The sequence below is a fragment of the Akebia trifoliata genome, chromosome 5 (assembly GCF_017979445.1).
Source record: "Akebia trifoliata isolate Shusen 1 chromosome 5, ASM1797944v1, whole genome shotgun sequence".
In the NCBI taxonomy this organism is placed as follows: Eukaryota; Viridiplantae; Streptophyta; class Magnoliopsida; order Ranunculales; family Lardizabalaceae; genus Akebia; species Akebia trifoliata.
In genome coordinates, this window is record NC_141379.1 from 25,277,044 (window position 1) to 25,421,222 (window position 144,179).

The 144,179-nt window shown below is 33.1% G+C and overlaps 4 protein-coding genes, 2 long non-coding RNA genes and 1 pseudogene across 22 annotated transcripts; 4 read left to right on the forward strand and 3 right to left on the reverse strand.

The window, feature by feature from the left end:
- The first annotated feature begins 9,996 nt into the window (after window positions 1-9,996).
- Window positions 9,997-12,343, forward strand: LOC147401770 (uncharacterized). Its single transcript, XR_015178683.1, has 3 exons — window positions 9,997-10,251; window positions 10,369-10,517; window positions 11,941-12,343. It is a non-coding gene; the product is annotated as an uncharacterized LOC147401770 (long non-coding RNA).
- A 28,372-nt stretch (window positions 12,344-40,715) lies between these two features.
- LOC147401771 (uncharacterized) lies at window positions 40,716-44,327 on the reverse strand. The gene is made up of 2 exons (XR_015178228.1): window positions 44,188-44,327; window positions 40,716-40,949 (listed from the first exon to the last, which is right to left on the reverse strand). It is a non-coding gene; the product is annotated as an uncharacterized LOC147401771 (long non-coding RNA).
- Window positions 44,328-59,127: 14,800 nt separating this feature from the next.
- LOC147401772 (NADPH-dependent aldo-keto reductase, chloroplastic-like) lies at window positions 59,128-61,656 on the reverse strand. 2 transcript variants are annotated; one of them, XM_086443174.1, is made up of 3 exons: window positions 60,071-61,656; window positions 59,808-59,975; window positions 59,128-59,432 (listed from the first exon to the last, which is right to left on the reverse strand). In XM_086443174.1, exons 1-3 carry the CDS (start codon window positions 60,326-60,328, stop codon window positions 59,346-59,348), a joined length of 513 nt encoding a protein of 170 aa, XP_086299300.1. In that variant the 5' UTR covers window positions 60,329-61,656; the 3' UTR covers window positions 59,128-59,345. The 2 variants fall into 2 exon arrangements, with proteins under 2 accessions (XP_086299300.1, XP_086299301.1); XM_086443175.1 differs by having other exon boundaries at window positions 59,727-59,975; window positions 60,071-61,652.
- A 2,698-nt stretch (window positions 61,657-64,354) lies between these two features.
- On the reverse strand, window positions 64,355-67,873 carry LOC147401773 (serine/threonine-protein kinase SAPK10-like). The gene is made up of 8 exons (XM_086443176.1): window positions 67,804-67,873; window positions 67,631-67,667; window positions 66,971-67,199; window positions 66,772-66,855; window positions 66,323-66,397; window positions 66,158-66,231; window positions 64,837-64,864; window positions 64,355-64,646 (listed from the first exon to the last, which is right to left on the reverse strand). The coding sequence occupies exons 3-8, from the start codon at window positions 67,007-67,009 to the stop codon at window positions 64,629-64,631; spliced, it is 318 nt and encodes a 105-aa protein (XP_086299302.1). The 5' UTR covers window positions 67,010-67,199; window positions 67,631-67,667; window positions 67,804-67,873; the 3' UTR covers window positions 64,355-64,628.
- A 1,011-nt stretch (window positions 67,874-68,884) lies between these two features.
- On the forward strand, window positions 68,885-69,587 carry LOC147401774 (thaumatin-like protein pseudogene; annotated as a pseudogene).
- Window positions 69,588-82,742: 13,155 nt separating this feature from the next.
- On the forward strand, window positions 82,743-84,610 carry LOC147401775 (large ribosomal subunit protein uL3-like). Its single transcript, XM_086441585.1, has 3 exons — window positions 82,743-83,208; window positions 83,296-83,690; window positions 84,125-84,610. The coding sequence occupies exons 1-2, from the start codon at window positions 83,185-83,187 to the stop codon at window positions 83,629-83,631; spliced, it is 360 nt and encodes a 119-aa protein (XP_086297711.1). The 5' UTR covers window positions 82,743-83,184; the 3' UTR covers window positions 83,632-83,690; window positions 84,125-84,610.
- A 47,336-nt stretch (window positions 84,611-131,946) lies between these two features.
- LOC147401776 (kinesin-like protein KIN-5C) lies at window positions 131,947-143,977 on the forward strand. Of its 16 annotated transcripts, none has more exons than XR_015178688.1 (8): window positions 131,947-132,496; window positions 132,584-132,651; window positions 137,161-140,657; window positions 140,893-141,047; window positions 141,737-141,806; window positions 141,904-142,050; window positions 142,128-142,211; window positions 142,295-142,678. XR_015178688.1 is itself a non-coding variant. In XM_086443178.1 (8 exons), exons 5-8 carry the CDS (start codon window positions 141,780-141,782, stop codon window positions 142,385-142,387), a joined length of 351 nt encoding a protein of 116 aa, XP_086299304.1. In that variant the 5' UTR covers window positions 131,955-132,651; window positions 137,158-137,278; window positions 139,019-140,657; window positions 140,893-141,047; window positions 141,737-141,779; the 3' UTR covers window positions 142,388-142,674. The 16 variants fall into 16 exon arrangements, 5 of the variants coding, with proteins under 5 accessions (XP_086299304.1, XP_086299303.1, XP_086299306.1 ...); XR_015178692.1 differs by having other exon boundaries at window positions 131,947-132,372; XR_015178687.1 differs by having other exon boundaries at window positions 131,948-132,496; window positions 137,158-140,657.
- The last annotated feature ends 202 nt before the right edge of the window (window positions 143,978-144,179 follow it).

Sequence of the window (144,179 nt, forward strand, 5' to 3'; positions counted from 1 at the left end):
TAATTGATTTGAAATCTTTATGGTTTTGTACAATCAATTTTGATCCCTCTAAGAAGACAAATCATTTATCATATTTCTCTCAATCTTCTTTCTTTCTTTTCAACAACTTGGATTGTTGTTTTGATTGTCAATATCATGGAATCTACAACAAACATAGGCTCCATTTCTGCTTCTCAGTAAGTTGGGATTGTGATACCGAACTTATCTGATGTTATTTCGATCAAACTTGATCGGAACAATTACGTTCAACGACTTGCTCAATTTTTGCTATTCTAAAGTGCACAAATCTGATGTCAAATTTGTGGACGGTCAAGTCACTCTGCTATCAACTGCTATGATCTGCTGAAACATCAGAAGTCCAAATAATCAAGATCAATACTTAGCTTAAACCAAGCATATACTCGGAAGCCACAAGTATCTTGTCTACGATGGATCTGAAAATTCTTACTTCCCCAAGTGAACCAAGGGAAAGAAGAATGAATTCTATGATGAGTCTCAAAAGGGAAATAATTTTGTTTCTCTTGAGCTTGACTCAAAACCTTCAATAAAATTAATCAAAATTAAAAGTTGGATCTTTATTGCGCTTGTGGTAATCAAATATTTTAAACCTTCATACAATGGACATTTTTTCTTTTTTCCTTTAATATGTAGTTTCCCCTTATATTAGGGGCATCTTTTTATTTTTGCATGATGTATTCAATTATTTTCAATGCTATGTTTATTGTCAAACTAGGGGCATTTTATTTTTAAGCAATGTTAATCCTAAAAGATAATGAGAACCCCAAACTTAAGGTTACCCTCTTGATAACAGTTTTTTGAAAAACTCGTGAGTTTCAAACTCAGGTTTTAAATTCATAAAACTTTTGAAAAAGAAAACCATGAGGTTCAAACAAAAGTATTCTTGATCTCATATTTTGGTTTTCGCCCAAAGAATAACTTATTTATCTAGAGTAGGAGATAGGGCATTCCTTCATTCTCAGTTTTACTCAGCCAGTTACCGCTGAGGGTTTTCTTGGAATTTTGCTCAGATGCCGCCAAGGGTTATCTTGGATTTTGCTTAGATGCTGCCGAGACTTTTCTCGGAATTATGCTCAGATGCCGTCGATGATTTTCTCGGAATTATGCTCAGTTACTGCCGAGGGTTTTCTCGAAATTATGCCAAATGCCGCCAAGGGTTTTCTCAGAATTATGCTCAATTACCGCCGAGGGTTTTCTCGTAATTATGCTCAGATGCCGTCGAGGGTTTTCTTGGAACTATGCTCAGATGCCGTCGATGGCTTTTGCGGAATTATGCTCAGTTATCACCGAGGGTTTTCTCGGAGCTATGCTCAGATGCCACTGAGGGTTTTCTCGGAACTATGCTCAGTTACCGCTGAGGGTTTTCTCAGAACTATGCTCAGATGCTGCCAAGGGTTTTCTTGGAATTATGCTCAAATGCCGTCGAGGGTTTTCTCGGAACTATGCTAAGTTACCGTCGAGAACCGAGGGTTTTCTTGGAATTATGCTCAGATGCCGTCGAGGGTTTTCTCGGAACTATACTCAGATACCGCCAAGGGTTTTTTTGGAATTATGCTCAGATGCCGTCGAGGGTTTTCTCGGAACTATGCTCAGTTATCGCAGAGGGTTTTCTAGGAATTATGTTTAGATGTCACCAAGGGTTTTCTTGGAATTATGCTCAGATGCCGTGAGGGTTTTCTTGGAACTATGCTCAGATGTCACCAAGGGTTTTCTTGGAATTATGCTCAAATGCCGCCGAGAGTTTTCTCGGAACTATGCTCAGTTACCGCCGAGGGTTTTCTCAGAATTATGCTCAGATATCGCCAAGGATTTTCTTGGAATTATGCTCAGATGCCGCCAAGGGTTTTCTTGAAATTATGCTCAGATGCCGTCGAGGGTTTTCTAAGAACTACGCTCAGATGCCACCAAGGGTTTTTTTGGAATTATGCTCAGATGCCACCGAGGGTTTTCTGGGAACTATGCTCAGTTATCGTCGAGGATTTTCTCAGAATTATGCTCAGATACCGCTAATGGTTTTATTGGAATTATGCTCAGTTACCATCGAGGATTTTCTCAGAACTATGCTCAAATACCGCCGAGGGTTTCCCGGAATTATCCTCAGATGCCGCCAAGGGTCTTCTTGGAATTATGCTCAGTTTATATTCATTTCATGCTCAGATTTGACTCATTTCCAACTCAAACTCTTTGAAATCTATCTCAGATTTTGAGTCCACACATTTGCACAATTGCTACATCAGTCAAGGAGAATTTTCTAAAAGTCAAGGATCTGACACTGCCAGTGAGAGCTCGCGCTCAAGGACCTGACATTTTTCTAGTTCAGAGAGAGTTTTACCCTCAAGGATCCGAACACCCCGACGAATTACTAAATCAGGCTACAAAATGAACTGTCACTAGCTTTAGCATTCGGATATCGTACTATCTATCAAAATAGATTTGCTATCTAGTTTGCTTCAACCCTCTGCCAAAGAGGGGCATCTGTAGACATCCCATTTATGCACTCGCCTGATTAATCAACTTGTCAACCCGATCGCAACGGTTCCCAATGATGGATGTTTATTCCAATGCTTTATTTTGTTATCAATTATGTTTCAGAAATTCAGATAAGGTATCTCAAACTGACAAAACCTTAGAAACCACGCTACGCTAGGAAAACGCAACCCCGGAAACATAGAAATCATCATCTTGCAGACAAAAAGAAGCTTTACAATAAAAATCACTAAAAAATGACCAAATTACCAAAATACCCCTGACCTTAAAACATCTTTAGAGCCTACATTACGCTTAGGAAAACTCATTCAAACACATAAAATAACAAATCGAAACCAAATAAATCATTTCGCCAATTTTCATAGAATTTGACGAAATTACGAAAATGCCCCTCATAAAGTTCACGACTATTTCATACAAAAAACTTCATAAATAAAAAAAGCCAACATTCCCATCGAATTTCTTACGAAAAACTGATTCCAAAACATCCTGGAACATAAATTAACGACTTAAAACGTAAAAAATCTTCTCTGAGGGTAAAACGGTAATTTTACAATTTTAATAATTAAAATTTTTGAAATTAATAAATAAACCATTAAATAATGTAAATTGAAATATTAATAAAATTAATTTAAAAATTTTAACCAAAAAATTGACCAATCAGACTTTCAGGCAAAATTGTTGATGGTTGCCAAGATATTTATTCAAGGACCCCTCCATCTGAGGGCCCAAAGAATTAAAGATATAATAAAAGGGGGGGGGTCTCCAAAAATTAAAGTCAATCAAGTAAGACAAAAGTCAATCCTAGAGTCAATCAAGTAAGGCTAAAGTCAAGATATTAAAAGCCAACCAAGAAAGACTAAAGTCAAAGTATTAAAGTTAATCTCATAAGACTAAAGTTAAAACCCTAAATTAAAAACCTAATCTAAACTAATTAAGTCAATCTTATAAAACTAAAGTCAAAACCCTAATTCTAAACTAATCAAGTCAATCTCATAAGACTAAAGTCAAAACTCTAAATTAAAACCCTAAAGACTAAGTCAATCTCATAAGACCAAAGTCAAAATCCTAATTAAAATCCTAAAAGAAACCCTAATCAAACCCTAATTCTTCTAACAATTTTATAAATAGGAGCCTCCACACCCTATTTTCGTATCAAAGAAAAAATCCTAGAAAAAGTAGGTGAAAAAGCTTCCACAACCTTCCCAAAACTCTAATTTTGAAATCCCAACTCCTTACATAACACCCATACTTCGATTTTAGCCTGAAAAACACCTGGAAACCTTTAAAAAACACCCCTAAAATCCATAACAAATTCGAAGCATCCAGATCCAAGAAGGAGATACCTTGCCTCAGAGATCAGAAATCAGATCCGGAGACAGAACGAAGTAAGGAGTACGGTACAAGGAGCAGTGTCACCAGATCTGTGGGAATAGAACCTTTGCGTATCGAAGGTAACATTTCTGTTATTTTTTATCTAGGTTATGCCATTAACAATGTAGTCTTATTTGGGATAAGTAGAGACCGGCATTGGCCGGGCGGGGTTGGTGCCTAACACCTTCCAACCCCGTAATGTGATCCCCGGATTCAATTTTTCTGTAGTAGATTAGTTTTTTATCCGTTTTAGAGTCAATTTGGTTCCTAGACCATAATAACTAGGTGGCGACTCCCAAACCTCAAAGGTCAAAAGCGGATCCGCGCACCCCGCGGATTGAGGGTGCTTTCAATATGTCTTAATAAACTAAGGTTAGTGGGATAATTGGCCTCAAATGGGGACCAATTTGATCAAAGGTCATTGTTAGAGGACTTGTTGAATTACTAAAAAAAAAGATAAAAACATTATTTAAGCAAATAAAATAAGGGTAAAAAAGTAAAATGGCAAAATTTTCTTGAGAAAAAGTAATTAAGATAATGTTTAACGAGTAATTAACCCTTAACAAATTTGAATACATAAATGCCTCCTAACTTTCTAATAGAATTACCCTTAGGTGACCAATGACAAGTACAAAATTCCCTTTTGGCCGTTGGTCATCTTCATACCATTCAAAATTTCTTCTAGCCATTGGTAACCTCTAGTCAGGCTAAAAAATAAGCCTGATCGTTCGTTACCACCATACTGTGCAATTTATTCCTCTGCCCAATATAGACACTCCATTTTTACACTCGCCTGGTTAACCGACTTGTCAACCCGATTGCAATGGTTCCCAATGATGGATGATTATTCCAATGCTTTATTTTGTTACCAAATATGTTTCAGAAATTCAGATGAGGTATCTCGAACTGAAAAAACTATATAAATCACGGTAGGAAAATATAACCCCAAAAATATTGAAATCATTATTTTTCAGACAAAAACAAACTTTATGATAAAAATCACTAAAAAATGACCAAATTACCAAAATACTCCTAATCTCAAAACAATCCTAGAGCCTACATTACGCTTAGGAAAACCTTTTCAAACACATAAAATAACAAATCAAAATCAATTAAATCATTTCACCAATTTTCACAGAATGTTGATAAAATTACGAAAATACCCCTCATAAAGTTCACGACCATTTCGCACAAAAAACTTCATAAATGATAAAAGCCAACATTCCCATTGAATTCTTTACGAAAAACCAATTCCAAAACATCATGGAACATTGAAAAATAATTTAAAATGAAAAAAATCTTCTCCGAGGGCAAAACGGTAATTTTATAATTTTAATAATTAAAAATTTTGAAATTAATAAATAAAACATTAAATAATTTAAAGTGAAACATTAATAAAATTAATTTAAAAATTTGAATAAAAAAATCAATCAATCAGACTTTTCAGGCAAAATTGTTGATGGTTACCAAGATATTTATTTAATGACCCCTTTATCTAAGGGGTCTAAAGAATTAAAGATATAATAAAGGGGGTTCTTCAAAAAATTAAAGTCAATCACGTAAGACTAAAGTTAATCAAGTAAGACTAAAGTCAAGATCTTAAAGTCACTCAAGTAAGACTAAAGTCAAGATATTAAAAGTCAACCAAGTAAGAATAAAGTCAAAATCTTAAAGTCAATCAAATGAGACTAAAAGTCAAAATCCTAATAGAGTTCTAATTAAATAATAATTCTATTTAAAGCAATCCTAACTAAATTATAACTTTATTTAATGGAATTCTAACTAAATAATAACTTTTTCTAAAAGAATTATGGTTAAACAATAACTCTCTCTAAAAGAAGTATAATTAAACATTAATTCTATTTAAAAGATATTTAAAAAAGTTTATAAATAGGAGCCTTCACACCCTATTTTCGGATGAAAAAATAAACCCTAAAAAAGTAAGTCAAAAAGTCTCCCTATAAACCTAAAACCCAACTTTACCTAACATTCACCCCAACTTTAGCTCAAAAAACACCTAAAAACCCTTCTAAAATACCCTAAAATCCATAAAAAAAAACTCACAGATCCAAGAAGAAGATATCTTAACTTGGAGATCCGAAATCAGATCTGACAACAGAATGAAGTGAGGAATACTGTACAAGTAGTTGTTCTATCAGATCTGAGGGAACAAAACCATTGCGTTCAGAAAAAGTAACTATTTTTTTTTTATTAACTTTGCCGAGTCATAACGAGTTTACTTGGATCTTAGACAATTTTCCATTTCAAGAGGGTGATTTAGAGTTTTAGACATACCCCTCTATATTTTGGAGAATATTTGAGAAGATCCTTAAGTTCTAAAACTGATAACATGATGAAAAATGACTTAAATGCCCATATCTCTAATATCTCAAAAAAAAAAAAAAAAAAGTCTTGATAAATTGACACGTAAAAATTGTCGTGGTTGCACATAATCACATATCTTTTTCTTCGGGATACGCAGGGAAAAAGATTTGTGGTTCTGTGCACATGGCACGTCAATTGCATCGTCACTGAGTCAATTTATAATTAGTAAAAAAAGAGAGTCATTTTTAACTTCTTGTGCAAATTATTTACATTTGTGTTAGATCTTAAGATTCTTTTGTGCGTAGATGAACCACATATCCATATGATCAGTGGGTCCCCAAAAATGTCACATGACATTAAATTGGGTACCACCTTATATTGGTTAGGTACAGGACACCGTTCTGAATCCCTACTCTTAAAACAATAGGGCTATAGGTATTGGATTTTTCTTCTCCAACGCTATGGAAACTAAAAATATTGATTTCTTTTATTGGAATTTGGAAAAGAGTCATGCTGGAGTGATCTCAAGCTAGTACATTTTTTGAGGTGAAGTAGATAGGAATCATAGATGTTTTTTCACTCACTACGAGTATGAGTGGAAAAACATCTATGATTCCCATTTGTTGCAATTTTATTACTAAAACTTTCTTACTTTATCAAGTTAGTTATCAAATCTTATTTTTATGAATCGAGCTAGCACGACTAACTTAATAAGATTTCAAATATTATTAATGGTCTTTGGACCTATATTGAGTATCAAATTGGCAATCGTACCATAAATTACTAGGTTTTACAAAAAAACTTATATTCAAAGAAAAAAAAAATCTTTTGAGCTTGATCAAAGGTGTTGAAAATGGATGACTATCAAACTCCCAAATTTAAAACTAAAATTCAACGGTGAAAATTAACTTTTTTTTTCTTTCTAAGTTCCTATAATTTTATCTTGTATACCTATGACATCAGATCACGTTTTTGAATTCCACATAATGATGCTGTTAGGGTCAACTTTTAAGGTATTTTAAGTACCAAATTAACCCATCAATTTGAATTTTGTGAGGTGGATCACCACTATAAGGTTAATTTGTTGACTAACAAACTTGATAAATGTTAATTTTTGGGTAACAAATTTCATAAAGTAAGGTTCCCTTGGAGTTATTAGAACTCAAAAAGAGTTTTTTTAAAAAAAATAAAAATGCAATCGTTGGATTTGTCGGGTAAAACTCTTTTAGGTGTATGAAGGGTAAATTTATATTACCCCGGCCCTTGCGAAATCAGGGACCCTCATGCAAAATGCAAGATGAGGTCTGTCTGCCTAAACTTTCATTGACCCAATCAAGTTGTTATCTAAAATGTTTTTCCTTTAATAAATATTGTTAAAAGATGAAAATACCCTCAAATATTTGAAATAACAAAAATACCCTTACGCACTTTAGGGTTCGATCAATCGACGATCTCATTCATCTTCTACATTGTTCTTCACTATTGAAACAACAGGAAGACGAAACCCTAATTCCTTTGAAGCTTTTCTCTTGGATATCAACCATAAATGGATCAATTCTAATCATGTTTTCATCGTTTTCAACTCGAGAGTAATCCAATGCTTTAAATCTGCAAATGCAAAATACTCAAGTTGCATTACTTTAAAAAAAAAAAAATCCTATTAAATTAAAAATAAATAGAAATTAGTAAAATAAACCCCTTCTATAAATATATTTGTTGGTGGTACACCCCCCCTCCCCCTCCCCTAGCGGACTTGTTAGTTCCTTCATTTTTTTTCAAACAAAATGAAAAGTCAAAGTAACTCACTTGAGCCTTTTAACCTTCATCCATTGTATCAAACAAGAAATAACAAAAATAAGATTTGTTACTGGTAAACCCTCTTCTCAAAAGATGGAGTTTCCAAACAAAGATGGCAAATCCTCTTCTCGGTATCAAACTCACCGAAACAATAGATAAAGCATGGTCAGATGATGAAAAACTTTAGCATATCTTCATTCATTTAAAAAAGATGAACTTAGGGTTTTGGGTTCAACCCAATAGTCTATAAAAGTTCAATCGAATGACAAAGATAACTTTTTTTTTTTTTTTTTTTCTAAAGGAAAAGTGTAATGAAAGACATTTTTGTAAAATAACAATTACAAGAGTGTTTTTGGTATTTAAAAAATATGACATCATCAAAATAAACGTTGTTAATAGACAAAATGGATCAACAAAACTATAAGGGGACATACCTCATCTTGCTTTTTGCGAGATAACCCTAATTCCCCTATTTTACAGTGGGGTCTTACTAAAATACCCTTGGCTGAATTATGGATAAGACTGTGCTCACGTGGGTTAATTTACTTTTCAACTTTATCGGAATCTTCTTGACAGTTCTTGCATGAATCCCCTTCGTCAGGCATCAATGCATTCTCCCAGCACCGTCGGTCCATGTCACTAGGTCTCCCAAACAAGCTGGCAATGTTAGTTACTACTGTCTACATTAGCATTGCCAAGGAGACTGTAATTATTTTGAGATAAATAAAATTTGAGAAAGTTTTAAAAGAATAAAATAAATAAGAGGTGAGAGTACATAAATTGTAATTGGATTTGGGGTCTGCTTGGGAAAAGGCTCTTCTTTCTATGTCATATCTAAAATTATAAAACTCAACCATTAAAACAAAAATACACTCAAATATAGTGTGTTCATTGACTTTTTGTTGCATTAATATAAACAATATATAGGAGCTGTGTATTTGTTCAAAGAGAGTGGAGATTGTGCGTGTGCGTGTGCAGTTTTTTAACTGTACAAAAGATATTGGAGACTGGTGAGTGCTTAATATGTGTTTGCCAATGTCGTAATTATACAATTTTCAAACATAAATATGAGTGCAGAGTGGTTGTGTGGAGTGGTTACAACAGTTTTAAAGAGTGTGTGTGGCTCTCCAGTACGTGTGGAACTGGACATGTTTCCAATGATGTGCAGTGTTGCACTAAAAAATAAAGAGAACTGCTATTGGTACCCAACTTAAAAATAAAGAACATAAGTAATTGAGAATAAGTAAAAGTTGAGGTACTCATAAAAGTTCTCTCAATTTGTTTTTTTTTTTTATATACTAGATTTCTTCTTTTTTTGATTTTAGGATTTTATATGAGCCAAATCATAATTGTAAATAACTATTGAAGTTGTTTGAAAGAGTGTTATAATGTTTTGTGATGTTGAGATTATAATTTGAGCCAAACCTTTGTAATGTTTGAAGGGTGTGTTTTAATCCTTAATTTGAGTATGATAAATAATTTAAAAAATTGGGCTGTGATAAGTAAAAGTTGGGATGCAAATAGCAGTTTTCAAAATAAATCATGAAGAATTCAATGAATTTTAAAATAGGATTTTCTTGACTTAAATTTTAATTATTTCTGACTGAGCAAATTATAGTTATAATATGGAAATATAGATAAAGAACTTACTGGTTAATAGAAAGACAAGCGACTATGTTGATTGAGGCACGCGTTGTTCAAAGGCAAATTCACCTCCTCAAGGTCTTGTAGTGAGGTTTTCGGATGTCTGCCTTTTTGAGTTCAACAATTTGTGTACACTAGAGACGGCGACAAAACTATCTCTAATTTCGAATTAAATTGTTCATTGTAAATTGCTCCACCAGATCTTTCCAAGGGCAACATCATTCTATGTTTTTTTTTTTTTTTTGGAGGGTGGGAGAGGGGGGGGGGGGGGGGGTGATAGATAGATGCATGTATTGTTGAACAATGCAGTTCACATTCTTATGCTTTATATGATGAATAAACTTTCTTGCTTTTGGTAAAAGTGATTTTGCTTAAAATAAGTTGGATTCTTACTTTTGTGGGGGAAGCGCACATATTGGGACATGAATTTTGTTAAAAGTTGGAAATGTCTCCCTCGATCATTCTTAGTATTATATTAAGAAGTTTTTTTTTGGTTGGTTTGAACTAAATGCAGTACTACTTTTGGAAAAAAGAAAGATTTCTATTGAGGCACCTCTGCTGCTTTTTTGATCATGTAGTGGGACACAGCTGGGCAAGACACTTGAGGTATTTCTTATTTTCATAAATACTTAAAATATTTATATGCATGAGTTTCCCTTTTAGATTTCTTACTGAAATCATAGAACGGTCATAATATGATTCAAGGTTTGTTGTACATGCTAGGCCTTGAGGTATCAACGCTTCTGAGTCACTTGGCTTAGGTATGTACAAAATATTTATGTGCATATTTTTTTGGCCTTCAGGTAACTATTACAAGATTCTTATACACACAGATTGATCTTTGGACATTTGGAAGTCTACCAAATCTGAAGGTGCACGTAATTTCTTCTATTGTATTGTTTGGTTTTTTTAATAGTAGTCAAATTAGATCTATGGATGCATAAAGGGAGTTAGATATTTAATGTGTTTTACTTGATAAACCTTGTGTTAGTTCTCTGATAATTTTTATTGTACCAACGAGTTTCCTCCTACTCTTGATCAAAAGGAGTAAAGAATATGAAAGGTACCTCCAAATATCAAGGCCACTTCCAAAACATGGCACCTTTGTTTGGGTTACACTATGAACTAGCTCTGTATGAGACTGTTAAGGGTCTAGTTTGCCATCTTGATAGGCAAGTATTCACTTTATTTTGTGTGTGTGTGTGTGTGAAGTCACTGATGTCTAGTTTAGTATTTTATAGTGTATCATGTTACAAAAAAGCAAATCAAGGATATCAACTTGTCCCAAGATGATCGTGCATACTAAACTTTAGACCCAATTTGAGCTATATACTCCACAACAATATCTATCCACACACGATCCCAACATATGCTTTAGAATGCTAAAACCCAGAGAACATCTTTAGCTTATGAGGTGTAATAGTCATCTCAGATGGTATATACTCCCTACTTTACTACTTCTACCAAAGCATACTAATTTTTTTCCATAGAATTAACACACAGTGTTGTTTAAGGTTTTCTCCAAGGCCAGCCTTAAATAATGGCAGCTAGAAAGCTTTTCCATAGTTAGTCTTTTATTCACTGTAGCTCATTATATGCTATGAATAGGAAGGTGTGAATTAAATACAATACTCGATAGTCCCTTATAAATTTAACAGATGCTTAACTCGAGCTGGTTTAAGCCCCCATCTACATCAAACTTTTACTTGTAGTGGATTTTCTAAAAGTATAAAAATATTGAAAGATACATATATGCTACTAGAGAAAAGGTTTACAGTACTTGATAACTCATGGCATATACTTTTTTTATTTTTTATTCTGGATTATTTTATGCTTCTCATTTTGTTTTATTTTATAATAATAAAATATAAGAATCAAGTTCCTATTAGAAATCAAGAACTCCCCACAGCATGTTTGTCATCTAGAAACTATAGAATCAAGTTGTTACTGTTAGTTTTTAAGTAACTGTAAACAAGTTTAGTTCCATTTGTTGCCTATAATTGAGAAGGAAAACTTGACATTCAAACCCTCCGATGCCTTTAGAAGCATTTGCACCAATCATATTCAATGAGGCCGATCCATTGAGTACAACCACAAATAAAAAAGACAACACTAAAGGACCCACCAAATACATTGTGATCCTAACTGCTTCTCAGTTTCTCTACTTCTCATAGGGAAGCCATGATTAATATAATTTAATTAGAGTAATTTACACTTTTTAATGGTTGTCTTGTTCTTTGCCTTATCAGTTATTGTGATGAGCAATAGCATTAATTCGTTTCATGTTCATATCAGAGCTTAGAAGAAGAAGAAGAAGAAGAGTAAGTGTTAATGGCATTTCATCCACTCTTAAACCTCTAGATCTAAATGAGGATACGTAGACAAGTCTTAGCTAATGCTCAAACCGAGGTAACTCTTCTTCTCTCTTCTCCAATCCTCAATAGTTGATGATTCCATGTTTCAATTTCATTTCTAATTAATTTATATGTTTCTTTTTTAAAATTTTTCTATGGCGGCAATTTTTACAGATCTTTGATACCTCTGTTGGCATAGCAGGTGAATAAAATTTACTTTTCAATTCAGAATTTAGAAAAAAAACAATACTTTTATAACCAAATTTTATGAAAGTTTATAGAGGAATTATTAATTATTTATAAACATTTGCTTTATCCCCTAACCTCTGGTCGTTTTGAAAATTTTTCACAAGGAAGACTCTTTTGGACTACTATTGAACTCCCAAAATAGTGCTTTGCGAGTGCTTAGAATTTGTAATATATATATGGTAATGTAGGGAATAAGTGATGGGTAGATTTCTTGTTTTGGGGGGGTTGTGGTGATTCTATTTTGTAATTTTGATAGTGAAGTATTTGGTAATTTTTAAATTATAATTAATTGTAACTCTTTTTATGTGTAAATGAATGTGATAGAGAACTTCAATCTTCTCTATTTGTGTCAATTTTGACTGCAGTTAATGGTGGCGTAGAAAAAAAAATGTTTAGATATCGGTTTATGACCACTTTTGACATCGGTTTGTAACCGATGTCTAAGACCCAGACCTAGGACATTATTCTTATGGACATCGGATTTTAAATCGATGTCTAAGGTGTTAATTTTTTTTTTACTAGTGCTTTCAGATTTCGAACGGATTTAAGCCGTTCCAAATTCCGAGATCTAGAACGGTTTTAAACCGTTCCACATTCTGGAATATAGAACGGCTTCCAACCGTTTAAGCTCATTAACGACGCCTCGATTAAAGACGGTCTGGAAACCGTTTCATACTGGCTTAGGAACGGTTATAAACCGTTCCTAATTGTCATATTTGTTGTAGTGTAACCTTTAATTTGAATATAAAATGAAGTAGTAGAAGTAAGACTATTTTCTGTAAACAAGATGGAGAACTTTTTTATTTATAGAAGTTAAAAAGATCAACAATTCCCAAAGAGTACAGCCCTCTTAGAGAGAGAGAGAGAGAGAGGGCAATATGAAGGGATCTTCTCATCTTCATAAAGACAAACAACAGAGAGTTATATAGAAACAATAGAAGAGAGGATTATAGAGGTACACCTCTTGAATAGGATTCCAAATTGGAAAAATAAAACAAAGGACATAATTGGCACATTAATAAAAATATCATTGAAAGAAGATTAATCATTAAAAAGTCACACAAACATCATTCACTTCATGTGGGAGTAAAATTTTCATACAAAATAACAAATAGGAAACAATTGCAACAAAGTGATTTTTACTAGAAAATCCAGAACATGGATCTCTTGACCATGTCACAAAGATTTAACAAAACTTTTGGAAGAATAAATCGCCATCCAATCAAAAACAGGTTCTAATAGGCCCCACTGGTCAAAAATACCAGAACATGAAATTTCGATTAAATGATTAAATCACCAAAACAACACTCCCTGCAATCGAAGTGCGTATTGCAACAAATAAATATCATTTATCTCATAATTGATTTGAAATCTTTATGGTTTTGTACAATCAATTTTGATCCCTCTAAGAAGACAAATCATTTATCATATTTCTCTCAATCTTCTTTCTTTCTTTTCAACGACTTGGATTGTTGTTTTGATTGTCAATACCATGGAATCTACAACAAACATAGGCTCCATTTCTGCTTCTCAGTAAGTTGGGATTGTGGTACCGAACTTATCTCATGTTATTTCAATCAAACTTGATCGGAACAATTACGTTCAATGACTTGCTCAATTTTTGCCTATTCTAAATAGCTCAAATCTGATGTCAAATTTGTGGACGTTCAAGTCACTCTGCTATCAATTGCTATCATCTGCTGAAACATCAGAAGTCCGAATAATCAAGGTCAATACTTAGCTTAAACCAAGCATAGACTCGGAAGCCACAAGTATCTTGTCTACGATGGATCTGAAAATTCTTACTTCCCCAAGTGAACCAAGGGAAAAAAGAATGAATTCTATGATGAGCCTTAAAAGGGAAATAATTTTGTTCTCTTGAGCCTGACTCAAAACCTTCAATAAAATTAATCAAAATTAAAAGTTGGATCTTTATTGCGTTTGTGGTAATCAAATATTTTAAACCTTCATACAAGGGGCATTTTTTGTTTTTCCTTTAATATGTAGTTTCCCCTTATATTAGAGGCATTTTTTTATTTTTGCATGATGTATTCAATTGGTTTCATTGCCATGTTTATTGTCAAACTAGGGGTATTTTATTTTTGAGCAATGTTAATCCTAAAAGATAATAAGAACCCCAAACTTAAGGTTACCCTCTTGATAACAGTTTTTCGAAAAACTCATGAGGTTCAAACTTAGGTTTTAAATTCATAAAACTTTTGAAAAAGAAAACCATGAGGTTCAAACAAAAGCGTTCCTGATCTCATATTTTGGTTTTCGCCCAAAAAATAACTTATTTATCTAGAGTAGGAGATAGGGCATTCATTCATTCTCAGTTTTACTTAGTCAGTTACCGTCGAGGGTTTTCTTGGAATTTTGCTCAGATGCCGCCAAGGTTTATCTTGGATTTTGCTCAGATGTCGCCGAGGGTTTTCTCGGAATTATACTCAGATGTAGCCGAGGATTTTCTCGAAATTATGCTCAATTACCGCCGAGGGTTTTCTCGAAATTATGCTCAGATATCAAGGATTTTCTCGAAATTATGCTCAGTTACCGCGATGGTTTTCTCGTAATTATGCTCAGATGCCGCCTAGGATTTTCTCGGAACTATGCTCAGATGCTACCGAGGGCTTTTTTGGAATTATGCTCAGTTATCACCGAGGGTTTTCTCGGAACTATGCTCAGATGCTACCATGGGTTTTCTTGAAATTATGCTCAGATGCCGTCGAGGGTTTTCTCGGAACTATGCTCAGTTACCGTCGAGGGTATTCTCAGATGCTGCCAGTGGTTTTCTTGGAATTATGTTCAGATGCCGCCGAGGGTTTTCTTAGAACTACGCTCAGTTATCACCGAGGGTTTTCTCAGAATTATGTTCAGATGCCGCCAAAGGTTTTCTTGGAATTATGCTCAGATGCCGCCGAGGGTTTTCTCGGAACTATACTCAGATACCGCCAAGGGTTTTCTTGGAATTATGCTCAGATGCCGCCGAGGGTTTTTTCAGAACTATGTTCAGTTACCGCCGAGGGTTTTCTCGGAATTATGCTCAGATGCCGCCAAGGGTTTTCTTGGAATTATGCTCAGATGCCACCGAGGGTTTTCTCGGAACTATGCTCAGATGTCGTTAAGGGTTTTCTTGGAATTATGCTCAGATGCTGCCAAGGGTTTTTTCGGAACTATGCTCAGTTACCGCCGAGGATTTTCCCAGAATTATGCTCAGATACCACCAAGGGTTTCCTTAGAATTATGCTCAGATGCCGCCGAGGGTTTTCTAGGAACTATGCTCAGATGTCGCCAAGGGTTTTCTTGGAATTATGCTCAGATGCCGCAGAGGATTTTCTCGGAACTATGCTCAGATGCCGCCGAGGGTTTTCTCGGAATTATGCTCAGATGCCGTCAAGGGTTTTCTTGGAATTATGCTCAGATGCCGTTGAGGATTTTCTCAGAATTATGCTCAGATACTACCAAGGGTTTTCTTGGAATTATGCTCAGATGGCGCCAAGGGTTTTCTTGGAATTATGCTCAAATGCCGCCGAGGGTTTTCTCGAAACTATGCTCAGATGACGCCAAGGGTTTTCTTGGAATTATGCTCAGATGCCGCCGATGGTTTTCTCGGAACTATGCTCAGTTACCGCTGAGGGTTTTCTCAAAATTATGCTCAGATGCCGCCAAGGATTTTATCAAAATTATGCTCAGTTACCGTCGAGGGTTTTCTCGGAACTATGCTCAAATACCGCCGAGAGTTTCTTAGAATTATGCTCAGATGCTGCCAAGAGTTTTCTTGGAATTATGCTCAGTTTATATTCACTTCATGCTTAGATTTGACTCATTTCCAACTCAAACTCTTTGAAATCTATCTCAGATTTTGAGTCCACACACTTGCACAGTTGCTACATCAGTCAAGGAGAATTTTCTAAAATTCAAGGATCTAACACTGCCAGTGAGAGCTCACGCTCAATGACTTGACATTTTTCTAGTTCGGGGAGAGTTTTACCCTCAAGGATCCGAACACCCCGACGAATTGCTAAATCAGGCTACAAAATGAATTGTCCCTAGCTTTGGCATTCGGATATCGTACTATCTACAAAAAAAGATTTGCTATCTAGTTTGCTTCAACCCTCTGCTGAAGAGGGGCATCTGTAGACATCCTATTTTTGTACTCGCCTGATTAATCAACTTGTCAACCCGATCGCAACGGTTCCCAATGATGGATGTTTATTCCAATGCTTTATTTTGTTATCAATTATGTTTCAGAAATCCGAATGAGATATCTCGAACTGATAAAACCTTAGAAATCACGCTACACTAGGAAAACACGACCCCGGAAACACAGGAATCATCATCTTGCAGACAAAAAGAAGCTTTACGATAAAAATCACTAAAAAATGACTAAATTACCAAAATACCCCTGACCTTAAAACATCTTTAGAGCCTACATTATGCTTAGGAAAACTCATTCAAACACATAAAATAACAAATCGAAACCAAATAAATCATTTCGCCAATTTTCACAGAATTTGACGAAATTATGAAAATGCCCCTCATAAAGTTCACGACCATTTCATACAAAAAACTTCATAAATGACAAAAACCAACATTCCCATCAAATTTATTACGAAAAATTGATTCCAAAATATCCTGGAACATAAATTAACGACTTAAAACGTAAAAAATCCTCTCCGAGGGCAAAACGGTAATTTTACAATTTCAATAATTAAAAATTTTGAAATTAATAAATAAACCATAAAATAATGTAAAGTGAAATATTAATAAAATTAATTTAAAAATTTTAACCAAAAAATTGACCAATCAGACTTTCAGGTAAAATTGTTGATGGTTGCCAAGATATTTATTCAAGGACTCCTCCATTTGGGGGCCCAAAGAATTAAAGATATAATAAAAGGGGGGTTCTCCAAAAATTAAAGTCAATCAAGTAAGACTAAAGTCAATCAAGTAAGGCTAAAGTCAAGATATTAAAAGCCAACCAAGAAAGACTAAAGTCAAAGTATTAAAGTCAATCTCAAAGACTAAAGTCAAAACCCTAAATCAAAACTCTAATCTAAACTAATCAAGTCAATCTTATAAAACTAAAGTCAAAACCTTAAATCTTAACTAATCAAGTCAATCTTATAAAACTAAAGTCAAAACCCTAAATCTAAACTAATCAAGTCAATCTCATAAGACTAAAGTCAAAACCCTAAATTAAAACCCTAAAGACTAAGTCAATCTCATAAGACCAAAGTCAAAATCCTAATTAAAATCCTAAAAGAAACCCTATTCAAACCCTAATTCTTCTAAAAACTTTATAAATAGAAACCTCCACACCCTAGAAAAAGTAGGTGAAAAAGCCTCCACAACCTTCCCAAAATCCTAATTTTGAAGTCCCAACTCCTTACCTAACACCCATACTTTGATTTTAGCCTGAAAAACACCTGGAAATCTTTCAAAAACACCCCCAAAATCCATAATAAATCTGAAGCATCCAGATCTAATAAGGAAATACCTTGCCTCGGAGATCAGAAATCAGATACGGAGACAGAACGAAGTAAGGAGTACGGTACAAGGAGTAGTGTCACCAGATCTGTGTGAATAGAACCTTTGCGTATCGAAGGTAACATTTCTATTATTTTTTATCTAGGTTTTGCCATTAGCAATGTAGTCTTATTTGGGATAAGTAGATACCGGCATTGGCCGGGCGGGGTTGGTGCCTAACACCTTCCAACCCCGTAATGTGATCCCCGGATTCAATTTTTCTATAGTAGATTAGTTTTTTATCCGTTTTAGAGTCAGTTTGGTTCCTAGACCATAACAACTAGGTGGTGACTCTCAAACCTCAAAGGTCAAAAGCGGATCCGCACACCCCGCGGATCGATGGTGCTTTCAATATGTCTTAACAAACTAAGGCTAGTGGGGTAATTGACCTCAAATGGGGACCAACTTGATCAAAGGTCATTGTTAGAGGACTTGTTGAATTACAAAAAAAAAAGATAAAAGCATTATTTAAGCAAATAAAATAAGGGTAAAAAAGTAAAATGGCAAAATTTTCTTGAGAAAAAGTAATTAAGATAAGGTTTAAAGAGTAATTAACGCTTAACAAATTTGAATACATATATGCCTCCTCACTGTCTAATAAAATTACCCTTAGGTGACCAATGACAAGTGCGAAATTCCCTTTTGACCGTTTGTCATCTCATACCATTCAAAATTTCTTCTAGCCATTGGTAACCTCTGGTCAGGCTAAAAAAATAAGCCTGGTCGTTCGTTACCACCATATTGTGCAATTTATTCCTCTGACCAATATAGACACTCCATTTTTTGCACTCGTCTGGTTAACCGACTCGTCAATTCGATTGCAATTATTCCCAATGATGGATGATTATTCCAATGCTTTATTTTGTTACCAGATATGTTTCAGAAATCCAGATGAGGTATCTCGAACTGACAAAACTATATAAATCACGGTAGGAAAATATAACTCCAAAAATATAGAAATCATTATTTTTCAGACAGAAACAAACTTTATGATAAAAATCACTAAAAAATGACCAAATTACCAAAATACTCTTAACCTCAAAACAATCCTAGAGCCTACATTACGCTTAGGAAAATCTTTTCAAACACATAAAATAACAAATAAAAACCAATTAAATCATTTCGCCAATTTTCACAGAATTTTGATAAAATTATGAAAATGCTCCTCATAAAGTTCACGACCATTTCACACAAAAAACTTCATAAATGATAAAAATCAACATTCCCATTGAATTCTTTATGAAAAATTGATTCCAAAACATCCTGAAACATTGAAAAATAATTTAAAATGAAAAAAATCCTCTTCGAGGGCAAAACGGTAATTTTACAATTTTAATAATTAAAAATTTTGAAATTAATAAATAAAATATTAAATAATGTAAAGTGAAACATTAATAAAATTAATTTAAAATTTTGAATAAAAAAATTGATCAATCAGGCAAAATTGTTGATGGTTGCCAAGATATTTATTCATTGACACCTTTATCTGGGGGTCCAAAGAATTAAAGATATAATAAAGGGGGTTCTCCAAAAAATTAAAGTCAATCACGTAAGACTAAAGTCAATCAAGTAAGACTAAAGTCAAGATCTTAAAGTCACTCAAGTAAGACAAAAGTCAAGATATTAAAAGTCAACCAAGTAAGACTAAAGTCAAAATCTTAAAGTCAATTAAATGAGACTAAAAGTCAAAACCCTAATAGAGTTATAATTAAATAATAATTCTATTTAAAGCAATCCTAACTAAATTATAACTCTATTTAATAGAATTCTGACTAAATAATAACTCTATCTAAAAGAATTATGGTTAAACAATAATTCTCTCTAAAAGAATTATAATTAAACATTAACTCTATCTAAAAGATACTTAAAAAATTTTATAAATAGGAGCTTCCACACCCTATTTTCGGATGAAAAAATAAACCCTAAAAAAGTAAGTCAAAAAGCCTCCCTAGCCTCCTATAAACCCTAATTTTGAAGTCTCAACTCCTTACCTAACATTCATACCCCAACTTTAGCTCAAAAAACACCTAAAAACCCTTCTAAAATACCCTAAAATCCATAAAAAAAAACTCACAGATCCAAGAAGAAGATATCTCAACTTGAAGATCCGAAATCAGATCCGGTAACAGAACGAAGTGAGGAATACTGTACAAGAAGTTGTTCTATCAGATTTGAGGGAACAAAACCGTTGCGCTCGGAAAAAGTAACTATTTTTTTTTATTAACTTTGCCGGGTCATAACGAGTTTACTTGGATCTTAGACAATTTTCCATTTCAAGAGGGTGATTTAGAGTTTTAGACATACCCCTTTATATTTTGGTGAATATTTGAGAAGATCCTTAAGTTCTAAAACTGATAACATGATGAAAAATGACTTAAATGCCCATATCTCTAATATCTCAACAAAAAAAAAAAAAGTCTTGATAAACTAACACGTAAAAATTGTTGTGGTTGCACATAATCACATATCTTTTTCTTCGGGATACGCAGGGAAAAAGATTTGTGGTTTTGTGCACATGGCACGTCAATTGGATCGTCACTGAGTCAATTTATAATTAGTAAAAAAAGAGTCATTTTTAACTTCTTGTGCAAATTATTTACATTTGTGTTCGATCTTAAGATTCTTTTGTGCGTAGATGAACCACATATCCATATGATCAGTGGGTCCCCAAAAATGTCACATGACATTAAATTGGGTACCACCTTATATTGGTTAGGTACGGGACACCGTTCTGAATCCCTACTCTTAAAACAATAGGGCTATAGGTATTGGATTTTTCTTCTCCAACGTTATGGAAACTAAAAATATTGATTTCTTTTATTGGAATTTGGATAAGAGTCATGCTGGAGTGATCTCAAGCTAGTACATTTTTGAGGTGAAGTAGATAGGAATCATAGATGCTTATTCACTCACTACGAGTATGAGTGGAAAAACATCTATGAGTCCCATTTGTTGCAATTTTATTACTAAAACTTTCTTACTTTATCAAGTTAGTTATCAAATCTTATTTTTATGAATCGAGCTAGCACGACTAACTTAATAAGATTTCAAATATTATTAATGGTCTTTGGACCTATATTGAGTATCAAATTGGCAATCATACCATAAATTACTAGGTTTTACAAAAAAACTTATATTCAAAGAAAAAAAAAATCTTTTGAGCTTGATCAAAGGTGTTGAAAATGGATGACTATCAAACTCCCAAATTTAAAACTAAAATTCAACGGTGAAAATTAACTTTTTTTTTTCTTTCTAAGTTCTTATAATTTTATCTTGTATAAACCTATGGCATCAGATCACGTTTTTGAATTCCACATAATGATGCGGTTAGGGTCAATTTTTAAGGCATTTTAAGTACTAAATTAACCCCTCAATTTGAATTTTATGAGGTGGATCACCACTATAAGGTTAATTTGTTGACTAACAAACTTGATAAATGTTAATTTTTGGGTAACAAATTTCATAAAGTAAGGTTCCCTTGGAGTTATTAGAACTCAAAAAGAGTTTTTTTTTATAATAAAAATGCAATCGTTGGATTTGTCGGGTAAAACTCTTTTAGGTGTATGAAGGGTAAATTTATATTACCCCGGCCCTTGCGAAATCAAGGATCGTCATGCAAAATGCAAGATGAGGTCTGTCTGCCTAAACTTTCATTGACCCAATCAAGTTGTTATCTTAAATGTTTTTCCTTTAATAAATATTGTTAAAAGATGAAAATACCCTCAAATATTTGAAATAACAAAAACAACCTTACGCACTTTAGGGTTCAATCAATCGACAATCTCATTCATCTTCTTCATTGTTCTTCATTATTGAAACGACAGGAAGTCGAAACCCTAATTCCTTTGAAGCTTTTCTCTTGGATATCAACCATAAATGGATCAATTCTAAGCATGTTTTCATCGTTTTCAACTCGAGAGTAATCCAATGCTTTAAATCTCTAAATGCAAAATACTGAAGTTGCATTACTTTAAAAAAAAATAATTCCTATTAAATTAAAAATAAATAGAAATTAGTAAAATAAACCCCTTCTATAAATATATTTGTTGGTGTTACCCGCGACCCCCCACCCACACGTAGTGGACTTGTTAGTTCCTTCATTTTTTTTCAAACAAAATGAAAAGTCAAAATAACTCACCTAAGCCTTTTAACCTTCATCCATTGTATCAAACAAGAAATAACGAAAATAAGATTCGTTAATGGTAAACCCTCTTCTTAAAAGATGGAGCTTCCAAACAAACATGGCAAATTCTCTTCTCGATATCAAACTCACCGAAACAATAGATTAAGCATGGTTAGATGTGAAAAACTTTAGCATATCTTCATCCATTTAAAAAAGATGAACTTAGGATTCTGGGTTCAACCCAATAGTCTATAAAAGTTTAATCGAACGACAAAGATAATTTCTTTTTTTTTTTTCTAAAGGAAAAGTGTAATGAAAGACATTTTTGTAAAATAACAATTACAAGAGTGTTTTTGGTATCCAAAAAATATGACATCATCAAAATAAACGTTGTGAATAGACAAAATGGATCAACTAAACTCTAAGGGAACATACCTCATCTTGCTTTTTGCAAGATAACCCTAATTCCCCCTATTTCGCAGTGGTGTCTTACTAAAATACCCTTGGCTGAATTATGGATAAGACTGTGCTCACGTGGGTTAATTTACTTTTCAACTTTACCGGAATCTTCCTGACAGTTCTTGCATGAATCCCCTTCCTCAGGCATCAATGCATTCTCCCAGCACCGTCGGTCCATGTCACTAGGTCTCCCAAACAAGCTGGCAATGTTAGTTACTACTGTCTACATTAGCATTGCCAAGGAGATTGTAATTATTTTTGAGAAAAATAAAATTTGAGAAAGTTTTAAAAAAATAAAATAAATAAGAGGTGAGAGTACATAAATTGTAATTGGATTTGGGGTCTGCTTGGGAAAAGGCTCTTCTTTCTATGTCATATCTAAAATTATAAAACTCAACCATGAAAACAAAAATACACTCCAATATAGTGTGTTCATTGACTTTTTGTTGCATTAATATAAACAATATATAGGAGTTGTGTATTTGTTCAAAGAGAGTGGAGATTGTGCGTGTGCGTGTGCAGTTTTTTAACTGTACAAAAGATATTGGAGACTGGTGAGTGGTTAATATGTGTTTGCCAATGTCGTAATTTTACAATTTTCAAACATAAATATGAGTGCAGAGTGGTTGTGTGGAGTGGTTACAACAGTTTTAAAGAGTGTGTGTGGCTCTCCAGTACGTGTGGAACTGGACATGTTTCCAATGATGTGCAGTGTTGCACTAAAAAATAAAGAGAACTGCTATTGGTACCCAACTTAAAAATAAAGAACATAAGTAATTGAGAATAAGTAAAAGTTGAGGTACTCATAAAAGTTCTCTCAATTTGTTTTTTTTTTTTATATACTAGATTTCTTCTTTTTTTGATTTTAGGATTTTATATGAGCCAAATCATAATTGTAGATAACTATTGAAGTTGTTTGAAAGAGTGTTATAATGTTTTGTGATGTTGAGATTATAATTTGAGCCAAACCTTTGTAATGTTTGAAGGGTGTGTTTTAATCCTTAATTTGAGTATGATAAATAATTTAAAAAATTGGGCTGTGATAAGTAAAAGTTGGGATGCAAATAGCAGTTCTCAAAATAAATCATGAAGAATTCAATGAATTTTAAAATAGGATTTTCTTGACTTAAATTTTAATTATTTCTGACTGAGCAAATTATAGTTATAATATGGAAATATAGATAAAGAACTTAGCGGTTAATAGAAAGACAAGCGACTATGTTGATTGAGGCACGCGTTGTTCAAAGGCAAATTCACCTCCTCAAGGTCTCGTAGTGAGGTTTTCGGATGTCTGCCTTTTTGAGTTCGACAATTTGTCTACACTAGAGTCGGCGACAAAACTATCTCTAATTTCAAATTAAATTGTTCATTGTGAATAATAATAACCTTTAATTTGAATATAAAATAAAGTAGTAGAAGTAAGACTATTTTCTGTAAACAAGATGGAGAACTTTTTTATTTATAGAAGATAAAAAGATCAACAATTCCCAAAGAGTACAGCCCCCTTAGAGAGAGAGAGAGAGAGAGAGAGAGAGCAATATGAAGGGATCTTCTCATCTTCATAAAGACAAACAACAGAGAGTTATATAGAAACAATAGAAGAGAGGATTATAGAGGTACACCTCTTGAATAGGATTCCAAATTGAAAAAATAAAACAAAGGACATAATTGGCACATTAATAAAAATATCATTGAAAGAAGATTAATCATTAAAAAGCCACACAAACATCATTCACTTCATGTGGGAGTAAAATTTTCATACAAAATAACAAATAGGAAACAATTGCAACAAAGTGATTTTTACTAGAAAATCCAAAACATGGATCTCTTGACCATGTCACAAAGAGTTAACAAAACTTTTGGAAGAATAAATCGCCATCCAATAAAAAACAGGTTCTAATAGGCCCCACTGGTCAAAAAATACCAGAACATGAAATTTCGATTAAATGATTAAATCACCAAAACAACACTCCCTGCTATCGAAGTGCGTATTGCAACAAATAAATATAATTTATCTAATAATTGATTTGAAATCTTTATGGTTTTGTACAATCAATTTTGATCCCTCTAAGAAGATCAAATCATTTATCATATTTCTCTCAATCTTCTTTCTTTCTTTTCAACGACTTGGATTGTTGTTTTGATTGTCAATATCATGGAATCTACAACAAACATAGGCTCCATTTATGCTTCTTAGTAAGTTGGGATTGTGGTACCGAACTTATCTCATGTTATTTCGATCAAACTTGATCGGAACAATTACGTTTAATGACTTGCTCAATTTTTGCCTATTCTAAGGAGCACAAATCTGATGTCTAATTTGTGGACGTCCAAGGCACTCTGCTATCAACTACTATCACCCCATGGATCATGGCTATGAAAGTAGAGTTCCAACCAAGAAATTTACGGCAATGGTTGGTTCTCAAACCATTAGATCTGATGATTTGACTTGGTACACGGCTAATCGGGCTTCTAATCTGACCTTGCAAATCAGTCGGTTCATAACGAGTACCATATTAAGGATCATGTCAGAGTTGTGAATGGTTCGGGTTTGCACATTTCTCATATTAGCACATTTCATCATAATTCTTCAAAATTCCACATGAAAAATGTACTTCACTGCCCATCTGTTTCCGCCAACATTTTATTTGCTCACCAATTTTTGTGTGATTATAACTGTTATTTTATTTTTCATTTTAATGGGTTTGCTGGAAAGGACACAAAGACAGGGAAGACACATTTCCACGGCAAGAGTGAACATGGCCTATACCCTATAATCTTCGGCATATCCAAAATAAAAAAAGTACACCTTTCACATTTGTTGGTGTTTGAGTTTCACCCCTGTTGTTCCAATTTTAAAACATGTTGTTTCTCAATTTCATTTGCCTCTTCAAGAGAAATTTTCTACTGATTTCTTTTGTAATGCTTGTCCTTTAGGAAAAAGTACTCGTTTACCATTTCAAACATCTGATTCAATTTCAACTTCTTCTTTGGAACTAGTGCACTCTAATATTTGGACCTCCCTTTACCATTCAATAAAAGGGTCTAAATATTACCTCTGTTAGTTGATGATTACTTGAAATTTTCATGGGTTTTTCCAATGTGCTTAAAAAATGAAACTTTAGATGATTTTCTGAAATTTAAATTGTGTGTTGAAAATATTTTTTGTATAAAATCAAATCTTTACAAATTGATGGGGGTGGTGAATATGGGAATACTAATTCTAATAATTTTTTTCAGTGTTTTCTTGCTGAACATGACATATCTCATCGATTTTCATGTCCTCGTACACCCGAACAAAATGGGGTGACTGAACATAAACATCGACATATCGTTGACACCATCCTTACTCTTTTGGCTCATGACAACATACTTCATGAGTATAATATTGCTGCATATTTGATAAATAGACTACCTACCAAAGTTTTGTGATAAGGTCCCAATTATTCGATTTTGGGACCATAATTGCACTAAGATTACCATTGCATAAATGTTAGTTCCTTTAAATAATTGCAAAATTATTTCATTTATCCAAATTAATAGAGCAAATTAGATTTTATTGTTAATTGTAGATAAATAAAGCGCACGTGAAAGTTATTAAATCGCGAAACAACTATGGTTACAATATGCGAGCCAAAAGGAAGTTTCCAGAAAAATCTCGATCGATTTGGGCGTCACGTCACCGCGCCGCGGCTAGGCATGACCGCGCCGCGGTCATCTCGAGGAATTTGTCCTCGAGATTTTCACAGAAGCTTCCAATTGCTTCGGTGGTTGTAACTGAATGGGTAGTTCGAAGCAAATCATCCGAAAAGTTGACCCGATTGCCCGAATGAACATTATAAATTTGAGGGTTGATTTCAAAGAAGGGGTCCCCTCTAGGGTCCCTCTTAGGCTCTTCTCCTCTTCTCTTCTTCCATAATTTTTGATTTTTCTTCTTTTAATTCTCTGTAATTTTTCCTTTGGGTGAGATCTTGAGTGTAGTGAGAACATCAAGAGGAACCATTCATTGTTTGTGTAATTGTTGGGAGAGCTATAAAAGAAGAATTTCGGATCGATCATCATCTTCATCTTCTTCACCTATTCTCTCTTTTCTCTTTTATTATTTTTCTGCAATTACAATGCTTGCAATGATTGGCTAAATTCTCATTAGAGAAGTTAAGGAAGCCATAGCAAATTAATCCCTCTAGTGTAGATTTAAATTCTTGTTTTGCTTACATGTTTTAATTCTGAAAATTCTATTCTGATTAAGGTAATCCAACTTATAATTCTGATCCAACTTAGATAGCCATTACTTAGATAAGTTCAAGAATGGCTATGCTATGTGAAAAATTAGAAGATGAGTTGGGCAATCTCAATCATACTAGTGTTTTCATGAATATCCTTTGATTACTCTTAAGGATTTAATTGTTCCACCGTCCGATCCATGAGCAATGACTTGCTCCATGGATTGAGTTATATTCCGAATTTATCTACATTATGGATTAATTGCAAAGGTTTGATTAACTTCTCTAATCTCTCTCTCTTAGATTTTCAATTTTTCTTTTCTGTTTTTAATTTCAATTGCAAGTAATTTTCATTTCATTTGTGCAACAAATCAATTTTGTTTTTAAGAAAAATCTGTTCTTAATTCTGTTTTGGTTTCTAACCGAATGAATCTTTGAATCTTCATTGTCCCTATGGAACGAATTCGACTTACCCAAAGTCCATTTCTTAATCTCTATTTTTGCATCTCTATTGCAAGCTCTACAACCGATCAAAATGGCGCCGCTGCCGGGGACAGCGAGTTGATTCATTTTCCAATTCAGAAAGTATCCGAAACAGTTTCCGAAACAGAACCGAATGTGTTTTGCTTGAAACAGAAGCCAAACGAATAGAAAAAAATTGAAAAAAATTTCATTACAATCCTCAGGATATCAGAAATTATTTCCAATTTGAAAAATCGATTTTCATCAAAATTTTACCGCGCCGCGGTTGTCCCTTGGTTCGCCGCGGTGATATGGCAATATTTTCTGCTGATTTTTGTTGAACAAGTTTCTGACATCATGAACATTGTAATGGTCATATTGGTTTTTTTTCTTAGTATTCTGATTTGAATAATTTTGTTCTGTTTAGGTGAAGGACTCGACGGAAGTCGACGGAAATTGACGGAAGGCGACACGTGGAATTTTTATCCACTAAATTGGTTCCATCACCAAGAAGACAGCAACTTCCAATTCTCTGTTCATTTTATTTTATTTTCTTAGAAAACAATTTGTATTAGGAACTTGAACTTGTATTAATTTTTAATTTCATCCGAGAGGGCTCGGATTGTAATAGATTTAGGGACGGACGATAGTGGGACGAAACTATCTCAGCCCCTCAGGTTCATACACCAAATTTGGTGTTGGTGGCCCGAGTCAACTCAACTCAATCATCCCTTGTCTAGAACGGGAGGTAAATTTCAAAACACTCACGCATCACTCGCTAGTGAGTTTCTGTATTGCTTTTGAGTGACTAATCTATACACATTGGATTGCACCTAGTAATAAGGGCACCCTTACGAGGATGACACCATAAGATAAGAATCGGAGTTCATTACCGATATCTTGCCCTTCTAGGAAAATCAAATTCACAGTAAATTAATTAATTAAAATTTGATTAGACTGGACTCTAGGTTCCATCGAGTTCATTAAGCAAAGCTAATCAAAACTTGCACCAATTGCACTTCTTGATCGTGAACAGTGCCTAGCACAATCTTGCCCTGTAGTTCTACGTGAATTCATGGGATAGACTACGTCTATTCAAGACGAGAGGTGATCTAAGAGTGCCCTTGCTCAGCATTGTGCGCCACCTCTTCTCTGGAGATTAAACTAGCTGTTTTGATTTCAGAGATTTGGGTTGGAGGCTTTGATTAATCCTTTGAATCAGTTAGGAGCTGTCTAGTTTTAGGAACCCAGTGATCACGTGTGAATTCCTCCCTCTCTTGTGTGCAAGTCCATAGTGTATGTTACAGTAGATACAGAATCTTGAGCAGATTTACATCGTCATGGAGTTTAGGAGAGAATCCTTGATCTCATGCGGCTTATGTGATAATTATGGTCATTCTCCCGAGCATTGTCCGAGTCAGCCCATGCTTCATGCTACACAGGCCAATATGCATCATTCTCAAAACTCGTATTGGATGCCGACACCTAGTTCGTTCGACCAACCATACCACGCAGATAATTTGTTTCCCCAAAATTCCATACCGTGTCAGAACGAGTTCACTCAGGGTAGTCATTTTGGTAACCATGAGGATTTTTATTTGCACGATACTTCGATGATGAATCCAACCATAATTTCCCAATAATCCTATGATTCTCAACATTTATCTGATTACAGAGCTACAGAGCCTGAGCCAACATCCACTCACTCATATTTGTCTTCTCCTCAATCGTCGTCATTATAGTCTATGATGTCTGCCTTCTTAATTTAACAACAACAGTTAATCCAACAACAACAGCTCCATCAACAAATGTTGGTAAATCATCAACAACAGTTGTTAAATCATCAACAATAATGGGATATGGGTCAAGCCTTAGTCAACATAGGAAATCAATTGAGTCACCTAGCGTTATCCTTAGAAGAAGGAAAATTTGATAAATTTAAAAATGAGGATATCTCAATCCTAGAAAATCCACCATTCTTTCAAAATAACCTTAGTGACCAGTTCTACTCTTTTGAAGATCTCGATGATTGTCCATCAATAATTGATAACCCTGTCTCAATTGAAGATCAAATTCAAACTAATGAGGTTACAATTCCAATCGAAGCAACGATGGAAGTCCAACTAGGTCAGCTTATTGTGCCCTTAGAAGAAAGAGAGAATGGTCAATTTTCAAATGAGATAACCCATGAGAGCCAACCAATGTTTCAAAGTCCTAATGAGTAAGGTGATTGTACAAATTTAGCTAAACAAATTGATCCGCCATCAGAAACAGTCCAGGAGGAATTAACAATCAATTCTAATTTGTTAGTCACACCAATTTTGACCATTATTGATTCAACTTCGTATCCTATCCAACCCATCATTTCACAAAAGTGTAAAGACCCTTCATGTCTTACAGCTTCCATTCTTTTTGGGAATATGATGAGTGACACTTGTTTTGAAAAGGTGATGACACTAAGAACTAAGGACAAACGAGGGTTGTTGATCATTTTTAAAAATAATTTCCAAGTCCTAACGATGGTAAAAATTTGTCTACCTATCAATTGGGGTGGGAAGTCGATCGTTGTGTCCGTCAAGATGAGTGTTAGGAAAATTTCTAGATATCAGACCTTTTGATAGGTCCGGCTGAATACGTTAAACTTAGCGCTGCTTGGGAGGCAACCCATGTGCTTTTATTTTAATAAGTAATGTAGTTAAGAAATAAAATTTTTCTTAAAAAAAAAAAAAAAAAAAAAAATTGCTTCGAAAATTCTCATTGTTATAACTTTCATTCTTTTCAGATTAGTTGTAACATGACTTTACACATTAATGCTCAATCCGTTTCAGGTGTGATCTAACCTTTTATTTTTCCTTACTGCTTGCATATTGAGGACAATATGTCATTTAGGTTTGGGGGTATTAGGTTAGTTCACAATTGCATTGCATTGGTAGTTTAGTTTCAGATTTATTTCATTGCTAGTTTAATTTCATGTTAAAAAAAAAAAAATTTTAAAAATATTCAACACTTTCGAAATATTTTCTTCAAAATCTTTGTATATATTTTTTTTACATATGAATTTCAAATCTCTGGCTCATGTTCTAACTTTTGATTAAAAGTTCTTTTTGGTTATTCCTCATTAAGAAAATTATGAAAGAATTACTTTAGAAATTTACTTCTGATTAAATATTTGAAAAGATAAGATTTTTTTGGAACAAAAGTTGACCCTCTTCTCTGTCTAGAGTGTTAGGGAAAACCTAGTCTAGTGAACTATGACTTATTTGTCCCTTGGTTGGCTTGTTAGAAGAAAAACAGAACTGGAGTTAGTATTACTTAGACAGCAACCATAGGATTAGACTGGGTACCTTGAAAAGGGCTACCTGCTTTTTGTAAAAAGAATACCAGAAAATGGTGAAGTGTGATAAAATCTAAAAAAGAAGCAGAAAATACGAGAAAAATGTTAAAGATGGCTAGAATTCAAAAATGAAAAAAGAGTCCAATGAGATCAAATAGTGCAGTAGGTGAAAGCCGTCAATGGTAAAAATGTGAGTAAACTGGAATATCACAGATAAAGCCCCTTAGAGGTATTAAAGTGAATATCCACACCTCTCACAATCCCAGACAGGATGCTTAGTTTCGAGTTAGAACTTAGGTAGAACCGACCATTCTTAGCAGTTAGGAGGTGAAATCTTGTTCTTAAAAAGATGTTGCTTTTAAAAAAAAAAAAAATTCAAAGAATCACACAAGCACTCAAGTTATCTTTCAAATTTTCTGAAAATGAGGAATAAAAACTTAGAACTTTGTTCAAACATAAATGACCTTTGACTGATTTATGAAATGTCGTTATGTTCACTTTACATACTTTGATTTTGATTTTAATATTTTTGTAAAATGTTAGAATTTTGTTGGTATATTCTTTCACTGCAAACCCTCACGAGTCAAACTCGTCCACTAGGGGTAACCTAGGGGTTTAAGGGCTTACTGCATAAGTTAAATGCAGTCGGGAACCTCACGAAAGAGGAGTTGTTTAGATTTAAGTTTTGCTCGGGACTAGCAAAATTGAGGTTTGCGGGTGTGATAAGGTCCCAATTATTCGATTTTGGGACCATAATTGCACTAAGATTACCATTGCATAAATGTTAGTTCCTTTAAATAATTGTAAAATTATTTCATTTATCCAAATTAATAGAGCTAATTAGATTTTATTGTTAATTGTAGATAAATAAAGCGCACGTGAAAGTTATTAAATCGCGAAACAACTATGGTTACAATATACGAGCCAAAAGGAAGTTTCTAGAAAAATCTCGATCGATTTGGGCGCCACGTCACCGCGCCGCGGCTAGGCATGACCGCGCCGCGGTCATCTCGAGGAATTTGTCCTCGAGATTTTCACAGAAGCTTCCAATTGCTTCGGTGGTTGTAACTGAATGGGTAGTTCGAAGCAAATCATCCGAAAAGTTGACCCGATTGCCCGAATACGATCATTATAAATTTGAGGGTTGATTTCAAAGAAGGAGTCCCCTCTTGGGTCCCTCTTAGGCTCTTCTCCTCTTCTCTTCTTCCATAATTTTTGATTTTTCTTCTTTTAATTCTCTGTAATTTTTCCTTTGGGTGAGATCTTGAGTGTAGTGAGAACATCAAGAGGAACCATTCATTGTTTGTGTAATTGTTGGGAGAGCTATAAAAGAAGAATTTCGGATCGATCATCATCTTCATCTTCTTCACCTATTCTCTCTTTTCTCTTTTATTATTTTTCTGCAATTACAATGCTTGCAATGATTGGCTAAATTCTCATTAGAGAAGTTAAGGAAGCCATAGCAAATTAATCCCTCTAGTGTAGATTTAAATTCTTGTTTTGCTTACATGTTTTAATTCTGAAAATTCTATTCTGATTAAGGTAATCCAACTTATAATTCTGATCCAACTTAGATAGCCATTACTTAGATAAGTTCAAGAATGGCTATGCTATGTGAAAAATTAGAAGATGAGTTGGGCAATCTCAATCATACTAGTGTTTTCATGAATATCCTTTGATTACTCTTAAGGATTTAATTGTTCCACCGTCCGATCCATGAGCAATGACTTGCTCCATGGATTGAGTTATATTCTGAATTTATCTACATTATGGATTAATTGCAAAGGTTTGATTAACTTCTCTAATCTCTCTCTCTTAGATTTTCAATCTTTTTTTTCTGTTTTTAATTTCAATTGCAAGTAATTTTCATTTCATTTGTGCAACAAATCAATTTTGTTTTTAAGAAAAATCTGTTCTTAATTCTGTTTTGATTTCTAACCGAATGAATCTTTGAATCTTCATTGTCCCTGTGGAACGAATTCGACTTACCCAAAGTCCATTTCTTAATCTCTATTTCTGCATCTCTATTGCAAGCTCTACAACCGATCATTTTGGATCATGTCTCACCCTATGAAAGACTTTTTCAACACCCCCAACTATGATATTCTCCTCATATTTGGATGTGCTTGTTTCCTTTATCTTGGCCCTTATAATCAAAATAAATTACAATTTTGCTCAAAACAATGTGTTTTTCTTGGATACTCCCTTAATCATCAAGGATATCAGTGTTTGGAGTTGAAAATGGGAGCGTTTATTTGTCTTGACATGTAGTCTTTGATGAATCCATCTTCTCATATAAATCACTCAAGGTCATCACACCATTGCCAGTCGAATCGTCTTCTCCGATGGTACTTTACCCAAACCCATCACTTACCACTACATCTCCTACCCTCACCATCAGTGTCCCATCTACAACTACACCCATAATTACCTCGACTGAACCTCCATCAGTTGCACCATTGGTTTCACCAACACCCATTGTTCTGATCGTACAACCCAATGAATCTGTACCATCCTCTATTGATTGATTCCTCCACCCATCATATGATTACTTGTGGAAGAGTAGGTACTAGGGTACCGAACCGTAAGTATGCGTTAGCCACTACAATTGTTACTAAGGTGGTGTTTGTTACCACTTCAAAACGCGGAGTTTATTGGGTTTGCGGTGAAAAACTAGGGTTTGCAGTGTAATTACCGTTTGGTAAAAATGGCGTGACGAGATTGCGGTTCGAAATTGCGTTTGGAACCGCAAATTTGAGAAACGGAATATAGGCGCTTTTTTATTCGCGTTTGCGGGCGACTGATTTACCAAATAAACGGTTCGTGTGTAAATACATTTTTACCCCTGCCCCTTCTCTCTATTCACTTCGACATAACCTTCAATCGATCGAACCTGTCGATCTCAGCTCTCTCTCTCTCGCACCTCTCTCTCTCAATCTCACAATCTCGCCTCTCTCTCTCTCTCTCGCACACTTCTCTCGATCTCACCTCTCCCTCTCGCACACTTCTCTCTCTATCTCACAGTCTCTCTCTCTGTTTTTCTTTTCTTCTCTGTCGAGGACCATCTCAGACAGCTCGCACACGGACTTACCTCTCTCTCTGTCGCACACCGCTCGATCTCACCTCTCCCTCTCTCACACTTCTCTCTCTATCTCACGGTCTCTTTCTCTCTCTCTCTGTTTATTTTCTTGTGTTCTCTGTCGAGGACCATCTCACACAACTCGCATAGATCTGCGTGAACCACAGATCTCGCTGTCGCAAAGCAGTCTCTCTCTCTCTCTCTGTTGAGCCTCGCACACATCTGCGTGAACCACAGATATCACTGTCGCAAAGCAGTCTCTCTCTCTCTGTTGAGCCTCGCACACATCTGCGTGAACCAAGGAGTTCGATCGTCTTTTCTCTCTCGACAAACAGCCGAATCAAGGGATTTGTGGTTCGATTTTTCTAACCCTATAAACATGAAAATTTCTGAATTTTTTTGTATAAATTTTAAGGTCACTTGATTATAGTTTTGATTATAGTTATCTTGATTATAGTTTTGTTATTTCTCTATCGACAAACAGAGATTATAATTTTGATTATAGTTTTCTGGATCGATTTTTATAACCCTATAAACATGACAGCAAACTAGGGGTGTCAATTGGGTACCCATTTAATCATAGCTAGGACTAGAAACTTCAGAAAAAATGGTGAACTCAACAATAAAAAGTGGTGAGTGGTGAGTTTAAAAGTAAAAAAATGTGAACTCGACAATAAGTAAAAAAGCGTTGAGTTCGATAGTAAATATTATGAATTTGACAATATGAGGGACCATAAGAAAGCCTTGGGAGAAAAATCTATAGTTTTAAAACTCATCTTAGTCAACGTTCATCATATGTCTCCTAGAGATTAATCATTTGGAAATCCCTACTTTTGAGTACTTTCCAACTTTTGAACTTCTTGTTGTTAAATTCTGTTCAATCAGATAGGATTGATTCATTATGTGAGATCAATATTTTATTTTACATGGATATCCATCTTTTCCTGATTGTTAAGGTACTCCCGAAGCATATCGATGCAAGTATAAGATATTGATTATGTGGCTAATGTTGATGCATAGAAGTCAATCGTTTAGATCTCAATATTGGCCTTTTGAAATCATCCTGAAGTTGATTTCGAGTTGATCGAGCATTGGAAATAGAGTTATAGGAATGACTTCTTTTTGAGAATCCTCTTTTATAGATGGCTTCGTTAGCACTTTGCCCCCATATAGAAAATTCTGATTCTGCCTCTGATTTGTTACAAGTTTTTACATCAAATGATTCCGTCCGTAGTTACTATGAAATAACCTTCATATGTGTAAACCATTTCAATAATTCCTAAATTTGTAACTTTTTCTCATATATGGGTACACATTTGCACAAGTAAGAACCTCTTTTGTCTATTTATTTTTTATTTCTAAAAGTGTGACTCACTAACTTTTGGCTGATCACGTATAGTATAGTATGAATCAATCCCATCTTAGCCATTCGTTTGATGGTGAACCGTAAACCATATTTTTTGCTAGTATTTTGATTATAATTAATTTTAAGAAAATGAGAACCAAATCTGTGTTAAATGGCATCATTTAGTTCAATAATGAAGGTTAGTGACTGAAAACTGTCGGAATGTAAATTAGAAGTTATGTGGATGTATTATGTATATATGATGTGATGTGGATATGTTATGTATATATGATGTAATGTGAATGTTGAATTGCGTATTATGCAGGTATTTTGTTTATCAGGAAAATTTCATATGTCCATTTTTAAGAGGAGATGCTGCCGAAATTTCTGTTAAATTATAAATTTTTCTATAATTTTTTTTTGAATTATAAATATTTTAAAATTAATACAATTATTTTTAAAAAATTTTATTTAATTTTATTATATTTATATATATTTAGTGTAATTATATATTTATAAGGGTATTCTGGTAAATTTTTATGCATTTTGAGTGTTTTATCAACCTTAAGGGTGTTTTGGTCATTTTACCCTAAACAGCAGATTCTAGAAGCTGTATCAAACAATAATTACCAGATTCTGGTCAACATCACAACACTTTTACGAAGCTGTAACAAACAAGCTTTTCAATGTTTCAGCTTCTGACAGCAGATTCTGACAAAAGAAGCTGACAGCAGATTCAGGCAGCTGAATCAAACGGGGCCTAAATAAATTGATCCTTCATCATTTAGTCAAGCTGTAAAACAACTTGAATGGCGTACTACTATGGGTTTAGAATTTAATGCTCTTAAAAAATGTGGCACATGGTTTCTTGTCAAGCGCCATCCGGATATGAATGTGTTATCAAACAAATGAGTTTACAAGATAAAGCGTAAGTCTGATGGAACTCTTGAACGCTACAAAACTCACCTTGTAGCCAACGAATTTCACCAACAAGAAGGAATTGATTATATAGAGATTTTTAGTCATGTTGTCAAGCATATGATGATAAGACTATTTTAGCACTTGATGTACAACAAAATTGGTCCATTAGACAACTTGATGTGCAAAATACATTTCTTCACGGTAATCTACATGAATAAGTGTACATACGTCTATCCCGAGGCTTTGAGGGCCTTATGTTTCTTGATTATGTATGCCGGCTACGTAAATCCTTATGCGATTTGAAACAAACACTTCTTACTTGATTTCAATGATTTTTAGATAATTTAGAAGATTTGGGATTTGTTGGGTCCAAAGTTGATTATTGTTGTTCACCTATCATCAAAATGACATAACAATTTGTAGATACACAAGCATCGAAACCTTTGGGGAACGTTTGAGTTCATCTACACGGGTTTAGGAGTTGTCACCATTCAATTAAAATGTGAATAGACACTATAAAAAGATTTTATGAAATTCTATTCTTTTTACTTGTACTGAATCACATATCCAAAAGATGAAAGAAATGGTCTATCTAGAGATCTATGGTAAGGAGGGTTGGTTAGGCACTTTGTCCCACCCATCCTAAGATTGTTACCAATATATGATCATAGGTATGGTTTTGAAATACTAACTTGATGTTGAAAAGAACCAAGGAAATTATGAAGAAAAGTAAGAAATTAAATAACTATAGTCTAATTTTAGAAAATGAAATATTTAAGATAACGAGTAAGTTAGAAATAAAAAAAGAAGGTTGTTGTAAATTTTTGTGAACCTAGGATTTTGATAAGAATCCATGAGGATTTCACCTTCTTGGATCTAAAGGCTATTTTAAAAGATTTATAATATAGTTTTAGAAGAAAATAAAATGAAGCAATGAGCAAGCTAAAAATGAAAGTGGGACTTGTTGGAATTTTTTATGAGCCTAGGATTTTTGTGAGAATCCATGTGGATTTTACCTCCTTGAATCCAAATAGTTCTTTTAGAGGTTATGTGCTCATTTGAGAACATTTTTTTGTCAACTTAGCCTTTAAAATAAGGCTAAAGACTTTATGCATGCAATGTATCTATTTTAAACTATTTTTATTGGCTTTAAAGGTTGAATATAGGTTTATAATGACCTATACTCTTGCTTGTAGCCATTTTATAAATAAGTGTGTGAAAGTGTATGCATGTGATGACCTTATCAAGAGAAGATCACCTCCAAAAAGGATTTAATTTTTAGTTCTATTACTATCAATGAAACGAAATAATAACAATTAGGAAGCTAGATTGCAAGTAAAGTAAAGGAAGTAAAGCATCTAAATTATGAATGAATATAAAACATGAAAGGAAAACCTAAGCTAATGCTCTCAAAGAGCTTATTGAGGGTTTATTATAGGAGATTGCCTCTAAGAGTTCTTACTCTCTACCTCCTAGCATTACAAGAATAAAATTTAGATTTACATTACTATAAACAAATAAATCATGAATGTAAACTTGCTTAAATGAAAAGAAAGGGATAAGTAGGAGAGGGAGGTTTAGAAGATGGAATAAAAGGTTTAACCCTACCTTGATTTTTTTCTTCTTCTTTTTCTTTATGGTTTGATTTTCTTGGAGGTTTTGAGAGAATATGATGGCTTATAGAGGTTTGAGAGAGTTTGGGCAGAATTTTAGATTACCTTGAGCTCCCCCTACCCCCCCCCCCCCTTAAAGAGAAATTTGGACAGAAATTTTGATTATTTCCTTCCTCCATTTTCCTTGAATGAGGATCCTATTTATAAGTGTTTGAGAGATCATTGGGGATACACTTGTCCCAAATCTTGGAGTTCTCAATATTTGTAATAAAACCTCCATGCAAAAAGTCATTTTCATATTCTAATATTAGTCTTGATGGTCTTTATCATTTAGTTGAGTTTTACCAATCTTGATCATTAATAGGTATGATGGTAAACATCCCAAAAGTTCTAGATAATTCTTAACAAAGGTTAAAAGAGTTCTAAGATCTTAACTTTGAGTCAATTGAGAATGAAACAACACAAATGACATATAATTAGATTGAAGAATTTTGGCTTCTTTGGTCATTTTCCTTGAAAGAATCTCTAATAAATTAAGGATATATTGGTCATTAGGCACAAGTTCTAGAGAGTTCTCTTGAGTGGACAAATTAATCAAAAGTTATGAACATTGATCATATTACATTGAATGCCATGAAAATCCTTTGAATAATGAAGAATTTAAAAGGGGTAGAAAATCTAATATGTCTTAATAAACCAAGGCTAGTGAGGTAATTGACTTCAAATGGGAACCAGCTTGATCGAAAGTCATTGTTAGAGGATTTGTTGAATTACTATAAAAAAAAAAAGATAAAAACATTATTTAAGAAAATAAAATAAGGGTAAAAAAGTAAAATGACAAAATTTTCTTGAGAAAAAATAATTAAGATAAGGTTTAAAGGGTAATTAACCCTTAACAAATTCGAATACATATGGGTCTCCTAACTGTCTAATAGAATTGGCCTTAGGTTACCAATGACAAGTGCAAAATTCCCTTTTGGCCGTTGGTCATCTTCATACCATTCAAAATTTCTTCTAACTATTGGTAACCTCTGGTCAGGCTAAAAAAATAAGCTTGGTCGTTGGTTACCACCATACTGTGCAATTTATTCCTTTGTACAATGGTAACCTATGGCCAGGCTAAAAATTAAGCTTGACTGTTGGTTACCACCATACCAGGGCAAAATAAAAAAAAATGCATTAGTTTGTTAACTCCACGTGGGGTTCTCGCGATCATTCGAAAAATGACTCGGGTCAAATCCTTTATTAGAAAGCTTTTGGTGCTTTCGGGCTCGGTCTAGGCAAAAATGGGGTGTCTACACAATTTTGTTATTAATTTATGTTTGATGATATTCTTCTCATATATAATAATGAAAAACATTTATTACATCCCTATTGTTGATCTACGATGATTATTTGTTATGAAAGATCTTGGAAAGTTGCATTACTTTCTTGGTCTTAAGATTGAATTCACTCTTAAATGACTCTATTTAACTCAATCAAAGTATGCCATGAATCTTCTTTATGGCACCAAAATGGATGGTGCAAAACCTTATACATTTTCTATTCTTAGCGGCAAGAAAATGACGTCAACAGATGGTGATTCTCTTCCCAATTCTACTGAATATTGAAGTGTGGTGGGGGTTCCACAATCTTACCTTAACTCATCCAGATTTATTTTACTCGATTAATCAACTGTGTCAATACATGCATCATCCTACTACTACTCACTAGACTACAGTCAAACGTGTATTGAGATATGTCAAAGGTACTTATGATCATGGCCACTTTTTTCAACCTGGATAGTTAAAACTAAAAGCCTATTCCGATGCTGATTATGTTGGTAACCCCGGTGATAGAAGATCTACTAGTGGTTATTGTAGTTTTATTGGATTTAATCCCATTTCATGTAGCCCACTATATCCCTGGTCTAGCACGGAGTCTAAATATCATCAACTTGCTCAAACTACAGCTAAGATCTCTTGGTTGCGATCTTTATTCAAATATCTATGAAACTATTTGTCAACTCCCCTTATTTGATGGGATAACATAAGTTCAATCTCTCTTGTATCCAATCTTGTCCTTCACGCTCGAACAAAACATTTGGAGGTAGATTATCATTATGTTCAAGAGAAAGTGGTTCGAAAAGAACTTGATGTTCAATATATAAGTACCGAAGATTAGGTGGTTGACATTTTCACAAAAGGTCTCTCCACTATTCGATTTCAAAAATTAACGGACAAGCTAATGGTTTGTCAATGGCCCATCAACTTGCGAAAGTGTATTAGAGAAGATCTTTGTGTGAAGCACCAAACCAATCCCTTTGAAGCATCACATCAATCTCTTGAAAATAGAACTGGATAATAGCCTTATCTAGAGCAAGCTATTACATGAATATATCTTGAATCCCTTGTAATCGTCCCTTTAATTTGGTTGTGATCCCTTGTAATTTTCTAATGATTCTTTTGTAAATTTCTATATAATAATAGATTGAGAGAATAGTTCATAACCCAGTTTTTGGGATTGGATAATTCCATTAAAATCCTCATATTGATTTACTTTAAAAGATAGGTAGTTGTACAATGAACATCAATCGAAGAAAGAAATGTAGGGATCAAGATCTTTCATGGACTTTAAAAATTAAAATTAATCCATGACAATAATGCCATTCACATATATCAAAAGAATAATTTTCTTGCCAAATCCGATAATAATAAAATAAATAAATAATTTGATTGTTGGTCAAAGAGTTGGCCTCAAATTTTCTTTCCCACTAGAAAACTTATTTTTCGAATTCTTAGTAAATAGTTAATTATTTTCCCAATTTCTTAGTAAATTTTTTTTCCTTTTGAAAATATTATGTTCTGCAGGAAAACCTTTGAGAAAGTCTATTTTGGAGAAAATGTGATTTTTCAGTATTTGAATTGTCTTTTGCCAGCAATTTATCTATCATTTTCTTAAACTTTGAAAAAAATGATTTTCCCATGAGAACATAAAATTTGAGACAATCCTACACTTTCACCTATTAGAAAAAAGACTTTAGACATTACCTTTTTAATGATGTCTATTCTTCGAATAAAAAAGTGCATGTAAAAGGTCGTTTTTTAAACACCATTTTTTTCAAAAATGATGTTTAAAGATCAGACATAAACTTATGCCTAAAGTTCCACACTTTTTTGCACGATCTCTCCACCAGCAAAAAAAAAATGCACTTTAGATTTAAAAATTGATATTTATTTAAAGAAAAGTGACATCTGAAGTTTTATTCTATCCTATTACTCTGCCAAAATCTAATTTTCCAGTTCAATCAAATGCAGTTTTAAAATTATTTGCATGACATGCGATTTTCCCATAAAAAAAACTCTAAAAGTGTGAAATTAATCTAAATAAGAGGCTAAAATGAAAATAACCTTTGCTTTATTTAATACATAATTCAATAGCAAAGTAGATTATTTAAAGAGGTTATAAAATATGTCTTTCCAAGTCCGGGGGGCATCCTTGAAATCACAAATGTCTGGTTTTGGATCTACAATGTTGTTGCTTTCACGGTGGCCCAACGACGCGCACGTTTGATGCGGTGAGCAAAGTAAATCGGTAGCCATACCGCTCTGGCTCACCAGCAACATCAGCATTCCTATCCATCAAACCACAAAATCAGAATTAATTTTTTAAAAAAATAGTTCAGACCGAATCCAACGTGTCCAATTAGATTTTGTAATAGAATTGGTTCGTTAATGAACTAGTACTTTTTGTGAACCATTTTATAATGTATTGTGATAATCTATTAAAAATCAAAATGATTGGGATCCGTATAGTCATGAAAATGAACTCATATGTTCACACACAATTCCAACCGTGTAAATAGTAATCCAACTGCCATGTTTATCTTCGAGATTCATACTATATTTTTGGGATACTTATTTTATCTTGACTCTTGGATTTTGCATGTAGATGATCAAAATTGTGAATGAACATCTCACTTTTACTAAACTAGTAATAAATAAATATTAGTGATATATATTATTTTATTTTAATGAAAATAAATCAAGGTACTTTATGAAAAAAGTATGCATATTTCTATTTTTTTATTTATATATTATTAAATGTAAATTGATTCACATATTTTCAAAATGACTCACAATGGTTACCCACACATGATTTAAAATGTTTATGTTGTAAATTTTTTTTTTTCGTTGAGTCATAAATTCAAGGATAAGCTAATGTTTGGCAATAATGACAAGAAATTCAGCACTTACTCTTCTCTAGCTAGTAAACCCAGCAAATTAGGTGTGTCAATGGATCATGTTATACTAGGGCTATCAATGGATACGATCAGACCCAAAATCCGATCCGTTTCGATAATTCTCGGTCTGGTTTAGGACTATCAATATATAGGCTTTGTTTTGGTCTGACCCAGCCCGTCAGTGTTTGGATTTAGTTATTAAGCCCATTTAATTATAGGGCCGGATTTGAACTTTCGCGCAACATGCTATACTATATTTAAATACAATATATAATAATTTTTTTTATTTTAAAACTGATAATGATCCCCTTAACTTCTTAGTTTCTTTGAGAATTAAGAGATTGTAAATTTGATACCAAAGATGAAAATATGTTTGAAAAACCCAATAATCAAATATTATTTTTTATCAATTTATTGTTGTTTAGTATTAGGGTTGTAGCCTAGGTGGGTTGGAGGGCAAACTCAGGCTCAACCTAAGTGGTAGAACACTCAACCCAAACATCGGGACTGAGTTCATTAACATTAGCTCAACCCGAGCTTGAGCTTGTGAAATTGGGTCGAGCTTGGGTTAGATCGAGTTAGGTAATTTCTTAAATTCATTTTGATCTACAGTAAATAATATTTTTTAAACAAGAAATAAAACATAACTACTTGTAAATAGGAACAAATTTAAAAAATACCCAAAACAGATCAGTTGACATTTAAAATATGAGTGCTGATTTTCTAAGTAGGAAGTCTTCACTCTGTCAATACTAAGCTGATGTGGCACGGATAAGAAACTATAGATCTTTCATCAGGATACACAACTGCACATCTGCATACATTATTCTTAAAATATTTCTTATTTTCCATGATTTAAATGGGTTATGTACAGGTTGGTTATTCACAAGTCAACACAGTACACTAATGACACGATAATTAAGGGTACGATTGATGTTCCTAACCGCGTTAGAGAGGACAACATGCATAATTACTACCCGAACATGATCAACCTCATTTTTGAGTCGTGTTGATTGATCATCTCCCCTATAGAAAATCCAAGAAAAAAGAAGAAGCAAAAGACGTTTGAATCTTTATTTACATATTATTTTTGCTCAAGGGGGCGTGAGTTAAATAGCTGTACAAATGGTGATAGTTTTCTAATAGTAACATTCTTTCCATAAAACAACTTACCACGTAGAAGTTATAGCATTTGAAATATATACAGAGAGGTTCAGTGTACACATATATCTACGTGTTTTGTTCTATGTGGGTTAGAAGTTTTAGATGAGGAGATCATCCTCACCAAAAATCAGCTCAATCTGTAAATTTTAATAATGTCAAAAGTGATTTATGAAAAATGAACGGTCCACAATTCTTTAACTCATAAATATGGGATTAGAAATTTTAGAATTAGCTGATTTTTGATGAGGATGATCTTCTTGTCATAGAGATCATCCTCACCAAAAATCAGTTCAATTCAAAACTTTTACTACATAGGACAAAACATGTTGTAGATATATGAGTAGATATATCTATATATATATATATATATGGGAGCGGTTCGGCAGCCCTAAAGTTTGCCAAGTTTGGTGCCTAACATTTTTTGTAAATCACTTTTGATGGGGTTAGAAGTTTTGGAATAGGCTGATTTTTGGTGAGGATGATCTCCTCATCATAGAGATCATCCTCACAAAAAATCAGCTCATTTCAAAACTTCTAACCCATATTTTGAAAAATGCTTAGCACCAAATTTGGCAAACTTTAGGGCTACTGAACCGTTCTCATATATATATATATATATATATATGGGGGCGGTTCAAGGGACGTATAGAAAAACATATGTAAAAACAATGGTTTTTCAAAATATGGGTTAGAGGTTTTGGATTGAGCTGATTTTTTGCGAGGATGGTCACTATGATGAGAAGATCATCCTCACATAAAATCAGCTTAATCTGAAACTTCTAAATCCATCAAAAGTGACTTACAAATTATTGATAAAAATTGGAAAAAAATCGACGGTCCACATTCTAAATCATTTTTAATGGGGTTAGAAGTCTCAGATTGGACTAATTTTTTTTTTCCAGATGATCTCCCATAATAGAGATCATCCTCACAAAACATTAGCTCAATCCGAAACTTCTAACCCATATTTTGAAAATTTATTAATGTTACATTGTTTTTACATATGTTTTTTCATATGGCCATTGATCCTGACGTTCCTTTTAAAATCCTACGCTTTACCCTACGTGTTTTGTCTTATATGAGTTAGAAGTTTTGAAATAGGCTGATTTTTGGTGAGGATGATCTCTATGGTGAGGAGATCATCCTCACCAAAAATCAGCCCATTCCACAACTTCTAACCTCATAAAAAATGGTTTACAAAAAATTGACGGTCCACGATTTTTCAACTTATAAACATGGGGCTAGAAATTTTGGAAAGAGCTGAGTTTTGATGAGGAAGGTCTTCTAACTATAGGTGTCAAAGAATGAGCTGATTTTTGATCAAGAGGGAGGGGCTCCAAATAGGTGTCAAAGGTTAACAATGATACAAATAGTCGACAATTGCATCACTAACCCAAATGAGGATAGATAGAAAATATAATAAGGAAAAGAAAAAAAAAAAAAAAAAGAAGGAAAGACAGCAAACCATAGGCAAGGAGAAGACCGAAAACGGAAACCTTGCTTGGAGCCATTTCTTCTTCCTGGTTTGATAGATGAAGATGAAGGCTGTTTGTTCTATCTTTATAGAAAAAATCAAATGGGCTTTGGGTAAAAGTCCCCGCTGAGTGTGCAGTTGTGATAATAAAAGCAAATTAACTTTGGGTCATAGTCTTCTAACTGTGCAGTTGTGATAATTAATTTCGTTTAGTCCATTTTTGCGAGAAGTGGCTTGCAAGTACAATCAATGTGTTATTAGTTTCACCTCACCGCTATAGATCCTCTACTCCAAGACTCATTCATTACCTAGCTCCAAGTCTTATTTTTCAATACGTGGCATGCTCTATTAGGCCCACTAACCCATAAATGTTTATCACACCCTTCACTTTGGTGATCTTAAACCCCAAAAATCAACCTCCTTGGTACATTTTAGTAGAACCTTTTATTATGGGCATACTTCCATCGACCACAGGACAGTTCATAGAGCCCATGATAAAAATTACTGGATCCAATTACCAAAATATCGATGAGGCTAATTTTTAGTACAGTTCAATAAAAGGGAGAGCATATTTTTTGTAGTGCCTTTTTTCCTATATTTCCCTATAGTGCTTATCAATGGTTGAGATCATACTTCATTATCAAAATAACAACATCCTTTCATTTAAATTTGTGAGTTCAATAGTCATTCGCTATCTTACTTTTGATCAGGTCCATAATAATTTTATTATTAATTAAAAGATATCTAATTTAGGTCATGAATCCAATAGGATTGTGTTGTTTTCTTCTTCTTGTATGTGTGTTACTTTATCTATCGTAAAAAAGCTGATACATGAAAAACATGCCGCAAAGGATCTCCTCCACAACCAAAAATGAGGGCAACATAACATTAGGGGTCATAAGGTCAACTTCAACGCACTTCATGTCTCACTCTCCATCCCTTCTTAATTGATGTTCGTTGTGTAAATTATCAATAAAAATATAAGAGAACAAAATAAATAAAAACCTTAGCAAGCAATGATCAATCTATAAAATTAAACATGTTGATCCAGTAATTTCTTTTGACTTAAAACAATTAATTAATTTTAAAGTATTCAAGAAAAGTTAAATTAAGACTAATCTAAAATAAAAAGGAATGTGATTCATAATGTAAAAATTAAATTAGTCAAATCCGCCAAAATAATCCACCTTATCAAGTTATTTATTTCTTATTATCTCGATCAAATTAACAAAGCTAATGTTATTGGATCGAAAAATGAAATCTATTAATCCTAATATTAATCCCAAAATTTTATGATAATATTTAATAAGACGAAATCAAAGATAAAATATTTAATCTCTAATCAAGTATAGTTTAACTTGATCTTATCTAAGTTTAAACTATCAAAATCATGTGATTTCTTCTTCCAAGTTTGAGAGATGAGGATGAAGGCTGTTTGTTCTATCTTTATAGATAAAATCAAATGGGCTTGGGGTCAAAGCCCTCATTGAGTGTGCAGTTGTGATAATAAAAGCAAATTAACTTTAGGTCACAATTTACTAATTGTGTAGTTGTGATAATTAATATCGTTTAGTCCATTTTTGCGAGAAATGGCTTGCAAGTTACAATCAATGAGTTATTAGTTTGACCTCACCACTATAGATCCTCTACTCCATGACTCCTTCATTACCTAGCTCCAAGTCTTAGTTTTCAATACGTGGCATGCTCTATTAGGCCCACTAACCCATGAATGTTTATCACACCCTTCACTTTGGTGATCTTAAACCCCAAAAATCAACCTCCTTGGTACATTTTAGTTGAACCTTTTATTATGGGCATACTTCCATCGACCACACCATTCATAGAGCCCATGATAAAAATTATTGGATCCAATTACCAGAATATCATGAGGCTAATTTTTAGTATAGTTTAATAAAAAGGAGAGCATATTTTTTGTAGTGCCTTTTTTCCTATAATTCCCTGTAGTGCTTATCAATGGTTTGAGATTATACCTCATTATCAAAATAACAACATCCCTTTGTTTTAATTTGTGAGTTCAATAGTCATTCGCTATCTTACTTTTGATCCATAATAATTTTATTATTATTCAAAAAGATATCTAGTTTAGGCCATGAATCCAATATGTTGTGTTGCTTTCTTCTTCTTGTGTGTGTCACTTTATCCTCCGTAGAAAAGGTGATACATGAAAAACATGCCACAAAGGATCTCCTCCACAACAAAAAATGAGGGCAACATAACATTAGGGGTCATAAGGTCAACTTTAACGCGCTCCATGTCCCATTCTCCATCCCCTCTCATTAAAACAAATATGGAAATTAGGAACGGTTTATAACCATTTCTAAGATAGTATGAAACGGTTTGTAAACCGTCTCTAATCGAGGCGTCGTTAATAAATTTAAATGGTTAGAAGCCGTTTTAGATTTCAAGATTTGAAACGGTTTAAAACCGCTCAAGTACTCAGAATTTAGAACAACTAAAAATCGTTTCAAATCTGCGTTTATACTAACAAAAAAAAAAAAGAAGATCTTAGACATCGATTTAAAATCCGATGTCTATAAGATTGATATCCTAAGTCTGAGACTTTAGACATCGGCTACAAGCCGATATCTAAAGTGGTCAGAAATCGATATCTAAACTTAAAAAGAAAATATAATTTTTAATTTTTTTTCTACTCACCTATTACTCGCGGTCAAAATAGACCTAAATAGAGAACATCGAGATTCTCCATCACATTAATTTATGCATAAAAAGAGTTATAATGAGTCATAATTTACAAATCTAAAATTACAATACATCGATAAACCCTTGGCAATCGTTACACAAGCACGGGTGCCTACAAGGAAGCAAAAGGATAGAAACCTCCTTACGCTTGCATGCCCTGCAAACCATCTTCCCTCCCTTGTCGGGATTCCTAGATCCACTCGGGATGACGCTCAGATGGTTGTTCTGGTCAATATAAGAGGCCGCGTCATCAACTTCGTTGTCCCCTTGGGTGTGTAGCATGAGCATTATCTAGCAGTTCACCTTGATACCCCAGTCATATTCAGTCCCACCAGGATTATGGCTTGCATTCATTATAAAACCAGCATTGGCCTGTTAGAAAAACTGAATTTAAAAATGGGAATGAAAGGCATTGATGTAAATATTCAGATGCTGAAAGAATAGAGAAAATGAAAAACATATATTGCCTTCCACTTTCGAATAACAGTAGAAATAATTGGTGTTGACATAATACCATCCTTGCCAAAAATTACATGTTATCTTCAGTTTCCATCATAGATATTTATCTCGGGGTCAAGAATTCGAAACCAACATGAAAATAAAAATCCAAATTGAAGGTAGAAAAAAAATATTTGCATGGAATCACAATAGGTAGGTTCGGAGCATTGAGTCACCATCGAGATTACTTTGTTCTTAAGTTATAACAGTATCTACTAACTGAAAGCGCCCTTGATCTGCAGGGTGCATGGATCCGCTTTTGATTTTTGAGGTTTGGGAGTCGTCACCTAGTTATTACGGTCTAGGAATCGAATATTGACTCTAAAAGATAAATAACACTAATCTACGAAAGAAAATATGGGTCCGGGGATCACGTTACGGGGTTGGAAGGTGTTAGGCACCAACCCCGCCCGATAAACGTCGGTTACTACTTTTTCCAAATAAAATTACATTACTAAAAAACCTAAATAAAAAAAAAAGAATGAAAAATATCTAGATGATCACAACGATAGTTCCTTTAGAATTGATGGAGTGATTCCTTACTTCGTTTCCGTTACTGGATCTACTTCGGATCTCCAAGATGAGGTATATTCTCCTTAGATCTAAGTGCTTCCTAATTTTTGATGGATTTCTAGGTATTTTTGAAGGGTTTCTAGGTATTTTTTGAGCAAAAATTGGGATTTGGTGTTAGGTAAGGAGTTAGGACTTCAAAATTAGGGTTTGGAAAAGGCTAGAGAGACTTTTTGACCTACTTTTTCTAGAGTTTATTTTTACTTACAGAAATAGATTGTACAGGTCCCTATTTATAGATTCTTTTAGGTACTTTTTAGATAGAGTTAGCGTTAGATTATAATTCTTTTAGATAGAGTTAGTGTTTGATTAGAATTCTATTAAAGTTAAGGTTTAATTTTGGTCTTATTAGATTGACTAGGTTTCTTTAAATTAGGATTTTGACTTAAGTTTTATTTGATTGACTAGATTTTAGGGTTTTGACTTAAGTCTTACTTGATTGACTTTTGCGTTTTAAGTCATTTTTCGATGTTCTAGGATATTTTGGAATTGATTTTTTATACGGAAGTCAATGAAAATATCGATTTGTGTCATTTATGAATTTTTTGGCATGAAATGATCATTAACTTCATAAGGGGCATTTTCGTAATTTTGTCGATTTGGTGAAAAATTGACAAAATGGCTTATTTGGTTTAAATTTGTTATTTTATGTGTTTGAAAGGGTTTTCCTAAGTGTACTATAGGCTCTAGGGATGTTTAGATGTTAGGGGTATTTTGATAATTTGATCATTTTTTAATGATTTTTATCGTAAAGCTCATTTTTGTCTAAAAATGATGATTTCTATGTTTTTGGGGTCATATTTTCCTAGTGTAGGGTGGTTTCTACAATTTTGTTAGTTCGAGATACCTCATCCGAATTTTTGAAATACATCTGGTAATCAAATAGAGCATTAGAATAAACATCCATCATTGAAAATCGCTGCAATCGGGTTGACGAGTTGATTAATCAGGCGAGTGCAAAAATGGGGTGTCTACAAATGTTCCTATTTGGCAGAAGGTTGAAGCAAATTAGATAGCAAATCTATTTTAGTAGATAGTGCGATATCTGAATGCTAAAGCTAGTGACAGTTCATTTTACAGCCTGATTTAGGAATTCATCGAGGCATTTGGAACCTTGAGGGTAAAACTCTCCTCAAATAAAAGGTTGTCAAGTCCTCGAGCGAGAACTCTCACTGACTGTGTCAAATCCTTGAATTTTAGAAAATTCTCCCTGACTAAAATGTGCAAGTGTGCGCACTTGAAATCTGAGATAAATCTCAAAAGGTCTGAGCAAAATCCGATTAAAATCTGAACAAAACATAAAATCTAAGAAAACCTGAGAAAAAATTTGACTTTAAACAAAACTTGAAGAAATTTGAGGTTTGAGAAAAATCTGAGCAAAAGTTGATAAAAAGTTGAATGTTATACTTTACCTACCCTGGGTGAAAGAGTAATGAACTTATTTTTCTAGGAGTCCTACTCTACCTGCTCGGGATGAAAAAGTAATGAACTTCTTTTTCTGGGAGTCTTACTCTACCTGTTCAGGGTGAAAGAGTAATGAACTAAATTTTTTGGGAGTCCTATTCTATCTGCTCGGGGTGAAAGAGTAATGCACTAATTTTTTTTTGGGAAGTTCTACTCTACCTACTTAGAGTGAAAGAGTAATGAACTAAGTGTTTTGGGAGTCCTACTCTACCTTCCCAGGGTGAAAGAGTAATGAGCTAATTTTTTTGGGAAGTTCTACTCTACCTACTTGGAGTGAAAAAGTAATAAATTAATTTTTTGGGAGTCCTACTTTACCTGCATAAGGTTAAAGAGTAATGAACTAATTTTTTTGGGAAGTTTTACTCTATCTACTCGGAGTGAAAGAGTAATGAACTAAGCTTTTTGGGAGCCCTACTCTACATGCCTAGGGTGAAAGAGTAATGAATTAATTTTTTTGGAAAGTTCTTCTCCACCTACTCGGAGTGAAAGAGTAATGAACTAATTTTTTTGGGAGTCCTACTCTACCTGCCCAGGGTGAAAGAGTAATGAACTAATTTTTTTAGGAAGTTCTATTCTATCTGCTCGGGGTGAAATAGTAATGTATTAATTTTTTCTTTGGGAAGTTCTACTTTACCTACTCGGAGTGAAAGAGTAATGAACTAAACTTTTTGGGAGTCCTACTCTACCTGCCCAGGGTGAAAGAGTAATGAACTAATTTTTTTGGGAAGTTCTGCTCTACCTACTCGAAATGAAAGAATAATGAACTAATTTTTTGGGAGTCTTACTCTACTTGCCCATGGTGAAAAAATAATAAACTAATTTTTTTGGAAAGTTCTACTCTACCTACTCAGAGTATAAGAGTAATGAATTAAGCTTTTTAGGAGTCTTACTCTACCTGCCTAGGGTTAAAGAGTAATGAATTAATTTTTTGAGAAGTTCTACTCTACCTACTCGGAGTGAAAGAGTAATGAACTAATTTTTTGGAAGTCCTACTCTACCTGCCCAGGGTGAAAGAATAATGAATTAATTTTTTTGGAAAGTTCTACTCTACCTACTCGGAGTGAAAGAGTAATGAACTAAGCTTTTTGGGAGTCCTACTCTACCTGCCTAGGACTAATTTTTTGGAAAGTTCTGCTCTACCTACTCGGAGTGAAAGAGTAATGAACTAATTTTTTTGGGAATCCAATTTTATTTACCCAGGGTGAAAGAGTAATGAACTAATTCTTTTTTTTGGAAAGTTCTACTCTACCTACTAGGAGTGAAAGATTATGAACTAAACTTTTTGGGAGTCCTACTCTACCTGCCTAGGGTGAAAGAGTAATAAACTAATTTTTTGGGAATAAATGGGGGATTTACACCGCATTTGATTTTTTTTTAAATAAAAAATTGGATTTTATGAAGGTCTGGTAAACATTTTAACTCTCTTTGAATGTTAGGAGTTTTCAAAATTGCTATCAAGAGGGTAACCTTCAATTCAAAGTTAACCTTATCTTTCGGGGTTGAAATTGACCAGGCTTCAGAATCAAAATGTCCCTACTTTGATAGAGAACATTGCACTGGGGATAATTGAACATAATTTGAATACGAATGCCTTTAGTGTAAGGGGGAAAATTATACTCTTTAGAAAAAAGAAGTGCCCTTGTTATGAAAGTTTGAAATCATTGATTATCGCAAGCGCAATAAAGATTTAACTTTTAATTTTGACTTTTTATATTGAAAATTTTGAGTCAGGCTCAAAGAAATTGGAACAAAATATTTCTTTTTGAAATTCATCATAGAATTTGTTTTTTCTCCTCGTCAGTTCACTTAGGGACATGAAACTCTTCAAATCAATCATAGACGAGATACTTATATCCACTGAGTCTATATTTGATTTAAATTGGGTATTGAAACTTGAGCATTCAGATTTATGATGTTTCGGCTCGGATCGCCTTTTCAGCTTCTCAACTCAACGAAGATTTTCTTTTATTTTTTTGTTGCTATAAGTTTTGCCTAGATTGCTTTTTAGCTTTTTAATCTAGCAAGCATGCTCTAGCTTTTGCCTAGATCGCCTTTTTAGGTTTTCGATCTAGCAAGCTTACAATTTTTTTCTCTTTTCTTTGCTTTGATTATTGTCAAAGTCGTCATTTTAGATTTTCAATCTTGTGAGCTTGCCTTAATTTTTGCCTAAGTTGCCCTTTTGGATTTTCAACCTAACAGGCTTCATTTTTCTTTTTCTTCCATTTTGAACTTCTGGAGTTACTGTCTGATCATGCTTTGCTATCTTCCTTGACTTTTTCGCACATAACTTAGGAGGACTTTTATGGATAAGCTTAGGATTGGGCATAAAAAGAAAGGAATTTTGAGGCTCAAAAACCCAAATGCCCCTGTGTGGCATTTTCTTTTAAATTGTTTTCTTTTTCCTTGAATTTTCTTCCCTATTTTGGATGATATTTCTTTTGCTTTTGAATTTTGAATTTTTAGATTTTTTCTTTGGCGGGGAATCTATTTTTTTATTTTGATATGGTCGGGTCTGAAGTAACTTTTCACGTTGCCTACGTACCCCAGAATTTTGGGATCAAACCAAGACGTAGTTCAAATTTCCCTCCCCTAGATTGGATGATCAAGTTGAGAAAGAAAAAGGTATATATATATTTTTTTGAAAAAGCTGCAAATGACTGAAAAAGGAGATAATGAACTAGGCAGTAGGAAAATTGATTCGGCCAAATATGGCCTCTTTAAATGTAGTACTGCTTGATCTGGTTAAGGTTGGTTGACTCTGGTAGTTCAATTCTACCATGATCTTGAAGTCTGACGGTTGAATCATTGACTTGTAAGTGGCGAACTTTGATTTTCTTGTTAAACATGTAAGTGACTCTTCTCTGATAAGTTTACACTTAGTACAGAACTTTTAAATTATTTTTCTTTGATCAGGTTTACTTCTTCATACTATTGACGAATCCAGTCTGTTTCTAACAATTGAATTTCTATCAAGACCTTGAGATACAGGATTTTCATTTCAACTGTTAAGTCTGCTTCCATATCATATACTAGAGAGTAGGGAATAACTCCAATGGAAGACTGATATGCCCATAGTGTGAATGGTAACTTCTCTGACGGATCCTGGTGCGATTGACACATTTTTTTGATAATTATCTTGAGATTATTTTTATTGACTGTTTCAACTTTTGCATTAGTCTGAGAACGTGGGGAGGTGATTTGTGATATCGAATCCTGAACTTTGAATAAGGAATAATGACCTAAGCTTTGAAGTACGACCCATTATCAGGGATCAGCTCAAAAAGTACCCCTATATCGACTGATAACATGTGCTTAAATGAACTTTTCAACTCGAGATGTAGTGGGCATAGCGCTAATATATTTTCTAACATCTTCTTTGATTACATCGATAAAGACGAGTATCTATTACGTGTTGAATAACACCCAAGCTTGTACCTAACATACCCTTATATGATTACATAAACAAGTTTTTTGAATTTTCTGAGTAAATTCATTATCCCCTCGTGTTCCTCTAGGGATAAGATAGTTTCTATCTGAATTTTTTGAAAATTATTTTTCGTCCTAAGGTTCAATGACCTTTGCTTTCTGATTGAAAGTTGTTGAGCCCGACCCTTATCTTCTTGTTTAGGAGAAAAATATATCATTGAAGTCAGATTATTAGTTAATTCATTAATGCACTTGAGGTATTCAAATTTTTTTTTTATCCAATCAAATTTAGAAGGGGCGACAGACACCTCTATGACTCGACAAACTAACTCGACTCAACAGAAAAAGAGTAGACTCGATCTAAAGAAAACATGATATTGATGAATTGAAAAAAAACTTGATTCAAGACTCATGAAAGACAATTACTTACACATAACGGACTTGACTATAGGCTGAGGACTCTGGATATTGCTTACAACCAGCAGGATTGAGGCAATATGATCTTTAGGAAACAACTGTGTAATTTTGGGAGATTCCATGGTCATTTTTGATTGTTGACTTGGTACCAACATTTCTTCTAGTTGACCGAACTTACAACTCTTACTAGACGATGGATGATTGAGCTTAGGTGCAATGATAATCCTGAAACCTTATCAAAGGTGGAGTAGGCTTTTAGCAATTAGAAATAGAGGTCCCTCTTGATAGCATTGGTTAACTCCCTAGATTCAAAAACTCTAACCGATAAAATATTCCGATCACAAAACATTACACGAAGATGATTTACTGAATGATCATGAATCTTAGAAAATTTTAAATCATGATTAAGGGTTGTACAATTTTCTAAAAGTAAGATCCAGATTGTACTAATCAGTACATCCCTTAATATGATTTTTTTTACTGATTCTGATCTTGTTAAATATGAAATATTCAGTCCATTGAATTAAATTGGCCGATACAAGGTGATTGGGACCATGAACCCATTTGAATTTGGGTCTGTTTGACCCAATGGATCTAAATATTCTACTTAAATTACTTCATCAACTATTTTTTTAAGCTAATTAATCCAATCGGTCAATGTGTTGATCTATAAGATCCATTTACTAATTGGGCTAACTAGTTTAATTTGATATTGATCAATATGTTTCATCAATTAAGTTTACTGGGTTGGACCGGTATTGCGGGTTGAATTGAAGTAGTGTGGACCGGTCCACCCACTTACTTTTGGGTTGGATTAAATAGAGCAACTCAGGAACACCCATAGTTAGTTCGGCTCATGACCTATAGGAATGCTCTTAGACTCTAGGTTTACTATGTGCAATGCAATTTATCTGGTCACCCTTTCCTAAGTACACCTATGTACCTCTTGAGCGTACTCAATCAGACGGTACGTGGTGACTTGGTTTGATATACCGTATAGGTGATAATCTAAGACTCCAACCCATATCTCTGAAATAAAAAGTAACCAGTTTAATCCCCAGTTGAGAGGTGGCGCACGATACTGAGCAAGGGTCCTCTTAAATACCTATCGTTTAGAATAGACGTAGTCTATCCCCCTCAAACAGTAGGGTACAACGGGGTAGGATCTCGTTTAGGTACTGATTTTAACTAAGAAGTGCAATTAGTGAACTTAGATTACCTTTGATATACCGAATAGGTACAAGTTTAGGGTTATAGCTTTTATAAATGGTTTAGCATCCCACGAGGAGATCGACCACGTACTAGTATTACGTTGGCAATTGGGACATGTGACTGTGCGGCTTACAATAGGACAAAGGCTCAAGTCGCTCCAGTATAGGTGCATCGATATACCTTTCAGAGTTACCTGATCAAACGGTACTAATGCCCCAGTTTTATATATCCTAAGGTACGTGCCTGGAGTTGTGATTTTCATAAATGATGTCGCATTTCCGAGGAGACTGGACCACGCATTAGTGCCACGTCGACTATAAGGGACATGCAACGTGCAATGCAATAAAATAAACGTGCTAGTGGTCTGTGCAAAACATGGTGGGGTGTGCCCGGGGCCTTTTTCAGATAAATGAGTCTATGGGCTTGATCAGATCATACAAGTATGGATATCAAACAAATATTGATTTGAAAACACAAAAATATCCATAACATCAAGATTAAGATCAAGACATGCACATTAAAAATATATATCAATCAAGATCATGGCACGTCAGATATGCAATCAATTAGCATAGTACCGAAATAATCAGTCATTGAACAACCATTGAAATATGCACAAGAATTTTTTTTTCTTTTTAAATGAATTAAAACAATCCAATCAATGATCGCTTTGAGCGATTCAAAACAATTCGGGATTTCAATGAATATTGAATTGAGAATAAAATGATAGTTGTAGATATAAAGAGTGATGTATTTTTTTTTTTTAAAGAAATTTTTGTTTTTTTTTAGCAAAGAAAAATTTTATGAAGGAAAAGAAATCTATTATTAATTAGTACTACACAAATTACTAAACAAATGGACTTTTTTTTTTCTTAAGAAAAATTGTTACTGACTATTAAAGAAACCTAAAAAAATAAAAATTCCAATAATTCTATTGCCATACCAATTTTTACACGTAAGAAAAAAGAAAAACATTATAATGATGTGTTATATGTAAAAACTGGTGTGCTAAAAAAATCCTTTAACGATGGCGCAGTCGAAACAAATTTTTTATTTTTTTTTATAGAGAAGGTTGATACTGAAAAGTATTTCTCACATAAATGAGAGATCAAAAATTTCACAAGAAACTCAAATCTTCTCATTGAACGCTTCTTGAATCCCAATCAGAATCAAGGAAATTCTACAAAGAGGGTAAATCTTGATCACGATTCATCCGACGATCCAAATATTTCGGGTGGAAGACATGATTGCACTCCATAGACTGTCGGATTTCTTCCTCTCCAAATCTAGATTCAAATCCCTGTTTCAATCATCTCTAAAGCTTTGTTCACTCTCCCCTTTCAATCTCTTAATTTTCGATTACAAAGTCATGATGGAAACATTGTAATGTTGAATCCCAAAATTTTCCCATCAGTGGACGGTTTTAGTAGAATCAAAATCCTAATCCTTAGCTTTAGACCCATCTCTAAGTAAAGAGAAATCAGGATTAAGCTTTTCTTTAAAAACTTCGGGTTTCAAAATAAAAACCAGATTTTTAGAAGAAACCAATTTTTTTTTTTTGCTTTTCTAATCGATTTAGATTGAGAGGGAAAGAGAAAATAGAGAGAGAGAGAAAAAGAGAGAGAGAGAGAGAGAGATGAAGAGGGTAGAGGCATTTTTTTTCTTCTTTGCTATTTTTCGTCCTCTTCTTTCTCATTGGAGAAGAAGATAGAAGTAGGAAAAAACATGTTTTCACTATTGGCACCCCACACAAAAAAAAAATATATTTTTTTGATATTTTTGTTTTGGAATCCTCTCCTCATCACAAACAACATTAAAAAAGGTACTTTTTTTTTGTTTCTTAATGCATCACTCACAAATAATTATATGAGAAGAAGATGAAAATAAAAAAAATTGTTTTCTACTAATGGTACACCACGCATAGAAATAATTTTTTTTTACGATTTTTTTTCTAATTTATTTTCTTGGAATTCTTTCCTCATCACGAATAACATTAAAAAAGACTTTTTTTTTTGTTTCTTAGCGCATTACTTACAAATAATTTATTTTCACAACTCGCCACCCATGCATAGTAACGTGCTAAAAAATTTTCATCCAAATTTTTTTTTTAAAAAAAAAAGGTAAAATCCATGACTCTCATTCTAATCACTATGATTCCATCCTCAATTTATATGTCAATTTGAATCTTTCATTGTTTAGGGTCATCAAAAAATGACCTTTAATTGAATCAAAAACAAAATACAATACCCAAAATCCAAATAAACAATCCACAATCAAGCCACGAAAATAAAAATAAAAGATAAAAATAAATAAATTAACAAATAAAATAAACCAAACTAAATAAATAAATAAAAAAACTAGGTGGATTTGGCAATGTTCCCATACTTGGGGCTTTTCAAGTTTGATCCTCATAATCCCCAATGGAGTCACCACTGAAAGCGCCCTCGATCCTTGGGTGCACGGATCCGTTTCTAATTTTTGAGGTTTGAGAGTCACTACCTAGTTATTACGGTATAGGAACCGAACATTGACTCTAAAAGGTAAATAACATTAATGTACGAAAGAAAATACGGGTCTAGGGATCACGTTACGGGGTTGGAAGGTGTTAGGCACCAACCCCGCCCGACAAACGCCGTTCTCTACTTTTCCCAAATAAAACTACATTGTTAAAAGACCTAAATAAATAATAAAAAAATAAGAATTAAAAATACCTAGATGATCTCAACGATAGTTCCCTTAGAGCTGGCGGAAAGATTCTTTGCTTCGTTTTCATTACTGGATCCGCTTTGAATTTCCAAGATGAAATATATTCTCCTTGGATCTAATTGCTTCTTAATTTTTGATGGATTTCTAGGTATTTTTGAAGGATTTTTGAGTGTTTTTTGAGCAAAAATTGGGGTTTGGTGTTAGGTAAAGAGTTAGGACTTCAAAATTAGGGTTTGGGAAAGGCTAGGGAGACTTTTTGACCTACTTTTTATAGGATTTATTTTTACCTACGAAAATAGGTTGTAGATGTCCCTATTTATAGATTTTTTTAGGTACTTTTTAGATAGAGTTAGTATTATATTGGAATTTTTTTAGATAGAATTAGTGTTTGATTAGAATTCTATTAGAGTTCAGGTTTGATTTTTGTCTTATTAAATTGACTAGGTTTCTTTAAATTAGGGTTTTGACTTAAGTCTTATTTAATTGACTAGATTTTAGGGTTTTGACTTAAGTCTTACTTGATTAACTTGACTAAATTTTTTTTAATTTTAATTAGGATTTAGTTTACATTAATTAATATTTTAATTATTAATTTTAGAATTTTAAATTGTAATAATTGAAAAATTACCGTTTTGCCCCTAAAAATGACTTTTGCGTTTTAGGTCATTTTTCGATGTTCTAAGATGTTTTGGAATTGGTTTTTCATAAGAAATTCAAGGGGAATATTGGTTTGTATCACTTATGAATTTTTTCAACATGAAATGATCGTGAACGTTATGAGGGGCATTTTCGTAATTTTGTCAAATTAGGTGAAAATTGGCGAAATGACTTATTTGGTTTCAATTTGTTATTTTATGTGTTTGAAAGGATTTTCCTAAGTGTACTGTAGGCTCTAGGGATGTTTTGATGTTAGGGGTATTTTGGTAATTTATTCATTTTTTAGTGATTTTTATCGTAAAGCTTCTTTTTATCTGAAAAATGATGATTTCTATATTTTTTGGGTCATATTTTCCGAGTATAGTGTGGTTTCTATAGTTTTGTTAGTTCGAGATACCTCATCCGAATTTCTGAAATACATCTAGTAACCAAATAGAGCATTAGAATAAACATCCATCATTGGGAACTGTTGCAATTGGGTTGACGAGTACAAAAATGAGGTGTCTACACTAACACTTTTATATATCATTTCACAGAGAGAAGAAAATAAATTACCTAAAATATGGGATTTTGGTTATCCAATATCCTGCAGAGAATGCCACACTACATGGAACATCAACACTGAAAGAACCAATTGGAGTTATAATGTTGAGACAATTACATAGATGCAGGAAGTTAATCCATCAAGCATAGGGCCACTGTGCCTTTCCAGGGTACCACAGTACAACGCATGCATGATAGACAAGTTCCTCCCATATCTGTAACACACAAATACGTGTTACTTGATTATGTTTTACACATTTAGGCAGTTTACTTTTTTAGTGGAGATCTTAGCCCTCTAAACACTACGTGAAAATACCCTTAATTCGACGGCCTACAATCGGCGAATTTGTCACAATTCGACAGCCTCACCCGTCGAAATTGTTTATTGAAATGGGCAATGTCAAAAAAAAAATTCGACGGCTGGAAACCATAGAAAATATTTTCGTCGGCCTTGAAAACCATCGAAAAATCTTAACTCGACAGCTCTAAACTGTCGAAATACTGTAAAGTCAATGGCTTTGGACTGTAAAAAAATAAATTCGACGACTAAAGGTCGTTGAATCACTAAATCATAAATTTGCCAGCTTAAAGCCGTCAAATTACTGTAAAGCCTAATAATAAAAATTATTGTAACTAGGCTAACTTGGTAAACCAACCAGCCGCACACCAACCTACCAAACTGACCCAATAAATGGAGAAGAGCATCACATGTCAATGTAGTACTGAAGGCAACCCTTAAAATGAAGGTAAATGTGAAAATTCAACACTAATTCATCAAATCATCTTATTTTCAAATAGAGATCTCAGTTATATCTATTTCCCTAACAAAGGAATTGTTACTAGGTGAAACACTTTTCAATCAAGTACATTGTGCTTGAACAAGCTACACGACTGATAGTTCTAATAGCAAGGAAAAAAACAAATTAGATGCTTGTTTAGATTTCACCATCCCAAAGTCCTTCAAGGGTTCTGTAAGCGTCACAAATCTCATGGGTAAATAAAGTGCCCCTAAGTAGCCTTGCCTGCATGATTAACAACCATAACTTCAGTATATCCCTGATAAGATTTCATTAAGTCTAGCTTCCCTATCAAAATAGACATGATGATGCAACCATATTATCTTGAATGACATCATTGTTCAGACTCCATGCATGATGATGCACTAACAGATCAGACTCCATGCATGATGATGCACTAACAGATCTGACTCCATAATTAAAATGTGAATATGCCTTTTTGTAGTTAAACAAGTATGTTAAATGAAGATAATTTATATGCATTTCTAGCAAGGAAGTAAAACAACATAAGGTACTTGCCTATTCAATTTCAAAGAACTTCAATAACAACTCATCGGGAATGGACCAGCCAAAGACGTCAAAATTTTCCTTGATTCTCACCTCATTCGTGCTCCTAGGCAGTACACTGTAACCCATTTGGATTCCCCATCGGAAAGCAACCTGTGTAGTTGACTTGCCCAATTTCCCTGCAACCATATTAAGAACTGGATGCTTAAGGACATCGCTCTTGAGCCATGTTGTTCCTGGGGAACCCAACGGTGAATACCCCTATAAAAGACCATTGAAAGAAATTTTCACAATTAAGGATAAAATAACAAACAAAATTAAGAACTCGAAAGTCTTGTTAAAGCTTGTATACACACATATAGGTGCACTCCCTTCGATTTACAGAATGCACGTAGCTGTGTCTGGTGCCATGCAGGGTGGCATTCAACCTGATTGACGGCAGGAGGCACGCGTACTACTTCTAACAAATCCCCCAACTTCTTTGATGAAAAATTGCTCACACCAATAGCACAAACCTTGCCAAAATCATACAATTCCTCCATTGCTCTCCATGTACTCGGTGTATCATGTAAGGAGAGGTTTTCAGGATTAAAGCCAACAAAACCCTTTTTCATGGAAACTGGCCAATGGATCTACAAGAATTTCAGCAACCCAGTTGGTTACAATGAAAGTAAATTCTGTGTATAAGTCGGATGAACGTCTGAATCTATGTCTGGAAACTCCATGAGCCAACAGTTGCTTCCCTTTCATAATGCCATCTCTTACTTATACCACAACAGCAGCAACTCTGTTATTCCTCATAATGCCACCTCTTTCTCACAAACAGCAATAGCTACCATTTCCCTCCTCTTTTTTTTTACATGGCTGCTCACGATAACATCAATTATGAGCTATATTAGAAAGCACACAGCTGCCACATGCACAACTGTCGTCCCCACTTCTATTGCCATTCTGCTTGCCACCTTGAAAATCACATACCACCTTAAAGAATCTCAACGTGCACCACTTTGGCAGCTCTTTGGATCTACTTATTTGGTAAATCTTGTGTGAATAAGATGAGAAATAATAACAAATCAAAGCAAAGTCCTAGTGTACACATTCCTCATATATGTTTCGCCCGTCGGTAATTATTTCAAGGTGAGTTTGTTTCTGTTTAAGAGTGGTAATTTTAGTAAAAAAAAATGATGTTGTTGGTAATTTTGGTTTAATTTTCATGGATTTTCATTGTCCCAAACTGTTTTTTCTTTTCTTTTCTGGGTAACCATAACTTGAACCCACCACCTTGCATTGCAATATTTCAACCAAACTTATAGACATCCAAAACAACAAAGATAGATAGTATTTACATCTCAAAATATATACAGAACCAACATAATCTAGTATCCCTTCTGTAATGCAATGAGCTTCTAGAAATTGTATATGCGATAATTTCCAATGGTAAATGACTCTTTTCTATACAAATGCAAACTATTTCAAAAAATGTATGAATCATCGAATGTCTGCTCATATCGTACCCAAATTAATCTCACAATGACTTTTAATTGCCATGGTTGGAACTTGTGCATAGACTCAAAAGAGGAATGTCACCCATGACTGATTCTGTGGCAGTAGCATTCATAAAAGATCAGATCACTGAAGATCCTAAGGATACACACCAAAAAAATCTCAATGACCACCAAATGGGAAAGAAAGATGTTATTGGCACCCCAACTTTTACTTATTACACCCAAATTTCTTAAATTATTTAAGGTATTGGCCAATTTTTCAGTTGTGCTATATGTATGAGAAGTTCTTCTTGAGAGTGTTGTATATGCTGTTTTTTTTTTTTTTCAATCTAAAGTCATAACATTGAAAGCCCAAAGAACCACATTATAACATATAACAATCCAAAATGAACCCAAAAACAAAAGAAGGGAAGAATCATTCTAAAATACACACAAAAAGGATAAAAATAAAAAATAAAAATAAGTTTTGTTTTCAGAACATTTGAAAAGGTACAAAACATTAATCCAAACAAGAGCCATATAATGCTACAGAGAAAGAAAAACAAACCTAGAACATATAATGAACAAATCAGAAAATAAGATTTCAAAGCAAACCTTTAACTAAAACTTTGAGTTTTAGAGAGCTTAAGCTTCGATTAAATAGAAATCTTGAACTAAAAAATTGGTAAATGGATGAGAAACTAATCCCATTTTATTCTAAAATTTTTCAAATAAATAATTGCAAAGAGATCTAGAGTGGTTTTTAGGACCTTTTAAAGGTTTTTGAGAGAGATGAACTTACAGATGAGATCTAGAGTGGTTTGATCAGTGGCACTGATGAGTGAGCTTCAATTCTGTGAGTTTTTGACTTGAGCTCTAATTTCTTCTTCGATTTGAGCTATGAGATATTAAGAATTCATCGACGAAGTGATAAGAGCTCGTTCGGTGCTCTCGATCGATCCGAAATGGGAGATTGAGGGACGTGATTGAGAGTGAGAGATCGTTCGGTGCTCTCGATTGCTCGGTGTTCATGAATGTCTGTTTGATCAAACCAAATCAAAAGGGAAAATCTGTAAGACGTTAAGGTTTGATCGAACCAAATCAAGAGGGAAAGTCTGTGAGTGAGAGTGATCTTCTTTGCAACTTTTTTCGAATGTACCAAATATCTTGTTTTCCTCTGAAATAGGCAAACAGCTGAAAAGGAAAGTCTGTTAAGATGTTAAGGATTTTTTTTGTTAAAATTTTTTTTTGGGTGGTTCGTTGGGCTGAAGTTGTCGAAATTTTTTGTTGGGCTTAAATGTGAGTTTTGGGCCGGCAGAAATAAACGTTGGTCTTGGGCTGCCAAGTTTAACGCTTTTGTAATAGCAAATTCTAACTTTGTTTCCTTCAATCCAAGTATTCTTATCTTTCTTCAAAGATGGTTCACAGAAATGCCCCTGACAAGCTTGGTATCCAAGCTGATTCCAAGAATCATGTTTCCAAGACACTAAAGCCATCATCTTCTCAACAAGGGAGGAGGACCTAAGTAGAAGAAGAAAATGAACAAGTCAAGAACATTCAAACGTTTAGATTTGGAGAACTTGGGATCATATCCAGAAAGACGAGCAAAATCACGAATCGATGAGCCTCCTACCCATGTAATTGTTGCCGTTGCTACACCACAGAAGCCATCCACGATCAAGTCATCGGATACCTCGCCGAATTATATGAAATCGACAAATTGTTCTAATGCGAGGAAGGAGCGGTCTCAGGTAACTCCTAAAAGTTCTAAAGCTAGTTATATTAGGAGTCCGAAATCGAAACTTTCTTATAGTTCTAGTCACAAACAATTGAGGACATTAACAAAGGCATCTAGCTTAAAACCAGACTTCTAGTATGAAATCAAGAAGAGTCCGAAGTGGCATATTTCTTGAGATTTATATCATACATTATAGAATCTATTTAGATTAGATGGTACATATTAAAACCATATATTGAATACATAAATATTAGTTGAAAATTGAATATTTGAATAAATTCAAATTTTCTTTGTTATGTATCAGCATATCTGACACATGGGAAACAGTTAGTTTCTATTCATGTAAAATCTTATATTTCTTTGATATGAAAAATTAGTCTTCAAACAAAAAACAAATTCTTGTAATTTGACACAATAACACTTGTGAGCCTATCTTCAAAAGAGTACTTTTCATTACATTCTAGAGTGTTTCTTGAAATTATTTTGTATTTCTGTCAATTACTCATATTCATGTAAAATCTTCATGTTTTATTCATATGAAGTATTTTTATTTATATATTAATTTGTTTTTTTAATAGATAAGAGACTCCAATATTGAAAAAAGGGAGGAAGATACTGGATTCTATGCATGTTATGCGGGTGAGCATATTTTAGAATTAGTTTAGTAACTTTCTTAATGCATTGTTGGTTGTTAGAAATTTGTAAATTACATCAGCTTCATGTCTATCATGCATGCGCAACCCATTTCATATTTTGTTTGTTCCTTTTACATTGGGTTTCATTTATAAAAAAACATGAACACTACAAGCATAATAACTTAAATGACATTTGAAGAATATGATGATAAATGGACAAATTTATCAGCATAAGAGAATAATAGAATAGTTAAACCATGACTTTCAAAGTCCTTATAAAGGTAAGGTATCTATGAAACATCAAACGGCAAGTGAAATCCAACCTGATTAACAATCTCTTGCCTCACAAACTTGTGGTGCTCAATTTTACGATATATCTGACCCGTCTGCTATATCTGAGCTTGAGACTGACCATGTAGCGTACAATAAACAACATAGGCAGAGTTGGAAATAGTAAAAAAAATAAAAATAAATAATAAAGTAATACTATAAAAATATATATTTATTGATAGATTCCAAAGTTATAGAACCTAAAAATGTAGACTTTAAACTTACGCTTAGGGGGACCATTATAACAGTAATGTTTCGTTGGCATTGAAGTCAATACTTCACCCACCAAGGTCAAAATCCTGAGTTAACCTAGGTGTTTTACTGTTTTTACAACACTAGGATTTTGCTTGAGATTTGCCTGTGGGAAACAAGTCCAATTGTCAAAGTGGATGTCGTGGACATAACACTCTTTCCAACTACTTCAACAGCATCACATACCTTGCCTGTATACAACAGAAAAAAAATCCTCTGTGAGCAAGATGCATATGGCCACGAAAAGAATTAAGAGCCCTAGAAAAGTTCTTCAAGCAAAATGAAAATAATCGAGAGCAAAACAAACCAAAAATGTAGTGAGTCATGTAAGCAAGCACTGCCAATCCTACTCTACATTTCCACATGCAACACCCTTTCAAAGTGTGAATACCTTGTCCATGACGCATCGAGGCCATGTCACAGAAACTAGTTTAAATACCATCCAATGACAATACCTGACTCCTGATATAAGTTGTCAGAAGAAGAAGCGGGCCTGCAGTAAAAACCAAGATCAAGAAAATTGAATTGGTGTGCAGGTGTTTGATAAGAGAAGTCAATGGACTAGATTTATTTTTTCCCCTTTTTTTTAGGGGTAAGCTGGACTTGAACCCACGACTTTAAAGTTGATTTACAACGTGTCAAACCAACTGATGGGTCTAAGCTCAATGGACTACATTCATCACCTCATCCCCACTGAAGTGGCCTGCATTGCATATTGATAAGGTCCCAATTATTCGATTTTGGGACCTTAATTGCATTAAGATTACCATTGCATAAATGTTAGTTCCTTTAAATAATTGCAAAATTATTTTATTTATCCAAATTAATAGAGCTAATGATATATTAGTGTTAATTGTAGCGCACGTGGAAGCTAACAAATTGCGAAACAATTACGGTTACAATACACGAGCCGAAAGGAAGCATCCAGAAAAACCTCGAAGGATTTGGGCACCACGTCACCGCGCCGCGGCTAGGCATGACCGCGCCGCGGTCATCTCGAGGAATTTGTCCTCGAGATTTTCACAGAAGCTTCCAATTGCTTCGGTGGTTGTAACTGAATGGGTAGTTCGAAGCAAATCATCCGAAAAGTTGACCCGATTACCCAAATACAAATGTTATAAATTGAAGGGTTGATTTTAGAGAAGGGTCCCTCTCCTTACTCTCTTCTTCTCCAATTTTTGATTGTTCCTCTCTTTAATTTTCTGTAATTTTCTATTGAGAGATCTCTTGAGTGTAGTGAGAACATCAAGAGTGCTCAATTCTTTTTCTTTGTAAATTGTTGGGAGAGCTATAAAAGAAGAATTTGGATTGATCATCATCTTCATCTTCTTCACCTATTCTCTCTTTTCTCTTTTATTATTTTTCTGCAATTACAATGCTTGCAATGATTGGCTAAGTTCTCATTAGAGAAGTGAAGGAAGCCATAGCAAATTAATCCCTCTAGTGTAGATTTAAATTCTTGCTTGCTTACATATTTTAATTCTGAAAATTCTATTCTGATTAAGGTAATCCAACTTATAATTCTGATCCAACTTAGATAGCCATTACTTAGATAAGTTCAAGAATGGCTATGCTATGTGAATAGTCAGAATATAAATTGGGCAATCTCCATCATATTAGGATTTTCATGAATAGGTTCTAATTTCTTTCAAAAATTTAATTGATCCATCTTCCGATCCATGAGCAATGACTTCCTCCATGGATTGAGTTAATTTCAGAATTTATCTACACTATGGATTACTTGCAAAGGTTTACTTGACCTCTCTAATCCCTCTCTCTTAGAATTTCAATCTTTATTTTCTGTTTAGATTTCAATTTAGTTTCTACTACAACTTTGTTTTGTTTTTAAAACTAATCTGTTTTTGTTTCTAAATTCTGTTTTGGCATTTTTATCCGAATGAATCCTTGAATCCTCATTGTCCATGTGGAACGAATTCGACTTACCCAAAGTCCATTTCTTAATCTTAATCTCTGCATCTCTATTGCAAGCTTTACAACCGATCACATATACGCTCAAAGAGCTCTCCACCAGATGCATATTCCATCACAATAGCCAGATGGGTTGGTGTAAATATGACCTAGGGTAAGATTTACAGCAAAAAATAAGGCAAATTAGACTATCATTCTTCTTGAAACAAATACTATTACAATGAAAAAAATGAAACCGACCTCTTTGAACCTAACAATGTTGGGGTGTCTCAGTGACCTGTGGTTAATAATCTCCCTTTGTACATTTTCATCTATCTGTTACACATGATAACAAAATGAGGAAGCCAGATATGCCTCAATAGTTTCACTTACTACATTCAATTAAAATCGATCTGATACTAAAACTGACATTGATTCAAGTCAAAACATGCTGACAGAATCCTATAAGAAAACTAAAAGGCCTGGACTGATAAAAAGCCTCCAAATTGCCAGCCTTGTCAATTTATTGCTATGAAGTTATCCATTTTGGATTGCTTTTTAATTCAATGAAATTATAGCATATTAATTTGTTACCTAAAGAAAAACGCAATCAAATTTCTACAATTCAATAGAAAAATTAATACAATCCCGATTTATCAATTTCCCTGTGAAAACTATCTCAAAAACCAGAGAAAACAAAGTCAGGTGACCTCTCTTCTGCCTTCGGTTTCCACTCCAGAGTTGGGTGTCTTGTATCCCTCATTACAATTTTGTCTTGATGTCCCCCCTACAACCTGTACATGATACTTTGGATCAGTGATGCATTAAAAAGAGAGGTTCTATTGCAACACCAACTTTTGCAAATAAATCAGCAAAGAATTGGCACACATCATATGTTCAGAGGATCACCTGGGGTGGTTGGGATTCACCCACCTTGGCTGAATCCATGACCAGACTTACCTGATTTGGATAGTATTGCTCGTAATTTCTATGGGATTGCTAAGTTGCTGATACCCATTTCATTCTCTCCATTTTGCAAAGAAATTCCACCAAGAGATTGTGGCATACTAGACTTTGGGGAATAAAATGTGGACCGTGACCCTCCATTTGATCCAGCTAAAGCTATTATTGTATCAGCCTGTCATGTTAATAAGAAGAAAAAAACACAAATTACAGGCCATTTCATGCCAGTATGTGTTACCAATATTATCCTCATCGAAAGCTTATCTGAAAATTTGGGGTGGACAAATATGTGTCACAAATTGACCTCAAATAACATGCATTTTAATTATTTAATACAAAATCAAAATCACAAAAAAATTAGAAGAATATATATATATATATTTTTTATTGATAAGCTGGGCTTAAAGGGACCCCACCCTGAAAACACTACTGTCGAGTGTAAATACAAGTTAAATCTTCCTCAATAATTCTCAAAAGTTCTTGAGGAACATTACACATTTCTTCATCAACGAAAAAACCATTTGAAAAAGTGCCCTGTTTCGCTAAAAAATCCGCTGCCCATAGTGCTAATTTTATGAAACTCTCTTTTGCATATTAATTTGTTACCTTTCCAAATGTAATCATTTGATGATGTAGCTCATACCTGTGATTACATGATATATTAAATCAGTAAAACATATATGGAGTTAAGACCGCTCATATTGTTCTCAGCTTTGCTAATTTATATGTAAATGCAGTTTGCAATTAACGCAAATAATTTAAAAGATTTATGGGTTTACAATGTCCGTTGATCAAGTGTGCACCACTGTGGCTAAAGAAATTTCTGAATGGACTCCAACACTGGGTACCTATACAAGGATTATAAGATTAGCATGTTTCATATAATGGAAAATTTTGTCTTTTTTTTTTTTTTTTTTTGTAACTTTGCCGATTCAGTATATTGTGTATGTTTGTATGGAATGCAACATGTTTCTGTGACTTACTTTACTTAATTCCAGTTCCAAAGAGAATGGATATGGTTTTTAGAATAGGGGCAGTTCTTGAGTGAAAGAGCACAAGGGTCTGAAAAATGGAGAGTTTGTTTGAGGCATCTGATTTGGATCTCACGCTCATGGTGGTCACACGGGTCCATTTGGAAGAAACTCAAAGTGAGGCATATTATAAGTTCGAAAACATTAGGGTATCTTAAATATTCATCAAAAAGTAGAGGAGAGTCAAAATAATCCAGCATACCCTTATTTTTTTTACTAAACGATAAAATGAATAGGGGTATTATAAGAAAGCGAATGTGGTGGAAATTGCTAATGTCAGCACACATATTACATTTGAGTCATGTAATTATAGGTTTCGCATAGACAATCTTGTTGGGCCAAGCCCATTCATGATCTTGTAGAGCATATTTTATTGTCACTCCCCCTACTCAATCTATCAACGACTAAATGTTCTCATCAAAAATGATTAATTTTGACAAACATTGCACACCTAAACACCACAATTTTCCACATTGTCATAAATATGGGCCTAAAAGACTTGTACTAATCACTAGGAAAATGTGTTTTCTCTTCCCATATTAGCTCTACTTTCCTTTTACTATCCTTCAACACGTTAGAATTCAAGGTCAATGGCATTGGAATGTACCTAGAAGACCACTTATATATGAAATTAGGTCCACTCTAATAGTTAAGTCTTGACGACCTCAAGTCATCAAGCCAAGTAAACAAAATCTTTAAAAAATTTCAACAAAATAACACAACAGGAAGGAAACAAGGCCAACCACAACATCTAGAAATACCACCACTGCCTAACAACACCATTACACACAAATACTCATTAGAAGATCCTTCTTAGTGTAGCAAAAACATGAGTTTCTTAAGTAACCTTCTTCTTTCCTTCTCCCTCTTTTCTTCTCTCCTCTTCACCTTCACCCATGCAGCTACCTTCGCATTCCGAAACCAATGTCCTTGCACAGTCTGGGTCACCATCCCTGATGTAGCTACGTTCGAGATCCAAAACCAATGTCCCTACAAAGTCTAAGCCGCAGCCAAACCCAGTGGTGGTCAACGACTGAATAAGGGCGAAGTATGGCCCCTCAATGTCAGCCTTGGCACTAAACAAGCCTGTATTTTGGGTCGAACCAATTGCAGTTTCGACGCAAATGGGCATGGATGTTGTCAAACCGGAGATTGCAATGGTCTCTTCCAATGCCAAGGCTTTGGATAACCACCAAACACACTTGCTGAATACGCGTTAAACCTATTCAGTAACTTGGATCGATGGATTTAGCATCCCAATGGGTTTCAGTGGTTGTCGTAGCATCAAGTGTACCGTTGACATTAATGGGCAATGCCCGGGTAAATTACGGGCACCCGGTGGTTGTAACAACCCATGTACCGTACTTAATACCAATGAGTATTGTTGCAATTCGGGGAATTGTGGGCCCACTTATTTTTCAAGGTTCTTCAAGCAGAAATGCCCTGATGCTTAAAGTTACTGTAAAGATGATGCCACTGGTACCTTCACTTGCCCTGGTGGTACTAACTACAAGGTTGTATTTTGCCCATAAGGGCCTCTTTTTTTTATTTCCTTATTATATTAAATATGTACAACCGCGATCTAAAATAACTCCGTCAAATATGATCCTCGGGATTCAAACAGTAGTGAAATTAAAAGTTGTACGATGGACTTGACTTGAATAAATGAGAATGTTGAGATGGTATATTTCATTATGTTATTAATAGCCCAAAGTCCATAACCCAAGTAACAACCTAATTATTAGTAGATCCAATACAACACAATTTGTTGTAAATTTCTTTGTAAATTCCTTGACTATAGACAAAATAGAATTGGAAAATAAAACACATATTGCTGACCTCAATATGGGGATAATGTAGAGATGATGATTTATAGAATTTGTAAATTCCTAGTCCAAAAAAAAAAAAAAAAATTCCCACAAACATTAACATGAATGGGCAGAACTAGTACATATAAACCACATTGTTTCTAGTACAAAAGAAAATCAAAAACATCAAAATAAGGTCAAGAGATCTAAGATTGAATCCAATGTAAATCAGAACTGTGAGATAATGAACTAAAAAAACTATGTTTAACCACATCTAAAAACCTAAATCTTCATTTCAAATCCCTAATACAATCTATATAAAGAAAAGAGGGATTAGAAAGAATAACTAGCCCGAGAGATTCATTGAGCGAGCGACTGAGCGAGAGAGATATGAGATCGAGGGAGAGCGACTGAGATTGAGAGAGCAACTGAGAGAGAGAGACAATCGAGCGAGCAACTTAGCGAGAGAGAGATGAAATCGAGGGAGAGCGACTGAGATCGAGAGAGATAAAGATGATAGAGAGAGAGACGAGAGAGCGACTGAGATCGAGAGAGGGAGAGACGATCGAGAGAGATGAGACTTTTGTTCCAACTAAAAGGCTGATATTAGGTCGGATAAAATGCGGATAAAGCAATTTTTAAATGTAAAACGGTTTAATACCGTTTTAAAACAAAAACGGCTTAATGCCGTTTTAAATGAACGTTCTAATTTTGCAATTTTTTTTTTGTAGTGTCTTAATTGTTGTGTAGATTATCAATAAAAATTTTACAAAATAAATAAATATCATGGCAAGCAAGGGTTAATCAACAGAAATAACGTTGATCCAATACTTCTTTTAACTAAAAATAATTAATCAGTTTCAAAGTATTCAAGAAAATTAAATTAAAACTAATTTAAAATAAAAAAGAATGTGATTCACAATGTAAAAACTTGATTAGTCAAATCCATCAAAATAATTCGTCTTATCAAATTATTTATTTCTTATTATCTCAATCAAAGAAACAAAGTTAATGTTATTAGATCGGAAGATGAAATCTGTTAATCTAAATATTAATCCAAAAATTCTATGATAATATTTAATAAAATGAATTCAAAGATAAAATATTTAATCTCTAATCAAACATAGTTTAACTTGATCTTATTTAGGTTTAAACTATCAAAATCATGCGATTTCTTATTTTATTCAATGATTACTACTTAAGAAACTAGCATCATAATAAAACATTTATGCACAATTGAAATAAATAATTATCAACGAAGATCTTGTTTGGGCTTCATTGACATCTGTAATGGAGATCTAGCCATAAATCATATCAATAATAATAATAATAAAAAAAAAAATATGAGATTAGGGAAGAGAGAAAAAATATCTTTATTAATCTTGACTTGAATCTAGTAGAGTAATTCTTCGGTTTACAAAGTTTTGACAGAAACTAACTTAAAAACCTAAAAACTAAAAAATAGAAGAGAACTAGAAAAGATGAATGTTAGAGGAGATGAGATAATTTGGCTCTAGTTTGGTATCTTATTTATAGAGACCCTGTAGACACCCGAATTTGAGCGGGTCCTCGACGCAAAAATGCCAAAATAGTGATAAAAGTTGCATCGGGCCCTCAAAGCCCAAGCCCCCCAAAAGCCTTCTCTCAATGATCCAAGCCTACTCCCAAACCTAACACTATGCTACCCAAGCCCAACAATTCTTCTTAAACCCATGAACCCCAAAACCATATTTCTACCCCTAAGCCCATCGCATAAAACCCAAACTACCTTATTCTATATTCCTAAACCCAACCCAACCTACAATCTAAAACCCTACCCAATCCATTACTAAAGCCCAAAGCCCAATTCACTACCCAAGCCCAATCCAACCCATCATCATCACATTAAACCAATCACCAAGAGATGACACATGTCATCATCTCCTTCCACCTCCCTCATCTAATCAACCAATTCCATCACTTCCCTCCATAAATCAACTCAACCCATAACCCTACCCTAACCTAACCTATTCCCCATCCTCTCATCATCAACCACCAATACCACAACTCATACCCTACACACCCTAACCTATTCCCCATCCTCTCATCATCAACAACCAACAACTCAACCCATACCCTATACACCCTAACCTATCCCCCATTCTTTAACAACCCACATCATAACCCATATCTCCCACACATCAAACCATCACTTTCCCTTAAAACACTCCCACAAAATCACCCCAACCCATACCTCCCATCATCACCCCCATACTCTTCTCTCTAATCATCTAACCACCATCACCAATCAACCAATCTCATCATCTCCCCATTTGCCACATGTCATCATCCCTTCACCTCTCCCAAAATCCAACCAATCAACCTCTTACACTACACATCCTCTCAAATCTAACACTTTACCTCTTCAACCATTTCTACACTCATTCTCCAAACAACTCTCTTACACCCATCAACCATCACTCATCTCACCCCACCAAACACTCTACCCAAATGGATTTGGGTAAGATCCAAACCATTTGGGTTAAAACATAACCCATTTCCCTCATTACAAAACTACCCTTCTTTCCATCTTAAATTTCATACCCCTCTCATCTCAAACCCATGCCATTATCCATTACTCTCTTCATTCACCCCATTATACCCTTAAAATACCTCCCAACCTCTATAAAAACCCCTCCATTCTCCTCTTACAACAACTAATGAAAATTTGACAAAAAACCTCTAAAAAATCACAACTCACCTCAACTCTCTACTCCTACTCTACTCTCAACTCATCTCACAACTCTCAACTCTCAACCTTCTATCAAACAAGTCAAGCAAAGAAAAAGAAGACTCATCAAAGAAAGTCAAAGGAAGTCAAGGGAGGTCAAGGTGGGTTTGACAAAAGGAACACCCCCTTTAACTCCCCTCCTCTACTCATCCCTTTCCTACACATTTGCAGATACCACTATGGTTTAAATCACCAAAGGGCCCCTTCTTCATAAGGGTGCCCTTAATGATTTGAACCAACATCGAAGCCCCTCACACTTGAGGGCACACAACGATTTTCTTTTATTTTCATTTTCATTTTCTTTTTATTTCAAAAAATCGAATCCGAGGTTACCACATTACGTGGATGGAGTAGGGTGCCTAACACCTTCCCTATTCCATAAATGGACCCCCTTACCTTGAATCAAGGTTGGACCAAACATGCATTATCCAACGAGAGTCATCATATGTCCAAAGTAACATGTTTTTCAAAATACAACTTCGGGTGACCATTCACACACATTTCCGAAAATGAATGGTGGCGACTCCAAAACACCCTAAAGTGGAGGGATGTTTTAAAAATATTGAAAATCCCGTGTCCATAGACCCGATTAGGATTTCTTTAGGATTATGAACACTTTCATGTTTTACAAAAAAACAAAAACCTAATCCATTGCGATATAAATCACGTCGTCCTACTGATGTACAAATTTCGAGGATCATCGCGTCGCCCAAGGGGTTTATGGTATCGCGGTGCTTTGTGGACCCAATGGATTTAAGTTTTGGTCTGTAACTTTGTCTTGGGTCCTGGATTGCAATACACCTCTTTATTCGTCCTGATTTCCATTTTGACTCTCGTGATTTGATCTATTACATGTAAATAATCATAATTAATCCGAAAATACATAACTTATTAAAAAATAACAATAATTATGAACAATCAACGTATTTTGTTTATTTAGGGGATTTTATGCATTTTTCAACCTTAAAGTCTTTGTAAATAAGGCCCTAGGATCAACTTTCTAGGCCATGATCAATTGTCATTTTAGAGAGTTAAATCCATAATAGGGGTCTCCAATGCCACTCTCCATTGTGGAGAGTGGGATTTCCATTATTCATTTTGGATTAAAAATTTATAATCTCTATTTTTGGCTCTAAAATATTCATCCTCCCAACTGCTATTTTGGAAAGTCATATCAATCGAAATCCTATTAGACTTGCACGTGTGAGTGCCATAGTTTTGTAGTTCCACTTATTGTTACCTTTAGTTTTAGAGACCGTATTATTATGTAAATAGGATTTGGTTGATTATACACTCATTATGTTATGTTTAATTGTTTATTGAAATTGATTGATCAGGACTGAGAAAGATATAACCCCTATGAGAGGTTTCCCTCGTTATGGGTTTGTAAGGAAGATTACCTAATGATTAAGGGTTGCTGTGTGGGGCCAAAGAAGCGTGTTGTCACCTTGAGGCAATCACTACTGAAGTAGACATCTAAGGTTGCTATGAAGGATATTAAGCTCAAATTCATTGACACATCCTCAAAATTTGGCCATGGTCTATTCCAAACTACACAAGAGAAGGTTAAGTTCTATGAAAAGCTCAGAGCATAGAAACTAAACTGCAAATTGTTATTTCATGTTGAATCTTTTTAATATATACTCGCTTTTTTACTTGATCTTGACTCTTGAGGAGATTTGATGTATTTTTATTTTTTAGTTTTTTGGTTGGATCTTGAATTTCAATTTGCTAGACTAGATATGATTGTTGAAACTTGTTTCAAGTATTTTTTTTTTTTTTTCATCTTATGCAATGAGTATTGCAGACTCTATCCACATTGGTGTTTTGATGTGTTCTTCCTTTTGTTTAAAAAGAAAATTTTCCTTCAAATTTGTTAGTTAAGTTGTTTTTTTGCAGGTTAATTAGCGGTGCATAAGGTGTGTTGTCTGCATAGTTTAACCACTAAGGCTTGGAGTTGGAGATAAGATATTTATGATCACAGCTACCCGTGAATAAAACAAATAGTTTTTTAAAACTGGTGTAGGAAACATTATAATCGTCAGTAGCCTCTTTTCCTAAGGATTTTGGTTTCGATTAATTGAATTAAGATATTTAGTTCTTTCCAATGTTCTGTTTACGTTTTAGGGACTAATTTATGGAACAATTGCTTGGAAAATGTTTGGGAAACTAAATTAGGTGGGAAACTGTATTCTTCCTTTGATTACACCTAGGACGATATTATAAATAATAATAAAAAGTGATGGTCTTTAAGTTTTTGAATGGGATTAATTGTGAGAGAATATCATTAGAGAGGCCGGAGGTGACCAAGGCTGGAGGAGAGAGACTCGTCAATTTTAGTGTCTATTTTGATTAGTCTATAAATGAAAATATTTCGATTAGTGGGAAAATTCATACAATTTTTGAAAATGATAGAAATATTCGCTGACCCTATAGGAAATGATAAAATAGGTATTAAAACACACTTATTAAGTCATTAAGATACAATAAAGAACCATATGGAGTATGAAATGGAAGAGCAACATTTTGTTACATGAAAATAAGAATAGTAAGTTGCATTAACTACATACAACTTAATGCGTAAAACATTGAAATGAAGAAACTATTAAATTGCATTAATGTGTTATTATAATTCTTATTTTTGAATAAATAAGAATAAGTTGCTAATGTATCCAACTAATTAAAACATGACTAATTGTGTACTTGCTTATATAAATGTACTAATTCGTTTAGAATACATTAAAATAAGATGATATAGATAAGATAAATAACTAATCATAATTCATTTATGCCACCGAATGAATGTTATGTGCAATATTTTATTAGTAAATACAATAAGTATTTTACAAGTTCTTTCTAAAAGTAATTATATTTTTTTTTCAAAAAAGAATATTTTAATCGAAGTTTACTGTTTCTCGAAATATTTCCATCAAAATATTATATTTTATACTTAAAATTTGATATTTCGATTGAAATTCACTATTCACTTAAATATTTCACGAAATGAATAGTGATTTCCACCCAAATATATACAAAACGAAATTGTCGGTCAAATTTCATGTCGGAACTTGTGGAAATGAAAATATTTAGATATATTTCGTGGAAATATGTCGAAATTTAATACTATGCTTATCGGAGGTGGCTTTATGGTTTTAAGATTTTGAAGGGTAAAATGGAAGTGGATTTCATATGTTGATACGTATATGTGGGAAAATGAAATTCACCCATTATTGAATTTTGGGGTGAAGGTAAATTTTTATTTCTATGGAAAAAAATTCAGTCAAACATATTTTCCATGGAAAATGGAATTCCAACCCATTTTCCGTAGGTAATCAAACACACTTGCATTCAAGGAAAATGAGTATTTTTATGTACAATTTTCTTTTTCTATTTTATATAGGTAATTATGTATTTAATGTATAATTAAATCCTATGGTATTGTCCCAAAAGACTTTATCAACTAAACTAGCTGGCTATTGCTGTTTATATGGATTTTTACTCATCATGAAAAAAAGCCATGTTTACGTATGGCTCATGTCAGCTAGAGATTAGCTAAGTAAAAAAGGTAAAGTGGCAGTTTAAGTCAATCTTTCTCATACGGTTCTTTCAAATGTGTTCTTATGCCTCGTTTTTGTTATAGGTTTTTGTGCGAATTCTAAACATTTTTTCATTGTGCACAGATTAATAATTTTTTAGGATCATAGGGATTGATCTCGCAAACAATAAAGTGTAATGATTTTCTAATGCCCCTTCTAACACATGCCACTCTATGCCCTCATCACAGAATCGTAAATCAATTGTCTCAAGATATACATAATGATGTAGGACGAAAGGGAATTCGGGTTGTAAGGGTGAGAGAAATGTTGAAGGATTGCTTGAATAAAGTTTTGGAATGAAATTGATGGAAAATAAGGGTTGAAAAAATGGACAAAATAATGGATGATGTACTGATTTGTGAGCTGATTACAGGGGATAGAAAATGAAGCAAAGATGAAGAAAAGGTGGTGGAGACAATTTATCCTATTGGACTAAGGTTGATTTTCAATTTTATAAAAAATTAAATTCATGTACATTTCATTTGACATTTGTTGTCATCCATTGAAAAAAAAAATGATGGGAGATGAAGATACATATTTAATCCTATACTCCACCTTATGGCCACTCAAATTTTGGTGTCAACCACTTCTACTATGCCATCGCTCATTATAATGGTAAAGATATGCTTTAGTTATTATTTATTTATTTATATATATGGGTAGCATTTAGCAGACAACGTTGGGAGAAAAAATTTATCCTACATAACTTAAAAGTTTTGGATTGGGTTGACTTTTTGTCAGAATGATCTTTATGGTGAGGAGATCATCCTCACAAAAAATCAGCCCAATATGAAACTTCGAATCCCATAAACAATAGTTTACAAATTTACGAGAAAAAATCGACGATCCACAATTTTAAACCACATATGAGGAATGAGCCAACCCAACTTGGGTGGCCTAGGGTTGAACATTTCATGCCCGGGGTTGGATTGGGCATGAGTACAATCCTCACCTCCGTCCGAGTTGTAGCCCTATAGTATACATACATACACTATAGTAGTGGGCCGGGCCTTATTAGGTCGTAGTCCCGCTTGAATTTAATGGATTGAAAACTTTTGAGTTGGCCTGACTAATTTGTAGCGGATCCAATTAAAATCTTGATTAAGAGGTAGGGCACACAACTAATTCAATTTTGTGGATAAAAAAATACTCTTGAACTTACGTATCTAGGGCAATCAATAGGTCTGTTCCTAAGGTATTTCTAACCATTAACATTATATTTTTTTTCAACTCCGATTCTTATAGGTTTCAGATCCAATTCTAAAATAAGTGAAATTGAAACCACTAAGAATGAGTAGTACTAACTTTTTCTCTTCCTTAAGAATAAAATAGAAAACATAAATATTTCAAATTATTATAAAATAATATTTCTTAGAAAAAGCATATTATTTAGAAAGTATCAACTTAATTGTAATTTATATTAAAGATGTGAGTTAATAGTTTTTTTAAAAAATTAAAATTAAAATTCTTCTTTACATGTGATAAACCTTTAGAAGAGACATTTTAAACTCCCATGCATGATTTATTTGAAAAATTGAAAAACATTATATAATAGGTATAAGTTTTGAAATCTAAAAACCATTAAATAATGTATAGTATAAAAATAAACAGATTTAAGATACTTTACTCATCATATGGAACCGCCGCGCATAGGTTCTAATAAACAATGAATAGAAAATCAGGTTTTCGATTTCGATATTGATTCTGGTTTGATTGAGGTTAAATGGACACCCATTGATACTCATACCATGGTTTTAAAACTCGGTTTCGCGTCGCGTCTCGTCTCGTCCAGGCTCGATATATTTGAGACGTCTCATGAGACAAATAAAAAAATTGAACGTGAGTCCTAAATCTTGATAAAAAACAATGATTTTGTGAGTTGGTCTTGTTAAGTTTTGATATCAAGTTAACTCGAACGAGTTTTAAAACCATGACTCATACACGTATCTTATTAGTTGTCACGTGAGAAGCTCTAGGGTTTAGGGTTAGCCCAACTCTAGCTGCCCAACTTTGCATTTCTTGTCTAGTCTCATAAGTCCCACCATTCATGGAAACTATATTATATTGGGTTCTAAATGTTAATACATGAGAAAAGCATCGAACGGTTAATATCTTTCCTTTATTTTGAAATTAATCAAAACCGTTCAATTTCCTTTATAATGAAGCAGAACAGAAGCCAACACCTATGGTATTATTGAGCGAGCGACTGAGGGAGAGGTGAGAGATAGAATCATCTGATCTGGGGCTCGAATGTATTATCCTTCTTACTTAGATATCGATTTATTCAAAGAGATTTTTAGTTAATTTTTAAATCTAAATCGATCTTTTCTCTATCATATCTGATTTAGATCAATCTATGATCCGATAAGACAAATCTGATTTCGTGATTTATATTTGAATTTTCTCTTCTTATTTTGACAATAGCGGCGGCAATCGACAGCATCATTTCGATTTCACACTTGATCTATTATTGAATCCTTATTGTTCTAAAGCTCATCTAGTCAGATTGGGATTAAACCAATTTACTCGAACTTGGAGGCATTTCTGGTCGTAAGGCCATTGATCTGTGTAATCTGTAGATTAGTTTTGTCAAGAATATATATATATATATATATATGGATTAGGATCCGTATACACATAAGGCTACTTATAAAGCTACAACGTGTTTTGTCTTATATGGGCAAAAATGTTTGGAATAGGCTGATTTTTTGTGAGGATGATCTCTATGGTGAGGAGATCATCCTTGCCAAAAATCAGCCCATTATAAAATTTCTAGTCCCATGTTTACAAGTTGAAAAATTTTAGACTGTCCAATTTTTGTAAATCACTTTTGATGGGGTTAGAAGTTTTGGAATTGAATGATTTTTTGCAAGGATGATCCCCTCACCACAAAGATCATCCTCACAAAAAATCAGCCCATTCTGAACCTTTTTAACCATATAAGACAAAATCGTTGTAGCTTTATGAGTAACTTTATGTGTCCACGGAACCCAACCCTATATATATATATATATATATATATATATATATATATATATATATATATATATATATATTTTAAATCCTACAGAGAATCAATGATTTATTTATTTTATTTTTTTGAAAACTTCATTAATGGTTTTAAATCTCGGACGATGTCGACACGATTAGGACTTTCTTTTTCTTATAATAATATATAAATGTAATTGATTTTTGAATTTTTGTGAATTAAGTAAAGTGAGATTTTGTTATTGAATATTTTATTAATCCAAGTTTATAATGGAAAAATAATTATTTAATCAGTGTGTATTAGTTTACTGATCTCATTGGGTAGTGAGAAGATATTAAAAGAGTCGCAGTCATCTGAGTACCCCATGTGGCATACTCAATCTATTCTCCTGACATGAAAAGTGGGGGAGATATGTACTCCTCGTGCTAGACAATTGCACTTCCCCATAAATTGTAATTCTATGTCCCGAGGAGTACAGATCTACAATTCCAGACTTGTTATGTCTGGGGAGTTGTTTGAGTATGCCACATTGATAATGGTCAGATTCTCACAATTCATATTTAAAATCATTAGTACCTTCTTTGCTTTATTCTTTTCCATATCTTTATCTTTTTAATATTTTTATTTGTATATTTTTTAATTTTATTTAATTTAGACGCTTGATTCACTTACTCTAATATTTATTAATCCATTAAATTTATTTAATGAAATGAAGTTTTGAGTTTAAAATTACTATTGATACATAAATGATAAATTTATTTAGTAAAATGTTTTTGGTTTTTTATATATATAATATATATAAGGGAAATGTTCAGCAACAAACATTTTGACAAACATTTTGGCAAAACATTTTGAAAATATGGGTTACAGGTTTTGGAATGGGCTGATTTTTGGTGAGGATGATCTCTACAGGGAATAGATCACCATCACCAAAAATCAGCCCATTCCAAAACTTCTAACCCATCAAAAATGGTTTACAAAAATGGACGGTCCACGATTTTTCAACCTGTTAACATGGGGCTAGAAGTTTTGGAATGGGCTGATTTTTGATGAGGATGATCTCCTCACCGTAGAGATCATCCTCACCAAAAATCAGCCCATTCCAAAACCTCTAACCCATGTTTTGAAAAATGTTTTTGCCAAAATGTTTGTCAAAATGTTTGTTGCTGAAAGGGACCCTATATATAATTGCATAAATAACACACCGTACGCTTTGGAAGCATTTGAATGTTGGCGATCTTGTGATGACTGAATTGTCCTCCCTAAAACAATCACATTGAGTAGTAAAGGCTGAGTCTCAAAAGCGCTCTTTTGCCATTATACCCTTATTTGGATAATTGGAGAGAAACACGAATGAGTCAGAGAATTGGTATGTGCTTATACCATAGGCCTTTGGTTTGGGAGCATTTCTGATCATCCAATGGATTTAACAACAATGTTCTAATGTCTTCTAGCTGCTGGTGTTAATCTATTTTGGCTGCATATCCTTAACTTATTTAATATTTGACATTTTGGTTTTTTTTATGTTAATCAGTATACATGTCTTTTTTGGAAGGAATAAATTCATATTAAAAAAATATCATGATTTTGTTTGGGGAGTTGAGTTCTTTTATATTTCTTGAAATCAAAGGGTAATTTGTTTGGCTTAATATGGGAAAAAACCACTTGTTCTGATTTAATTTCTTGGTATTTAATGGTTTAGACTTTAGTATTTTCGTTCATAACTTTTGACGAAATCTCTTATTGATGGTTAGTTGAGTTTGTTGGTATTAAGTTTTGATCGAATGTTTTAATGTAATGTATATATTTTATTACTATTGCATGCACAATGGAAAAAATTAGGTAGCTACCACATTTTTAAATTTCTAGTTTCAAATCGTCATAATAGAAAGCCAAGATTTATTCCACTACATTATATATATGCATGGGAATGGTTCATGGGACAACAATTGGGACAATATCTATGACAACAGTTTTTTGTAAATCACTTTTGATGGGGTTAGAAATTTTGGAATGTGCTCATTTTTGGTGAGGATGATCTCTATGGTGAGGACACCATCTTTACCAAAAATCAGCCCATTCCAAAAATTCTAACCCTGATTTACAAGTTGAAGAATCATGGACCATCATTTTTTTTTTTTTTGTAACCACTTTTGATGAGGCTAGAAATTTCATAATGAGCTGATTTTTAGTGAGGATGATCTCTATGGTGAGGAGATCATCATCACAAAAAACTAGCCTATTCCAAAACTTCTAACCCATATAAGACAAACCGTTGTCATAGATGTTGTTGCAATTATTGTCCCTCGAACTGCTCTCTCTCTCTCATCCTATATATATATATATATATATATATGGAAATGTTCAGCAACAAACATTTTGACAAACATTTTGGCAAAACATTTTTCAAAACATGAGTTAGAGGTCTTGGAATGGGCTGATTTTTGGTGAGGATGATCTCTATGGCAAGGAGATCATCATCACCAAAAATCAGCCCATTCCAAAACTTCTAACCCCATAAAAAATGGTTAACAAAGAATGGACGGTCCACAATTTTTCAACTTGTAAACTGGGGCTAGAAGTTTTGGAATGGGTTGATTTTTGGTGAGGATGATCTCCTCACTGTAGAGATCATCCTCACAAAAAATCAGTCCATTCCAAGACCTCTAACCCATGTTTTGAAAAATGTTTGTCAAAATGTTTGTTGCTGAACGGGACCCATATATATATATATATATATATATATATATATATATATATATATATATATATATATATATATATATATATATATATAAGGAAGCGTTCTGAGGCCCTAAAGAGAGCCAAACATTTTTCAAAATAAGGGTTTGAAGTTTCGGAATTAAATCATTTTTTGTGAGGATGATCTCTATGATGAAAGGATCATCCTCACAAAAAATCAGCTCATTCCAAAACTTCTAACCCTAGTTTACAAGTTGAAGAATCGTGAACCGTTCAATTTTTGTAAACCACTTTTGATGGGGTTAGAAGTTTTGGAATGGACTGATTTTTTGCGAGGGTGATCTACTCAATGTAAAGATCATCCTCACAAAAAATCAGTCCATTCCAAAACTTCTAACCCATAGATTGAAAATAATAATTTTTATCATAAATCACCTTAATTCTGGGAAGTTTTGTCTTATGTAAAATTTTGAACAAAAGAGGCACTTGGATAGGTATGGTTGGTTGCAACATGGTTGCTTGAAAATATTATAAATTTTATAAGGAAATCTTTGTGGTTGTGGCCTTTCTATGCTTTTAATTTATAATATTCGGGGTATTCATGAGTAGTATAACAATGACAAGGACATATTTACAACAGATTCTAGATCTACAGTTCATTGTTTTATGACAAGGTTGTCACTTTTTTACTTTCTAACTCCTCGCTCAATGGGATTCATGCAGTGAAGGCCTTTCCTAAGGATAACCCAACAAAACCTTGTAGACTGACTGCATTTATGGGATACAAGGCTGGGTTGACTCACATTGTGAGAGATGTTGATAAACCTGGATCAAATGAGCCTTCTCTCATTTATAGTCATTATTGATCCAAGCCCCACTCATTCTGATGCTGATGATGCTCTTGAATTTTATAATGTATCTTTCTAAATTAAGTTCATGTACTACTTACCATGTTGTACTTACAAGTTCCTTTCTTTTAACACAGAGCTTCACAAGAAAGAAACACGTGAGGCAGTGATCATAATAGAGACACCCCCTATGATTATTGTTGGAGTCGTTGGTTATGTGTAAACTCCTTGTGGCCTTCGTTCTTTGAACACTGTTTGAGCTCAACATCTTAATGAGGAAGTGAAGAGGAGATTTTACAAGAACTGGTGCAAGTCGAAGGAGAAGGCCTTCACCAAGTATTTAAAGAAATATGAAACTTAAGAAGGGAAGAAAGATATTCAGTCCCAGTTGGAGAAACTGAAGTACTGTTCTGTAATGCGTGTTTTGGCTCATACCCAGGTATTCTGTCTATTCTTGAGCTTCTTTACTCTATTCTTTATTGAGTTGGTCATATTTATATTTGACATCCCCATTTGTGTTTTATAGATTAGAAAGATGAAAGGACTGAAGCAGAAGAAAGCCCACCTTATGGAGATCCAGGTGAATGGTGGAGATGTATCTCAAAAGGTTGATTATGCTTACAAATTTTTCGAAACGGAGATTCCTGTCGATGCCTTATTTCAAAAGGATGAGATGATTGATATCATTGGGGTTATCAAGGGTAAGGGCTACGAGGGTGTTGTAACTCGCCTCCCACACAAGACCCACTGTGGCTTGCGTAATGTAGCCTGCATTGGAGCTTGGCATCCAGCCAGGGTTTCTTTCACAGTTGCCCGGGCTGGGCAGAATGGGTATCATCATCGGATGGAGATGAACAAGTAGATTTACAAGCTTGGGAAGGCTGGACAAGAGTCTCATACTTCCATCATTGAGTTTGATAGGTGAGGCAAATTTTCTTTTGTGGTCTTTTTCCTTCTATCTCTAAATATGTTTCGAAAACTATTAATGGATTTTGATTTTTTTTTTCTTTTGTGACCCATAAAGGTGCAACACGCATTACATCTGACTTCTTACTTATTGATCTTAAGTTGATTTCCGAGCTAGCTAGTTTGGGGCATTCACTTAGTTTCATTTTAGTTGGCCATATCATAATGGAATTGAGCTGCAAAAGAGAGGAGATAAATTGCAAAATCTCAAATAGACACTTTTTTTGAATTGATATTTTTATTATTAAATATGATGATGTCTTTCGTTTTTTTATTTTCATTTTTTCCATGAACTGAAATCCTATGAGGCTTGCAAATTTCAGTGCCGTAGTTCTGTGGTTCCAATTGTTGTTGATTATATTAATTAGTTACTGAATTTGATTGATTAGGACTGAGAAGGACATAACCCCTATGGGAGGTTTCCCTCACTATGGGTCGGTGAAGGAGGATTACCTGATGATTAAGGGTTGCTGTGTGGGGCCAAAGAAGCGTGTTGTTACCTTGAGGCAATCACTACTGAAGCAGGCGTCTAGGGTTGCTATGGAGGAAATTAAGCTCAAATTCATCGACACATCCTCAAAGTTTGGTCATGGTCGGTTCCAGACTACACAGGAGAAGGCTAAGTTCTATGGAAGGCTCAAGGTGTAGAAATTAAATGGGATTGTTATTTCTTGTTCTATCTTTTAATAAGTACTCTCTTTTTTACTTGATCTTGACTCTTTAGGAGATTTGATTTCTTTTTGTTTGTTTTATTTTGGTTGGATCTTGAATTTTAATTTGCTAGACTAGATCTAGATTGTTGGAACTTGTTTCAAGTAGTTTTTGCATTTTATGCACCAGTGTTGTAGACAATCAAAATTGGTGTTGATGAGTTATTCCTTTAGTTTATTACAGAGAACATTTTCCTTCAAATTTGTCTACTAAATTGATTTTTTTTTTTTTTTTTTGCAGGTTGTAAGTGCATATGCATTAGGTGTATTGTTTGCATAATTTAACAATAAGAACTCGGAGAGAAATATTTATGATGCCACCTGGGAAGGAAACAATAGTTTTGTGAGAACGGGATCAGGAAATATAATCTACCTAAGATAATACCCCCTCCCCTCTTCCCGTTGACTACTGTATTTTTCGATAGTAAGAAAATCTCCTTTTACAAATTAAATAAAATTATAGTGGCGGTTGCAATGACGGTTATAGAATAACTAATAATAATAGACTTTTGAAGGCGACTTGATGACCAATTTCCGACGGTTATGAAATACTGATGTCCACGTGCATTTGTCTATTACTTGTTATAAACCATCGGCAATGTCTCGTATTAATGGCGTTTATGGTAAATCGCTACTGAAATATGAATTAGACGCGCTTAGTGTAACCGCCGGTAATAGTATTAATAATATATTTAAAAATAACAATATATATTAAAGGCGTTAATTTTAGCAGCTGTTAATAATATATATATATAATAATTTTATTAAAAAATAATTTACAATGATTTAGGCTTATTAAATTTACTGTAAAAAAAGGTTGGTATATACAACTTGATAAAAATTAAAACTCACTATTATATTGTACGCATAATGTTTCATAAAAGTATACCTATTTACATCAATAATTACACATAAAATTTAGTTACACGTATGTATGCTTTAACAAAGTCAATCAAAGGCAAGGCATCACAACCGCTTCATTGTTGAACGACCATTTCTCCCATGCTTTCATTTGGATTAAGCTTAGTTCCTCCAACCCCGCAAAGCGGATGTTCCGACCATCAACTATGCCATGGAAATCATTGTTTATGTTTCTGACTTTGTATGCTTGGAATACGTAGAGACGTTTTAAAAGGGGGAATTTCCCCAATCGAGAAATGATTCCAATAGAGGAAGAATAAAATAAATGGACATACCTATAAGCAACACGCATAGCCTAGAATACCACCTCTTTGGACTCACTTGTAATAATAAGAAAAATATATAGTTCTGAATAAATGCATTGACAATGAAATTCTTATGTAGATAAACTAAAACTCAAATACTAGGAAGTTAAAATTAGATTTTCATCCCGACATAAATAGCCCAAACAGAACATATATATGTTCCCAAACCCAAGTCAACATCTTTATTTTATTACTTCAATGATTTATTACATTGTTCTTTAACTACTAATTGCTTTCAGAATTAGTTGACAGAAAACCAAATAAGAGAATAGAGCAACACAAAATTAAACTGAAAAAAATTCATGCAAATACGAACAAATAAAGAAAACTATACCTAAATGCTAACAAATAGTTCAAAATGAGAGAGTGGGAGATCTAACTAAGCAAAACAATAGAGAGAAAGGAAAAAAATCTAAAGGAAAGTTGTGAAGAGAGAGAGAGAGAGAGAGAGGATTCTTCTGTAATCCTCCACTGATTACAAAACAAATCACTCATCCACTCTCTCTATATGTAATATAAAATGATACCCAAAAAAATAAAAATAAAATAAAGATCCAACCCAAAGCCACAAATATAACACTTCTCCTAGGCCTAGAATATAAGAAACCAAATCTCTCAAATTACAAAACAGGTTACTTAACCACTCTCTATATATGTATAATGCAAAATATCACTAAAAATATATTCTTATTTAGATTTTAAACCAATAAATAGATCCAACCTGAATTTACAGATATTGCACTTCTCCTAAGAAGAGAGAGAGAGGTTGAAGGTATACCTTTGCCCATGAGTGCTTGAAGGTGAATTATCATTTCACTTTATGATCAATAAAATTATCACGTTTGATCCTTGGCCTAAGGTAATTTGTCCATCTGAGTCTGCAACTCTTACGACATTTATGCAAACCTGTTGAGAACACACATATCAAAGAAAATACAATATTTTAATCATCAAACCAACCCCAAAACAAGTAGTGTTTTAGTTGAAAGCATTCCACATAACTAAATAGAAAATATGTTAATATAAAAGAAGGAAAAAAATTCATCATTCATGTTCATGTTTTCGAAGATCATAGATTATTTTTTTGGGTAAACTGGGCTTCAACCCACAACTTCAGGGTTGCTATGTTTCACATTTGTAGGATATTCAAGGTGTAATTTCACAATTAAATGATCCAAGCAAAGCAAGTAATATAATTTAGAGGATTTAAACAAGGAATTACTCCTATTGTATTATAAGGAGGCATGGAGTTTATAGTTTTTTTTTCCACAAATAACTCTCAAATGGCAATAGTTCACAACGTCCTTTTATGCAAGGGCGTAGAACAATTAACCTCTAAACAGAAAGAAATTAATTAAGCATTAGAATGTACCTTTTGCCCATGTCGCTCAATTTCATGCTTTCTCCTCAAGTCAGCTTCTCGAGCTTCAAACTCTTCTCTGCTTATCATAGCAATCTCAGATAGATCTCTAAAATTGTGCTCCCTAAAACCACTGTGCTCCTTGAAATTTAATTTCCAATGGTTTGGAAAATTCATAGGGACTCTTATAATTAAACTTGCCATGGAGAGAAACTAAGAACAAAGTAAAAACCCAAACCTTTCATTATAGTTGGGCCCCATAACTTACATATGGAATCCAACTAATATTTGATCACACTTGTGAGATTTACTTAATAATTTGGTGCAGTTGGACCACCTACATACATTGTTTATAACTGAACATAACCACCTTAGCTTATTGATCTTTGACTTGTTGGCTTTCAAAATATTCCCGATCTTCTAGAGACAATATTTAGTAAATACAGTAGCAAATTTTGAATAGTTATAAGAGACCTTACTAATAAATATGTTTTGGATCAAATCATGGTCGTTGATAAGCCACGAGTTATTGATCAAGGTAATCGAGCCAACAAAGGGCTACCCAAATTGCACTGTTACACTTGAACCCAAACCTGAATGCTAACTGCCACACACGGTCACCTCGTTTTACCCTCACCTTTGCCTCTAAATAGGCCAAGAGTTTACAAGACACTACTAAACTTTCAGCCAAGATCCTAGATACCTTTGGAACTAAAAACTTATTGATTTGCTCTAATCAATGAAAATATCACAATAGAATTTAGTGTTTTCATGTAAAAATCACCATCTAAATAAAAAAGCATGTGGCCATTAAATAAACATAAGTAACCAATGAAAAATACTAGCAGAAATACAACGTATGAATTTAAGAACTGTTGAAGTTATGAAGATACTCAAAATGTCCTCAAATACCATTGCGTGAAAAAATTGAAATGGTGATCCCAAATCATGCCACGACATGATTATCAATGCCTAACAACCAAAAGTAAGTTAAAAATAAACAACCAGTCAATAAATCCATTACAAGAGAGTCAGAGGCAGACAACTTCATAAAGGATGAGAAGGTCATATCTACTGATTTGCCGAATCTTCTAGTCTATTCACATATTGAGTTAGTTGCTGCAAATGTGGCATAAATGGCACAATGCTTTATTTTGTTGATAGGTTAATAATCCTAATTCATTTATGGTAGTTTTATGTTGGAGAAATACATATTGTATTCTATTTTGTTCTTTTGATTATAGTGAAAGCTTATATATGTTGTAATAACAACACTTCTCTTGTGCAGCCATCTATTTAGGCTAGTAATGGACATAGTCCCAATTTTCAATATTTACAAATGATTTTAAAAACAAGCAATTTTGTCAAATAGTGAGCAATCAATATATAATTAAGATCCAAAAAGCAAACCATTATCCAAAACAAGTATTTATAATGATCTATGATAGCATAGACCATTATCATAAGTTTGCCATGAGTAAGCAAATTAACAAAATCATAACTTTTTCTCAAAAAGCAAGTATCACAGGCAATTATCTAAAACACAAGATTCACTTAATAAAACTAATTAATTCATAAGTTTTTCTGACAAAAGAATGTAGAAACAAGAAATAATCAGATATACTCTTATTTCTTTCACATGACAATCCTAAAAGGGGGTGGGGGGGGGGAATCAGGGACCATGTCAATGCTACATGATGCTTGTTCATGCCATACATCGACTGCCTAGTGTCGACTTTATGGGTACTTGTAAAAGAAAAATATCATAAAAAAATATTGTATACCCAAGTTAGTGAGATGCCAAGAGAGTTGAAATATTAAAGGAACACTCGAGGTAAGTGGGTATACTTGAGATAAGATGTAAACATCATGATCATAGACAGGGCAAATAGGGTGCAATTTTTCAGAATCATAGACACGGAGTTCTACATATATATACTTTCAACCTAAGTTATACCCACTGAATTGAACGAGTTAATTTCACAAGCTAAAAGTTGTTACCATGCATGCTTAGACATTAGTATCAACAGAAAGAATAGAAGGACATCAAGACAAACTTATCAATTTACAATGTAATAGGAGCTCAAAAGAAAAAAAAAATATTGCCATATTTTCACTTATTGTAACAGTACCTAACAGTGATACATTAAGGAGATTCTGTCATGCTTACTCTAGCAAACTTTGGGACACCCATGTATTCCACAACCAAATCCTAAGAGTTCTCCAAATTTCCTCAGTCTCTAATGCTTTTACGACCAATTGGTCCTTAACAACTTAGTCATAGGACTTGGATTCTCTTGTGAATGACCAATGACGCTTATTATGTGGCATATTTCACTAGTTCACTAATTCTAATGAGAGTAGTTGGTGAGATGCTGAATCTCTAACATCAGATGAAGAAGAGTGTAGATCAATGAATCTGAGAACAATATCAATAAAAGCTGCAAACAAACATGCATTTTGCATAATAAAAAATCATGGTAAAGTTTTAAAGATATACATACTAGTTTTCATAAAAATATACATGTCATTTTACACCAATCAAGACAACCATAAGAAATAAACATTAATTAACAAACACCTAAGAAGAGGAACCTAGCATTATAATATCAATGCAATAAATTTACAATTTAAATAAAACGTACAACCTTATTTACTCTTGAATATATTCTATATTATATATACATCTTATAAGAAAGAATAGCACCAGTCCTCTTTCTCTCACTCTATCTATTTATCCCTATCTTTTTTTTGGTCAAAGTTTTTAAAGTTCCAATTTTACAAATTAAGAGCTAAAAATGCCTGGAATCACTTTTACAAATTAATTTTATAGTAATAATTCCTACTTTGGGTATTTAGTAATATTCAAAATTCTAGAATTTTTGGTCATTAATTCCATATTTTAAATAAAGATAGAATCTTAGGGAATCTACACTCAAGCCATTACGCATGCAATTATGTAATTTAAGGAAGGTACATATAATAATATCATTCAAGTAACATTAGAATTCTCTAACATAAGCATCACATGCATTCACCAAGGTATAATTATAATAGCTATTGTTGAAACCATGAACATATTAGAACCAATTCATGATTTAAAATTTGAGTAAAGAAAAAAACAAATTATATAATTTTCATAAAGGATTTTTAACATTAGACCTCAACATGTATTGAGCTAGTCCTACTTATCCCTATGAGTGAAGTATGGAGGAGAAATGGGTGAATTGTGAACAAGAATAGGAAGAAGGTGATTTGAAAACACTCGATTTTTCCTTAATGGAAGGTGAGAAAAAATCGCAGAGCTGCCCTTTCTCCTTTACTTCGAGTCGAAGAAGAGAAAACGCAATAAAGAAGCTCAAAGAGAAGGAAAGATGGAGGGGTGAATCTTCAAAGAGGTTTAAAATCAGAGAGAGGGAGAGATGAAGGGGTGAATCTTTAGAGAGGTTTGGAAACAAAACAAAGTATGTGAGAGAGGGAAATAATGATAGGGAAAGTTTTGCCACTTAACCAAAAGTTTAAAAAAAGTTGTTAAGGATATTTTATAAATTTACTTAATTTAAAAAATGATAGATATTTTATGTACTCAAAAATTAATCGAGGAAATTAATGTCGGTGTTTAAAAAACGCCGTTATTTTTATGGTATTACCAACATTTACAAACCGTTGTTAGTTGCATTTTAATAATTAATAAATTTAAAAATTATTGAAGGAGGGATTATCGATGATTTAACATCAAATACCATTGTTTCATGGGTATTATCAGCACACCAAGACACCGTTAAATCGCTCTTATATATTCAATAATTAATCGAAAAAATTAACAATGGTGTTTAAAAAACACCGTTATTTTTATGGTATTATCAGCATTTACAGACTGCTGTTAGTTGCATTTTAGTAATTAATAAATTTAAAAATTATTGACGGAGGCACAACCAAACCTCCATTAACTCACTTTTATGTATTTAAAAATTAATCGAGAAAATTAATGACAGTGTTTAAAAACGCCCTTATTTTTATGGTATTACCAACATTACAAATTGCCGTTAGATGCATTTTAATAATTAATAAATTTAAAAAAAAATATTGGCTGAAGTATTACCGACAGTTTAACATTAAACGCAGTTGTTTCTCTATAATTAACAACAGATAGCAAGAAACACTGTGAACCTTCCGCCGTAAAAACATGCCGTTTTTGTAGTGTTATAAGAAAATTATCATCTCCATTTATCATCAAATGTTGCAGTAATATACAACATCAATTAGTTGCTTGTAGGTTAATTTTCGCAAAATTTTTACTGTAATTAAGTTAAAACTCAATTCAACTACAATAAGGTTTCAGTATTCAAACTTGTAAACTAGGGGTTTCTCCACAAAAATAAACTTTGCTCACTTAGCTGAAAAAAAAAAAAAGAGAGGATTCAGTAATGTGAATAAAAAAAAATCCACCATTATCTTAATTTTCATTGCTAGTTTCAAAAGGAGAAAATATTCAGATTGGTGGTCATTTGAATGATTTATTTATTAAAAGAACTGAAGTTACCAATTTTCAAAAATGATGTTTTATAATTTGCAAGATGTATATTTTCTAATATTGTCAACAGTAGGCGGCACTCTTATATTTGGAGATCTTAACATTAATCATAACCAATATGTCAAGCTTTTCCTCCATTATCATTTTTATCCGTCTCTTTAATCAGTCACAATGATGAATAAAGAAAGAACTAAAAGCTTAAAAAAGAACTTGATCCAGGGAATTGAAAAATGGACGGCTACCGAGTACATTGAACTTTTTCTTTGGGATACACAATGAAAAAGATCTATGGTTCTGTGCACATGCCACGCCAAGAGAGTGAATTTTGAGTCAATTTTTTGAATCAGTTTATCATTAATTAGTCATATTTGATGTCTTCACATTTGCCATCTTTGTTGACTTTCTAAAATTTGGATTGTGATGTACTGATAGAATGCTTCAATCAATGAAATTTTTTTCTAATTTCAATGGAATGGTCATGTTCTATGATTACTGATGGTGTGAATGCTAGGTTTCCAAATCTATCATTAAAATGCTTGAAAATAAGAATGGAAAGCCTTTTAAGAATGGCTATTTAAAAATAGACTAATGATGAATGCACGCAGTAAATCATACGCGGTCTGTACATGGCTGAGGTGGCAAAGGTATAGAGAACGACATATCCTTTTCCTTGTGTATCCCCAAGAAAAAGATCAATGGTTCTGTGCCGTTGCCATGTCAACCGTGAATGATTTACCATGTGCATTGATCACAACTCTTAAAAATAAGATGGTACTAGTCTCCATCTCAAACTCTTGTTCGCTTTATAAGCAAATTATGATCTCCATTTATCATCAACTGTATCAGCAATAGTCTTTTTTTTATATTTTTTTTTTATCGATAAGCTTTGATGATGAGTCCCACCCTTCACTCCAAACAAGAAAACTTATACACAGATGTAGCTACAACAAAGACGATCCTCATGAATAACAATCACAAACCCATGATAAGGAACACTCTCCTCCTAATCATTAATAACTCCCCCCCACCCCAAGAAAAAGAGAGAAAAAATCCCACAAAAAACGAGAAAAAAAATTGCCACCCTAAATTTCTTGGTTGCAGGTTTCTTTTAGAAAGATTTCCTGGCAATAGAAAATGTACACTCATGCAACTTTTTCACGATAAAAGGGAACTTCCATTCAGATTTAAAAAGGGTACTGCATCTCTATCTAACTACAGAGAAAGCTAGCCCAATTGGATGGCTGTTTTTTTTCTCTAAAAAGATGGCTAACTTCCCCATTCAGATGCTACAACTTGTCAAACGTCTCCATCCAATGTTTTGTCTCCAGAGAGAAAAACAAAACAAAACCTTGTAAAGTTGATAATGATGTTGGCATAGACAAAGGTGGCAATATTTCTACACCAATCTTGGATTTACTAGAGACATTCTGTATTACTTTGAAGTGCCTCAAAAGAAATAGCTGAACATAACCACCAACCTACCATTCAAGAATAATAAAACCCCAATCATTCCTCCCAGTCCTAGATTACCCGTATAGACCCCCTCCATAGTTGTTATAACCAATCTCCCACCGATTTTTCCAATGCATCTAACAAACCACACATGTTTCAGCCTTATCACTTTCACAGGAATATTATGGTCAACTGAAAGTTCTCTATTTTCTACAGGCGTTTGAAACTTAGTGTAACTAAAGCCATCTATCTCTTAAGATGCATGCATTCCGTCCAAGCCAGATTTTCCAACATATCAGCCAAGGCACCATTTGTCCAAGAAACATTAAAATGAGTCTATCTGCTAAATTATATCTATTTTCGGATCATACTCCTGAGTCCTGATCAGCAGACTCTTCCAAAATTGGCCAAGGGACATATTGAAGTTGTACAAAAGAAAGTACATATACATATGATGAATTTGAATTTGATAAAGATGGGATGACAATATCCTTTGAGGATCTAGGGATTATATAGGTTGACATGGAAAGAGAAATACGAGGTGTAGAGTAGGAACATCCAGCATGTAACACCGAATTGCATTGCAGCTGACGTGAATGTGGATGTGGCAAAGTGCTAAATAAAAACTCATATTTTCCCTTGGCCACAAAGAAAGGAATAGAATCATATTTAACAAAATAAAGAGGTTGGGGAAATAATGTGGATAGTTTATATTCCCTGTCAAGTTCTATGATTACCATTAGTATGAATGCTAGATTTCCAAATCTTTTCTTAAAACACTTGAAAATTAATTCCAGAATGTTGTGGCAGCTGGTTTCATGGTTCAAAAGGAAAACCTAATTAACCAAGGATATTCAAATGACATTTCTATATATATATTTTTTTAATGCCGAACATCCACAATGTGAAGAAGGCCCAAATTTGACGGTCTTGGGCTGTCAAATTTCATAAAATTCGACGGACAAAGGGGTTGAATTGGCATCGAATTTTTCATTGTCAAATTTTTTTTTTTGACGGGCCAAAATTGTCAAATTAATGAAGGATGGGAGAAATTCGACAGCTTTAAGCCGTCAAATCTAGGAATATCTAGAATTTTGACAGTCCTAGACCGTCAATATTCAGTTTCTAAAATTCCACGCCTTGGCCTGTCATTTTTTTCTTTAGAATTTTCCAATTTTCACATAGTGATCCGCAGGATACGGGCAAAAACTTAATTAGATTGTACAAATTCTCTTAATCATTATAAACTTAATAGCATCTAATACATTTCCTTGAAATATAAAATATACCTAGTATAAATTATCCAATAGCCTCATTCAGTTCTCCATATGGTAGTAGGTAGGCAATTAAATTGATTAATTTGGCAAACTAGCATTTAAATGAGATTAAATTCAACCTTAATGAAGATTCAGTGGTCGAATACAAAAACGTCATCTTAATTTTCACTGCTAGCTGGGAAGAAGAAAAATGTTCACAGAAGTGTGATCAATTGAATAACAAATTTAATGACAAAAATTAAAATGATCGATTCTTTTACTACGGAGGATTATAATTCCATGATATATACTTTCTACACTAAAATGCAGTATGTCGTTAGAAAAATATATGAACTTGCACATTAATTACTTTCAAGCTCAAATGCGGTTTACAAAAAAAATATAAGACTCGAAGCAAATAATCTTTAAATATTTAACATTCTTCTCATTGTGCCCACACACATTCTCGTAGATTGGCTCTTTAGTTCATAATAGAATATGGCTCCTCAAAATTTAAGCGAGTTTCTGATAAAAGATAAAATGAATCAGTTACATCCTAACATTTTATTTAATATTGTAACAAAAGTGAGTAGCTAAAGATCAAACAAGAGAGAAAATGAATGAAAAGAAGAGTAAATCACTTCTATAAGATGCATTCTCAATAATATCTCCCTTGGAAATTACATTTTACTTGAAACAATGAAATTGACCATACACAAACAATTACAATTATGAAATACAAATGTGCGACACAAGTATATACATCTCTAGCCAGCAACCCTGTCCTTGCTACATACAGATCCCATTGGTAAAGTGAAGCACTAAGGGAAGTCAGGTAAATCGTTGATCCTACTCTTTCTCCATGCAGATTCTGAATCTTGTACATTCAAAATCTTCACAGGGTTTCATCTGCATTTGTAGAAGATGAGTCCCGTAGTCTTCATGTTTTACCACACATACACCAGGTAAATCATCGATCCAATATTTAAACAGCTTAACATCAATGTTAAGCATCTGAGAATTTTCCCCCTCTATCATCTTTTTTTTTTTTTTTTTTCAAATTGGACATAAGGGATAAGAAAAAAAAAACAAAATACTATAGTTCAAAAAGATATGAATCTTAGGAAAAAATAAAAAATAAAAAGAAGAAAAAGGATTTCGAGAAGTTTGAAAAGCTCTCACCAAGACGACTTTCCTTTGTGATCATTCATGCGCGCCGCTGCTTGAGAGAAGAGAAAGAATTGAGAGCCCTGGGAAAAGAGAAGGGATTGTACTTACAGTCAAAAGTTAGGTTAAAACAATAATTTCTAGAGTTATAGCTAGGGACGTTTATGGTAAGAGAAATGCTAAACTGATTTCCACTGTTGACGTGGTGGTGTCAATAAACCATAGATGCTTTTCCTCGAGATACTGGAAAGCACACTCGGGGAAAATCTGTTGTTTGTCTGCATAAATAATACTGTAAAAAGTATTGTAGAATGTCATTGTAGTACTGCTCTTATAATAAATCTACCATATTTATTAGGGCAGCTGGTGGGCGTCTCACTTCATTGGCCAAGAGAAAATACCTTCCATATTAGAAAGTACGGATCCTATGCACCAGGGTGGAGGATTGAAACCCTCCTCCCACACCTCAACACTTACCAAAATACCCTTTATTTTAATCAAAATATCCTTTATTTTTAATCAAATTTTCAACCAAATTTTATCTTAAAAAACAAATAGGAATTATCAAAATACTATTCATCCTTACCAAAATTCCCTTCATTTTTAATCAAATTTTCAAATAAACTTAATCTTAAAAAATAAAAAATAAAAATTATCAAAATACTCTTTATCTTCCAAAAGACCCTTCATGTTTACTAAAATACTCTTCAACTTTAATCAAATTTTCAACCAAACTTAACTTTGAAAAATAAAAAAAATTACTAAAATACCCTTCATCTTTACCAAAATACCTTTCATCTTCCAAAATACTCTTTATCTTTATCAAAATACCCTTCATCTTTAATCAAATTTCTAAACAAACTTAACCTTAAAAAATAAAAACTGAGTTAAGGAAGGTTATTCAAATGACATTTGAATTTTTTTAGTTTTCTCAAGGTGAACAGTGGTAGGAGCAAGATAAAAAATAAAAATAAAAAAACTAAATTAATAAGATAGTATTGGTTTTCATTTCCAATACTTATTCCTTTTATAAGGAAATTATCATCGCCATTTATCATCAAATGTTGCAGTAATATATAGCATCAATTATTTGCTTGTAAGTCAATTTTCACAAAAAATTGACTGTATTTAAGGTAAAATCAATTCTACCACTACAACGTTTTAGTACTCCAACTTGAAAAGTAGGGGTTTTCTCCATCTAGTCAAAAAAATAAAAGAGGATTCAGTAATGTAAATAAAAAAAATTCCACCATCATCTTAATTTTCACTGCTAGTTTTGAAAAGAGAAAAAATATTAAGATTAGTGGTCATTTGAATGATTTATTTATTAAAAGAACTGAAGTTACAAATTTTCAAAAATGATGTTTTATAATTTGCAAGATGTATATTTTCTAATATTTTCAACAATAAAAATCAATGATAAACTCAAGCATGGTCTTTTACAAATATCACATCCGAAAAAGAAGAAAATTAGTTTATTAGTAATTTTTCCATAAATAGCACTGTAAAACCCCGAGTTTTTTATTTGTATCTCGAGGAAAAATAGTGAAAATTTAAGAAAATCCTAAAAGTGGGACTTAAGGGTAAAACTTTAAGATGTTTCTGATTATTTTAAATGGAATCTGACTTCACCATTAGATTCAAAATGATTAAAAAACATACTTTAGCTTCCAAGCATGCTCAAATACAAATCCGAATAGAAAAATTACAAAATCCTCGATTACCGAGTTGGATTAGGCTAAAATAATGAATTTTTGCTAGAGTAAGAATTTGTAAAATTTGATCATGCCATTGGATTCGTAACGAAAAATTATAGAAAATTGACTATTTATTTATCATTTTTGAAGCATAGAAAGTTGAATTATCATCAAAAATGAAAATGACGTCAAGTTTATGGTCACATCGGGTCGAAAAAGTAAATTTTTGTTAGAGAAATAATTTATAGAATTTAACCATACCATTAGATCTGGAACAAAAAATTATATAATATAGATTATTCACTCATTGTTTTTGGAGTCCGGACAGTCAAGTTATCGTCGAACAAAACAATAGGTAAAATACTGAAATTGTCCCAAAATTTTATATAAATAAAATTTTAAATTATTTTTACTATTCATCTTCATTTTAAACAATCCAAAACCAGCCAACGGATTTTTTTTTTAAAATTTTTTTTTCTTTTTTACAAATTATCAAATTTAGATCCATCGAGAATGGACTGTCGATGACTTTCGCCGTAGAAGGGAAAAAGATCTGCAGCCTCGACATCTACAAAATCCACCAAACTTCTTTTTGTTTCATCTTCTCTTTCACTTCGTATTATCAAAAATCAGTCGTATATATATACGGGAGTTTGTAACTTCGACCTCGGATTTCGCCTATTTCAGAGTCAAATCGTCCTCCATCGCAGAAGGGAGAAAGGACGACGGCATCGAGATCTTCGAAACCATCGGGTCAAATTCAAAACTTAACCGTCTCGAAGTCTAATCCACCTTGATTCTTATGTCGACCGTCTCGATTTACATGCAAGCACTTCGATCATCTCGCACAGAGATAGTAAGGAACTTTCGATTTCTATTAGTAATCCTATATTGTGAAAATTGCATTTAGGATTTTATCAAAAATTTGTGATTTATTTCTAAAAATTTAGAATTCAATTGTTTATTTCAAATTCATGCTAGAACTTGCATATTTGATATGTTTAATTATATTTTATAATAAATTATATGTGAGTATGATATTTCACCGGGTTATTTTCGTCAGTTGGGTCTTATATACTACTCAGACCTTGTAATGATATAAGTTTTGTACTTTTTTAATGTTATTGATAAAAATAAATTTTATAGCTGGAAAAATGATTTAATATTCAATGAACACATATTGAGTTGATGAATATCAGAAAGTGGATATTTTATTTGAAAGATAAAAAACTGTAAAAATCGAAAAAATGGTATAAAACGATAAAATGTCAAAGTCACACCCGAGGGATGATGTCTGTATTTTCCATTGTTGTGTTGTGTGTAGGTTGGTGAACTGATATCCAGGGATAATGTTACTGGTTGCATGTTTATTTACTTTCTGTTAACGCGAGACGTTATTTACTTTTTCGTTCCATTATTTATTTTAAGCCAGGTAGCCACAATTGTATGATAGAAAATTGGATATCTATTCTCAACCTTGTATTATTAATTTTTATTTTATTTTCAAATAAAAATAATATATATATATATATATATATATATATATATATATATATATATATATATATATATATATGTAGCTATTTTATAAGCTGTTAAAGAATCTGTGAATGCTTGAAGGGATAATGCGTCATATCATTCGAAGTGGTGTAATATCTTACGATATACAGTAGGGACCATCAAGCTCATACGTGGTATGGAACGCTTATGAGAGTGGAGTCACAACTGGAATCCAGGTTTATTCATTTCTATCTTTACCAATGAACTTGTAATATAAAGGTGGTCGTATACGAATGATTTGTATATTTGAGAATCACATGCTCACCTAATAGATATAGACGAATATAATTAGTCAGTGATCACAAACAATCTATAGTAATCTAACGTTCTAACACATCAGAAAGAGACCCATTACTTACGATCACGTCAAATGGCCAGCCTGAGCCGGATAAATGGTCCTGCAAATGTGGTAAGAAATGACCAACCATAAAATCAAGAATTAAAATTTTATTATGAAACATCATGTCTTGACTGGAAGCGATCCAGTCGTAAATTACAACTCTGTAATTATATTACTCCACCATTGTGTATTATGTATCTGTTGTCTTATTTTGATATATAAAATGAAATGCATGTTTAATATTTCTATTGTGGTCAATTAGATTTGTATAAAAAAATGTTATAGTGAGTACTTTTGATTGATGTAATGTGAGTTTTAAAATGTTTAGTTGCTCATCTCTGACTATATATACCAGTTAATCATAGTTTTTTTCTATACAACTTTACATATTTTTAAATGATTCAGTAGGTTTATTCGTTCATGTTAGGAGAGGTTATTGACAGAAATTGTTTGCTTTCCTACTGGGTAACCATTGTTACTCATCCTTTCCTTCTTCATTTTCTTTAGTTTCAGATTTAGAGCTTAACGAGACAGGTACAGAACACGAGTGAGGATCATCAGGTGGGTTAGATAGACAGTCAGAGTCCGTCACCTAGTGAGTATTGAGCCTATCTCCCTCTAGAAGTGGCGATTTGTCCAAGAGTATTATAGATTTTGTACTGAGCGTTAGGACTTTTGTTAGAGTGAGGATGTTTGTATAATATTGTATTTTGTTTATCTTTCCGTACTCTGATCTATCGTATGTTATTAGATGTATGTAGGCTTCCGTTATTATTATATTTTTTATGTATTTATATTGGATATTGTATGTTGTTTATCAGGTACAAGTTGAATGCCTTGGAATGCTAACATAAATAAAGGAGACCATGCCAAAATTTTGAAGCGCTACCTTGTGCCTCGAGATTTGACATGGAATTTTGTGTTATCGTTTGGCGGGGCACCACAAATGGTATCAGAGTGTAGCATTAAATCCGTATGAGATACTGATGTGTTATGTTTCGAAGAGTTGGCTAATACTATAGATATTAGAGCGATAATCATAAAGTGTCAATAGGAATTCGATATCAGAGCTCATTAGTAGTTCCGTATTGGAATTACGAGTTCTTCCGTGTCTAGAAGTCTATAGTGCCTAGTAAGCCTAAGATAAGATTCTAGGTCTATTTTGTTAGTAATAGAAATGAAGTCCATCACTAAGTTCTAGGCTATGGTAGCAATTCATAGTTACGTAAAAACGATTTTGACTTTATTTTGATAAGTGTTTGGTTACGAATAAACACAAGCGAAAGGAGTGGATGAGGCAAAGGTCGAAATGCCACAGAGATGAGACGGATTTTTGATCAGACCATTGACCCGATAGCACAGCTAATGTAATTCATGGGACAGATAGTTGAGTTTCATGTCAAGTTCAAAGAGGAAATATAAATAATACAATCACCACCACTACCACCTCAAAGCTAAATAGAAGGAAATTAATTAATATCTAACAAGAAACAACAATTATGAAACTAACAAATTCATAAGAAAAATAATCATACGTGAGAAGTGAGATTATACACACTAACTCAATAAATGAAAGAATTTTATAAGAAACAACAACATATATTACTAAATGAATCGAAAGAAAGAGTTGTGGCATGTTATTAATGTGCAAATCAGGACATAAAGGAAAGCAATGTTCAAGTCAACATCAACTGATTAAGGATGCGTGACTCAAAAAGATGCTAGACAAACCAATTCAAGAAACAATAAAGCCACCAGATTTCAATAAAGTTGATAATGTACTCATGCCATCCTGAATAGACAAGATTAGCGATCGGAAGCGAGAAATGGTATAAGATTTACCATAGTTACAAGGTGCACTATTAAATCCAAGAAATGAGGAAGCACTGGACTTCTTCGCAAGAAGCAAATACTATTCACCTCAGGGGCCTCTACCACAAATTGTGCCTTTAAAGAATGAAAGAATTCCCCAACATAAAGGATAGGTAAACCTAGGGATGTGGTTGTAGAATTTCAAACGATTACGTCTACCAAAATTTGGGCATTTTTTCAATTTGGTTGAGGTCAATGAGTGGATTTTGAAGACCTGAGAGATTTTGAGTGCCATGTAATGCTCAAGAGATCAGTGGGTGGCGGTGACTACATTCTAGTTGGATGGGGATGCTAGTCATTAGTAACGTCTTGAAATGAATGTATTATGCGATAGATCGTTTGAGTAGGTAGACTTCGAGAGGATGTTTGTTGATAGATTTATATCCGAGACTACTTAAGAAATCCAATACTAGGAGTTTTTGAGATTAGTGCAAGGTAATCTATCAATTATAGACTATGATATGATGTTCACTAGGTTGTTACGATATGCGTCCGACCTTATCCTGACAAATCGATAGAAGATCGTAGATTCTTTAAAGGATTATAAGACTACCTAAGGACCAAGTGGTCAATGATTGAGACTACCAATTACAGAGATACGATGAATCGAACTTAGAGGGTAAAACGAGGGGAAATGGAGTTATAGACCTCCAAGGGGCAAATTAGTTGACTTCATACTTCTTTTCCTCCCAGATCAGATCTAACCAAGGTGCCGATGTATTCGAGGCCAATCTTCCCCAGATCAGCGAACTAACAATATAAAACTCTTCCACTACCGAGTTGTAGAGTTCCTCCATTACTGAGTCATAGAACAATTGAGACTCCAATGATGTCAATAGCGCCAAAGGAACCAATAAGGTAGGTTGAGAGCATGAAGGCTCTAGTTTACCAACTGCCTACTCTACGATTGAAATCTGGGTTTATTACTTTCTATCTTTACTAGTGAACTTGTAATGTAAAGGTGGTCGTATATGAATGGTTTGTATATTTGGGAATCACGTGCACGCCTGATAGACATAGACGAAGATGATTAGTCAGTGATCACTAACAATCTATAGTAGTCGAACGTTTTAACACATCGAAAAGAGACTCATTGCTTACGTTCACATCAAACGCCCAGCTTGAGCCAGATAAATAATCCCGCAAGGGTGGTAAAGGACAACCAGCCACAAAATCAGGAACTAATATTTTATTATGAAACATTATGTCCCGACTAGGAGAGATCTAGTCGTGAATCCCAACTCTCTAATTTCACTACTCCACCATTGTGTATTATGTATCTGTTGCCTTATTTTGATATATAAAATGAAATGCATGTTTAATATTTCCATTTGGGTCAATTAGTTGTATAAAAATAAAATCTTATAGTGAGTACTGTTGATTGATATAATCTTAGTTTTAAAATGTTTAGTTGCTCATCCCTAACTATATATACTAGTTAATCATATTTTCTTCTGTAAAACTTTTTATATTTTAAAATGATTCAGTATGTGTAGACAACCCATTTTCGCACTTGCCTGATTAATCAACTCGTCAACCTGATCGCGACGATCCTCAATTATGGATGATTATTTCAATGCTTTATTTGTTACCAGATGTGTGTCAGAAATTTGGATGAAGTATCTCAAACTAACAAAACTTTAGAAACCACAGTACGCTAGGAAAATATGACCCCAAAAACATAGAAATCATCATCTTGCAGACAAAAAGAAGCTTTACAATAAAAATCACTAAAAAATGACTAAATTATTAAAATACCCCTAACATAAAAACATCTCTAGAGCCTACATTACGCTTAGAAAAATCCTTCCAAATACATAAAACAATAAATTCAAACCAAATAAATCATTTCGTCAATTTTCACAAAAATTTGACAAAATTACGAAAATACCTCTCATAAAGTTCACGATCATTTCGCACAAATTTTTTTATAAATGACACAAAAGAATATTTTCATTGAATTTATTATGAAAAATCAATTCCAAAACATCTCGAAATGTTGAAAAACGACTTAAGCACAAAAAGTCATTTCCGAGGGTAAAACGGTAACTTTATAATTTTAATTATTAAAAAATTTTGAAATTAATAATTAAAATATTAATTAATGTAAAATGAAATCCTAATTAAAATTAAATTCAATCAAGTAAGACTTAAGTCAAATCCTAAAATCTAGTCAATTAAGTGAGACTTAAGTCAAAACCTTAAATTCTAGTCAATCAAGTAAGACATAAGTCAAAATCCTAATCAATCAAGTAAAACTTAAGTCAAAACCCTAATCAATCTAATAAGACCAAAGTCAAAATCCTAATAGAATTCTAATTAAACTCTAAAATTATCTAAAAAAATTCTAATTAAACTCTAAAACTATCTAAAAGAAACATAATTAAACTCTAAAACTATCTAAAAGAAACATAATCTAATTCTAACTTTATCTAAAAATCTCTTAAAAAATTTATAAATAGGAGTCTCTACAACATATTTTCGGATGAAAAAATAAATTCTAAAAAAAATAGGTTAAAAAGTCTCCCTAACCTTTCTCAAACCCTAATTTTGAAGTCTTAACTCCTTACCTAACATCAAACCCCAACTTTTGCTCAAAAAACACCCAGACACCCTTCAAAAACACCTAGAAATCCATCAAAAATTAGGAAGCACTTAGATCTAAGGAGAAGATACTTCATCTTGGAGATCTGAAACAGATCCAATAACGGAAACGAAACAATGAATCATAAGCAAGGAATCTCTCCGCCAGCTCTGAAGAAACTATTGTTGTGATCATCTAGGTATTTTTCATTCTTATTTTTTTATTATTTATTTAGGTCTTTTAGCAATTTAGTTTTATTTGAAAAAAGTAGAGACCAACGTTTGCTTGGAGGGGTTGGTGCCTAACACCTTCCAACCCCGTAATGTGATCTCCCGACCCGTATTTTCTTTCGTAGATTAATGCTACTTGCCTTTAAGAGTCAATGTTCGGTTCCTAGACCGCAATAACTAGGTGGCGACTTCTAAATCTCAAAAATCAAAAGTGGATCCGCGCACCTCGCGGATCGATGGCGCTTCCAGTATATTTATTCGTTAATGTTAGGAGAGGTTATTAGCAGAAATTGTTTGCTTCCCTATTGGGTAACCATTGTTACTCACCTTTTCCTTCTCCATTTTTTTTAGTTTTAGATTTAGAGTTTAATGAGACAGGTATAGAACATGAGTGAGGATTATCAGGTGGGTCAGATAGACAACTAGAGTTCGTCACCTAATGAGTATTGGGGTTATATCCCCCTAGAGGTGTCGATTTATCCAAGAGTATTATAGATTTTTTTACTAAGCATTAGGACTTTTGTTAGAATGAGGAATATTTGTATAATCCTGTATTTTATTTATCTTTTTGTACTCCGATCTATTGTATGTTATTAGATGTATGTAGGATTCCGTTATTGTTATATTTTGTATGTATTTATGCTGGATATTGTATGTCGTTTATCAAGTGCAAGTTGAATGTCCTGGAATGCTAACATAAATAGAGGAGACCATACCAAAATTTTGAGGCGCCACCTTGTGCCTCGAGATTTGACATAGAGCTTTGTGTTAACGTTTGACGGGGTGTCACAGATGGTATCAGAGCGTAGCATTAGATCCGTTGCATTATAAGTAATACTCTTGAAAACATCTTTAATTGTGATATTTTTTTAATTAATATTTTTTATTTTAACATATAGTACCTTGATAATTTATATTTTGATAATTTATTATGTTAGACAATTGGTTGTTAAAGTTTGAAGTCAACTTAATTATGAAACAAAATATTGTTTAATGTTAGGTTTTCATTCATTGTTAAATTTATAAAGAAAAATTATTATAAAATAAAAAGTGGCTACTAATATAGAATTTTGACTTTATATAATTGAGTAATTAATTAAAATATATACACCCAATAAATAAATATAGTAGATAACTTAGTAGATCAAATCATAGAAGTCCATGTGGTGTGGATGATATTTGTTAAAACAAGGATAAATGAATCACTGTAAAAATGATTAGTTGACAGTAGTTTTATAATGTAATTTATAATGCATAGGGAGGGTTTATAATGCATAGGGAGGGTTCTTTTTATTTAATTTAAAATTAAGGACTTTTATAAAAAAAAATTAGTGTAATCATAGATGTTAAAATAAATTTTCAAAAGACCTTAATCAAGTCAAAAATTACTGGAATTATTTTTGGATTACATTGAGTCTCATTTTGGTATAATTAAATCTCTAAATAGAATACAAATAAAATTTATAGAAAACTTACATATTGTGGTGGTCCTTAATAAGTGTTTTGTTTCTTTTTTATTTTAATAATAAGGTAGAAAAATAAAAGAATATAAGTGATATGAGAATGAATTGGGAAGTTATTCAAAATTTAAAATCATTTCTTAAATGGAATGAGCTCAAGTAGGAAATTCTTTTTAAAATTCAAATTAATATTTTATATTCATGTTGAATTAAGGAAATAATTTTAAGATAGTTAAAAACTTTCCTAATTTGTGAGTGACCTAGATTGATAAGAGAATTAATATTTAGAGTAAATAAATGAGATAATATGTAGTAACACTATTGCTGGAATTTTGAGGAGCATACATTTATTTTATTTTTTAAACTTAATTTTATCATTAGGAAAGAGAAAGAGAGAAAAATGAAAAGATGAAAAAAGGGACCTAAGTAGTGTGGAGACTCTCCAATAGAAAGAAGAAGAAGACCACGGGGTTTAGAAGGTGTGAAAACCACGTAATTCGACCAAAAATTATCTAGAATTCAATCAAAGTAGGATTTGACTCTCTTTAACTTAGTTTAATAGTGATATAAAAAAGTAAATCATACTTGTATAAATGTTGATAATCATATAATCTAATGATATTATATGCATAAATGTTGGTATGATGTTAGTGATTTCATGCTAAGGATGAATGGTTCACATGAGTTTTGAGTTATATAAAAAGAATACAATTTTTATGATGACAAATGGTGGTGTAAAGCAAGTAGGGCGTAGGCCCTTAAGTGCAAGACCCTTAAGCCCTCAAGGAAGACCCTGGAATGGGGTAGTTTGCGGTTTTGCCAGACCGGGGATAAAATGGCTGAATTGAATATAGCGTTTTAACCAAACCAAGAATAAAATGGTTGGTAAGAAAATGATTTAGCGATTTTCTTATTTAAGAAGTGGTGAAATAATTGTTTAGTTTTATTTTATTATCCTTACACCTTGTGAAATTTGAGGTATTATTTTTTATTATTTTTTGACTATGTGGAAGGGTGTCATATCACACTTATTGGGTTTCACCGTTCACCGACATTTTGTGTCAAAAATTTCAGATTTCGATGAAGACACATTAGCGGTGTTGAGATCATCTTCAACGTTATACTTTTTTTATATTTCTAAGTTGATTTGATTCCATAAATATGAGTGTATGGGGTTTTAGGGAGGCTTCTTGATGTTATCTTATGTTTATTAGAATCATTATAATCTAATTTATTGAATAAATGTGTAGGATTTTCATCTTAAAAACCTTGGTTATTAATTGATTTAGAAAAAATGATTTGTTATGTTATTGATTCATTTTAACATGTTTCACGAGAAAAGTTATAGAATTTTCATTTGTTGTTGAAATGATGTTATACCGCTTGGAAGAATTTTGTAACTCACACGCGTATATCCTTATATATATATATATATATATATATATATATATATATATATATATATATATATATATATATATATTTTTTTTTTTGAAATTTAAAAAAAAATTATTATTATATTTTAAAATGAGTCATTTTTGCTGTCGCTGTTAATGGACAGTAGAAATAAATAGAAAACAAAACCTACTTTATATCATCGCAATCCATGGTTTGACTACTTTTTGAGGATTAGGTGTAGGAATTTAACTTCAATATAGTTTTGGTCCCATACCGTTTAAATGATAGAAATATTTATTTCGGATTTTACCATCTAACCTACTGTATAGGACTATAGGAAACCTATTTTGTACCGTTATTTTTGAAAAAAATATTTCACATGCCAAATAGTGATTTTAATATACATTTCATATTTTCTTAGGTTTCACATTTCAATAACTTCTATAGAATTTAAAATCTCTATTTTACAATATGAACCGAAGTGTGTACATATATTAGAAGTCACACAATATGTTCTTAAATAATAAATTGCATCATAGTACAGAACTTTTGTTAGGTATTTTTATACCTGAAAAATAAATATCTTTTTTGGTTTAGCATTTTTATTTATTTAATTGGTAAGCTGGGGTTAAAGGGACCCCTCCCTTAAAAAAAACACTACTAACTAGTGTAGCTACAAGATAGATCTTCTTCTGCAATTCTTAGAAGATCTTGAGGAACATTGGACCTATCTTGAATAATAAAAACCTCATCCGAAACAGCTCTTAATTTAACTAATAAATCCATTGCCCTATTTGCTTCTCTCTACTAGAATTCAAAACTACATTCATCAAAACATCGAACTAGATCTACATTTCCATCAGCGCTTCTTCGTAAGTCCATGAAGGTATAATTTCTCTCTTTATGCAATCGATTGAATATAACGAATCTAAAGAAATTAGATTATGATAAATGAGGTGTCACATTAAATTTCAATAAAAATTGAACAAGTTATGAATTTTTTATTGAAGATGCATTGAGTTGTCCTATGTGAATGTTTTCAAGAAATGGATTTAGATAATGTTTTTAGTTAGGTTTATCGTATATATATATATATATTTGCCAATGTGAGTAAGTGAGATTATTCCTAAATCACCCCTAAGTTTTGGATCACGTTTCAAATAGTGATAACAAATCGGGTTATGGATCTTGAAACTTGGGACGTGACAATAAATGCCTTCTTCACCTCTTATTCTGAGAAGAAGAGCATCAGCCAACTTAGGTAAATCGTCGATCCAATAATAATAAGAGTCTTGTAAACCATAGGCGGCTCTTATATTTGGAGATCTTAACATTAATCATAACCAATATGTCAAGCTTTTCCTCCATTATCATTTTTCTCTGTTCTTTTATCAGTTACTATGATGAATAAAGAAAGAACTAAAAGCTAAAAACTTAAAAAAGAAACTTGATCCAGGGAATTGAAAATGGATGGCTACCAAGTACATTGTCTTTTTATTTGGGATACACAATGAAAAAGATCTATGGTGCTGTGCACATGCCACGTCAAGCGAGTGAATTTTGAGTCAGTTTATCATTAATTAGTCATATTTGATGTCTTCACATTAGCCAATCTTTGATGACTTTCTAAAATTTGGATTGTGATGTACAGATAGAATGCTTCAATCAATGAATTTTTTTTCCTATTTCAATGGAATGGTCATGTTGTATGATTACTGATGGTGTGAATGCTAGGTTTCCAAATCTGTACTCAAAATGCTTGAAAATAAGAATGGAAACCTTTTTAAGAATGGCTTTTTAAAAATAGACTAATGATGAAAGCACACAGTAAATCATAGGCGGTTTGTACGTGGCTGAGGTGGCAAAGGCAAAGAGAACTACAGATCTTTTTCCTTGTGTATCCCCAAGAAAAAGATCAATGGTTCTGTGTCCTTGCCACGTCAACCGCGTATGATTTACCATTTGCATTCATCACGACTCTTAAAAAAAAGATCGTACTAGTTTCCATCTCAAACTCTTGTTCCTTTTATAAGCAAATTATGATCTCCATTTATCAACTGTATCAGCAACAGTCTTCTTTTTTTTTTCTTTTTATCGATAAACTGGGGTTAATGATGAGTCCCACCCTTCACTCCAAACAAGAAAAATTATGCATAGATGTAGCTACAACAAAGATCCTCATGAATAACAATCACAAACCCATGATGGGGAATACTCTCCTCCTGATCATTAATAACTTTCCCCGTACACATTCCCTCCATAGTCGTTATAAGCAATCTCCCACTGATTTTTTCCGTACATCTAACAAACCACACATGTTTCAGTCTCATCCCTTTCACAGGAATATTATGGTCAACTGAAACTTCTCTATGTTCTACAAGCGTTAGAAACTTAGTGTAACTAAATCCATCTATCTCCTAAGATGCATGCATTCCTTCCAAGCCAGATTTTCCAACATATCAGCTAGGGCACCATTTGTCCAAGAAACATTAAAATGAGTCTATGTGCTAAATTATATCTATTTTTGGATCATACTCCTGACTCTTGATCAAAAGACTCTTTCAAAATTGGCTAAGGGACATATTGAAGTTGTACAAAAGAAAGTTCATATACATATGATGAATTTGAATTTGATAAACATGGGATGACATATCCTTCGAGGATCTAGGGATTATATAGGTTAACATGGAAAGAGAAATAGGAGGTGTAGAGTAGGAACATCCAGCATGTAACACCAAATTGCCTCGCAGCTGACGTGAATGTGGATGTGGCAAAGTACTAAATAAAAACACATATTTTCCCTTGCCCACAAAGAAAGGGATAGAATCATATTTAACAAAATAAAGAGGTTGGGGAAATAATTTGGATAGTTTATATTCCCTGTCAAGTTCTATGATTACCATTAGTATGAATGCTAGATTTCCAAATCTTTTCTTAAAACACTTGAAAATTAATTCCAGAATGTTGTGGCAGCTGGTCTCATGGTTCAAAAGGAAAACCTAATTAACCAAGGCTATTCAAATGACATTTCTTTTTTTTTTTTATGCCGAACATCCGCAGGATACGGGTAAAAACTTCATTAGATTGTACAAGTTCTCTTAATCATTATAAACTTAATAGCATCTAATACATTTCCTTGAAATATAAAATATACCTAGTATAAATTATCTAATAGCTTCATTCAGTTCTCCATATGGTAGTAGGCAGGCAATTAAATTGATTAATTTGGCAGTTCTCCATATGGTAGTAGGTAGGCAATCAACCTTAATGAAGATTCAGTGGTCGAATACAAAAACGTCATCTTAATTTTCACTGCTAGCTGGGAAGAAAAACAATGTTCACAGAAGTGTGGTCAGTTGAATAACTAATTTAATGACAAAAATTAAAATGAACCATTTTTTTACTACAGAGGATTATGATGAACACAAGCTATGTTCTTCAATATAACATTCTTCTCATTGAGCCCACACACATTCTCGTAGATTGGCTCTCTAGTTCATAATAGAATATGGCTCCTCAAAATTTAAGCGATTTTCTGATAAAAGATAAGATGAATCAGTTACATCCTAACATTTTATTTCTAGAAGATTCTTTTTATAAATTTCAAACTTAATGATTGCTGGCCCATACGTGGCCTCCTCATAGACCGAAAAAAAAACACAGGTTAATATTGTAACAAAAGTGAGTAGCTAAAGATCAAACAAGAGAGAAAATGAATGAAAAGAAGAGTAAATCACTTCTATAAAGATGCATTCTCAATAATATCTTCCTTGGAAATTACATTTTACATGAAACAATGAAATTGACCATACACAAACAATTACAATTATGAAATACAAATGTGCGACAGAAGTATATGCATCTCTAGCCAGCAACCCTGTCCTTGCTACATACAGATCCCGTTGGTAAAGTGAAGCACTAAAGGAAGTCAGGTAAATCGTTGATCCTACTCTTTCTCCATGCAGATTCTGAATCTTGTACATTCAAAATCTTCACAGGGTTTCATCTACATTTGTAGAAGATAAGTCCCGTAGTCTTCATGTTTTACCAGACATACACCAGGTAAATCATCGATCCAATATTTAAACAGCTTAACAATAATGTTAAGCATCTGAGAATTTTCCCCCTCTATCATCTTTTTTTTTTTTTTCAAATTGGACATAAGGGATAAGAAAAAAAAAACAACAAAATACTATAATTCAAAAAGATATGAATCTTAGGAAAAAATAAAAAGAAGAAAAAAGGATTACGAGAAGTTTGAAAAGCTCTCACCAAGACAACTTTCCTTTGTGATCATTCATGCGCGCCGCAGCTTGAGAGAAGAGAAAGAATTGAGGGCTCTGGGAAAAGAGAAGGGATTGTATTTATAGTCAAAAGTCAGGTTAAAACAATAGTTTCTAGAGTTATAGCTAGGGACGTTTATGGTAAGAGAAATGCTAAACTGATTTCCACTGTTGACGTGGTGGTGTCAATAAACCATAGATGCTTCTCCTCGAGATACTGGAAAGCACACTCGGGGAAAATCTGTGGTTTGTCTGCACAAATAATACTGTAAAAAGTATTGTAGAATGTCATTGTAGTACTGCTCTTATAATAAATCTACCATATTTATTAGGGCAGCTGGTGGGCGTCTCACTTCATTGGCCAAGAGAAAATACCTTCCATATTAGTAAGAGACTCTGGATCCTATGCACTAGAGTGGAGGATTGAAACCCTCCTACCACACCTCAACACTTATCAAAATATCCTTCATTTTTAATCAAATTTTCAATTAAACTTAATCATAAAAATAAAAAGCAATTACTAAAATACTGTTTATCCTTATCAAAATTCCCTTCATCTTTAATCAAATTTTCAACCAAACTTAATCTTAAAAAATAAAAAGAAATTATCAAAATACTCTTCATCTTCCAAAATACTCTTCATGTTTATCAAAATACCCTTCAACTTTAATCAAATTTCCAACTAAACTTAACCTTGAAAAATAAAAGAAAATTACTAAAATACCCTTCATCTTTACCAAAATACCTTTCATCTTCCAAAATATCATTTATCTTTATCAAAATACCCTTCATTTTTTTTAATTAATAAAATACCCTTCATCTTTAATCAAATTTCTAAACAAACTTAACCTTAAAAAATAAAAAAGAATTATTAAAATACCCTTCATCTTCACTACTAAGATCAAAAGTAATTCATCATTACTACTTTATTACCTAAACACCCTTCATTTGATGTGGATGTTGGATTGTGTATTATATAGGTATTGTCTTTATCATATATTCATTTTTAAAAGGAGATGTTGCCAAAATTTTGATAGAATTATAAAAATTATAAATTTATTTAAATTGAAAGTAATTATTTTTATAATTTTTTAATATAAATTTATTATATTTATATACATTTAGTGTTATAATATATTTATTAGGGTATTCTTCTAAATTTTGATACATTCTAGGTGTATTATCAAAATTAAGGGTATTCTAGTCATTTTATCAAAATTTAGCAAAAAAAAGCTGTCAAACGAACATCAGTTTCTAGCTTATGTGCTTCTTTAACAAACAAGTTTCTGTTGGATGTGATTTTTCAGGCTTTGGGCTTCTACTTCTTCTAGAAGCCAGTTTCTGGAGCTGGAGTTGGCTTTTGTAAAGAATAGACCCTATATTCCTTACCAAGTTCTATGATTACCATTAGTATGAATGCTGGATTTCCAAATATTTTCTTCAAACACTTGAAAATTAATTCCAGAATGTTGTGGTAGCTGGTTTCATGGTTCAAAATTTAAATTTGGGAGTTTTGTAGAATTGAAGATTAGTTGGAAGATGTTCTGTAAGAAGGCTCATGATTCTAAAAGGAAAATTGAGTTAAGGAGGGTTATTCAAATGACATTTGAATTTTTTTAGTTTTTTCAAGGTGAATAGTGGTAGGAGCAAGATAAAAAAAGAAAAGAAAAAAAAAACTGAGTTAAGGAGGGTTATTCAAATGACATTTGAATTTTTTTAGTTTTCTCAAGGTGAACAGTGGTAGGAGCAAGATAAAAAAAAAAAAAAAAACTAAATTAATAAGATAGTACTGGTTTTCATTTCCAATTCTTATTCCTTTTATAAGGAAATTATCATCGCCATTTATCATCAAATGTTGCAGTAATTTATAGCATCAATTAGTTGCTTGTAGGTCAATTTTCGCAAAAAATTGACTGTATTTAAGGTAAAACTCAATTCAACCACTATAACGTTTTAGTACTCCAACTTGTAAAGTAGGGGTTTTCTCCACTTAGCCAAAAAAATAAAAGAGGATTCAGTAATGTAAATAAAAAAAATCCACCATCATCTTAATTTTCACTACTAGTTTTGAAAAGAGAAAAATATTAAGATTAGTGGTGTAAACACCCCATTTTTGTATTTGCCTAATTCGACAATTCGTCTTCCGGTTATCGTGAATTCCTAATGATGATCACAAAGAATTTGAAGGCTTGTGAGTACTGTCCCTGATTCCCTCTGTTTTCACTATTTTCATTTTCCCTACTCGTTACGACTCGACATAGAAATTTACGCACGCTTAGGATCGCTCCACGTTACACCCGATTTAGCAAGCACGTACGCTTAGGTTCGCTACACAGTTCAAAAATCTAGAGACCTCGTCAAGCTAGGAAAATACGACTTTGAAACATAGAAATAATCACATTGGGACTGAAAGAAATCTCACGAAGGAATTCGTAAAAATCTACAAAAATCGACAAAATGACGAAAATACTCTTCATGAATTTCGGACCCCCAAAAGACCTCAAAAGTACCTCCATTGCACTCAAAACATGATTTCGAGTCTAACGGGACCCAAACCGACGAAAATAGAGAAATTTACAAAAAATCATAAAAATGACCGAAATGCCCCTTAACCTTCAAATTCAACGTAGAAACCTCGATCTTTAGGAAAACGCAATAAAAACCAAAACCCAATCCAATCCAACAATTGAAAAATAAAACTTAAATTAAAAATTAAGAAAAGAAATCAAACAATTAAAAATAAAATTCAAATTAAAAATTAAGCAATTAAAATTAAAATTAAACAATCAAAATTAAAATTAAAAAACCAAACAATGAAAATAAAATCGAAATCTAATCAACAAAGTTAAAATTCAAAATCGAACCCAATCAAAAATTTTAAAAATCGATCAACCAATGGAACCAAATTTAAAATTCAAAATCCAATCCAATCCAATCCAATCAAAATCAATCGATCAAATGAAACCTAATCAATTAACCCAACGAAAATGAAATTGACCAATCAAACAATTGAGAAAAATTAAATTAACTAAAATAAAAATAATTTTTTAAATCCCAACGATAAAATCAAAATGAACTAATCAAATAAAAAATAATAACAAAAAAATTTTCAATCAAACATTAAAAATCTAATTGGTTATAGGAGAATCGTCGTACTACGAGTAGCGTGGAATCCCCACCTACATTCTCCTAAATAAAAATGAGCCAAAGAAGGAAAGTGAGTGAAACGTGTTGACTAAAATTAAAAAAATAAAAAAATAAAAAAAATAAAACGAATTAGAAAGAGAAAAAAATAAAAAATAAAAGTTGGACTTCTATTAAAGAGAGACGTTTCTCTCTCCTTAAGAGGGGCTTCATCTTCTTCTCCAACGTAAAAAGACTGGTTTTTCTTCTCCAATGTCCCAACAGTCCCCTACAACTCTCCTCTCTCAACGTCCTTGAGGCTGGACAGACGTCTTCTTCTCTTCCCCTTCGGCTCTCTCTCTATTCTCACTCACGTACATCTTCTTCTTCTCCTCCTCCATTGACTGCTCATTCTACAGCAGCAGTCCCATTGTAGCACAGCCATCCCTTCAACGTGTGGTTGCTGCAGTCGTCTGCCCACAGACATCAATTCCATCAACTCCCTTAAGCTGCCACTTTGCCGCCCAGCCCCCTGTTCAACTCATTTTTGCTGCATCTTAGACAGCCTTCTCTCACCTTTAACTCCCTCTGTCCCCTTCTCTTTCTCGTGTTCTATTGTACAGTAATCAAGAAGAAGAAGAAAGGAACACAGAAACGTTTTTGCTGCAATCACATTTTTGTTGCAACTTCATCCTCTTCGAGTCCTTGCTGCCCAGCCAATCTTTGTCAACTTCACCACGCCCAGACCTTCATCCCTCTCACTTCTCTCTCTCTCTCTCTCTCTCACGTCCCCCTTTGCTGCTCCAACGTTTTTCCAGCCACTCTCCTTCCTTCTTCATCTTCTGCAACACAGCCTCCCTGCTACACTTCATCCCCTCCAACACCATCCTTGCAGCGTTTTCTTGCTGCCTAGTTTCTTCTTCAACAATTTCTCTAACAGCAACAGAACGCCCAGCCCTGCTGCAGCCATCTTTAAGCCCTCATCTCTCTCTCACGTCCTCACAGCGGCAAACGCTCACAAGCAGTCGGGTGATACCTGAAGGAACCCACTCGCTGTCCCTATCCAATAGGTATGTATGTATATATATTTTTTATTTTTTTGTTCTTGTTTTCTCCTTGTTCTTCACGGCACGTTCTTTTTTTATGTATTAATAGAATTAAGAAGATATCGTCTAGGTATTTTTTATTTTTTATTTTCATCTTTGTATATTGGTGGGATTAGAGTTTTTATTTTTATTTTCTTATTATTTTTTTTATGTCGATAGGATTAGGGAAACGTTTGTTTATGCGATCTTTGTTTATTTTATTTATTCTTGCGTCGAATAGGATTTGATGGTTTTTTTTTTTATAGTTTTTTGATGTATTCTTATATTTTTTTTTATAGAGGTAGGACTAGGAGGTTCTTTTTTATTTTATTTGTATTTTACTTTTGCACATCAATAGGGTAGGAAAATATTTGTTTCTATTTTCTATTTTTTTTGTTTTCTTTTTTGCATGTTGTTAAGGTTAAGAGAATATTTTATTAGTTTCGTGTGACGTAAGTTTTTAGGTTTATTTATTTATTTATTATGTATTTGTATATTTATGAGATTAGGTTTTTTTTTTTTTATGTCTCATTTTGTCTTTGCGCATTGATAGGGTTAGGAGAGTATTTATTCTTATCTTTGTGTTTTTTATTCTTTATTTATTTTTTTTTTTGTTTTATGCATTTTTTCTTTCATGAGTTTTTGATGATACGATCTTTGCGTTTAAGTATGATGGTTCCATATGATTTTTACAATGGATTTGGGATGGATTGGTGATGAGTTTAGACTTTTTTACGTGATTACTGCATCCCTTAACTTGATGAGTATACATGATGTTGAATGATAATTGTCTTAAAAATTGAGAATCATGTATGTGTGCTCTTTGATTAGTTTAAAGATCCAATGAACATGGGAATTTTTTTGTGGATTTTTCTTTCAAATTTGAAAATTTCATGCAATGATATTTGACAATCTCCATTTTAGTTAGTATGATATCTTGAATTCTTTGTTGTTTGATGAATTTCTAATTTGGTGATTTTTGACAAATTCATAATCTTCATTATTTATATGATTTTTCTTTTTGAAGATTATTTGTGGATCATTAGAACATTCATATTTGAAAACTTTCTAATATGGGATTGCGTAGTTTCCTATTTTGGGAGAATATATTCATAGATTTCTAATTCAAAATTTTCATATTTTAGCATTTTTCCAATTTAGAAGATTCCGCATTTTTATATTTAGGAGGTTCGTGTTCTTGGAAATTTGGGAGTTTCAAATTTAGAAACTTACATATTTTGGAATGTTCTATTTTAGAAAATGTACCTTTCTAAAATTTTAATTTGGGAATTTAGCATATATCTCTTGAATTCTAATTTAGGAAATTTCACGTTCCTAATTTGGAAATATTATAAGTCCCAATTTGACAGGTTTTTGTTTATAATCTTCCCGTTTAGAATATTCTCATGAATTTCTATTTGGGACAGTTTGGGGAATACTTGTAGGTGGAATTTCTTCATTGATTTCAGGTCATGGAGCTAATTAGGACTTTTTCAAATCCTTCCATATTTTGTGGAATTCCAAGAACGATCATGCAACAATTGGGACAATTTTAGCCATTGGATTTGTTTGACCATAGGATGATTTTAGATCGTAGTAGAGATCGATTATGTTGATCGGACGGGTTCGGTGTCTAACACCTTCTGAAACCCGTAATCTGACCCCTTATCCATCTCTCTGATCCGTGGATCGGCCCATATCCATTTGGAGTTATTTATGGTTCCTAGACCTAAACTAGGTGGCGACTCCCATTTCTCAAAAGTCCCATATTTATAAATCGGACCCTTATCCACTATTTAGTGGAAAAGGGTCAAGGCGATTTCAAGTGGTCATTTGAATGATTTATTTATTAAAAGAACTGAAGTTACAAATTTTCAAAAATGATGTTTTATAATTTGCTAGATGTATATTTTCTAATATTTTCAACAATAAAAACCAATGATAAACTCAAGCATGGTCTTTTACAAATATCACATCCGAAAAAGAAGAAAAAATCTTTAAATATAGAGAAAAGAAGCAAATTAGTTTATTAGTAATTTTTCCATAAATAGCATTGTAAAACCCCAAGTTTTTTATTTGTATCTTGAGGAAAAAATAGTAAAAATTTGAGGAAATCCTAAAAGTGGGACTTAGGGATAAAACTTTAGGATGTTTCTGATTATTTTTAAAGGAATCTGAATTTACCATTAGATTCAAAATGATTAAAAAACATACTTTAGCTTGTAAGCATGCTCAAATACGAATCCGAACAGAAAAATTACAAAATCCTCGATTATCGAGTCGGATCAGGCTAAAATAATGAATTTTTGTTAGAGTAATAATTTATCAAATTTGATCATACCATTGGATTCTTAATGAAAAATTATAGAAAATGAACTATTTATTTATCATTTTTGAAGCACAGAAAGTTGAATTATCGTCAAAAATGAAAATGACGTCAAGTTTAGGGTCACATCGGGCCGAAAAAGTAAATTTTTGTTAGAGAAATAATTTATAAAATTTGACCATATCATTAGATCCGAAACGAAAAATTATACAATATAGAGTATTCACTCGTTGTTTTTGGAGTCCGGACAATCAAGTTATGGTTAAACGAAATAATTGGTAAAATATTGAAACTGTCCCAAAATTTTATATAAATAAATTTTTAAAATTTTTTTACTATTCATCTTTATTTTAAAAAACCCAAAACCAGCCAACGAAATTTTTTTTTTTAATTATTTTTTTTTTTTCAAATTATCAAACTCAGATCCGTCGAGAACGAGCCGTCGTTGACTTCCGTCGTAGAAGGGAAAAAGGTCTACAGCCTCGACATCTATAAAACCCACCCAAATTCTTTTTGTTTCATCTTCTCTTTCATTTTGTATTATCAAAAATCAGCGGTATATATATATATATACACGGGGGTTTCATAATTTCGACCTCGGATTGCACCTGTTTCGGGGTCAAATCGTCCTCCATCGCAGAAGGGAGAAAGGACGACGGCATCGAGATCTTCGAAATCATCGGGTCAAATTCAAAATTCAACCGTCTCGAAATTCGATCCACCTCGATTTCCATGCCGACCGTCTCGATTTTCATACACGCTCTTCGATCATCTCATACAGAGATAGTAAGGAACTCTCGATTTCTATTAATAATCCTATATTGTGAAAATTACATTTAAGATTTTATCAAAAATTTGTAATATGTTTCTAAAAATTTAAAATTCAATTATTTATTTCAAATTCACGCTAGAACTTGCATATTTGATATGTTTAATTGTATTTTATAATAAATTATACGTAAGTATGATATTTCACCGGGTTATTTTCATTAGTTGGATCATATATACCGCTCAGACCCTATTTTGATCAAAGTTTTATACTTTTTTAGTGCTATTGATAAAAATAAATTTTATAGTTGAAAAAATGATTTAATATTCAATGAACTCATATTGAGTTGATGAATATCAGAAAGTGGATTTTTTTTTTTGAGAAATTAAAAACTGTAAAAATCGAAAAAATGGTATAAAACGGTAAAATGTTAGAGTCACACCCGAGGGATGATGTCTGCATTTTTCATTGTTGTGTTGTGTGTAGGTTGGTGAACAAATATCCAAGGATAATATTACTGGTTGCATGTTTATTTACTTTTTCGTTCCGTTATTCATTTTAAGCCGGGTGGCCACAGTTGCATGATAGAAAATTGGATATCTATTCTCAACCTTGTATTGTTAATTTCTATTTTATTTTCAAATAAAAATAATATATATATATATATATATATATATATATATATATATATATATATATAATATATATATATAACTATTTTATGAGCTGTTAAAGAGTTCGTGAATGCTTGAAAGGATAGTGCGTCATATCATTCGGAGTGGTGTACTATCTTGCAATATACAGTAGGGACCACCAAGCTCATACGTGGTATAGGACGCGTATGAGAGTGGAGTCACAACTGGAATCCGGGTTTATTTCTTCTTATCTTTACCAGTGAATTTGTAATATAAAGGTGATCGTATACGAATGATTTGTATATTTGGGAATCACATGCACGCCTGATAGACATAGACGACGATGATTTGTCAGTAATCACTAACAATCTATAGTGATCGAACGTTCTGACATATCGGAAAGAGACCCATTGCTTAGGATCACGTCAAACGGCAAGTCTGAACCGGATAAATGGTCATGTAAGTGTGGTAAAAAATGACCAGCCACAAAATCAAGAATTAAAATTTTATTATGAAACATCATGTCCCGACTGGGAGCGATCCAGTCGTGAATCCCAACTCTCTAATTCTACTACTCCATCATTGTGTATTATGTATATGTTGCCTTATTTTGATATATAAAATGAAATGCATATTTAATATTTCTATTTTTGTCAGTTAGATTTGTATAAAAAAATGTTATAGTAAGTACTATTGATTGATGTAATGTGAGTTTTAAAATATTTAATTGCTCATCCCTGACTATATGTACTAGTTAATCATAGTTTCTTCTATAAAATTTTACATATTTTAAAATGATTCAATATGTTTATTTGTTCATGTTAGGAGAGGTTATTGGCAGAATTTGTTTGCTTCCCTACTGGGTAACTATTATTACTCACCCTTTCCTTCTTCATTTTCTTTAGTTTCAGATTCAGAGCTTAACGAGGCAAGTATAGAGTACGAGTGAAGATCATCTGGTGGATCAGATAGACAGTCAAAGTCCGTCACCTGGTGAGTATTGGGGCTATATCCCTCTAGAAGTGATGATTTGTTCAAGAGTATTATAGATTTTGTTGTGAGAAATGTTTGTATAATATTGTATTTTGTTTATCGTTTCGTACTCTGATCTATTGTATGTTATTAGATATATGTAGGCTTCCGCTATTGTTATATTTTTTATGTATTTATATTGGATATTGTATGTCGTTTATCAGGTATAGGTTGAACGCTTTGAAATGTTAACATAAATAAAAGAGACCATGCCGAAATTTTAAGGCGCTACCTTGTGCTTCGAGATTTGACATGGAGTTTTGTGTTATCGTTTAGCGAGGCGCCACAGATGGTATCAGAGGATAACATTATTTTCGTATGAGATACTAATGTGCTATGTTTCAAAGAGTTGGCTGATACTATAGATATTAGAGCGATAATCATAGAGTGTCACTAGAAATTTGATATCCAAGCTCATTAGTAGTTCTATATTGGAATTACGAGTTCTTCTGTGTCTAGAAGTCTATAAAGCCTAATAAGCCTAAGATAAGATTATAAGCCTATTATGTTAGTAATGGAAATGGAGTCCATTACTAAGTTCTAGGTTATGGTAGCAATTCATAGTTACGTAAAAACGATTTTGGCTTTATTTTGATAAGTGTCTAGTTACGGATAAACACAAGCGAAAGGAGTGGATGAGGCAGAAGTCGAAACACCACAAAGACGAGATAGATTCTAGATCAGACCATTGACCCGATAGCACAGATAATGTAATTCATGGGATAGATGGTTTAGTTTCATGTCAACTTCAAAGAGGAAATATGAATAATACAATCACCACCACTACCTCAAAGCTAAATAAAAGGAAATCAATTAATATATAACAAGAAACAAACAATTACAAAACTAATAAATTCATAGGAAAAATAACCATACGTGAGAAGTGAGATTATACACATCAACTCAATGGATAAAAGAATTTTATAAGAAACAACAACATATATTACTAAATCAATCGAAATAAAGAGTTGTGGCATGTTATGAAGGTGCAAATCAAGACATAAAGAAAAGTAATGTTCGAGTCAACGTTAATTGATTAAGGATGCGTGGCTCAAAAAAATGTTAAACAAACCAATTCAAGAAACAATAAGATCACCAGATTTCAATAAAGTTGATAACGTACTCGTGCCATCCCGAATAGACAAAACTAGCGATCGGAAGTGAGAAATGGTACAAGATTTACCACAATTACAAGGTGCACTATTAAATCCAAGAAATGAGGAAGCGCTGGACTTCTTCGCAAGAAACAAATACTATTACACCTCAGAGGCCACTACCATAAGTCGTGCCTTTAAAGAATGAGATAATTCCCCAACCTAAAGGATAGGTAAACCCAGGGATGTGATTGTAGAATTTCAAACAATTACGTCCATCGAAATTTGATTGTTTTTTCGATTTGGTTGAGGTCAATGAGTGAATTTTGAAGACCTGAAAGATTTTAAGTGTTATGTATTGCTCGAGAGATCAGTGGGTGACGGTAACTACATTCTAGTTGGATGGGGATGTTAGTCATTAGTAATGTTTTGAAAGGAATGTATTGGGAGATGGAGCGTTTGAGTGGGTAGACTTCGAGAGGATGTTTGTTAATAGATTTATATCCGAGACTGCTCAAGAAATCTAATACTATGAGTTTTTTAGATTAGTGCAAGGTAATCTATCAATTACAGACTATGATATGATGTTCACTAGGTTGTCACGATATGCGTCCGAGCTTATCCTGACAGATTTATAGAAGACTGTAGATTCTTTAGAAGACTATGACTTTACCTAAGGGCCAAGTGGTCAATGATTGAGACTACCATTTACAGAGATACGATGAATCGAACTTAGAGGGTAAAACGAGGGGAGATGAAGTTATAGACCTCCAAGGGGAAAATTAGTTGACCTTAGACTTCTTTTCCTCCCAGATCAGATCTAACCAAGGTGCCGATGTATTCGAGGCCAATCTTCCCCAGATCAACAAACTCACAATATAAAACTCTCCACTATCGAGTTCTAGAGTTTCCCCATTATTGAGTCATAGAACAATTGAGATTCCAATGATGTCAATAGGACCAAAGGAACCAATAAGGCAGATTCAGAGTATGAAGGCTCTAGTTTACCAACTGTTTACTCTACGATTGGAATCTAGGTTTATTCATTTCTATCTTTACCAATGAACTTGTAATGTAAAAGTGGTCGTATACGAATTGTTTGTATATTTGGGAATCACATGCACGCCTGATAGACATAGACGAAGATGATTAGTCAGTGATCATTAACAATCTATACTAGTCGAACATTCTAACATATCAAAAAGATACCCATTGCTTACGTTCACATCGAACAGTCAGCTTGAGCCGAATAAATGGTCCCGCAAGTGTGGTAAACAGCAACCACCCACAAAATTATGAACTAATATTTTATTATGAAACATCATGTCCCGACTGGAAGCGATCTAGTCGTGAATCCCAACTCTCTAATTTCATTACTTCACCATTGTATATTATGTATCTGTTGCCTTATTTTGATATATAAAATGAAATGCATGTTTAATATTTCCATTTGGGTCAATTAGATTTGTATAAAAAAAATCTTATAGTGAGTATTATTGATTGATGTAATGTTAGTTTTAAAATATTTAGTTGCTCATTCCTAACTATATGTACCAGTTAATCATATTTTCTTCTGTAAAACTTTGTATATTTTAAAATGATTCAGTATGTGTAGACACCTCATTTTCGCACTTACCTAATTAATCAACTAGTCAACCTAATTGTGACGATTCCTAATGATGGATGATTATTCCAATTCTTTATTTGTTACCAGATGTGTTTTAGAAATTCAGATGAAGTATCTCAAACTAATAAAATTTTAGAAACCACACTACGTTAGGAAAATATGATCCCAAAAATATAGAAATCATCATCTTGCAGACAAAAAGAAGCTTTACGATAAAAATCACTAAAAAATGATCAAATTACCAAAATACCCTTAACATCAAAACATCCCTAGAGCTTACATTACGCTTAGGAAAACCCTTTCAAACACTTAAAATAACAAATAAAAATCAAATAAATTATTTCACCAATTTTTACAAAAATTTGACAAAATTACAAAAATACCCCTCATAAAGTTCATGATCATTTCACACAAAAAATTTTATAAATGACACAAACCAATATTCCCATTGAATTCCTTACGAAAAATCGATTCCAAAACATCTCAGAACATTGAAAAATGACTTAAAACGCAAAAAATCCTCTCCGAAAGTAAAATAGTAATTTTACAATTTTAATAATTAAAAATTTTGAAATTAATAATTAAAACATTAATTATTGTAAAGTGAAATCCTAATTAAAATTAAAGTCAATCAAGTAAGACTTAAGTCAAATCCTAAAATCTAGTCAATCAAGTGAGAATTAAGTCAAAATCATAATCAATCAAGTAAGACTTAAGTCAAAACCCTAATCAATCTAATAAGACCAAAATCAAAACCCTAATAAAATTCTAATTAAACTCTAAAACTATTTAAAAGAATTCTAGTTAAACTCTAAAACTATCTAAAAGAAACATAATTAAACTCTAAAACTATCTAAAAAAATTATAATTAAATTCTAAAACTATCTAAAGAAACATAATTAAACTCTTAAACTATCAAAAAAAATTCTAATTAAACTCTAAAACTATCTAAAAGAAACATATTTAAAGTCTAAAACTATCTAAAAGAAATATAATCTAACTCTAACTTTATCTAAAAAATTCTTTAAAAAATCTATAAATAGGAGTCTCTACAACTTATTTTCAGATGAAAAAATAAATCCTAAAAAAAGTAGGTTAAAAAGTCTCCCTAGCCTTTCTCAAACCCTAATTTTGAAGTCCTAACTCCTTACCTAACATCAAATCCCAATTTTTACTTAAAAAAACACCCAGAAATCCTTCAAAAATATCTAGAAATCCATTAAAAATTAGAAAGTACTTAGATCTAAGAAGAAGATACTTCATCTTAGAGATCTGAAACAGATCCAATAACGAAAACGAAGTAAGGAATCACAAGTAAGGAATCTCTCTGCCAGCTCTAAGGAAACTATCGTTGTGATCATCTAGGTATTTTTTATTTTTATTTTAGGTCTTTTAGCAATGTAGTTTTATTTGGGAAAAGTAGAGATTGGCGTTTGTCGGGTGGGATTGGTACCTAAAACCTTCCAACCCCGTAATGTGATATATGGACTCGTATTTTCTTTGTAGATTAGTGTTATTTGCCTTTTAGAGTCAATGTTCGATTCCTAGACCGTAATAATTAGGTAGCGACTCCCAAACCTCAAAAATCAAAAGTGGATCCGCACACCCCGGGAATCGAGGGCACTTTCAGTATGTTTATTCGTTAATATTAGAAGAGGTTATTGACATAAATTGTTTGCTTCCCTATTGGGTAACCATTGTTACTCATCATTTCCTTCTCCATTTTTTTTAGTTTTAGATTTAGAGCTTAATGAGACAGGTATAGAACATGAGTGAGGATTATCAGGTGGGTCAGATAGACAACTAGAGTTCGTCACCTAATGAGTATTGGGGTTATATCCCCCTAGAGGTGTCGATTTATCCAAGAGTATTATAGATTTTTTTACTAAGCATTAGGACTTTTGTTAGAATGAGGAATATTTGTATAATCCTGTATTTTATTTATCTTTTTGTACTCCGATCTATTGTATGTTATTAGATGTATGTAGGATTTCGCAATTGTTATATTTTGTATGTATTTATACTGAATATTGTATGTCGTTTATCAGATGCAAGTTGAACGTCTTGGAATGCTAACATAAATAGAGGAGACCATGCTGAGATTTTGAGGTGCCACCTTGTGCCTCGAGATTTGACATGGAGCTTTGTGTTAACGTTTGACGGGACACCACAGATGGTATCAGAACGTAGCATTAGATCCGTAGCATTATAAGTAATACTCTTGAAAACATCTTAGATTGTGATATTTTTTTAATTAATATTTTTGATTTTAACATATAGTAGTTTCATAATTTACATTTCGATAATTTATTATGTTAGACAATTGGCTGTTAAAGTTTGAAGTGAACTTAATTATGAAATAAAATATTGATTAATGTTAGGTTTCCATTCATTGTTAAATTTATAAAAAAATTTATTATAAGATAAAAAGTGACTACTAATATAGAATTTTGACTTTATATAATTGAGTAATTAATTAAAATGTATACACCCAGTAAATAAATATAGTAGATAACTTAGTAGCTCAAATCATAGAAGTCCATGTGATGTGGATGGTATTTGTTAAAATAAGGATAAATGAATCATTATAAAAATGATTAATTGACAGTAGTTTTATAATGTAATTTATAATGCATAGGGAGGGTTCTTTTTATTTAATTTAAAATTAAGGACTTCTATAAAAAAAAAATTTGTGTAATCATAGATGTTAAAATAAATTTTCAAAAGACCTTAATCAATTCAAAAATTACTGGAATTATTTTTGGATTACATTGAGTCTTATTTTGGTATCATTAAATCTCTAAATAGAATACAAATAAAATTTATAGAAAATTTACATATTGTGGTTGTCCTTAATAAGTGTTTTGTTTCCTTTTTATTTTAATAATAAGATAGAAAAATAAAAGAATACGAGTGATACGAGAATGAATTGGAAAGTTATTCAAAATTTAAAATCATTTCTTAAATGGAATGGGTTCAAGTAGGAAATTCTTTTTAAAATTCAAATTAATATTTTATATTCATGTTGAATTAAGGAAATAATTTTAAGATAGTTAAAAACTTTCTTAATTGTGAGTGACCTAGATTGATAAGAGAATTAATATTTAGAGTAAAAAATGAGATAATATGTAGAGGCACTATTGTTGGAATTTTGAGGAGCACACATTTATTTTATTTTTTAAAACTTAATTTTATCTTTAGGAAAGAGAAAGAGAGAAAGAAGAGAGGGAAAAAGGGACCTAGGTAGCGTGGAGATTATCTAATAGAAAGAAGAAGAAGACCACGAGGTTCAGAAGGTGTGAAAACCACGTAACTCGACCAAAAATGATTTAGAATTCAATCAAAGTAGGATTTGACTCCCTTTAACTTAGTTTAATAGTGTTATATAAAAAAGTAAATCATACTTATATAAATGTTGATAATCATATAATCTAATGATATTGTATGCATAAATGTTGGTATGATTTTAGTGATTTCATACTAAGGATGAATGGTTCACATGATTTTTGAGTTATATAAAAAGAATACAATTTTTATGGGGACAAATGGTAGTGTAAAGCAAGTAGGGTGTAGGCCCTTAAGTGCAAGACCCTTAAGCCCTCAAGGAAGACCCTGGAATGGGGTAGTTCGCGGTTTCGCCAGACCGGGGATAAAATGACTGAATTGAATATAGCGTTTTAACCAAACCAAGGATAAAATGGTTGGTAAGAAAATGATTTAACGATTTTCTTATTTAAGAAGTGGTGAAATAATTATTTGGTTTTATTTTATTATCCTTACACCTTGTGAAATTTGAGGTATTCTTTTTTATTATTTTTTGACTATGTGGAAGGGTGTCATATCACTCTTATTGGGTTTCGCCGTTCACCGACGTTTTGTGTCAAAAATTTCAGATTTCGATGAAGACACATTAGCGGTGTTGAGATCATCTTCAACGTTTTACTTTTTTTATTTCTAAGTTGATTTGATTCCATAATTATGAGTGTATGGGGTTTCAGGGAGACATTTTGATATTATCTTATGTTTATTAGAATCATTATAAACTAATTTATCAAATAAATGTGTAGGATTTTCATCTTAAAAACCTTGGTTATTAATTGATGTAGAAAAATGATTTGTTATGTTATTGATTCATTTTAACATGTTTCACGAGAAAAGTTATAGAATTTTCATTTGTTGTTGAAATGATGTTATATCGCTTGGAAGAATTTTGTATATATATATATATATATATATATATATATTTGAAATTAAAAAAAAAAATTATTATATTTTAAAATGAGTCATTTTTGCTGTCGCTGTTAATGGACAGTAGAAATGAATAGAAAACAAAACTTACTTTATATCGACGCAATCCATGGTTAGACTTCTTTTTTGTTTCTGAATTTTTTGAGGATTAGGTATAGGAATTTAACTTCGATATAGTTTTGGTCCCATGCCGTTTAAATGATAGAAATATTTATTTCAGATTTTACCATCTAACCTCCTGTATAGGACTGTAGGAAACCTATTTTGTACCGTTATTTTTAAAAAAAAATTTTCACATGCCAAACAGTGATTTAATATACATTTCATATTTTCTTAGATTTCACATTTCAATAACTTCTATAGAATTTAAAATCTCTACTTTACAATATGAACTGAAGTGTGTACATATATTAGAAGCACACAATATGTTGTTAAATAATAAATTACATCATAGTACAGAACTTTTGTTAGGTATTTTTATATCTGAAAAATAAATATCTTTTTTGGTTTAGCATTTTTATTTATTTATTGGTAAGCTGGGGTTAAAGGGACCCCTCCCCTAAAAAAAACACAACTAACTAGTGTAGCTACAAGATAGATCTTCTTCTGCAATTCTTCAAAGATCTTGAGGAACATTGGACCTATCTTGAATAATAAAAACCTCATCCGAAACAGCTCCTAATTTAGCTAATAAATCTGTTTCCCTATTTGCTTCTCTCTGTTGGAATTCAAAACTACATTCATCAAAACATCGAACTAGATCTACAATTTCCATCAGTGCTTCTTCATACGTCTATGAAGGTATAACTTCTCTTTTTATGCAATTGATTGAATATAACGAATCTGAAGAAATCAGATTCTGATAAATGAGGTGTCACATTAAATTCCAATAAAAATTGAACAAGTTATGAATTTTTATTAAAGATGCATTGAGTTGTCCTATGTGAATGTTTCCAAGAAATGGATTTAGATAATGTTTTTAGTTAAGTTCATCGTATAATTTTTTTTTTTTTTTTTTTTTGCTGTGAGTAACTGAGATTATTCCTAAATCACCCCTAAGTTATGGATCACGGTTCAAATAGTGATAACAAATCGGGTTATGGATCTTGAAACTTGGGGCGTGACAATAAATGCCTTCTTCACCTCTTATTATGAGAAGAAGAGCATCAGCCAACTTAGGTAAATCGTCGATCCAATAATAATAAGAGTCTTGTAAACCATAGGCGGCTCTTATATTTGGAGATCTTCACATTAATCATAACCAATATGTCAAGCTTTTCCTCCATTATCATTTTTCTTTGTCTCTTTTATCAGGTACTATGATGAATAAAGAACTAAAAGCTAAAAACTTAAAAAAGAAACTTGATCCAGGGAATTGAAAATGGATGGCTACCAAGTACATTGATCTTTTTCTTTGGGATACACAATGAAAAAGATCTATGGTTCTGTGCACATGCCACGTCAAGCAAGTGAATTTTGAGTCAGTTTATCATTAATTAGTCATATTTGATGTCTTCACATTTGCCAATCTTTGATGACTTTCTAAAATTTGGATTGTGATGTACTGATAGAATGCTTCAATCAATGAATTTTTTTTCCAATTTCAATGGAATGGTCATGTTCTTTGATTACTGATGGTGTGAATGGGATTTCCAAATCTATACTCAAAATGCTTGAAAATAAGAATGGAAAGCCTTTTAAGAATGGCTTTTTAAAAATAGACTAATGATGAATGCACACAGTAAATCATACGCAGTCTGTACGTGGCTGAGGTGGCACAGGCAAAGAGAACCACAGATCTTTTTCCTTGTGTATCCCCAAGAAAAAGATCGATGGTTCTGTGTCCTTGCCACATCAACCGCGTATGATTTACCATTTGCATTCATCACGACTCTTAAAAAAAAGATCGTACTAGTTTCCATCTCAAACTCTTGTTCCTTTTATAAGCAAATTATGATCTCCATTTATCATCAACTGTATCAGCAATAGTCTTTTTTTTTTTCTCTTTTTATCGATAAACTGGGGTTGATGATGAGTCCCACCCTTCACTCCAAACAAGAAAAATTATGCATAGATGAAGCTACAACAAAGATCCTCATGAATAACAATCACAAACCCATGATGGGGAACACTCTCCTCCTGATCATTAATAACTTTCCCCGTACACACCCCCTCCATAGTCGTTATAAGCAATCTCCCACTGATTTTTTCCGTACATCTAACAAACCACACATGTTTCAGTCTCATCGCTTTCACAGGAATATTATGGTCAACTGAAACTTCTCTATGTTCTACAAGCGTTAGAAACTTAGTGTAACTAAATCCATCTATCTCCTAAGATGCATGCATTCCTTCCAAGCCAGATTTTCCAACATGTCAGCCAAGGCACCATTTGTCCAAGAAACATTAAAATGAGTCTATGTGCTAAATTATATCTATTTTTGGATCATACTGCTGACTCTTGATCAGCAGACTCTTCCAAAATTGGCTGAGGGACATATTGAAGTTGTACAAAAGAAAGTTCATATACATATGATGAATTTGAATTTGATAAACATGGGATGACATATCCTTTGAGGATCTAGGGATTATATAGGTTGACATGGAAAGAGAAATACGAGGTGTAGAGTAGGAACATCCAGCATGTAATACCAAATTGCCTCGCAGCTGACGTGAATGTGGATGTGGCAAAGTACTAAATAAAAACTCATATTTTCCCTTGGCCACAAAGAAAGGGATAGAATCATATTTAACAAAATAAAGAGGTTGGGGAAATAATTTGGATAGTTTATATTCCCTATCAAGTTCTATGATTACCATTAGTATGAATGCTAGATTTCCAAATCTTTTCTTAAACACTTGAAAATTAATTCCAGAATGTTGTGGCAGCTGGTTTCATGGTTCAAAAGGAAAACCTAATTAACCAAGGCTATTCAAATGACATTTTTTTTTTTTTTTTTATGCCGAACATCCGCAGGATACGGGTAAAAACTTAATTAGATTGTAAAAGTTCTCTTAATCATTATAAACTTAATAGCATCTAATACATTTCCTTGAAATATAAAATATACCTAGTATAAATTATCTAATAGCCTCATTCAGTTCTCCATATGGTAGTAGGTAGGCAATTAAATTGATTAATTTGGCAGTTCTCCATATGGTAGTAGGTAGGCAATCAACCTTAATGAAGATTCAGTGGTCGAATACAAAAACGTCATCTTAATTTTCACTGCTAGCTGGGAAGAAAAACAATGTTCACAGAAGTGTGGTCAGTTGAATAACTAATTTAATGACAAAAATGAAAATGATCCCTTTTTTTACTACAGAGGATTATAATGAACACAAGCTATGTTCTTCAATATAACATTTATCTCATTGTGCCCACACACATTCTCGTAGATTGGCTCTTTAGTTCATAATAGAATATGGCTCCTCAAAATTTAAGCGATTTTCTGATAAAAGATAAAATGAATCAGTTACATCCTAACATTTTATTTCTAGAAGATTCTTTTTATAATTTCAAACTTAATGATTGCTGGCCCATACGTGGCCTCCTCATGGACCAAAAAAAAAAAACACAGGTTAAGATTGTAACAAAAGTGAGTAGCTAAAGATCAAACAAGAGAGAAAATGAATGAAAAGAAGAGTAAATCACTTCTATAAAGATGCATTATCAAGAATATCTCCCTTGGAAATTACATTTTACTTGAAACAATGATATTGACCATACACAAACAATTACAATTATGAAATACAAATGTGCGACACAAGTATATGCATCTCTAGCCAGCAACCCTGTCCTTGCTACGTACAGATCCCATTGGTAAAGTGAAGCACTAAAGGAAGTCAGGTAAATCGTTGATCCTACTCTTTCTCCATGCAGATTCTGAATCTTGTACATTCAAAATCTTCACAGGGTTTCATCTACATTTGTAGAAGATAAGTCCCGTAGTCTTCATGTTTTACCACACATACACCAGGTAAATCATCGATCTAATATTTAAACAGCTTAACAATAATGTTAAGCATCTGAAAATTTTCCCCCTCTATCATCTTTTTTTTTCAAATTGGACATAAGGGATAAGAAAAAAAAAAAAAAAAAACAAAATACTATAATTCAAAAAGATATGAATCTCAGGATAAAATAAAAAATAAAAAGAAGAAAAAGGATTACGAGAAGTTTGAAAAGCTCTCACCAAGACGACTTTCCTTTGTGATCATTCATGCGCGCCGCAGCTTGAGAGAAGAGAAAGAATTGAGGGCTCTGGGAAAAGAGAAGGGATTGTATTTATAGTCAAAAGTCAGGTTAAAACAATAGTTTCTAGAGTTATAGCTAGGGACGTTTATGGTAAGAGAAATGCTAAACTGATTTCCACTGTTGACGTGGTGGTGTCAATAAACCATAGATGCGTTTCCTCGAGATACTGGAAAGCACACTCGGGGAAAATCTGTTGTTTGTCTGCACAAATAATACTGTAAAAAGTATTGTAGAATATCATTGTAGTACTGCTCTTATAATAAATCTACCATATTTATTAGGGCAGCTGGTGGGCGTCTCACTTCATTGGCCAAGAGAAAATACCTTCCATATTAGTAAGAGAGTCCGGATCCTATGCACCAGGGTGGAGGATTGAAACCCTCCTCCCACACCTCAACACTTACCACCTAACTTGGTGCATCCTAGCCGGACTCATTAGTAGGATTTCAATTTTCAAATCTTACCATGTATAGTTGACCTCACATGCATTATCACATACGGAATAATGCTAAAGTGACATTACAATTTACATCGTTCAACACATTGCGGATGTGGTTGTGTATGGAACCATAGATACTTTTCATCAAGATACGACTGAAAAAGCATCTATGATTATGTGTGCACATCCATATCAGCACGTCACTCTAGCACGACTTTGATCAAATTGGCAAATCCAATACCATAGTTTTCTAGATTTCATATAAAAACTCATATTCTAAAAATAGTTTTAAAAAATAAGTATTTTTAGGGTTTGATCAAAGTTTTTGAAAATTGTACCAAACTCCCAAATTTAAAATTAAATTTTAAAGGTAAAAAAAATGAGTAGCGATCCAGAACGGTGCCCCCACTACAAAATGCGGACTTTTTAGAGGCGATTTATTTGGGCGGTTCTGTGAAGCGTCACCAATGGAGCAATATCAAGGGCAGTTTTGTATAAACACTACAAAATCGACTGGATTTAGAGGCAGAATTGGGGTTTCCTTTACAGGCTGTCGGAGAAAACGCCTCTAGAGGCAACATCCACTGGATTTAGAGGCGCGATTGGGGATTTCTTTACTGGCGGTTGGAGAAAACGCCTTCACTATAAAATCAACTGGATTTAGAGGCGCACTTGGGGTTTTCTTTACAGGCGGCTAGAGAAAACGCCTCTCACTTCCAAACCTGTGCGTGTTTAAGGGCGAAAACAGTCGACGATTTCGTGAAGCGCCGGCAAAAGACCACAAACAAAGGCAGTTTTATCAAAACGCCATCAAAGAGACGACAAACATAGGCGGTTTTTGTGTAAATGCCCTCAATAGATGACCAACAAAGGTGATTCTTAAGAAAACCCCGATGAGTCTCAATCCATTTTGGCACCAACGTTTCGGGTTCTTCTTTTTGGGCACAATATTTTTGCGGGGAACTCAAAATTTATCAATCTACCTCTCTTCCTCTGGTTCATACTCTTTCTCTCTCCCTTTCACACTCTCTCCCCATGTCTCATTTTGTCTCCCTCTCCCACTCTCTTTTTCGTCTATGTTAGGATTTCCATCTCTGCAAGAGTTCTATCTACTCGTAGTTGATTCTTTACCCTAGCTCTGCATATTTGAGGTTTGTGGAGTTTTTTTTTTTTTTGTTTTTTTTTCAGAGTCTCATTTATTTCGACATGATTTGCTTGCATGATCTACAACTTTGTGCTGCTGTAGCTTGTGTGTAAGTAATCCATATATGATGTCTAGAAGTTTTGTTAAATCATAGTATTTAAGCCATGAATCTTACCAAAAACTATTGAATCCCCTGCATGAATCACATTTACTATTTAGATGTAAATCTTACGATTCATATATCAATCATATTGTGAATTGAATCATATGATCTAAAATAGATCATGGGACTCAAATTTGTAATGTTTTTAGGGGGTGCAATGTATTTGCTCATGGAATTAAATTTTGGTATATATCCGAACAATTTATCAAAATATTTCAACTTATTTCAACTTCCATATAGCAGCTCTCTTTATTCTAGGTCTGGAGGTTTTTTCTACTATTTATTTATTTTTACCTAAAAGATACCTTCTATAATATTAGTCATATTTTTTTTTATTAAATTTTTTTTTGTGAATCTCTAATAAAAAAACCATTTGTATCAATTTTCAAACTGGTACAAAAGTAAATTCAATCTCCATTTTAAGAAAAATAAATAATTACCAAAATAAGTATATATCATTTTCTTAATTATCTTTGTTTTAATTATTAGTTCTAGGTATTCAATTCCTTGAGTGGTTTGAAGGTTTTCTCACAGATGTTCGATTCAGACCTGAGTATTGTTGAGTTCTCTCAGGTGTTCACATGGCACGATGAGTTTTAGGATTTTTTAGAGATTCATTATTTAACTGTTTTAATCATCTGTTTTTGCATCTTTTTGTTATTTGATTCATTGAATGATTTCGAGAATGGGAAGAAAAAACACTTTCTTGGAGCTCCCACTATCATTATCCACAATATTACCAACCAATTCATGTTTAATTTCTTCATTTCTATGATCATTTACATGAATTAATTCATGTTTAGTTTCTTCATTTTTTAATTTTTTCAACTACAATTCTATGAAGTAAATGTTAGCTTTCATTAATTTGATATTTTATTATATAGATTTTTTTCCTAATATAAGATTATCGATATGGAAATATGTTATATGGACAGAAGAAACATCTTGAACTAGATTGAGGTCCTCATTTGAGCCACGTGGGTCCTGATTAGAGGTTTTGAAAATGGATCATGTGCTCCCAAATTTAAAGTTTAAATCCAATAGTGAATTTTTTAAATAGAATTCTTAAGATTTTGTGTTTTTAGATCCATGAGGCAGCTGATCATGTTTTTTGTGTCACGTGGATGTACTATCCATATAGATGTTTGAGGTACCTCGAGTTTTCAACCTTCTGCCTTCTATGTTCTTAAATTTTTTTTAATGTTTATATTGGCACTCTTACCATTTGAATGCCAACTTAAAATTTTATTTGTTAAGGTAGATTCTAAGACTTATCCGTTTATGGATTTGGATACAACTTCCAACTAAGAAGGCTTTAATTGATTACTTTAAATTGATATTTCACAGCTATTGTCGCAATTGGCGGGCTTGTCCATAAGTTCTTCTTGGGTAGAACTTAAGTTCATCCATTGGAGGAGAGCAAATTTGTTTATTTTCTTTTCTGGTGTTCCCTTATAGGTTGTTCAATTCAATTAATTTGGATTTATTTGACCCCTACACTTTTGTAAATATTTAAGACCTCTCTTTAAATTTTCCAAATGATGACATCTCCCTTGACCTCATCAATGTAATTAACCACCAAAAGAGATCTCTTGTCTAAATAGAAAGAGTAACACATATAGATGAATGTAACCGTACGTATCCAATTGAATGTAACGGTGCGTATCCTAGGTGTAATTATTGTTTCGTCAATCGTCACTTTTGAGGTATGAAATCTGCTATATCTCAATTTATATAAATTTACTAAATAAACATCTTCAATTGTATGGTGCTTATTAGTTAGATCTCATTTGTTAGTTTGGCTCATTGGTACCATTGCACCCAACCCAACTTTGGTTGAACCAATGAGCCTCATACCTGACTGATTTTATAATATTTCTCTTAACATAGCCTATGTTTATAGGCTACCTAACTCTAACCTTTTGTTTTTTTTTTTTTTTCTTTCTATAGACCATTCTTATTCTCTTTTTTGGGTTTTCTATATAATTCTTGATAGTTATAATATTATTTGGGTAAATGCATTGATTGTTGATAAGGTCCCAATTATTCGATTTTGGGACCGTAATTGCATTAAGATTACCATTGCATAAATGTTAGTTCCTTTAAATAATTGCAAAATTATTTTATTTATCCAAATTAATAAAGCTAATGATATATTAGTGTTAATTGTAGCGCACGTGGAAGCCAACAAATCGCGAAACAATTACGGTTACAATACACGAGTCGAAGGGAAGTTTCCAGAAAAATCTCGGTCGATTTGGGCGCCACGTCACCGCGCCGCGGCTAGGTATGACCGCGCCGCGGTCATCTCGAGGAATTTGTCTTCGAGATTTTTACAGAAACTTCTAGAAGCTTCGGTGGTTGTAACTGATTGGGTAGTTCGAAGCAAATCATCCGAAAAGTTGACCCGATTACCCGAATACAAATGTTATAAATTGGGGGCTCTTCTCTTCTTCTCTTGTTCCATAAGTTTTGATTTTTTCTTCTTTTAATTTTCTGTAATTTTTCCTTTTGGTGAGATCTTGAGTGTAGTGAGAACATCAAGAGTAAGCCATTGGCTCTATTGTAACTCTTTTGAGAGATCCATTCAAGAAGGAATCAAGTTGCATCTTCATCTTCTTCTCCCATCTTCTCTTTGCTTTTTAGTATTGTTGCAATATGATCCTTGCGATGATCGGCTAGATCCTCTTTAGAGAGATCAATGATGCCGAAGCAAGTTTATCCCTCTAATGTAGTTTTAATTCCTTATTTTGCTTACATGTTTACTATTCTAGAAATTCTACTTTGATTAGATGATCTACTTATATTTTTGATTCAAACTTTGATAGCCATTACTTAGATAAGCTCAAGAACGGCTATGCTTTGTGAAGAATCTGAATATAAGCTAGGCAATCTCAATTAAATCTGAATTTTCATGAATGTCTCTTGGTTACCTTTAATAATTAAACCGCTCCACCTTCCGATCCATGAGCAATGACTTGCTACATGGATTGAGTTATTCTTGGAATTGATCTACATTATGGATAGTTTGTGAAGGCTACATTGAACTCTCTAATCTCCCTTTCTTTTATCTTCAACCTCTAGTTTCTGTTTTAAATAGAATTGCAAGTTTATTTCCATCTTATTTGTGCAACAAATCAGTTTTGTTTTTAAATCAATCTGTTTCAAAGCTTTGTTTTGGTTTCTAATCGAATGAATATTTGAATCTTCGTTGTCCCTGTGGAACGAATTCGACTTGCCCAAAGTCCATTTCTTAATCTCTATTTCTGCATTTATTTAGCAAGATCTACAACCGATCAATTGTATTAAGTAGTTACTAGAATGGTACTTAGGACGAGTCTAAGGTTATTGTTATTGTTATTGGATGGCTTATAATAAATAGTACACAATGAATTCTAAGGTTATTGTTATTTCTATTTATTAACATATTAAGATTTTCATTAAAATAAATGATGAATATGCAATGGAGGAAATGGGAAAATTTGAGATACTTTTTACTCCGTATAGTGTTTCCCATCATTGTAGTGATTGCTTAAAGGGTTGTGGTTGCAATATTATACTTTTCAATTTTTAGTTCATCTTGCTCCTCTGATAAAGCATATTCTAATGTCATCATGATTCCTATGGTGTGTGTTGTTTGGTTGTAGTTCATTTCTTTGTTCTTTGATAGTGTAATAATTCTACTAAGAATATTTAGTTGGTTTGTACCTCCATAGATCCATGAAGGACATCATAAGCTATGTTTGTATTATTGTTTCATATGTTTTTGAGTTGGCATGAGTCTTTGTCTGGACTATGGGAAATATTGATTACAACACTTCCTGATTGCCTATTTTTATTGGTTTCGTTGTCAATGTTGTTGTTGGAAGGCTGTTGAAGATCTACTTTTGTGAGAACTCTTCCTTGATTGAAGGTGTTGTTGTTAGGGCTGCTGAAAGGTCTATATTTATGACGTTCTCTTCATCAAGTTTTGTTGCATAGCTTTAAAGTTTTATCAAATGGATTGAAGATTCATACAATACTTCTTGGGAGTATACAATAGCTTTTACCTTGTTTTTCCTATATACATTCTAGCTCCCTATGCTTTGTGCTCTCCATAATGTCCTATATCATACGTGAGTGGCTAAGGTTTCACTTCCCCTATTCGGTAAATGATGTCTTAATCAACAAAGGAAACAAGAAGTAAAAATATTAGTTATGCCTTTGTGTGTGTGTGTGTGTGTTCTCTGAGACATGAAACATATACACTATTTGCTTCTCTTTCTGTTTCTCATAGATCACACCATGAATTTGATATGGCCGCTGCTATTTCATTGTCTAATACGTACGCGGATGTTTCATTATCAATAGAAGAATATTCAGAACAAGAGGATGGGGAAGAGGAAGATGATGAAGTTGAGTATGAGGACGAGGACGCGGACGCGGACGAGGATGGACAGAATTTTCAAATTGAATCTCAGACTGATTGACGGTATGATTTCTGTAAATGTGTTATGTTGTCTTTAATTATATTTGAAAGTAAGATAATCTATTTAAATTCATATTACTCTTAAGCAGCTAGAAGGGAGAAGGTTCAATCGTGTAGGCCTTCAACCAATCAGGATATTGTTTCTCATCTTGAAAATATGGGATTTAAATATATTCATAGTTAGAAAAACTGCTATGAACACTTCCAATGCATAGGGGTAGACAAAGCAACGAATTGGGTGTTCTCTCACATGGAAGATATAGCAACTAGCTATGGCGTTGGTAATTAATTCATTTGAGCATCTTGTGTTGCTTTAACACACTTCACTCTGCTGTAGATTTTGGCTGCAATGATGTTATACACCTTTGTTTTATTAGTAAAACTAATTTTAATGAGATAAGTCATTATTAGGTGATAACGGGAAATTCAACACCTTTTAAAGTGTGCCATTGTTTGGCCTAACCACCTAGAAGGTCCATCTCCACCCAAATATCTCAAAACATTGGACAAGTAATCAGCTAAGTACTCTGCAGCTATTTATTCATCCTTCGTGAAAGTTTTGTACGTGGGAAAATTTAGATCCACTCTTCACTACCTTCCCTTCTATGATTCTATACAATACCCAGCAACGCTGCTATTTATTCTTTTAGAGTCCATGCACAATTTATGCCAAAATGTGTTGACTTTCTAATAATTCAGTCCATTTCATACCTTGGAATATTACTTCATATTTTCATAACTCATGATTTTGAATTAGTCCCCATCCTTGAGAAAGAAGGGTCGTGGTAGAAACTGTTGTTGAACCTCTGATCAACCAAATGGAGAAGCATCTGCTGAACCTCGACCACCACTAACTTCTGCACATAGACTTGCAGCCTCTACGTCATACATTTGGGAGGGAAGCTAATGCTTGCAGGTCCATATTTTTCTGGAGGTGGTTGACAAATTCAGCAATCTAATTGGTTCAGTGTATTTTCTGGATGGTGATTTTGCAAACAATTTGGTGTCAGAGCTTATACAAAATGTATGTTCTTGGTTTCTTCATTATGGATGCCTGATTAAGATCGAACAAAGGTTACATTATAGATAACTTCAAAGATAGTTTTCATGGAAAAATGCTGGTTTCCTTAGTTTGTTTTATGTTCTAATTGAGTTTAGGTTTCTATTCCCCATTCAAAATCAGATTTTCAAGTAGGTTCGTTTTCTATGAATCATTCTCAGGCCATTCAATTTGAGTGTCTCATGTATTATACTGTGTTTGATTTTTGAATTGGATTGAAATTTTTGATTTAATGTATTAAATCATCTCCTCTAAATGATCACAAATAAGACATGTATTACTTGACCTTTTACCTCAGAAGAATGTATGCTAAATCATAGCTAACATGAAAGAATACCACATTAGTGCTTCCATGTTTGCATCTGTTTCAAGCTTCACCTTTCTCTACTTTACTACAGCTTGTAGTTTTTATGATGATTTCATATATTGGCTTTCTTTCAGTTATCATAACGATTGGAGATTGCAAATAATAGAAAATTTTCTTTTATGTCATTCCGAACCATTTACTGTTGAATTTATCAGAAATTATTTGTTCCATAGAGAGCAGAAAGGCAATGGCTTGGAACTGTTCAAGAATGAATCTATATTGTCATATTTGCCCATTTTTTGACTTGTTTTTAAGTGCCATAATGAAGAAAATATCAACATAACTTACTATATTCCTTGATGGTTGTGGTTAACAGTTATATAGCCTCTGATATGGTGAAGCTCGATATCCTCCTAAATTTGCAACCAGTAGGTGCTATGGCGACCATTGTTCACAAACTGAAGGCACAACGGGTTGGTCGTGAACTAGTGGATAAGCTGAAGAAATTCATTGACAGGTTTAACATAACTAAGCTTATTCAGAGTGCATTCTCAGATTTCCACTTAACCTTCTATTGCCTAATGAGTCTAACATTTCTTCAATTATTTTTTATTGTAAACCTAACCTCCTTTAAATGTACCAGAATCCCAACTTCAGAACCAAAAACAAACTGTCACACTGGTACACAGAACTCCTTTTTCAATTATTTGGGCACACAAATACCAAAACATATAATTTAACAACATAAAAACACACCCGTGCGAAGATTTCAACCCACTTTGATGCTTTTTGAAATGTAGAAATTGTATCACCTCCAATGTCTCTTTCAACTTCACTTACCCGGCATCAAGTCCATTGAAAAGCCTAGCAACTTATTCATAATGAGACTACATCAGGTTCATATCGAGCAAGAAAAATATTAGGAAAGTTTTTTTTGGTAAACATTAGCAAAGTAAATAAGATAAATGTGGCACAATATACCTTGTAATTTTTGCAGGCAGGACACTTGCAAAAACAATGGTATGTGATTAATATTTGGGTTGTGTCTAAAACTTGACATTTTTTATACGCTCCCAATAGTGGCAAATGATAGAAACTACCAAAAACGAGTTACATGCGGTCGAAGTTTTGGAAGGACTCGACACTCTTGCCAATCTGACCATCTTTGGAGAAACACTCATTCCTTCAGCCCAGGCACCACAAAGCACCCTCGTTACATGCATTTTTTGTATCTAGCGATTAGTACCTTTAACAAATGTGAGTGTTGCAACATAAACTGTTCAATTATATCCTTGCCTAAGTTTTATGCACATACAGGGCATACCTGCAAATAGCAATGCAACAGTGACAACTAGTGAGAATAGAACCCAAATCTATAATATCATCACATATATTTTACCAATTAAGATATTGAGTCCAGTTATTTATCTAGCTGAGTTACCTCAGCCAAATGTTCTATCCATAAAACGGCATTAGTATCAAAAGGGCAAGTTGTGAAGGTCAAGTCCCTATAGAGAAGGAAAGGTCTCCTTAGACTGTAGACTCTATTTGTATCTGCACTTTGATTTGTTGTACTTGAAATGGAAAGAAATTAAAAGGATTTATGCATGACCAATTTGACAAGCTTGCGTGTACTGGCCAAGTCTTAGAATAGGGTAATTTTAAGCTTACGTGGACTGCTTATATACTAAGTGAAAAGAGAGGAAGGTTCAAGAGGATTTGTGTCTACTGTGGGAGTAGAGTTGGGTACAAGACTACATTCGGTGATGCAGCTCTTGAGCTTGGTAAACAAATGGTAATTAAAAAAATTGTGAATATGATGCCCAGTAAGGAAATATAATTAGTACTTTTCTTTTATATTTTTTTTCTTCCTCCTTTTCTTTTGAATTTAATGAATTGGTGTTGTTTTGTTCCCAAGTTGAGAAAAAATTTGATTTGGTTTATGATGGGGGAAGTATTGGTTTAATGGGTTTGATTTCTCAAGCAGTTTTTGATGGTGGCTGTCATGTTCTTAGGTATATATTCTTGTTTAATAATTACATTACTGGTTTCTTTTTTTTCTCAATTGATCATATTTTCAATATTTCTTAGAGAAATGTAGCTATCTATAAAAGTTACTTGTTTTGTGTCCTATTGCCTTTGTTTTAGAATAATTCCTAAGGCTCTCCTGCCATTGGAGGTACTGTGTTATCCCCACTTTCATTTGTTTTCTGATTTATATATAATTAATAAACTGAATTCAAAATCTAGATTTCAGGAGAAACCATTGGAGAAGTGAAGACAGTTGCAGATATGCATGAAAGGAAGTCGGAAATGGCGAAACATGCTGATGCTTTCATTGCTCTTCCGTGTTTATTCCAACTCAACCCATGATTTGATGAGGAAAAAGGAATCCTCTAGAGGAGGTTTGTTGATCAGAAGCATGGTATCTACGTTTACAAATTTTTCTCTTTTCTTTTTTCCTTTCGATAGCTACATTTGTAAATTTAGATGGTGAAGTTATGTGGACTCCAACCAAATGGAACTACCAGTGCTATGATTGTCAACTGAAATATGACACTGAAGTGTATCTCCTAATGATGGTGTATACGATTTATGACTTTAAGGTCATTATGTGATCACATATTTGCTCAACGGTCAATTTCGACTGTTGGAAACCTACTTATATGAACACCCCATTCCCCCCCCCCCCCTCCATTCTGATAACACTTAGCTTATTTTTACTCTAATTTAGGTTCATTTCTACTCTCATTTAAGCTAATTTCTAACTACATTCTCTACCTTTCCTTTTCCTTCTTTAAGCTCATTTAGTTAATTAATATATTTTTTAAATATCAAAATGATCAAAACATTGAAATAGTTTGCATATTTTGACATAGTGTTTGTGTATATATATATTTGCACAACTTGTAACTTTCTGGAGCAATATTCAAAAATATGTTGACATAAACCAAAAGATAGGGTGTGAATGCAAATAAAAAACATTATAAAGTATAATTCTTATCAGATAATTTTTCAATCACATCTCGTGTTATTACATTATAATTCTCAATTTTTCTTCTCTTATTATTATAATTTTATGTGATATTTCTAGGTGAATCAAAAGATGATGAAATCAACTCTTATCAAGGACCTCTATGGAGAAATTGACCGGCTTAAAGCAGGTAATGTGCTTTTCCCATTCCTGTGGTTTGTGAAGAACATATATGATATGCTCTTGACATTTCTTAAAATTCATCAACAACTGCTTGCTTTCTATAGAGGTTTAAACATACAAAAGAGAGTTCTGATTTCATTCTTGGGCTTCTTGATATGCTCGGGGAAGAAGTGCATGGGCTTGAAAGCCACACAAATGGCGTTCATGAGATTCAACAAAAGAGCATTACTGAATTTCAGAGAGCTTACGAGGTATTATTTCAGTATCTTAGGTGCAGAAAAGTGATTCTGTCTTTGCCCTGTCTGATTTTCAAGCTTAACAATTGCAGGAGCAGTCAACTTCAGAATCAGAGAGACTTTTGGCCGATATGACAAATCTAGTGTCGATCCAAATTTGTCGACAAAAAGAGCTGGTATGTTTCGCGACTTATTATATTATCATGCCTTTCTTTTTGGTCTGGTTTCTCCATAAAATGGGTGATGGCCGGGCCTGCAGGTGGAGACAAGACTTGCTGATTTGAGTGATTCTAATATCGAAAAAGGCATTTTTGGACAAGCACACTTCGTCAATGGTGAGTATCACCTCTGACGCTAAAAGAAAATGGCAGGAGTTCTCCATTCAAGCTAAGAGTGATGTGAAAGATAGTGTAGATTTTTCTGCTGCCAAACATTGTCATATGGAGTCACTCTTTCAACAATGGTCAGTTTTCTCTATTGGGCTGTTCTAAATGAGGAACCTTTTATCTTTTGTCGTGAACTGGGTTCTTGCCTTATCCATTTCTTCACTGCTTTATGTGTCAAAAAAAAAAATATATATATATATATATATATATATATATATATATATTTGATAAGTATGTGTCAAATCTTTTAAATGCCATACTAATCTTCTTGGGTTGTTCTAGTGTAAGTACTGTTGAAACTGCTTCTAAGCACTAGAAAAGAACATGTGAATCTGTTAGCGAGAAGGACAGTGAACAGGTTTCAGCCATTGAGTTACTTGTCAGGTAAATTAGAGATTCCATTTATTTCTTTGTTAGCTTGCTCTTTGTTCCCGGATCAACAAAAGAATCTGTTTTACTTTCTATTATACACTAAAATTTTTTATTTTAATTCGCGTCATATGAAGCATTTGTTATTTTACAACATTAGAGGCGGTTTTGAACTGCCTCTAATGTTGTTGTTTTTTTTAAACTAATTTGTTATTAGGGGCGGTTTTCAAATTGCCTCTAAAATATAAAAACCGCCCTTAAATAACAATATTTAGAGGCGATTTTAAAACTGCCCTTAAATTATTATTATTAGAGGCGGTTTTCAAATAGCTTCTAAAATATAAGAACCGCCCTTAAATTATATTCTTTAGAGGTGGTTTTTAAACCGCCATTAAATTATTATTATTAGAGGCGATTTTCAAATAGCCTCTAAAAATATAAAAAACACCCTTAAATCATTATTTAGAGGTGGTTTTAGAACCGCCTTTAGTTGGCCACTAAAAGGAATCAGCGACGCCACTATAGTAGGCGGTTTGACTAAACCGCCCTTAAATATATTGGAGGCGGTTTAGTTGAAATTGGTGGCAGTTTAAAACCGCCTCTAAATACCTCATATTTTGTAGTGAAAGGGCTTCCCAAGGCAAAATCAGCGATAAGAGAACCGATTTTAAGGGTGGAATTAAATAGGTGATTTTGTGAACCACCATAAAAATCATAAATCGAGGCTACTTTTTTTTCAATACGTCATTAAAGGGATGAAGAATTGAGGTGATTTTCGTGTAAATACCCTCTATAGTTGGCGCTTTCGTGGTCTCCATTTTTGTTATCTTAGGGATTTAGGTGTAGATTGAGGTAGATCCGCACCTTTGACCCTTAGCCATTTTTAAAAGAAAGCAAGTGTATGCATTTGATGGACTTATTGAGAGAAGATCACCTCTAAAGAGGTTTACTCTCTAGCTTTATTGCCACCAAAGAAGTAAAATAATAAATACTAAGAAACTTAAAAGTGCAGTTAGAGTAAAGAGATTGGAACATCTACACTATAAATTTAAATAACATAGACATAAAAGAAGAAAGGAAAAACCTAAACTAGTATTCTCAAAGAGCTTATTGAGAGCTGCTTATAGGAGGAGATTGCCTATAGGAGATCTTACTCTCTACCTCCTCACAAAACATATCTAAGATCTACATTATTGTAAAGAAATAAAATATGAAATAAACTTGTTAAAATGTAAAATGGGGGGGGGAGGGGGGGAGGGGTGTTAGATAGAAGGGGGAGTTTAGAAAGGAAGAAATGAGGGTTCAGCCCCCACCTTGGTTTTCTTCTTCTTCTTTCTCCTTGGTTTGAACTTCTTGGATGTTTTTAAGAGGTTTGGGTAGAATTTTTTA

What these genes read in the sequence shown, in the direction of transcription:
- LOC147401772 (XM_086443174.1), bottom strand. Translation starts at nt 60,328, where the DNA reads ATGAAAAAGGGTTTTGTTGGCTTTAATCCTGAAAACCTCTCCTTACAT. An exon ending in CGAAGGGAGTGCACCTATAT is followed by an intron (nt 59,976 to 60,070) that starts GTGTGTATACAA and finishes GGTCTTTTATAG; the next exon opens with GGGTATTCACCGTTGGGTTC. An exon ending in TGCCTAGGAGCACGAATGAG is followed by an intron (nt 59,433 to 59,807) that starts GTGAGAATCAAG and finishes TTAATCATGCAG; the next exon opens with GCAAGGCTACTTAGGGGCAC.
- LOC147401773 (XM_086443176.1), bottom strand. Translation starts at nt 67,009, where the DNA reads ATGGATTCAGCCAAGGTGGGTGAATCCCAACCACCCCAG. An exon ending in GTGAATCCCAACCACCCCAG is followed by an intron (nt 66,856 to 66,970) that starts GTGATCCTCTGA and finishes TATCATGTACAG; the next exon opens with GTTGTAGGGGGGACATCAAG. An exon ending in ACATTGTTAGGTTCAAAGAG is followed by an intron (nt 66,232 to 66,322) that starts GTCGGTTTCATT and finishes ATCTTACCCTAG; the next exon opens with GTCATATTTACACCAACCCA.
- LOC147401775 (XM_086441585.1), top strand. Translation starts at nt 83,185, where the DNA reads ATGCGTGTTTTGGCTCATACCCAG. An exon ending in GTGTTTTGGCTCATACCCAG is followed by an intron (nt 83,209 to 83,295) that starts GTATTCTGTCTA and finishes TGTGTTTTATAG; the next exon opens with ATTAGAAAGATGAAAGGACT.
- LOC147401776 (XM_086443177.1), top strand. Translation starts at nt 141,780, where the DNA reads ATGGAGAAATTGACCGGCTTAAAGCAG. An exon ending in AATTTCAGAGAGCTTACGAG is followed by an intron (nt 142,051 to 142,127) that starts GTATTATTTCAG and finishes TAACAATTGCAG; the next exon opens with GAGCAGTCAACTTCAGAATC. An exon ending in TTTGTCGACAAAAAGAGCTG is followed by an intron (nt 142,212 to 142,294) that starts GTATGTTTCGCG and finishes CCGGGCCTGCAG; the next exon opens with GTGGAGACAAGACTTGCTGA.